Source organism: Nelumbo nucifera, chromosome 2 (genome assembly GCF_055504915.1).
Source record: "Nelumbo nucifera cultivar China Antique chromosome 2, China Antique-T2T, whole genome shotgun sequence".
In the NCBI taxonomy this organism is placed as follows: Eukaryota; Viridiplantae; Streptophyta; class Magnoliopsida; order Proteales; family Nelumbonaceae; genus Nelumbo; species Nelumbo nucifera.
The window spans coordinates 831070-962117 of NC_142650.1; the positions used below are offsets into that span (position 1 = coordinate 831070).

At 39.5% G+C, this 131048-nt stretch overlaps 3 protein-coding genes and 2 long non-coding RNA genes across 7 annotated transcripts; 3 read left to right on the forward strand and 2 right to left on the reverse strand.

Moving 5' to 3' along the window:
- Positions 1 to 4351: 4351 nt before the first annotated feature.
- LOC104588358 (uncharacterized) lies at positions 4352 to 60144 on the forward strand. Its single transcript, XR_733765.3, has 4 exons — positions 4352 to 5438; positions 6472 to 6597; positions 58696 to 58792; positions 59390 to 60144. It is a non-coding gene; the product is annotated as an uncharacterized LOC104588358 (long non-coding RNA).
- Positions 60145 to 63629: 3485 nt separating this feature from the next.
- LOC104588357 (uncharacterized) lies at positions 63630 to 65276 on the reverse strand. The gene is made up of 3 exons (XR_016083170.1): positions 64836 to 65276; positions 64710 to 64754; positions 63630 to 64599 (listed from the first exon to the last, which is right to left on the reverse strand). It is a non-coding gene; the product is annotated as an uncharacterized LOC104588357 (long non-coding RNA).
- Positions 65277 to 66943: 1667 nt separating this feature from the next.
- On the forward strand, positions 66944 to 87367 carry LOC104588355 (uncharacterized). Of its 3 annotated transcripts, XM_010246241.3 has the most exons (7): positions 66946 to 67760; positions 71228 to 71308; positions 72358 to 72432; positions 84911 to 84955; positions 85070 to 85159; positions 85691 to 85792; positions 87083 to 87367. In XM_010246241.3, the coding sequence occupies exons 1-7, from the start codon at positions 67026 to 67028 to the stop codon at positions 87233 to 87235; spliced, it is 1281 nt and encodes a 426-aa protein (XP_010244543.1). In that variant the 5' UTR covers positions 66946 to 67025; the 3' UTR covers positions 87236 to 87367. The 3 variants fall into 3 exon arrangements, with proteins under 3 accessions (XP_088754572.1, XP_088754573.1, XP_010244543.1); XM_088898446.1 differs by lacking the exon at positions 84911 to 84955 and having other exon boundaries at positions 66944 to 67760; XM_088898447.1 differs by lacking the exon at positions 72358 to 72432 and having other exon boundaries at positions 66944 to 67760.
- A 7837-nt stretch (positions 87368 to 95204) lies between these two features.
- Positions 95205 to 98177, reverse strand: LOC104588354 (methylesterase 17-like). The gene is made up of 4 exons (XM_010246240.3): positions 97778 to 98177; positions 97491 to 97631; positions 95850 to 95984; positions 95205 to 95666 (listed from the first exon to the last, which is right to left on the reverse strand). The coding sequence occupies exons 1-4, from the start codon at positions 98051 to 98053 to the stop codon at positions 95388 to 95390; spliced, it is 831 nt and encodes a 276-aa protein (XP_010244542.1). The 5' UTR covers positions 98054 to 98177; the 3' UTR covers positions 95205 to 95387.
- A 26942-nt stretch (positions 98178 to 125119) lies between these two features.
- LOC104588393 (protein NETWORKED 4A-like) lies at positions 125120 to 127517 on the forward strand. Its single transcript, XM_010246299.3, has one exon. The coding sequence runs from the start codon at positions 125135 to 125137 to the stop codon at positions 127322 to 127324; it is 2190 nt and encodes a 729-aa protein (XP_010244601.2). The 5' UTR covers positions 125120 to 125134; the 3' UTR covers positions 127325 to 127517.
- Positions 127518 to 131048: the final 3531 nt, after the last annotated feature.

Consider the following 131048-nt stretch of genomic DNA (forward strand, 5'->3'; position numbering starts at 1 on the left):
TGAAATCTGGATTTGGCAGACAAATTGGCAATTGTATACTTTCTAGGAATTCGGATTTGTTCGTAAATTTAAAAGTTATAAGATATGTTTATATAATTTAATAAAATTATAGGATATATTTAAGTAAATAACCTTTTTCAGCTGCAGGCTTCCCAGCTATAAAACAGTGTGGAAAAAGAAATAAAAACCACTAGAAACTAGCTAATGATCCCGTACTTAGCACGGGATAACTATACGTAAATAGTTTGTTTCGAAAGCATTTAGGCTGGCTGGATTTTTAATTTTACATAACAGACTTTATCTAAAAGGATGGAAACTATAACAAGACCAATATAACATCTAAAATGCCTTCTATGGTGTTAATTGTTTATTTATTTAATATTAAAAAAAAACTAAACTAAACTGCAGTACTACGTACATTTGATTTGTTATTAAAGGATCAGAACCTTTTAAATATTGTTTTTCTAAACTAAGATACAACAGGATTTTGGAGAGAGAATAGGACCCAGCCGAGTCTTAAATCTTGATACATTTTAATAAGGTTTATATATTCTAGTGGTAAAAAAAATTCTAAAAAGACTGATAAGTAAGAAGGTTATTTACCTTTACGCTTTGGCTTGAAAGAAAAGGTCGTTTACCCTTTTGGCTTTTTCTTTGAAAGTTGAAACCAAACACAGCCTTAAATTTTCTGATAACCTAGGACTAGGTGGCCTCAGTCCTCACGTAAGTGAACCCATACCATACATATTGAAGGGGCTTCCCGCTTCCTTTGGACTTTGGACCGGCAGCTGGAGAATCCAGTTCCAGCAGGCAGCAGAGGAGGCATACTAGCCCAGCGCTCTTCGAAGTTGGCAACACAATGTTTCCCAGCAACTTGGGGATGAAAGTTTGGTTGGATTTCCCATGCCTCAAGTTGATTGATTTGGGGCAGGGAAAATTTATTTTCTTGGGTGTCACTTATCTGAATTGTGTCCTGGAAATTATAAAAGTAGGATACTATGGTATAACTTAAGTACATAAAACAAGTTAATAAAATAATGGCGATGATAAAACATATGAAATAAACCATTTATACCTGAGTTGTGTCTTAGAAATTATAAAAGTAGGGTATTGTGCACAAAACCCAATAAATGATTTTTTATTGTTATTTAAGACACTTAGGTGCTATTAAGCACTATATTGGATAAAAAAAGGTGAAACTTTTATTGAGAGCAAAAAAACATAAAAAACATATTTTTACATTATTTGGGTAAATGATACTGAGAAAAATAAATTTTTCCTGATCTCCACATAAATCTGAAAAAAGAACATGAGATTCTTGGTCAGTGGGAACCAAAATCCCATTGACCAACTTTTCCCCCTCAAAATCCGAAAAAAGAACGCCTCCTAAATTTCCATTTTCCACTAGTTAATGACTAGTACAGAGCCTACGGACTAGTCATTCCATTGGTTTATTCATTGTATGCATTACCCTTAACATGTTGGCACGGCAGTGGCACAGGTGGTCCATGGGCCACTAACTTAATGATGTATTGAAACATGCAATACATGGCCTACAGATTTGGACAAGGCATGAGCGGGCATGCTGACTCATGCACGGTAGGTGATGATTAGGCCATGCAGTCCATCAGGGGCATGGGCGGCACAGCTAGGCAAGTTGATGCAAGCAAGTGCCTGAAACAAGCGTTTGGTGCACAAGCGGATTGGTAGACTTGACAAGACCTAGTGTACAGGCGGGCTGATGGACTCAGCATGGGCTTGGTGCATAGGCAGGCCGAGCAGGTGCCTAGTGCACAAAGGGACTCAACGAGTGCTTGGCTAGAACAGGGCCAACGCCCAGGTGTAGGCAGACATGCGCCATGACATAGGCGGCACAGTCATGTTGCAGCACATGGGTGTGGACATTGGGGCAAGTTGGTAGGCCAGACTTGCACAGATGTATAGTGATGCCCAGGGGGACCTTAACACAGGATGTGGCTAAGGGCTTGGCACACGCCATAGGCGAGCCAGATGCCTTAGGCATATGGGTGCAAGGGGCAAGCATACTCTATTGACAAGCACAATGACATTATTGTAATTATGGACAATATGATAGTTCAGAAAAGTGATGTTATCTCCTGGCAGAGGGCCAAAATCTTAATGTACTCTTTTGGGGAGGGTGTGGACTTTCCACGGGTAGCACCGGTGGTAGGTTGGGTTCCCATGCCAAGGCTAGGTGGGGCTATGTGCGGAAGCAGTAGTGCACATGACACGATGGCCTAGTTGGACTGACACACTCGGTGCTAGGGTGTTGCGCAAGCGACTTGATGACGGCGTACACACACAACAATGGCTCCACTCCGCCACCCCCGGCTCTGCCCCTACATGTCCGGTTTGATTTTTTGTAATTGTTGTACAGGCCCGTTGTAGGGCAGTGTAACAAATGTCTTATGAGGCACAACGACTTTGTACCTGAGGTCTATTTAAGGCTACATCTAGGATGTTTGGGGGAATCTTGGGTGAGAGCAAACACCAAAATTGTGTAGCAATAATATTGGGTGGCAACCCTTAGATAAGATTGTGTGTGACCCAGTGTGCGATTGTATGCGTTGTGACTATTTGTTGTGGTGCCTTTGGGCTAGGTGACTGAGGGTTCTATGTAGGCTGACTATCTGACTTCAGTGGCAGATAGGCTGACTATGTAGTGGCTACTTGGGCCGCAAGGTGCAGACTTTTCAATAGGCGAAAATTTTGACCCTGTGACATCAAGCCCTAGCATTTTCAATTAACTGTGGCAAAAAAAAAAAAAAATCAAAGAATTGCCTGACTCTCCCATCAATGTGGTTTTAGGAGTGGGAAAAGAAATATGGAGAAGCAAATTTGCCCTTTATATCAATTGCACAAAAGTAAAATTGCAACTTTAGATTTTTTTTTTGTTTTCATAAAGTTTGTATTATTTTTCTGCATACAACAGCCTCAATAGTAATTGTATGGGTATTTTGGACATTTTCATGTCCCTTTTTGGAGGATTCTAACGGAGGGGGTCTACATGCAACTATGTTATAACGTTCAGGGGAGGTGATTGCAATTACCAAACTATAGGGGATTTTTTAGCTAGGGGTGAGCAAGAAAAACTGAAAACCAAATCAAACCGATGAAATCGAATTGAAAATTCTAGTTAACTGAATTGGTCAGTTTGGTATTTTTAAAAGATCGAAGGTACCAGTTTAGTTTCGGTTAACCAATATAGAAAATCGACGTTTAACCAAACAAACCAATATATATTTCCATATATTTTTATGTATATTTATGTATATTATATATATTTTATATTTTCTATATATTATAAATTAATAAATATGCATTATATAAGGGAAAATTAACTATCCTTATCGTTTAGCTAATCGACTAACTCTATCCTTATTGTTCACATATTATCTTAGGGTACCCCTTAGTTTTATAACAATTGTTTAAAACCTACTTGCCATTAATGCTATTAATGGAAAATAATAAAAAAACTATTTTACACATTATTCTCCTTCAAATTTTCAAAATGAAACAAGGTAAAATTTTTCACTCCAGAATCTATCACAGGTTGGTGTTCGACTTCTTTTCCTCCTTGCCTTCTCCACAGTGATAACCTTAGACTCAGTTTGGAAGCAGTACAAATGCAAATATGAACAGCATAAATACATACAAAATATAAGGTTTTACATGCTACATATTTGCATTTGTACTCCTTCCAAACTCGGCATTAAGTACTGAGCGATCCATACACTTGATGCAGCGATCAGCCTCTTGAACCCAAAGCCACGAGACTCTCTTGTCCATGGATCTACAATAAGATGAACATCTATAACCGTTCCTGTCAGTTGAGCACTGCACATTGTGGGCGCTGACAAGAAAGTAAAGCTAAGCTTCCTGTAGGTCAGAAGATCGACTACTATCCCGGCTTAAAAATCTATATTTCTTGGATGCCAACGCTAATAAGATCTTTGGGCATATCGACAAACTTCTCGGGGTCCTTGGTTGAGCTTTCGATGGGAAACAACTATCTACAAGGACCTTTTCCAACGAACAACTATTAGACCAACTATTGCCGTGCACTGAAGGTTGATTTTTCCAACGATTTACAATGATCCTTTCCTTGCCACTTCGTCGACTAGTGGGTGGGGCCACTAATTTAAAATATAATATTTATAGTTTTTATTATATATTTATATATTTATTATAATATATACTATAAATATAAAAAATAAAAAATTGATAATTAACCGAATCGATTAACCCGTTAATTAATTGGCTTCGATTTGATTTCAATTACCGATTTTCTAGATATCGATAATACCAATTCAGTTTCAAAAACAGGCTCAGACACCCCTAATTTCAGCAATCCATGGAGGTTCCAGCAATTTACCGAGAACTAAATTCTAGCATGTTTAGCATTTTCCGTTGGGGTAGACAACAAAAGCGAAGTAACGTACATTTTTATTTTATTTTTTAAATATGGGGGAGGTTTTTGTTATGATTTTGATTCAATATAGGATTGGCAAGAGTTCTAGAAGGAGCATTTTTAGCTTTCTTAATATTTTGAGATGTCACGAAAAATGTTGTTATTGTAAAACAAAGGCGAAGTAATTTATATTTTATCTATGAATAATATTAATAATTTAATATATAATACTTTGATAGTATTTAATTTAATTTATTAGTACAATATAATATCCGATTGCAATCCGATTCGAATCCCATGTAAATCTCATGGATCCGATTTGAAGTTCGTTATAAACGATCTACCTTAGATCTGGATTCGATCGGTTTGCAAAGAATCGAGATCGGATTTGCTCCTCATACAGCCTGTCTAAAAGTGGCAACCGCTCAACGGTTCAATTGGCTGTCGAGGAAGCCCCATTTCATTTCACTTCTAAATTGTTTTATTTATAGAACATTTGTTCTTCTGCATTTTTTCCTCCTCCGCTGCCGGAATCCATTTGCAGGGTAGGGTTTCGTTTAAATGCTGTAGGAGCACTCCATTTCCCAACGCTCTATTTGGTTTCTATTTGTAAGTAGGTTTGTTTTGAGAGAGAAAAAAGAAACAGGCGATCCGGAGTGATCCACTTGCAGGGTAGGGTTTTGTTGAAATGCTGTAGGAATACTCCATTTCCCAACGTTCTTTGATTCCTAGTTGTAAGTAGGTTTAAGCTTTTGAGAGAGAGAAAAAAAAAGACGATCCGGAATGATCCATTTGCAGGGTAGGGTTTTTGTTGAAATAGTTGGGATGTGCTCCTCCGCTGCCATGAAGCTTTCTGCAACTAGCACTGTCCATATATACTAATGGAATTGTGCTCCACCAAGAACCAGCTTTTCGAAATTTACAAATCATCTATGGATTGAAAAGCATTACCATCGAGCACTTTGCTTATGCTTTGTTCTATACATGGATAATCTTCTTTGTAAAGGTAATTTCTCTTCTTTCCTCCCCAATTTATCCAAATAGAAAACTACCTTCTTCATAGTTATCATGGCATCTTCGATCTCGTATCCCAACTCTTTCTCTTGAATGCTCAATACCCTCTTCAGCAGCATCAATATCTTACTATCATCTGTCCCTATTCTGGTCTGAATAGATACTAAACAATCAAGGGTTTCCCCTGCCATGCAAATAGAGATAATATTATTGGAGATAATGCACATTTACTTCTGTCAAGAAATTCAAATAAAGAGCTATAGCAACCATATTTAGGATAATCACATTATTAATATCAGTTAGAATTAGTTCAGAGGGATACAGTATGACCTTTGTTGAACTATTTTTGAGTCACCAACACAATCGAGAAGGTTTTATTAACGATGCATGACTGAAAATGGGGCAAAAAAAACTTTACAGTGAACATCTGATATATGCCAAGTTACAATCTACTCTTGCATCTATTTTTGTCCTGGCCTATAGGTATCTGCTACAATTAATGAGATATGTTAATTTATCACTAAGTATTATAGAATAAATATTTATATCAGTATTTGTAGAACAAATACTTTACTATTTGCATATACTGCCAGAAGAAAAAAATATACCTATGTATACAGTTATGAGTTCTGTTTAAAGGTTTGAGGTTTGACATCATATTCCCAATGGTGCTCAAGGTAGATGTTGAAACTTGAAACTCATATAATATTAGCTGTCAAAAGTTCAACTTTCCCTCTTGTTTTAATCTCTCATAAAAGTAAAAATGTCATTTCAGGAAAAATTATTATAACTTCCACTAATTAAATCATGCAAACTGCAAGAAGTGCAGATCTTAACTAACAACTAATAAAAAGATAAACTAAGCACAATGTTTAGACTATGATATTTTATATCAAATCCCATTTTATAGGCTCTCTTTTAGTTATTTTTTAATATACATGCACATGTAGAGTAGAGATGGAGGTGCTATTAGTTTTGGTGAAGCGGTATATTCTTTTTCTCATTTGGTTTTTAAAACATTTCAGTCAAGAAGAAATGCAACAAAAATATATGAGCCAGAACAGTGCTGCCTTGGAGTTGATCAATAATGCCACTGGTGTTGATGAGGAAGGTCATGCTCACCAACAAATTCTTTCTTATGCTGTTAAAAGGTATGGCCATATTATTTGCTATGCGTTCTTTCCATGCTGGAGGGCTGGAGATCTTATAAATCAGGTTATTGGACTTTACTGGCATTGGTTTTAACTATAGTTTTGTGATATAATAGCTTTTGTTACTACTTCCAGTACAATTCTTTTCTGTTATTGATTAAAAAGGAAACATGGTTTTTCTTCAGTTATCACTGCCAAAGATTCATGTTTTCCATGAAAAAACATAGTAAGAGAACTACATTATTTTACACTTCAATTTTCTAGAAAATCCATTATATTTTCCTCAGCCATTAGGAGCATCATAACTGTTTTTTATTAGTAACGAGATCAAAATATGCATCATATGATGTGAAGGAAAAACTAACAGTATTTACTGATAAAAAAAAAACAGGATAACTGCTGACCCATTTTTTTGGAATAAAACATAAGAGAACATACTATCTTGCACAGTATGCAAAACAACAGACAAAGCTATCCTTCGTATATATATTATTTATCAGTAACAATATCAGAGTAGATTTTATTAATTCTCTTGCCAGAGAACAAGAAGGGACCACAATATAGATATAGTGCTTGCATTCTCTATTTCAGCAGACAAAGCTATCCTTAGTGCATTCAGTGGGCTTATAGCAACTTTATAGTCATATTGCTATTATGGGAAGAAATCCCCGTGCATTTCTTCTTTAGGCTTCCCCTTCATAGGACAAGTAGGAACGAATGAGAACAATGGAGCTGTTGACTTAAATTCCAAAATTCTCAGCCTTTACACACACATTCATTTTCATGCTAATGTCTGAGTAATTCATCAGAGTTATAGGAAAGTTCAATGACCTTTTTGTCCTTCAATTGTATGTTCCTCCTGCATGATGGTAAGACCTGAATTACCATCGTCCTAGCAGCTCCACCCACTAGCTCAAGGCCATATTGATACCCCTATTTATTGCAAGTCCGACCACTGTTTTGGAATTTATGGTGGCTTGCTAAACTTTCCATTTGGCAGCAAAAGAAATATGGAGCAGTGTATCCGATTGACTCTCATCAACTATAAAGTCCAATAGCTATTAAGGCAAGGAATCTGTGTGCATTTCCTCATTCACCTTCTCCTTATAGGACAAATCGATTAGAATGAAAACAAAGGAGCTGCTCACCAAAATTGCCGACTTCTCAGCCCATCCACATACTAAGACTTCGATTTTAGCAGCTGAAGAGTTCATCAATGATGTCTGAAAGATGTATGATAGCATTAAGATTAAAGTCCATGACATTTTGGTCGATCCATGGTATGTCCCTCCTACATGATGGTATGACCTGAATTACCATCACCCAAGCAGCTCCACCCACTAACTGAAAGCCATTTTGTTTCCCCTTGTTATTGAAATCCGAACATTGTTTGGAAATTTGTGGCCAGTTGCTAAACTTGCCATGTTGGCAGCAAGAGAAATATGAAGTAGTGCTTTCGATTGACTTGCATTAATTTTAAAGTCCTATTTCTATTATGGGAAGAAATCTGTGTGCATTTCCTCTTTCGTCTTCACCTTCATAGGACAAATCGGTTAGAATGAATAAAAGGAGCTGCTCACCAAAATTCCCGACCTTTCAGCCCTTCCACATACTTACATTTCGATTTTAGCGGCTGATGAATTCATCAAAGATATATGAAAGTTGTTTGATATCCTCAAGAGTAAGGTTCTAGGACTTTTTTGTCGATCCATAGTATGTCCTCCTACATGAAGGTATAACCTGAATTACCATCCTGCAAGCAGCTCCACCCACTAACTGAGAGCCATTTTGATTCCCCTTTTTATTGAAATCCGACCATTGTTTGGGAATTTGTGGCCACTTGCTAAACTTGCCATGTTGCCAGAAAGACAAATATGGAGTAGTGCATCCGATTGACATACATCAATTATAAATTCCTATTGCTTTTTATGGGAAGAAATCTGTGTGCATTTCCTCTTTGGGCTTCCCTTTCATTAGACAAATCGTTTATAACTAAACCAATTAAGCTGATAACCAAAATTTTCTACTCTCAGCATTTACACATGCTTACTTTTGATTTTAGTGGCTGAAGAAACCATCAAAGATGTACACAAATCTGTATGATATGCTTAGGATTAGAGGATACAATAAATATTTGTCGATCCACCGTTCGACCTTCGACATGATGGTATGACCTCAATTTCCATCGTCCTAGCAGCTCCACCCACTTCATCAGGGCCATATTGATTTCCTAATTTATTGGAAGTCGAAACAAAGTTTGGGAATTTGTGGCCACTTGCTAAATTTGCCATGCTGGCAACAAATCAAATGTGCAGTAGTGCATTCAGTGGGCTTACAACAACTTTATAGTCATATTGCTATTATGGGAAGAAATCTGCGTGGATTTCCTCTTTAGTCTTCCCCTTCATAGGACAAATTTGAAAGAGTGAAAACAATGGGGCTGTTGACATAAATTCCCAATTTCTAAGCCTTTCCACACACATTCATTTCGATGCTAATGGCTGAATAATTCATCAGAGTTGTAGGAAATTTGTATGCTATGGTTAACATACAAGTTCAATGATGTTTTTGTCATGCAATTGCATGTTTCTCCTGCATGATGGTAAGACCAGAATTACCATCATCCTAGCAGCTCCACCTAGTAGCTGAAGGCCATATTGATTCCCCTATTTATTGGAAGTCCGACCATTGTTTAGGAAGTTGTGGCCGGATGCTAAACATTCCATTTGGCGGCCAAAGAAATATGGAGCAGTGGATCCGATTGACTTGCATCAACTATAAAGTCCTATTGCTACTAAGGGAAGGAATATGTGTGCATTTCCTCTTTCACCTTCCCCTTGTAGGACAAATCGGTTAGAATGAAAACAAAGGAGCTGCTCACCAAAATTGCCGACTTCTCAGCCCTTCCATATACTTGCATTTCGATTTGAGCGGCTGAAGAATTCATCAAAGATGTATGCAAGTTGTATGATATCATTAAGATTAAACTTCTAGGTCATTTTTGTCGATCCATAGTATGTCCTTCCTACACGATGGTATGACCTGAATTACCATTGTCCAAGCAGTTCCACCCAGTAGTTGAAAGTTATTTGGATTCCCCTATTTATTGAAACCGATCAGTGTTTTGGAATTTGTGGCCACTTGCCAAAGTTGCCTTGTTGGCAGCAAGAGAAATACGAAGTAGTGCTTCCGATTGACTTACATTAATTCTAAAGTCCTATTGCTATTATGGGAAGAAATCTGTGTGCATTTCCTGTTTGGTCTTCCCCTTATAGGGCAAATCGGTTAGAATGAAAACAAAGGAGCTGCTCACCAAAATTGTTGACTTCTCAGTCCTTCCATATACTTGCATTTCGATTTGAGCGGCTGAAGAATTCATCAAAGTTGTATGCAGGTTGTATGATATCGTTAAGATTAAACTTCTAGGTCATTTTTGTCGATCCATAGTATGTCCTACCTACATGATGGTTTGACCTGAATTACCCTTGTCCAAGCAGCTCCACCCACTAGTTGAAAGTTACTTTGATTCCCCTTTTTATTGAAACCGATCAGTGTTTGGGAATTTGTGGCCACTTGCTAAAGTTGCCTTGTTGGCAGCAAGAGAAATATGAAGTAGTTCTTCCGATTGACTTACATTAATTCTAAAGTCCTATTGCTATTATGAGAAGAAGTCTGTGTGCATTTCCTTTTTAGTCTTCCCCTTGCTAGGACAAATCGGTTAGATGAAAACAATGGAGCTGCTCACCAAAATTGCCGACTTCTCAGCCCTTCCATATACTTGCATTTTGATTTGAGCAGCTGAAGAATTCATCAAAGATGTATGCAAGATGTATGATATCATTAAGATTACTCTTCTAGGTCATTTTTGTCGATCCATAGTATGTCCTTCCGACATGATGGTATGACCTGAATTACCATTGTCCAAGCAGCTCCACCCACTAGTTGAAAGTTATTTTGATTCCCCAATTTATTGAAACCGATCAGTGATTGGCAATTTGTGGCCACTTGCTAAAGTTGCCTTGTTGGCAGCAAGAGAAATATGAAGTAGTGCTTCCGATTGACTTACATTAATTCTAATGTCCTATTGCTATTATGGGAAGAAGTCTGTGTGCATTTTCTCTTCGGTTTTCCCCTTCATAGGATAAATAGGTAAGAATGAAAATAAAGGAGCTGCTCACCAAAATTGCCGACTCGTCAGCCCATCCACATATTTACATTTCGATTTTAGCGGCTGAAGAATTCATCAAAGATATATGAAAATTGTTTGATATCCTCATGATTAAAGTTCCAGGACATTTTTGTCGATCCATAGTATGTCCTCCTACATGAAGGTATGACCAGAATTAGCATCATGTAAGCATCTCTACCTACTAACCGAGAGCCACTTTGATTCCCCTTTTTATTGAAATCGAAACATTTTTTGGAATTTGTGGCCACTCTCTAAACTTGCCATGTTGGCAGAAAGAGAAATATGGTGTAGCACATCCGATTGACTTTCATGAATTATAAAGTCCTATTTCTATTTATGGGAAGAAATCTGTGTGCATTTCCTCTTTGGTCTTCCCCTTCATAGAACAAATCGTTTAGAACTGAAACAATGGAGTTGCTGACAAAAATTTTCGACTCTCAGTACTTACACATACATACATTTCGACATTAGTGGCTGAAGAATCCATCATGGTTGTACAAAAATCTGTATGATATGCTTAAAATTAGGGGATCCAATTAATTTTTGTCGGTTCATCTTTCGTCCTTCCGACACTATGGTATGACCTCAATTACCGTCGTCCTAGTAGTTCATCCCACTACGTCAAGGCCATATTGTTTTCCCAATTAATTGGAAGTCGAAACAATGTTTGGGAATTTCTGGCCACTTGCTAAATTTGCCATGTTGCCAGTAAAATAAATGTGGAGTAGTGCATTCAGAGGGTCGACATCAACTTTATAGTCATATTGCTATTATGGGAAGAAATCTTCGTGCATTTCCTGTTTAGTCTTCCCCTTCATAGGACAAATCGGAAAGAATGAAAACAATGGAGTTGATGAGATAAATTCCCGATTTCTCAGCCTTTCCACACACATTAATTTTGATGCTAATGACTGGATAATTCATCAGAGTTTTAGGAAATTTGTATGCTATGGTTGAAATCCAAGTTCAATGATGTTTTTGTCGTTCAATTGCGTGTTCTTCCTGCATGATGGTAAGACCTGAATTACCATCATCCTAGCAGCTCCACCTAGTAGCTAAAGGCCATATTGATTCCCCTATTTATTGGAAGGCCGACCATTGTTTTGGAAGTTGTGGCCGCATACTAAACTTTCCATTTGGCGGCAAAAGAAATATGGAGCAGTGTATCCAATTGACTTGCATCAACTACAAAGTCCTATTGCTACTAAGGGAAGGAATATGTGTGCATTTCGTCTTTCACCTTCCCCTTGTAGGACAAATCGGTTAGAATGAAAACAATGGAGCTGCTCACCAAAACTGCTGACTTCTCAGCCCTTCCATATACTTGCATTTCGATTTGAGCGGCTGAAGAATTCATCAAAGATGTATGCAAGTTGTATAATATCATTAAGATTAAACTTCTAGGTCATTTTTGTCGATCCATAGTATGTCCTTCCTACATTATGGTATGACCTGAATTACCGTTGTCCAAGCAGCTCCACCCACTAGTTGAAAGTTATATTGATTCCCCAATTTATTGAAACCGATCAGTGATTGGGAATTTGTGGCCACTTGCTAAAGTTGCCTTGTTGGCAGCAAGAGAAATATGAAGTAGTGCTTCCGATTGACTTACATTAATTCTAAAGTCCTATTGCTATTATGGGAAGAAGTCTGTGTGCATTTCCTCTTTGGCCTTCCCCTTCATAGGACAAATCGGTTAGATGAAAACAAAGGAGCTGCTCACCAAAATTGCCGACTTCTCAGCCCTTCCATATACTTACATTTCGATTTGAGCGGCTGAAGAATTCATCAAAGATGTATGCAAGTTGTATCATATCATTAAGATTAAACATCTAGGTCATTTTTGTCGATCCATTGTATGTCCTTCCCACATGATGGTATGACCTGAATTACCATTGTCCAAGCAGCTCCACCCACTAGTTGAAAGTTATTTGGATTCCCCTATTTATTGAAACCGATCAGTGTTTTGGAATTTGTGGCCACTTGCTAAAGTTGCCTTGTTGGAAGCAAGAGAAATATGAGGTAGTGCTTCCGATTGAATTACATTAATTCTAAAGTCCTATTGCTATTATGGGAAGAAGTCTGTGTGCATTTCCTCTTTGGTCTTCCCCTTTATAGGACAAATCGGTAAGAATGAATTTAAAGGAGTTGCTCCACCAAAATTGCCGACTCGTCAGCCCATCCACATATTTACATTTTGATTTTAGCGGCTGAAGAATTCATCAAAGATATATGAAAGTTGTTTGATATCCTATGATTAAAGTTCCAGGACATTTTTTGTCGACCCATAGTATGTCCTCCTAGATGAAGGTATGACCAGAATTACCATCATGTAATCATCTCCACCTACTAGCCGAGAGGCACTTTGATTCCCCTTTTTATAGAAATCGAAACATTTTTTGGAATTTGTGGCCACTCACTAAACTTGCCATGTTGGCAGAAAGAGAAATATGGTGTAGCGCATCCGATTGACTTTCATCAATTATAAAGTCCTATTTCTATTTATGGGACGAAATTTGTATGCATTTCCTCTTTGGTCTTCCCGTTCATAGGACATCGTTTAGAACTGAAACAATGGAGTTTTTGACCACAATTTTCGACTCTCAGCCCTTACACATACATACATTTCGACATTAGTGGCTGAAGAATCCATCAAGGATGTACAAAAATCTGTATGATATGCTTACAATTAGGGGATCCAATTAATTTTTGTCGGTCCATCGTTTATCCTTCCGACATGAAGGTATGACCTCAATTACCACCGTCCTAGTAGTTCATCCCACTACGTCAAGGCCATAATGTTTTCCCAATTTATTGGAAGTCGAAACAAAGTTTGGGAATTTGTGGCCACTTGCTAAATTTGCCATGTTGCCAGTAAAATAAATGTGGAGTAGTGCATTCAGAGGGCCTACATCAACTTTATAGTCATATTGCTATTATGGGAAGAAATCTTCGTGCATTTCCTCTTTAGTCTTCCCCTTCATAGGACAAATCAGAAGGAATGAAAACAATGGAGCTGATGACATAAATTCTCGATTTCTCAGCCTTTCCACACACATTAATTTTGATGTTAATGACTAGATAATTCATCAGAGTTGTAGGAAATTTGTATGCTATGGTTGACATACAAGTTCAATGATGTTTTTGTCGTTCAATTGCGTGTTCCTCCTGCATGATGGTAAGACCTGAGTTACCATCATCCTAGCAGCTCCACCTAGTAGCTGAAGGCCATATTGATTCCCCTATTTATTGGTAGTCCGACCATTGTTTTGGAAGTTGTGGCCGCATGCTAAACTTTCCATTTGGCGGCAAAAGAAATGTGGAGCAGTGGATCCAATTGACTTACTTCAACTACAAAGTCGTATTGCGGGAAGGAATATGTGTGCCTTTCCTCTTTAACCTTCCCCTTATAGGACAAATCGGTTAGAATGAGAACAAAGGAGCTGCTCACCAAACTTGCTGACTTCTCAGCCCTTCCATATACTTGCATTTCGATTTGAGCGGCCGAAGAATTCATCAAAGATGTATGCAAGTTGTATGATATCATTAAGATAAAACTTCTAGGTCATTTTTGTCGATCCATAGTTTGTCCTTCCTACATGATGGTATGACCTGAATTACCATTGTCCAAGCAGCTCCACCCACTAGTTGAAAGTTATTTTGATTCCCCAATTTATTGAAACCGATCAGTGATTGGGAATTTGTTGCCACTTGCTAAAGTTGCCTTGTTGGCAGCAAGAGAAATATGAAGTAGTGCTTCCGATTGACTTACATTAATTCTAAAGTCCTATTGCTATTATGGGAAGATGTCTGTGTGCATTTCCTCTTTGGTCTTCCCCTTCATAGGACAAATCGGTTAGATGAAAACAAAGGTGCTGCTCACCAAAATTGCCGACTTCTCAGCCCTTCCATATACTTGCATTTCGATTTGAGCGGCTGAAGAATTCATCAAAGATGTATGCAAGTTGTATGATATCATTAAGATTAAACTTCTAGGTCATTTTTATCGATCCATTGTATGTCTTGCCTACATGATGGTATGACCTGAATTACCATTATCCAAGCAGATCCAGCCACTAGTTGAATGTTATTTGGATTCCCCTATTTATTGAAACCGATCAGTGATTGAGAATTTGTGGCCACTTGCTAAAGTTGCCGTGTTGGCAGCAAGAGAAATATGAAGTAGTGCTTCCGATTGACTTACATTAATTCTAAAGTCCTATTGCTATTATGGGAAGAAGGCTGTGTGCATTTCCTCTTTGGTCTTCCCCTTCATAGGACAAATCGGTTAGATGAAAACAAAGCAGCTGCTCCCCAAAATTGCCGACTTCTCAGCCCTTCCATATACTTGCATTTCGATTTGAGCGGCTGAAGAATTCATCAAAGATGTATGCAAGTTGTATGATATCATTAAGATTAAACTTCTAGGTCATTTTTGTCGATCCATAGTTTGTCCTTCCTACATGATGGTTTGACCTGAATTACCATTGTTCAAGCAGCTCCACCCACTAGTTGAAAGTTACTTTGATTCCCCTTTTTCTTGAAACCGATCAGTATTTGGAAATTTGTGGCCACTTGCGAAAGTTGCCTTGTTGGCAGCAAGAGAAATATGAAGTAGTTCTTCCGATTGACTTACATTAATTCTAAAGTCCTATTGCTATTATGGGAAGATGTCTGTGTGCATTTCCTCTTTGGTCTTCCCCTTCATAGGACAAATCGGTTAGATGAAAACAACGGTGCTGCTCACCAAAATTGCCGACTTCTCAGCCCTTCCATATACTTGCATTTCGATTTGAGCGGCTGAAGAATTCATCAAAGATGTATGCAAGTTGTATGATATCATTAAGATTAAACTTCTAGGTCATTTTTGTCGATCCATAGTTTGTCCTTCCTACATGATGGTATGACCTGAATTATCATTGTCCAAGCAGCTCCACCCACTAGTTGAAAGTTATTTTGATTCCCCAATTTCTTGAAACCGATCAGTGATTGGGAATTTGTGGCCACTTGCTAAAGTTGCCTTGTTGGCAGCTAGAGAAATATGAAGTAGTGCTTCCGATTGACTTACAATAATTCTTAAGTCCTATTGCTATTATGGGAAGAAGTCTGTGTGCATTTCCTCTTTGGTCTTCCCCTTCATCGGACAAATCGGTTAGAAGAAAACAAAGGAGCTGCTCCCCAAAATTACCGACTTCTCAGCCCTTCCATATACTTACAATTCGATTTGAGCGGCTGAAGAATTCATCAAAGATGTATGCAAGTTGTATGATATCATTAAGATTAAACTTCTAGGTCATTTTTGTCGATCCATAGTATGTCTTTCCTACATGATGGTATGACCTGAATTACCGTTGTCCAAGCAGCTCCACCCACTAGTTGAAAGTTATTTGGATTCCCCTATTTATTGAAACCGATCAGTGTTTTGGAATTTGTGGCCACTTGCTAAAGTTGCCTTGTTGGCAGCAAGAGAAATATGAAGTAGTGCTTCCGATTGACTTACATTAATTCTAAAGTCCTATTGCTTTTATGGGAAGAAGTCTGTGTGCATTTCCTCTTTGGTCTTCCCCTTCATAGGACAAATCGGTAAGAATGAAAATAAAGGAGTTGCTCACCAAAATTGCCGACTCGTCAGCCCTTCCACATTTACATTTTGATTTTAGCGGCTGAAGAATTCATCAAAGATATATGAAAGTTGTTTGATATCCTCATGATTAAAGTTCTAGGACATTTTTGTCGACCCATAGTATGTCCTCCTAAATGAAGGTATGACCAGAATTACCATCAGGTAAGCATCTCCACCTACTAGCCGAGAGGCACTTTGATTCCCCTTTTTATTGAAATCGAAACATTTTTTGGAATTTGTGGCCACTCTCGAAACATGCTGTGTTGGCAGAAGGAGAAATATGGTGTAGCGCATCCGATTGACTTTCATCAATTATAAAGTCGTATTTCTATTTATGGGAAGAAATTTGTGTGCATTTCCTCTTTGGTCTTCCCCATCATAGGACAAATCGTTTAGAACTGAAACAATGGAGTTGTTGACCAAAATTTTCGACTCTCAGCCCTTACACATACATATATTTCGACATTTGTGGCTGAAGAATCCATCAAGGATGTACAAAAATCTGTATGATATGCTTAAAATTGGGGGATCCAATTAATTTTTGTCGGTCCATCGTTTATCCTTCCGACCTGATGGTATGACCTCAATTACCATCGTCCTAGTAGTTCATCCCACTACGTCAAGGCCATATTGTTTTCCCAATTTATTGGAAGTCGAAACAATGTTTGGGAATTTGTGGCCACTTGCTAAATTTGCCATGTTGCCAGTAAAATAAATGTGGAGTAGTGCATTCAGAGGGCCTACATCTACTTTATAGTCATATTGCTATTATGGGAAGAAATCTTCGTGCATTTCCTCTTTAGTCTTCCCCTTCATAGGACAAATCGGAAAGAATGAAAACAATGGAGCTGATGAGATAAATTCCCGATTTCTCAGCCTTTCCACACACATTAATTTTGATGCTAATGACTGGATAATTCATCAGAGTTTTAGGAAATTTGTATGCTATGGTTGAAATCCAAGTTCAATGATGTTTTTGTCGTTCAATTGCGTGTTCTTCCTGCATGATGGTAAGACCTGAATTACCATCATCCTAGCAGCTCCACCTAGTAGCTAAAGGCCATATTGATTCCCCTATTTATTGGAAGGCCGACCATTGTTTTGGAAGTTGTGGCCGCATACTAAACTTTCCATTTGGCGGCAAAAGAAATATGGAGCAGTGTATCCAATTGACTTGCATCAACTACAAAGTCCTATTGCTACTAAGGGAAGGAATATGTGTGCATTTCGTCTTTCACCTTCCCCTTGTAGGACAAATCGGTTAGAATGAAAACAATGGAGCTGCTCACCAAAACTGCTGACTTCTCAGCCCTTCCATATACTTGCATTTCGATTTGAGCGGCTGAAGAATTCATCAAAGATGTATGCAAGTTGTATAATATCATTAAGATTAAACTTCTAGGTCATTTTTGTCGATCCATAGTATGTCCTTCCTACATTATGGTATGACCTGAATTACCGTTGTCCAAGCAGCTCCACCCACTAGTTGAAAGTTATATTGATTCCCCAATTTATTGAAACCGATCAGTGATTGGGAATTTGTGGCCACTTGCTAAAGTTGCCTTGTTGGCAGCAAGAGAAATATGAAGTAGTGCTTCCGATTGACTTACATTAATTCTAAAGTCCTATTGCTATTATGGGAAGATGTCTGTGTGCATTTCCTCTTTGGTCTTCCCCTTCATAGGACAAATCGGTAAGAATGAAAATAAAGGAGCTGCTCACCAAAATTGCCGACTCGTCAGCCCATCCACATATTTACATTTTGATTTTAGCGGCTGAAGAATTCATCAAAGATATATGAAAGTTGTTTGATATCCTCATTATTAAAGTTCCAGGACATTTTTGTCGATCCATAGTATGTCCTCCTACATGAAGGTATGACCAGAATTACCATCATGTAAGCATCTCCACCTACTAACCGAGAGGCACTTTTGATTCCCCTTTTTATTGAAATCGAAATATTTTTTGGAATTTGTGGCCACTCTCTAAACTTGCCAGGTTGGCAGAAAGAGAAAAATGGTGTAGGGCATCCGATTGACTTTCATCAATTATAAAGTCCTATTTTTATTTATGGGAGGAAATCTTTATGCATTTCCTCTTTGGTCTTCCCCTTATAGGACAAATCGTTTAGAACTGAAACAATGGAGTTGCTGACCAAAATTTTCGACTCTCAGCCCTTATACATACATACATTTCGACATTAGTGGGTGAAGAATCCATCAAGGATGTACAAAAATCTGTTTGATATGCTTAAAATTAGGGGATCCAATTAATTTTTGTCGGTCCATCGTTTGTCCTTCCGACATGATGGTATGACCTCAATTACCATCGTTTGTCCTTATAGGACAAATCGGTTAGAATGAAAACAAAGGAGCTCCTCACCAAAATTGCAGACTTCTTAGCCCTTCCATGTACTTGCATTTCGATTTGACTTACATTAATTCTAAAGTCCTTTTGCTATCATGAGAAGAAGTCTGTGTGCATTTCGTCTTTGGTCTTCCCCTTCATAGGACAAATCGGTTAGATGAAAACAAAGGAGCTGATCCCCAAAATTGCCGACTTCTCATCCCTTCCATATACTTGCATTTCGATTTGAGGTGAAGAATTCATCAAAGATGTATGCAAGTTGTATGATATCATTAAGATTAAACTTCTAGGTCATTTTTGTCGATCCATAGTATGTCCTTCCTACATGATGGTATGACCTGAATTACCATTGTCCAAGCAGCTCCACCCATTTGTTGAAAGTTTTTTGGATTCCCCTTTTTATTGAAACCGATCAATGTTTGGGAATTTGTGGCCACTTGCTAAAGTTGCCTTGTTGGCAGGAAGAGAAATGTGAAGTTGTGCTTCCGATTGACTTACATTAATTCTAAAGTCCTATTGCTATTATGGGAAGAAGTCTGTGTGCATTTCCTCTTTGGTCTTCCCCTTCATAGGACAAATCGGTTAGATGAAAACAAAGGAGCTGTTCACCAAAATTTCCGACTTCTCAGCCCTTCCATATACTTGCATTACGATTTGAGTGGCTGAAGAATTCATCAAAGATGTATGCAAGTTGTATGATATCATTAAGATTAAACTTCTAGGTCATTTTTGTCGATCCATAGTATGTCCTTCCTACATGATGCTATGACCTGAATTACCATTGTCCAAGAGGCTCCACCCACTAGTTGGAAGTTATTTGGATTCCCCTATTTATTGAAACCGATCAGTGTTTTGGAATTTGTGGCCACTTGCTAAAGTTGCCTTGTTGGCAGCAAGATAAATATTAAGTAGTGCTTCCGATTGACTTGCATTAATTCTAAAGTCCATTGCTATTATGGGAAGAAGTCTGTGTGCATTTCCTCTTTGGTCTTGTCCTTCATAGGACAAATCGGTAAGAATGAAAATAAAGGAGCTGCTCACCAAATTTGCCGACTCTTCCGCCCATCCACATTTTTACATTTCGATTTGAGCGGCTGAAGAAATTCATCAAAGACATATGAAAGTTGTTTGATATCCTCATGATTAAAGTTCCCGGACATTTTTGTCGATCCATAGTATGTCCTCCTACATGAAGGTATGACCAGAATTACCATCATGTAGGCATCTCCACCTACTAACCGAGAGCCACTTTGATTCCCCTTTTTATTGAAATCGAAACATTTTTTGGAATTTGTGGCCACTCTCGAAACTTGCCATGTTGGCAGAAAGAGAAATATGGTGTAGCGCATCCGATTGACTTTCATGAATTAAAAAGTCCTATTTCCATTTATGGGATGAAATCTGTGTGCATTTCCTCTTTGGTCTTCCCCTTCATTGGTCAAATTGTTCAGAACTGAAACAATGGAGTTGCTGAACAAAATTTTCGACTCTCAGCCCTTACACATACATACATTTCGACATTAGTGGCTGAAGAATCCATCAAGGATGTACAAAAATGTGTATGATATGCTTAAAATTAGGGGATCCAATTAAGTTTTGTCGGTCCATCGTTTATCCTTCCGACATGATGGTATGACCTCAATGACCATCGTCCTAGTAGTGCATCCCACTACGTCAAGGCCATATTGTTTTCCCAATTTATTGGAAGTCGATACAAAGTTTGGGAATTTGGGGCCACTTGCTAAATTTGCCATGTTGCCAGTAAAATAAATGTGGAGTAGTGCATTCAGAGGGCCTACATCAACTTTATTGTCATATTGCTATTATGGGAAGAAATCTTCGTGCATTTCCTCTTTAGTCTTCCCCTTCATAGGACAAATCGGAAAGAATGAAAACAATGGAGCTGATGACATAAATTCCCGATTTGTCAGCCTTTCCACACACATTAATTTTGATGCTAATGACTGGATAATTCTTCAGAGTTGTAGGAAATTTGTATGCTATGGTTAAAATACAAGTTCAATGATGTTTTTGTCGTTCAATTGCGTGTTCCTCCTGCGTGATGGTAAGACCTGAATTACCTTCATCCTAGCAACTCCACCTAGTAGCTAAAGGCCATATTGATTCCCCTATTTATTGGAAGTCCGACCATTGTTTTGGAAGTTGTGGCCGCATGCTAAACTTTTCATATGGCGGGAAAGGAAATATGGAGCAGTGGATCCAATTGACTTACGTCAACTACAAAGTCCTATTGCTACTAAGGGAAGGAATATGTGTGCATTTCCTCTTTCACCTTCCCCTTCTTGGACAAATCGGTTAGAATGAAAACAAAGGAGCTGCCCACCAAAATTGCTGACTTCTCAGTCCTTCCATATACTTGCATTTCGATTTGACTTACATTAATTCTAAAGTCCTTTTGCTATCATGAGAAGAAGTCTGTGTGCATTTCCTCTTTGGTATTCCCCTTCATAGGACAAATCGGTTAGATGAAAACAAAGGAGCTGCTCACCAAAATTGCCGACTTCTCATCCCTTCCATATACTTGCATTTCGATTTGTGCAGCTGAAGAATTGATCAAAGATATATGCAAGTTGTATGATATCATTAAGATTAAACTTCTAGGTCATTTTTGTCGATCCATAGTATGTCCTTCCTACATGATGGTATGACCTGACTTTCCATTGTCCAAGCAGCTCCACCCACTTGTTGAAAGTTTTTTGGATTCCACTTTTTATTGAAACCGATCAATGTTTCGGAATTTGTGGCCACTTGCTAAAGTTGCCTTGTTGGCAGGAAGAGAAATATGAAGTAGTTCTTCCGATTGACTTACATTAATTCTCAAGTACTATTGCTATTATGAGAAGAAGTCTGTGTGCATTTCCTCTTTGGTCTTCTCCTTCATAGGACAAATCGGTTAGATGAAAACAAAGGAGCTGCTCACCAAAATTGCCGACTTCTCATCCCTTCCATATACTTGCATTTCGATTTCAGCGGCTGAAGAATTCATCAAAGATGTATGCAAGTTGTATGATATCATTAAGATTAAACTTCTAGGTGATTTTTGTCGATCCATAGTATGTCCTTCCTACATGATGGTGTGACCAGAATTACCATTGTCCAAGCAGCTCCACCCATTTGTTGAAAGTTTGGGAATTTGTGGCCACTTGCTAAAGTTGCCTTGTTGGCAGGAAGAGAAATATGTAGTTGTGCTTCCGGTTGACTTACATTAATTCTAAAGACCTATTGCTATTATGGGAAGAAGTCTGTGTTCATTTCCTCTTTGGTCTTCCCCTTCATAGGACAAATCGGTTAGATGAAAACAAAGGAGCTGCTCACCAAAATTGCCGACTTCTCAGCCCTTCCATTTACTTGCATTTCGATTTGAGCGGCTGAAGAATTCATCAAAGATGTATGCAAGTTGTATGATATCATTAAGATTAGAGTTCTAGGTCATTTTTGTCGATCCATAGTATGTCCTTCCTACATGATGGTATGACCTGAATTACCATTGTCCTAGCAGCTCCACCCACTAGTTGAATGTTATTTTGATTCCCCTATTTCTTGAAACCGATCAGTGTTTGGGAATTTGTGGCCACTTGCTGAAGTTGCCTTGTTGGCAGCAAGAGGAATATGAAGTAGTGCTTCCGATTGACTTACATTAATTCTAAAGTCCTATTGCTATTATGGGAAGAAGTCTGTGTGCATTTCCTCTTTGGTCTTCCCCTTCATAGGACAAATCGGTTAGATGAAAACAAAGGAGCTGCTCCCCAAAATTGCCGACTTCTCAGCCCTGCCATATACTTACATTTCGATTTGAGCGGCTGAAGAATTCATCAAAGATGTATGCAAGTTGTATGATATCATTAAGATTAAACTTCTAGGTCATTTTTGTCGATCCATAGTATGTCTTTCCTACATGATGGTATGACCTGAATTACCATTGTCCAAGCAGCTCCACCCACTAGTTGAAAGTTATTTGGATTCCCCTATTTATTGAAACCGATCAGTGTTTTGGAATTTGTGGCCGTTTTCTAAAGTTGCCTTGTTGGCAGCAAGAGAAATATGAAGTAGTGCTTCCGATTGACTTACATTAATTCTAAAGTCCTATTGCTATTATGGGAAGAAGTCTGTGTGCATTTACTCTTTGGTCATCCCTTTCATAGGACAAATCGGTAAGAATGAAAATAAAGGAGTTGCTCATCAAAATTGCCGACTCGTCAGCCCTTCCACATATTTACATTTCGATTTTAGCGGCTGAAGAATTCATCAGAGATATATGAAAGTTGTTTGTTATCCTCATGATTAAAGTTCCAGGACATTTTTGTCGATCCATAGTATGTCCTCCTACATGAAGGTATGACCAGAATTACCATCATGTTGGCATCTCCACCTACTAACCGAGAGCCACTTTGATTCCCCTTTTTATTGAAATCGAAACATTTTTTGGAATTTGTGGCCACTCTCGAAACTTGCCATGTTGGCAAAAAGAGAAATATGGTGTAGCGCATCCGATTGACTTTCATGAATTAAAAAGTCCTATTTCCATTTATGGGAAGAAATTTGTGTGCATTTCCTCTTTGGTCTTCCCCATCATAGGTCAAATCGTTTAGAACTGAAACAATGGAGTTGTTGACCAAAATTTTCGACTCTCAGCCCTTACACATACCTACACTTCGACATTAGTGGCTGAAGAATCCATCAACGATGTACAAAAATCTGTATGATAAGCTTAAAATTTGGGGATCCAATTAAATTTTGTCGGTCCATCGTTTATCCTTCCGACATGATGGTATGACCTCAATTACCATCGTCCTAGTAGTTCATCCCACTACGTCAAGGCCATATTGTTTTCCCAATTTATTGGAAGTCGAGACAAAGTTTGGGAATTTGTGGCCACTTGCTAAATTTGGTATGTTGCCAGTAATATAAATGTGGAGTAGTGCATTCAGAGGGCCTACATCTACTTTATAGTCATATAGCTGTTATGGGAAGAAATCTTCGTGCATTTCCTCTTTAGTCTTCTCCTTCATAGGACAAATCGGAAAGAATGAAAACAATGGAGCTGATGACATAAATTCCCGATTTCTCAGCCTTTCCACACACATTAATTTTGATGGTAATGACTGGATAATTCATCATAGATGTAGGAAATTTGTATGCTATGGTTAAAATACAAGTTCGATAATGTTTTTGTCGTTCAATTGCGTGTTCCTCCTGCATGATGGTAAGACCTGAATTACCATCATCCTAGCAGCTCCACCTAGTAGCTGAAGGCCATATTGATTCCCCTATTTATTGGTAGTCCGACCATTGTTTTGGAAGTTGTGGCCGCATGCTAAACTTTCCATTTGGCGGCAAAAGAAATATGGAGCAGTGGATCCAATTGACTTACTTCAACTACAAAGTCCTATTGCGGGAAGGAATTTGTGTGCATTTCCTTTTTGGTATTCCCCTTATAGGAAAAATCGGTTAGAATGAAAACAAAGGAGCTGCTCACCAAATTTGCCGACTTCTCAGCCCTTCCATATACTTGTATTTCGATTTGAGCGGCTGAAGAGTTCATAAAAAATGTATGCAAGTTCTATGATATCATTAAGATTAAACTTCTAGGTCATTTTTGTCGATCCATAGTATGTCCTTCCTACATGATCGTATGACCTGAATTACCATTGTCCAAGCTGCTCCACCAACTAGTTGAAAGTTATTTTGATTCCCCAATTTATTGAAACCGATCAGTGATTGGGAATTTGTGGCCACTTGCTAAAGTTGCCTTGTTGGCAGCAAGAGAAATATGAAGTAGTGCTTCCGATTGACTTACATTAATTCTAAAGTCCTATTGCTATTATGGGAAGATGTCTGTGTGCATTTCCTCTTTGGTCTTCCCCTTCATTGGACAAATCGGTAGGAATGAAAATAAAGGAGCTGCTCACCAAAATTGCCGACTCGTCAGCCCATCCACATATTTACATTTCGATTTTAGCGGCTGAAGAATTCGTCAAAGATATATGAAAGTTGTTTGATATCCTCATTATTAAAGTTCCAGGACATTTTGGTCGATCCATAGTATGTCCTCCTACATGAAGGTATGACCAGAATTACCATCATGTAAGCATCTCCACCTACTAACCGAGAGGCACTTTTGATTCCCCTTTTTATTTAAATCGATACATTTTTTGGAATTTGTGGCCACTCTCTAAACTTGCCATGTTGGCAGAAAGAGAAATATGGTGTAGCGCATCCGATTGACTTTCATCAATTATAAAGTCCTATTTTTATTTATGGGAAGAAATCTGTCTGCATTTCCTCTTTGGTCTTCCCCTTCATCGGACAAATCGTTTAGAACTGAAACAATGGAGTTGCTGACCAAAATTTTCGACTCTCAGCCCTTATACATACATACATTTCGACATTAGTGGGTGAAGAATCCATCAAGGATGTACAAAAATATGTATGATATGCTTAAAATTAGGGGATCCAATTAATTTTTATCGGTCCATCGTTTGTCCTTCCACTTGCTAAAGAATCCACTTGCTAAATTTGCCATGTTGCCAGTAAAATAAATGTGGAGTAGTGCATTCAGAGGGCCTACATCAACTTTATAGTCATATTGCTATTATGGGAAGAAATCTTCGTGCATTTCCTCTTTAGTCTTCCCCTTCATAGGAAAAATCGGAAAGAATGAAAACAATGGAGCTGATGACATAAATTCTCGATTTCTCAGCCTTTCCACACTCATTCATTTTGATGTTACTGACTAGATAATTCATCAGAGTTGTAGGAAATTTGTATGCTATGGTTAACATACAAGTTCAATGATGTTTTTGTCGTTCAATTGCGTGTTCCTCCTGCATGATGGTAAGACTTGAATTACCATCATCCTAGCAGCTCCACCTAGTAGCTGAAGGCCATATTGATTCCCCTATTTATTGGTAGTCCGACCATTGTTTTGGAAGTTGTGGCCGCATGTTAAACTTTCCATTTGGCGGCAAAAGAAATATGGAGCAGTGGATCCAATTGACTTACTTCAACTACAAAGTCCTATTGCGGGAAGGAATATGTGTGCATTTCCTTTTTGGTCTTCCCCTTATAGGACAAATCGGTTAGAATGAAAACAAAGGAGCTGCTCACCAAAATTGCCGACTTCTCAGCCCTTCCCTATACTTGTATTTCGATTTGAGCGGCTGAAGAATTCATCAAAAATGTGTGCAAGTTGTATGATATCATTAAGATTAAACTTCTAGGTCATTTTTGTCGATCCATAGTATGTCCTTCCGACATGATGCTATGACCTGAATTACCATTGTCCCAGATGCTCCACCCACTAGTTGAAAGTTATTTTGATTCCCCTTTTTATTGAAACCGATCAGTGTTTGGGAATTTGTGGCCACTTGCTAAAGTTTCCTTGTTGGCAGCAAGAGAAATATGAAGTAGTGCTTCAGATTGACTTACATTAATTCTGAAGTCCTCTGGCTATTATGGGAAGAAGTCTGTGTGCATTTCCTCTTTGGTCTTCCCCTTCCTAGGACAAATAAGTAAGAATGAAAATAAAGGAGCTGTTCACCAAAATTGCCGACTCGTCAGCCCATCCACATATTTACATTTCGATTTTAGCGGCTGAAGAATTCATCAAAGATATATGAAAGTTGTTTGATATCCTCATTATTAAAGTTCCATGACATTTTTGTCGATCCATAGTATGTCCTCCTACATGAAGGTATGACCAGAATTACCATCATGTAAGCATCTCCACCTACTAACCGAGCGGCACTTTTGATTCCCCTTTTTATTTAAATCGAAACATTTTTTGGAATTTGTGGCCACTCTCTAAACTTGCCATGTTGGCAGAAAGAGAAATATGGTGTAGCGCATCCGATTGACTTTCATCAATTATAAAGTCCTATTTTTATTTATGGGAAGAAATCTGTCTGCATTTCCTCTTTGGTCTTACCCTTCATCGGACAAATCGTTTAGAACTGAAATAATGGAGTTGCTGACCAAAATTTTCGACTCTCAGCCCTTATACATACATAGATTTCGACATTAGTGGGTGAAGAATCCATCAAGGATGTACAAAAATATGTATGATATGCTTAAAATTAGGGGATCCAATTAATTTTTGTCGGTCCATCGTTTGTCCTTCCACTTGCTAAAGAATCCACTTGCTAAATTTGCATGTTGCCAGTAAAATAAATGTGGAGTAGTGCATTCAGAAGGCCTACATCAACTTTATAGTCTTATTGCTATTATGGGAAGAAATCTTGGTGCATTTCCTCTTTAGTCTTCCCCTTCATAGGACAAATCGGAAAGAATGAAAACAATGGAGCTGATGACATAAATTCCCGATTTCTCAGCCTTTCCACACACATTAATTTTGATGCTAATGACTGGATAATTCTACCGAGTTGTAGGAAATTTGTATGCTGTGGTTAAAATACAAGTTCAATGATGTTTTTGTCGTTCAATTGCGTGTTCCTCCTGCTTGTTGGTAAGACCTGAATTACCATCATCGTAGCAGCTCCACCTTGTAGCTGAAGGCCATATTGATTCCCCTATTTATTGGTAGTCCAACCATTGTTTTGGAAGTTGTAGCCGCATGCTAAACTTTCCATTTGGCGGCAAAAGAAATATGGAGCAGTGGATCCAATTGACTTACTTCAACTACAAAGTCCTATTGCGGGAAGGAATATGTGTGCCTTTCCTCTTTAACCTTCCCCTTATAGGACAAATCGGTTAGAATGAGAACAAAGGAGCTGCTCACCAAAATTGCTGACTTCTCAGCCCTTCCATATACTTGCATTTCGATTTGAGCGGCTGAAGAATTCATCAAAGATGTATGCAAGTTGTATGATATCATTAAGATTAAACTTCTAGGTCATTTTTGTCGATCCATAGTATGTCCTTCCTACATGATGGTATGACCTGAATTACCATTGTCCAAGCAGCTCCACCCACTAGTTGAATGTTATTTTGATTCCCCAATTTATTGAAACCGATCAGTGATTGGGAATTTGTGGCCACTTGCGAAAGTTGCCTTGTTTGCAGCAAGAGAAATATGAAGTAGTTCTTCCGATTGACTTACATTAATTCTAAAGTCCTATTGCTATTATGAGAATAAGTCTGTGTGCATTTCCTTTTTGGTGTTGCCCTTCATAGGACAAATCGGTTAGATGAAAACAATGGGGCTGCTCACCAAAATTGCCAACTTCTCAGCTCTTCCATATACTTGCATTTCGATTTGAGCGCCTGAAGAATTAATCAAAGATGTATGCAAGTTGTATGATATCATTAAGATTAAACTTCTAGGTCATTTTTGTCGATCCATAGTATGTCCTTCCTACATGATGGTATGACCTGAATTACCATTGTCCAAGCAGCTCCACCCACTAGTTGAAAGTTACTTTGATTCCCCTTTTTATTGAAACCGATCAGTGTTTGTAAATTTGTGGCCACTTGCGAAAGTTGCCTTGTTGGCAGCAAGAGAAATATGAAGTAGTTCTTCCGACTGACTTACATTAATTCTAAAGTCCTATTGCTATTATGAGAAGAAGTCTGTGTGCATTTCCTTTTTGGTCTTCCCCTTCATAGGACAAATCGGTTAGATGAAAACAATGGGGCTGCTCACCAAAATTGCCGACTTCTCAGCCCTTCCATATACTTGCATTTCGATTTGAGCGGCTGAAGAATTCATCAAAGATGTATGCAAGTTGTATGATATCATTAAGATTAAACTTCTAGGTCATTTTTGTCGATCCATAGTATGTCCTTCCTACATGATGGTATGACCTGAATTACCATTGTCCAAGCAGCTCCACCCACTAGTTGAAAGTTATTTTGATTCCCCAATATATTGAAACCGATCAGTGATTGGGAATTTGTGGCCACTTGCTAAAGTTGCCTTGTTGGCAGCAAGAGAAATATGAAGTAATGCTTCCGATTGACTTAACATTAATTCTAAAGTCCTATTGCTATTATGGGAAGATGTCTGTGTGCATTTCTTCTTTGGTGTTCCCCTTCATAGGACAAATCGGTAAGAATGAAAATAAAGGAGCTGCTCACCAAAATTGCCGACTCGTCAGCCCATCCACATATTTACATTTCGATTTTAGCGGCTGAAGAATTCATCAAAGATGTATGAAAGTTGTTTGATATCCTCATTATTAAAGTTCCAGGACATTTTTGTCGATCCATAGTATGTCCTCCTACATGAAGGTATGACCAGAATTACCATCATGTAACCATCTCCACCTACTAACCGAGAGGCACTTTTGATTCCCCTTTTTATTTAAATCGAAACATTTTTTGGAATTTGTGGCCACTCTCTAAACTTGCCATGTTGGCAGAAAGAGAAATATGATGTAGCGCATCCGATTGACTTTCATCAATTATAAAGTCCTATTTTTATTTATGGGAAGAAATCTGTCTGCATTTCCTCTTTGGTCTTCCCCTTCATCAGACAAATCGTTTAGAACTGAAACAATGGAGTTGCTGACCAATATTTTCGACTCTCAGCCCTTATACATACATAGATTTCGACATTAGTGGGTGAAGAATCCATCAAGGATGTACAAAAATATGTATGATATGCTTAAAATTAGGGGATCCAATTAATTTTTGTCGGTCCATCGTTTGTCCTTCCACTTGCTAAAGAATCCACTTGCTAAATTTGCCATGTTGCCAGTAAAATAAATGTGGAGTAGTGCATTCAGAGGGCCTACATCAACTTTATAGTCATATTGCTATTATGGGAAGAAATCTTCGTGCATTTCCTCTTTAGTCTTCCCCTTGATAGGACAAATCGGAAAGAATGAAAATAATGGAGCTGATGACATAAATTTCCGATTTCTCAGCCTTTCCACACACATTAATTTTGATGCTAATGACTGGATAATTCTTCCGAGTTGTAGGAAATTTGTATGCTATGGTTAAAATACAAGTTCAATGATGTTTTTGTCGTTCAATTGCGTGTTCCTCCTGCATGTTGGTAAGACCTGAATTTCCATCATCGTAGCAGCTCCACCTTGTAGCTGAAGGCCATATTGATTCCCCTATTTATTGGAAGTCCGACCATTATTTTGGAAGTTGTGGCTGCATGCTAAACTTTCCATTTGGCGGCAAAAGAAATATGGAGCAGTGGATCCAATTGACTTACTTCGACTACAAAGTCCTATTGCGGGAAGGAATATGTGTGCCTTTCCTCTTTAACCTTCCCCTTATAGGACAAATCGGTTAGAATGAGAACAAAGGAGCTGCTCACCAAAATTGCTGACTTCTCAGCCCTTCCATATACTTGCATTTCGATTTGAGCGGCTGAAGAATTGATCAAAGATGTATGCAAGTTGTATGATAGCATTAAGATTAAACTTCTAGGTCATTTTTGTCGATCTATAGTATGTCCTTCCAACATGATGGTATGACCTGAAATACCATTGTCCAAGCAGCTCCACCCACTAGTTGAAAGTTATTTTGATTCCCCTTTTTATTGAAACCGATCAGTGTTTAGGAATTTGTGGCCACTTGCTAAAGTTGCCTTGTTGGCAGCAAGAGAAATATGAAGTAGTGCTTCCGATTGACTTACATTAATTCTAAAGTCCTATTGCTATTATGGGAAGAAGTCTGTGTGCATTTCCTCTTTGATCTTCCCCTTCATAGGACAAATCGGTTAGATGAAAACAAAGGAGCTGCTCACCAAAATTGCCGACTTCTCAGCCCTTCCATATACTTGCATTTCGATTTGAGCGGCTGAAGAATTCATCAAAGAGGTATGCAAGTTGTATGATATCATTAAGATTAAACTTCTAGGTCATTTTTATCGATCCATAGTTTGTCTTGCCTACATGATGGTATGACCTGAATTACCATTGTCCAAGCAGCTCCACCCACTAGTTGAAAGTAATTTGGATTCCCCTATTTACTGAAACCGATCAGTGATTGGGAATTTGTGGCCACTTGCTAAAGTTGCCGTGTTGGCAGCAAGAGAAATATGAAGTAGTGCTTCCGATTGACTTACATTAATTCTAAAGTCCTATTGCTATTCTGAGAAGAAGTCTGTGTGCATTTCCTTTTTGGTCTTCCCCTTCATAGGACAAATCGGTTAGATGAAAACAAAGCAGCTGCTCCCCAAAATTGCCGACTTCTCAGCCCTTCCATATACTTGCATTTCGATTTTAGCGGCTGAAGAATTCATCAAAGATGTATGCAAGTTGTATGATATCATTAAGATTAAACTTCTAGGTCATTTTTGTCGATCCATAGTATGTCCTTCCTACATGATGGTATGACCTGAATTACCATTGTTCAAGCAGCTCCACCCACTAGTTGAAAGTTACTTTGATTCCCCTTTTTATTGAAACCGATCAGTGTTTGGAAATTTGTGGCCACTTGCGAAAGTTGCCTTGTTGGCAGCAAGAGAAAAATGAAGTAGTTCTTCCGATTGACTTACATTAATTCTAAAGTCCTATTGCTATTATGATAAGAAGTCTGTGTGCATTTCCTTTTTGGTCTTCCCCTTCATGGGACAAATCGGTTAGATGAAAACAATGGGGCTGCTCACCAAAATTGCCGACTTCTCAGCCCTTCCATATACTTGCATTTCGATTTGAGCGGCTGAAGAATTCATTAAAGATGTATGCAAATTGTATGATATCATTAAGATTAAACTTCTAGGTCATTTTTGTCGATCCATAGTATGTCCTTCCTACATGATGGTATGACCTGAATTACCATTGTCCAAGCAGCTCCACCCACTAGTTGAAAGTTATTTTGATTCCCCAATTTATTGAAACCGATCAGTGATTGGGAATTTGTGGCCACTTGCTAAAGTTGCCTTGTTGGCAGCAAGAGAAATTTGAAGTAGTGCTTCCGATTGACTTACATTAATTCTAAAGTCCTATTGCTATTTTGGGAAGATGTCTGTGTGCATTTCCTCTTTGGTCTTTCCATTCATAGGACAAATCGGTAAGAATGAAAATAAAGGAGCTGCTCACCAAAATTGCCGACTCGTCAGCCCATCCACATATTTACATTTCGATTTTAGCGGCTGAAGAATTCATCAAAGATATATGAAAATTGTTTGATGTCCTTATGATTAAAGTTCCAAGACATTTTTGTCGATCCATAGTATGTCCTCCTACATGAAGGTATGACCAGAATTTGCATCATGTAAGCATCTCTACCTACTAACCGAGAGCCACTTTGATTCCCCTTTTTATTGAAATCAAAACATTTTTTGGAATTTGTGGCCACTCTCTAAACATGCCATTTTGGCCGAAAGATAAATATGGTGTAGCGCATCCGATTGACTTTCATCAATTATAAAGTCCTATTTCTATTGATTCCCCTATTTATTGGAAGTTCTTCCATTATTTTGGAAGTTGTGGCCGCATGCTAAACTTTCCATTTGGCGGCAAAAGAAATATGGAGCAGTGGATTCAATTGACTTACTTCAACTACAAAGTCCTATTGCGGGAAGTATATGTGTGCATTTCCTCTTTCACCTTCCCCTTATAGGACAAATCGGTTAGAATGAAAACAAAGGAGCTGCTCACCAAAATTGACGACTTCTCAGCCCTTCCATATACTTGCATTTCGATTTGAGCGGCTGAAGAGTTCATCAAAGATGTATGCAAGTTGTATGATATCATCAAGATTAAACTTCTAGGTCATTTTTGTCGATCCATAGTATGTCCTTCCTACATGATGATATGACCTGAATTACCATTGTCCAAGCCGCTCTACCCACTAGTTGAAAGTTATTTTGATTCCCCTTTTTTATTGAAACCGATCAGTGTTTGTGAATTTGTGGCCACTTGCTAAAGTTGCCATGTTGGCAGCAAGAGAAATATGAAGTCGTGCTTCCGATTAAATTACATTAATTCTAAAGTCCTATTGCTATTATGGGAAAAATCTGTGTGCATTTCCTCTTTGATCCTCCCCTTCATAGGACAAATCGGTTAGATGAAAACAAAGGAGTTGCTCACCAAAATTGTCGACTTCCCAGCCCTTCCATATATTTGCATTTCGATTTGAGCGGCTGAAGAATTCATCAAAGATGTATGCACGTTGTATGATATCATTAAGATTAAACTTCTAGGTCATTTTTGTCGATCCATAGTATGTCCTTCCTACATGATGGTATGACCTGACTTACCATTGTCCAAGCAGCTCCACCCACTAGTTGAAAGTTATTTGGATTCCCCTTTTTATTGAAACCGATCAATATTTGGGAATTTATGGCCACTTGCTAAAGTTGCCTTGTTGGCAGCAAGAGAAATATGAAGTAGTGCTTCCGATTGACTTACATTAATTCTAAAGTCCTATTGCTATTATGGAAAGAAGTCTGTGTGCATTTCCTCTTTGGTCTTCGCCTTCGTAGGACAAATCGGTAAGAATGAAAATAAAGAAGCTGCTCGCCTACTCGTCAGCCCATCCACATATTTACATTTCGATTTTAGCGGCTGAAGAATTCATCAAAGATATATGAAAACTGTGTGATATCCTCATGATTAATGTTCCAGGACATTTTTGTCGATCCATAGTATATCCTCCTACATGATGGTATGACCAGAATTACCAACATGTAAGCATCTCCACCTGCTAACCGAGAGCAACTTTGATTCCCCTTTTATTGAAATCGAAGCATTTTTTGGAATTTGTGGCCACTGTCTAAACTTGCCATGTTGGCAGAAAGATAAATTTGGTGTAGCGCATCCGATTGACTTTCATCAATTGTAAAGTCCTATTTCTATTTATGGGAAGAAATCTGTGTGCATTTCCTCTTTGGCCTTCCCCTTCATAGGACAAATCGTTTTGAACTAAAACAATGGAATTGCTGACCAAAATTTTCGACTCTCAGCTGTTACACATACATACATTTCGACATTAGTGGCTGAAGAATCCATCAAGGAGGTACAAAAATCTGTATGATATGCTTGAAATTAGGGGATCCAATTAATTTTTTTCGGTTCCTCGTTCGCCCTTCCGGCACGATGGTATGACCTCAATTACCATCGTCCTAGTAGTTCATCCCACTACGTCAAGGCCATATTGTTTTCCCATTTAATTGGCAGTCGAAACAAAGTTTGGGAATTTGTGGCCACTTGCTAAATTTGCCATGTTGCCAGAAAAATAAATGTGGAGTAGTGCATTCAGAGGACCTACATCAACTTTATAGTCATATTGCTATTATGGGAAGAAATCTTCGTGCATTTCCTCTTTAGTCTTCCCCTTCATAGGACAAATCGGAAAGAATGTAAACAATGGTGCTGTTGACATAAATTCCCGACTTCTCAGCCTTTCCACACACATTAATTTCGATGCTAATGGCTGGATAATTCATCAAAGTTGTAGGAAATTTGTATGCTATGGTTAACATACAAGTTCAATGATGTTTTTGTCATTCAATTGCGTGTTCCTTCTGGATGATGGTAAGACCTGAATTACCATCATCCTGGCAGCTCCACCTAGTAGCTGAAGGCCATATTGATTCCCCTATTTATTGGAAGTCCGACCAATGTTTTGGAAGTTGTGGCCGTATGCTAAACTTTCCATTTGGCGGCAAAAGAAATATGGAGCAGTGAAACCAATTGTCTTACTTCAACTACAAAGTCCTATTGCTACTAAGGGAAGGAATATGTGTGCATTTCCTCTTTCACCTTCCCCTTATAGGACAAATCGGTTAGAATGAAAACAAAGGAGCTGCTCACCAAAATTGCCGACTTCTTAGCCCTTCCATATACTTGCATTTCGATTTGTGCGGCTGAAGAATTCATCAAAGATGTATGCAAGTTGTATGATATCATCAAGATTAAACTTCTAGGTCATTTTTGTCGATCCATAGTATGTCCTTCCTACATGATGGTATGACCAGAATTACCATTGTCCAAGCAGCTCCACCCACTAGTTGAAAGTTATTTTGATTCCCCTTTTTATTGAAACCGATCAGTGTTTGAGAATTTGTGGCCACTTGCTAAAGTTGCCATGTTGGCAGCAAGTGAAACATGAAGTCGTGCTTCCGATTAAATTACATTAATTCTAAAGTCCTATTGCTATTATGGGAAGAAATCTGTCTGCATTTCCTCTTTGATCCTCCCCTTCATAGGACTAATCGGTTAGATGAAAACAAAGGAGCTGCTCACAAAAATTGCCGACTTCCCAGCCCTTCCATATATTTGCATTTCGATTTGAGCGGCTGAAGAATTAATCAAAGATGTATGCACGTTGTATGATATCATTAAGATTAAACTTCTAGGTCATTTTTGTCGATCCATAGTATGTCCTTCCTACATGATGGTATGACCTGACTTACCATTGTCCAAGCAGCTGCACCCACTAGTTGAAAGTTTTTTGGATTCCCCTTTTTATTGAAACCGATCAATGTTTGGGAATTTGTGGCCACTTGCTAAAGTTGTCGTGTTGGCAGCAAGAGATATATGAAGTAGTGCTTCCGATTGACTTACATTAATTCTAAAGTCCTATTGCTATTATGGAAAGAAGTCTGTGTGCATTTCCTCTTTGGTCTTCTCCTTCATAGGACAAATCGGAAAGAATGAAAATAAAGGAGCTGCTCACCAAACTTGCCGACTCGTCAGCCCATCCACATATTTACATTTCAATTTTAGCGTCTGAAGAATTCATCAAAGATATATTAAAGTTGTTTGATATCCTCATGATTAAAGTTCCAGAACATTTTTGTCGATCCATAGTATGTCCTCCTACATGAAGGTATGACCAGAATTACCATCATGTAAGCATCTCCACCTACTAACCGAGAGCCACTTTGATTCCCCTTTTTATTGAAATCGAAACATTTTTTGGAATTTGTGGCCACTCTCTAAACTTGCCATGTTGGCAGAAAGAGAAATATGGTGTAGCGCTTCCGATTGACTTTCATCAATTATAAAGTTCTATTTCTATTTATGGGATGAAATCTGTGTGTATTTCCTCTTTGGTCTTCCCCTTCATACGACAAATTGTTTATAACTGAAACGATGGAGTTGCTGACCAAAATTTTCGACTCTGAGCCCTTACACATACATACATTTCGACATTAGTGGCTGAAGAATCCAACAAGGATGTACAAAAATCTGTATGATATGCTTAAAATTGGGGGATCCATTTAATTTTTGTCGGTCCATTGTTTGTCCTTCCGACATGATGGTGTGACCTCAATTACCATCGTCCTAGTAGTTCATCCCACTACGTCAAGGCCATATTGTTTTCCCAATTTATTGGAAGTCTAAACAAAGTTTGGGAATTTGTGGCCACTTGCTAAATTTGCCATGTTGCCAGTAAAATAAATGTGAAGTAGTGCATTCAGAGGGCCTACATCAACTTTATAGTCATATTGCTATTATGGGAAGAAATCTTCGTGCATTTCCTCTTTAGTCTTCCCCTTCATAGGACAACTCGGAAAGATTGAAAACAATGGAGCTGATGACATAAAGTCCCGATTTCTCAGCCTTTCCACAAACATTTATTTTGATCCTAATGGCTGGATAATTCATCAGAGTTGTAGGAAATTTGTATGCTATGCTTAACATACAGGTTCAGTGATGTTTTTGTCGTTCAATTGCGTGTTCCTCTTGCATGCTGGTAAGACCTAAACTACCATCATCCTAGCAGCTCCACCTACTAGCTGAAGGCCATATTGAATCCCCTATTTATTGGAAGTCCGACCTTTGTTTTGGATGTTTTGGCCGCATGCTAAACTTTCCATTCGGCGGCAAAAGAAATATGGAGCAGTGGATCCAATTGACTTACATCAACTACAAAGTCCTATTACTACTAAAGGAAGGAATTTTAGTGCATTTCCTCTTTCACCTTCCCCTTATAGGACAAATCGGTTAGAATGAAAACAAAGGAGCTGCTCACCAAAATTGCTGACTTCTCAGCCCTTCCCTATACTTCCATTTCGATTTGAGCGGCTGAAGAATTCATAAAAGATATATGCAAGTTGTATGATATCATTAAGATTAATCTTCTAGGTCATTTTTGTCGATCCATAGTATGTCCTTCCTACATGATGGTATGACCTGAATTACCATTGTCCAAGCAGCTCCACCCACTAGTTGAAAGTTATTTGGATTCCCCTATTTATTGAAACCGATCAGTGTTTTGGAATATGTGGCCACTTGCTAAAGTTGCCTTGTTGGCAGCAAGAGAAATATGAAGTAGTGCTTCCGATTGACTTACATTAATTCTAAAGCCTATTGCTATTATGGGAAGAAGTCTGTGTGCATTTCCTCTTTGGTCTTCCCCTTCATAGGACAAATCGGTAAGAATGAAAATAAAGGAGTTGCTCACCAAAATTGCCGACTTGTCAGCCCATCCACATATTTACATTTCGATTTTAGCGACTGAAGAATTCATCAAAGATATATTAAAGTTGGTGGATATCGTCACGATTAAAGTTCCAGGACATTTTTGTCGATCCATAGTATGTCCTCCTACATGAAGGTATGACCAGACTTACCATCATGTAAGCATCTCCACCTACTAACCGACAGCCACTTTGATTCACCTTTTTGTTGAAATCGAAACATTTTTTGGAATTTGTGGCCACTCTCTAAACTTGCCATGTTGGCAGAAAGAGAAATATGGTGTAGCGCATCCGATTGACTTTCATGAATTATAAATTCGTATTTCTATTTATTGGAAGAAATCTGTGTGCATTTCCACTTTAGTCTTCGCCTTCGTAGGACAAATCGTTTAGAACTGAAACAATGGAGTTGCTGACCAAAATTTTCGACTCTCAGCGCTTACACATACATACATTTCGATATTAGTGGCTGAAGAATCCATCAAGGATGTTCAAAAATCTGTATGATATGCTTAAAATTAGGGGATCCAATTAATTTTTGTCGGTCCATCGTTTGTCCTTCCGACATGATGGTATGACCTCAATAACCATCGTCCTAGTAGTTCATCCCACTACGTCAAGGCCATATTCTTTTCCCAATTTATTGGAAGTCGAAACAAAGTTTGGGAATTTGTGGCCACTTGCTAAATTTGCCATGTTGCCAGTAATATAAATGTGGAGTAGTGCATTCAGAGGGCCTACATAAACTTTATAGTCATATTGCTATTATGGGAAGAAATCTTCGTGCATTTCCTCTTTAGTCTTCCCCTTCATAGGACAAATCGGAAAGAATGAAAACAATGGTGCTAATGAAATTAATTCCCGATTTCTCAGCCTTTCCACACATTCATTTCGATGCTAATGGCTGGATAATTCATCAGATGGTATGACCTGATGAATAGTATGTCCTTCTCGATTTCTCTGCCTTTCCACACATTAACACATTCATTTCGATGCTAATGGCTGGATAATTCATCAGATGGTATGACCTGATGAATAGTATGTCCTTCTCGATTTCTCTGCCTTTCCACACATTAAAATTCTAGGTCATTTTTGTCGATCCATAGTATGTCCTTCCTACATGATTGTATGACCTGAATTACCAATGTCCTAGCAGCTCCACCCACTAGTTGAAATTTATTTTGATTCCCCTTTTTATTGATACCGATCAGTGTTTGGGAATTTGTGGCCACTTGCTAAAGTTGCCTTGTTGGCAGCAAGAAAAATAAGAAGTAGTCCTTCCGATTGACTTACATTAATTCTAAAGTCCTATTGCTATTATGGGAAGAGGTCTGTGCATTTCCTCTTTGCTCTTCCCCTTCATAGGACAAATCGGTAAGTATGAAAATAAAGGAGCTGCTCACCAAAATTGCCGACTCGTCAGCCCATCCACATATTTACATTTCGATTTTAGCGGCTGAAGAATTCATCAAAGATATATGAAAGTTGTTTGATATCCTCATGATTAAAGTTCCAGGACATTTTGTCGATCCATAGTATGTCCTCCTACATGAAGGTATGACAAGAATTACCATCATGTAAGCATCTCCACCTACTAACCGAGAGGCACTTTGATTCCCCATTTTATTGAAATCGAAACATTTTTTGGAATTTGTGGCCACTCTCTAAACTTGCCATGTTGGCAGAAAGAGAAATAAGGTGTCGCACATCCGATTGTCTTTCATCAATTATAAATTCCTATTTCTATTTATGGGATGAAATCTTTGTGCATTTCCTCTTTAGTCTTCCCCTTCATAGGACAAATCGGAAAGAATGAAAACAATGGAGCTGATGACATAAATTCCCGATTTCTCAGCCTTTCCACACACATTCATTTCGATGCTAATGGCTGGATAATTCATCAGAGTTGTAGGAAATTTGTATGCTATGGTTAAGATACAAGTTCAAATGTTTTTGTCGTTCAATTGCGTGTTCCTCCTGCATGATGGTAAGACCTAAATTTCCATCATCCTAGCAGCTCCACCCACTAGATCAATGCCATATTGATTCCCCTATTTATTGGTAGTCCGACCATTGTTTTGGAATTTATGACCGCGTGCTAAACTTTCCATTTGGCGGCCAAAGAAATATGGAGCAGTGGATCTGATTGACTTGCATCAACTATAAAGTCCTATTGCTGCTAAGGGAAGGAATATGTGTGCATTTCCTCTTTCACCTTCCCTTTATAGGACAAATCGGTTAGAATGAAAACAAAGGAGCTGCTCACCAAAATTGCCGACTTCTCAGCCCTTCCATATACTTGCATTTCGATTTGAGCGGCTGAAGAATTCATCAAAGATGTATGCAAGTTGTATGATATCGTTAAGATTAAACTTCTAGGTCATTTTTGTCAATCCATAGTATGTCCTTCCTACAGGATGGTATGACCTGAATTGCCATTGTCCAAGCAGCTCCACCCACTAGTTGAAAGTTATTTTGATTCCCCTATTTATTGAAACCGATCAGTGTTTGGGAATTTGTGGCCACTTGCTAAAGTTGCCTTGTTGGCAGCAAGAGAAATATGAAGTAGTGCTTCCGATTGACTTACAATAATTCTAAAGTCCTATTGCTGTTTTGGGAAGAAGTCTGTGTGCATTTCCTCTTTGGTCTTCCCCTTCATAGGAGAAATCCGTAAGATGAAAACAAAGGAGCTGCTCACCAAAATTGCCGACTTCTCATCCCTTCCTTATACTTGCATTTCGATTTGAGCGGCGGAAGAATTCATCAAAAATGTATGCAAGTTGTATGATATCATTAAGATTGAACTTCTAGGTCATTTTTGTCGATCCATAGTATGTCCTTCCTACATGATGGTATGACCTGACTTACCATTGTCCAAGCAGCTCCACCCACTAGTTGAAAGTTATTTGGATTCCCCTTTTTATTGAAACCGATCAATGTTTGGGAATTTGTGGCCACTTGCTAAAGTTGCCTTGTTGGCAGAAAGAGAAATATGAAGTAGTGCTTCCGATTGACTTACATTAATTCTAAAGTCCTATTGCTATTATGGGAAGAAGTCTGTGTGCATTTCCTCTTTGGTCTTCCCCTTCATAGGACAAATCGGTAAGAATGAAAATAAAGGAGCTGCTCACCAAAATTGCCGACTCGTCAGCCCATCCACATATTGACATTTCGATTTTAGCGGCTGAAGAATTCATCAAAGATATATGAAAGTTGTTTGATATCCTCATGATTAAAGTTCCAGGACATTTTTGTCGATCCATAGTCTGTCCTCCTACATGAAGGTATGACCAGAATTACCATCATGTAAGCATCTCCACCTACTAACCGACAGCCACTTTGATTTCCCTTTTTATGGAAATCGAAACATTTTTTGGATTTTGTGGCCACTCTCTAAACTTGCCATGTTGGCAGAAAGGGAAATATGGTGTAGCGCATTCGATTGACTTTCATAAATTATAATGTCCTATTTCTATTTATGGGAAGAAATCTGTGTGCATTTCCTCTTTGGTCTTCCCCTTCATAGGACAAATCGTTAAGAACTGAAACAATGGAGTTGCTGACCAAAGTTTTCGACTCTCAGCCCTTACACGTACATACATTTCGACATTAGTGGCTGAAGAATCCATCAAGGATGTACAAAAATCTTTATGATATGCTTAAAATTAGGGGATCCAATTAATTTTTGTCGGTCCATCGTTTATCCTTCCGACATGATGGTATGACCTCAATTACCATCGTCCTAGTAGTTCATCCCACTACGTCAAGGCCATTTTGTTTTCCCAATTTATTGGAAGTCGAAACAAAGTTTGGGAATTTGTGGCCACTTGCTAAGTTTGCCATGTTGCCAGTAAAATAAATGTGGAGTTGTGCATTCAGAGGGCCTACATCTACTTTATAGTCATATTGCTATTATGGGAAGAAATCTTCGTGCATTTCCTCTTTAGTCTTCCCCTTCATAGGACAAATCGGAAAGAATGAAAACAATGGAGCTGATGACATAAATTCCCGATTTCTCAGCCTTTCCACACACATTCATTTCGATGCTAATGGCTGGATAATTCATCAGAGTTGTAGGAAATTTGTATGCAATGGTTAAGATACAAGTTCAATGATGTTTTTGTCGTTCAGTTGCGTGTTTCTCCTACATGGTGGTAACACCTAAATTACCATCATCCTAGCAGCTGCACCCCTAACTCAAGGCCATATTGATTCCCCTATTTGTTGGAAGTCCAACCATTGTTTTAGAATTTATGGCCGCGTGCTAAACTTTCCATTTGGCGGCAAAAGAAATATGGAGCAGTGGATCCGTTTGACTTGCATCAACTATAAAGTCCTATTGCTATTAAGAGAAGGAATTTGTGTGCATTTCCTCTTTCGCCTTCCCCTTATAGGACAAACCGGTTAGAATGAAAACGAAGGAGCTGCTCACCAAAATTGCCGACTTCTCAGCCCTTCCATATACTTGCATTTCAATTTGAGTGGCTGAAGAATTCATCAAAGATGTATGCAAGTTGTATGATATCATTAAGATTAAACTTCTATGTCATTTTTGTCGATCCATAGTATGTCCTTCCTACATTATGGTATGACCTGAATTACCATTGTGTAAGCAGCTCCACCCACTAGTTGAAAGTTATTTTGATTCCCCTTTTTATTGTAACCGATCAGTGTTTGGGAATTTGTGGCCACTTGCTAAAGTTGCCTTGTTGGCAGCAAGAGAAATCTGAAGTAGTGCTTTTGATTGACTTACATTAATTCTAAATTCCTATTGCTATTATGGGAAGAAGGCTGTGTGTATTTCGTCTTTTGTCTTCCCCTTTATAGGACAAATTGGTAAGAATGAAAATAAAGGAGCTGCTCACCAAAATTGCCGACCCGTCAGCCCATCCACATATTTACATTTCGAGTTTAGCGGCTGATGATTCATCAATGATATATGAAAGTTGTTTGATATTCTCATGATTAAAGTTCCCGGACATTTTTGTCGATCCATAGTATGTCCTCCTACATGAAGGTATGTCCAGAATTACCATCATGTAAGCATCTCCACCTACTAACTGAGAGCCACTTTGATTCCCCTTTTTATTGAAATCGAAACATTTTTTGGAATTGGTGGCCCTCTCTAAACTTTCCATGTTGGCAGAAAGGGAAATATGGTGTAGCGCATCCGATTGACTTACATCAATTATAAAGTCCTATTGCTATTTGTGGGAAGATATTTGTGTGCACATCCTCTTTGGTCTTCCTTTCGTGGGACAAATTGTTTAGAACCAAAACAATCAAGCTGCAAACCAAAATTTTCGATTCTCAGTCCTTACACAATCTTACACTTCGATTTTAGTGGCTGAAGAATCCATGAAAGATGTACAAAAATCTGTATGATATGCTTAGGATTTGAGGAGCCCATAAATTTTTGTCGATCCAACGTTTGACCTTCCGACGTGATGGTATGACCTCAATTACCATCGTCCTAGCAGCTCCACCCACTACGTCCGGGCCATATTGATTTTCCTATTTTTTGGAAGTCGAAACAATGTTTGGGAATTTGTGTTCAGTTGGTAAATTTGCCATGCTGCCAGCAAAATAAATGTGGAGTAGTGCATTCAGTGGGCTTATAGCAACTTTATAGTCATATTGCTTTTTGTAGGGATGAGAGATCCATCGTATGGATGCCCAAAGATTGCGGAATAAGGGGGCGAATTTCAAAATTTTTTCTCTGCCTTTAATTGGGAATCGCATTCCCTATTTAGAAAATCATATTTTCAAGGATCAATCTTGAACCATAAACTGAACCAGATTTGAACCAAAAGGAGTAGGAGAGGATTATACCTGATACGGAGAAACAGTATCCCCTAACGAAGGTGTTCACGCCCAAGGAAGGATCCAAAGACTGCTCCCACTGAAGATGGCGCAGTGCAGGATGGAGCAGAATCCGCAGTGTTCCTTTCAATTCTTTCTCAAAGAACTGATGTCAAGATCGAACCTTGACTTCTCCCACAACTGGAGATCGAATTGGCAAACAGGGGCGGCAAGAACAGGGAGGCGGCAAGAAAGAATTCTGCAGGGATGTTTAATTCTTCCTTCTGTGTGTTCAACACTCAAGAGGATGTGAATATCTCATTCATCTAAAGGCTGCCGCGCCCCTCTTTTTGTTAACCTAAAAGATCAGCTCCTAATTCAATTAGAAGCTACTTATCCAAATCATATTTGGATCAGCCTTCTCTTTAGGTGATAAGGATAAACCCTTATCTTATCTGAAGATTAGATCAGCTTTCTTCTAATCTCATTAGGAGGTTTCTAGATCTGAATCACATTCAGATCTGGACTCTCTAAGTGGATAGGGTCAAGACCCTATCCTATCTGCTAATCCATCTCAGAATTCGCCCCATAAATAACTAATTAAATAGTCCAGTTCGAAATGGGCTTTAGGCCCATCAAGCTTATGTACTCACTTAACCTTCCTAACTGCCCAGTGGGACTTCCTTGTATGGTGTGGGACCCAAACATTGATCTACACATCAGCCACATGGGTTCGGCCCAGCCTTTGTTACAAGGCCTGGCCGAATACACTGTTATGGACAGTGCACCCCCTGAAACCCATCAAATGGGCTCTATGGGCCCAACACTTACCCTAAGTGGTCCCTAGACCAAGCCACCTTGTAACACCCAGGGACTGTGGGCAGATGCAAGATTAGCCCATTAGGTATTATCCTCAATGGTCTTACACTTAACCTCTCAGCCCATAATGATCATACACTACCCGACAAGAGAGGACCTCTCCCTCGGCTGCAAGGAACAGTGTTGCACTCTCTACTTATATGGATCCCGGGAATTAAAACCTTTTTGCAAACATTTTAGAAACCATAATATATATACTTTTATATCTCATATAAAATATATTTTGCAAAACAAATCTCAACGATTGAAATCGGCTGCCGGTAGTCTTGGTTTCCATCAGTGAGAGTGCATCTTTGATCATTACCTTTGTCTGACAAAGGGGCTGATTCTGTCACTATGATCACTAACTCAGATGAATTCTCAGACTGTCCCAACATACCCAGGTTTTGACCCCCGCTAAGGATCTCACTGATTGATACATCAAAGACAGCCCAATCCGACACCTAGTGCAGTATCATAATCGAGTCTAGGGGTCGGGTGTAACTTTCCAGTTTTGCCCATCAAACTCAAGGTCCAGGGCAATACTGGAAATCTGGTCCAGTTCAAAGATTCAATTAATCCTACACTGTATGTGCCTAGGGTCTCACCCTGGCAGCTGAGACAGGCCACCCCAACCGACTTGGTGGCACCACAGTGTCAGCCTTTTCAGGATAGGTCTCCCCAGACTGACTCACTGGCTGTGAACATTCTAAACTAACACGAGTCTCATTAAGTGTCCAGTTTAAGGGTATTGCACAGAAACATAACAAGGGAACATGAATCAAATATGCACTTTTATTCATTTACAATAAACTCATAAAGTACATCATTCTGATTGAAGCTAAGGGCATACAAAACTGTCCAACACTATTATGGGAAGAAATCCCCGTGCATTTCTTCTTTAGGATTCCCCTTCATAGGGCAAGTAGGAACGAATGAGAACAATGGAGTTGTTGACTTAAATTCCAAAATTCTCAGCCTTTACATGCACATTCATTTCGATTCTTTAATGGCTGAGTAATTCATCAAAGTTGTAGGAAATTTGTATGCTATGGTTATGATAAATGTTCAATGATATTTTTGTCATTCAATTGTATGTTCCTCCTGCATGATGGTTAGACCTGAATTACCCTCGTCCTAGCAGCTCCACCCACTATCTCAAGGACATATTGATTTCCCTCTTTTTTGCAAGTCCGACCACTGTTTTGGGTCCGACCTCTTTTTTGCAAGTCCGACCACTGTTTTGTGGCCACTTGCTAAACTTGCCATGTTGGCAGAAACAGAAATATGGAGTAGTGCATCCGTTTGAGTTACATGAATGATAAAGTCCTATTGCTATTTATGGGAAGAAATCTGTGTGCATTTTCTCTTTGGTCTTCCCCTTCATAGGTCAAATTGTTCAGAACTAAAACAATGGAGTTGCTTACCAAAATTTTTGTCTCTCGGCCCTTACACATACTTACATTTTGACCCTCAGCCCTTTCACATACTTACATTTCGACTTGATGGTATGGCCTCAATTACCATTGTCCTAGCAGCTACCCCACTACATGAGGCCATATTGATTTCCTTATTTATTGGAAGTCAAAACATAGTTTAGGAATTTGTGCCCACTTACTAAATTTGCCATGCTGCCAGCAAAATAAATGTGTAGTGCATTCAGTTGGCTGACATCAACTTTATATTCATATTGCTATTATGGGAAGAAACCTGTGTGCATTTCCTCCTTAGCCTTCCCCTTCGTAGGACAAATCGGAAAGAATTAAAACAATGGAGCTGCGGACATAAATTCCTAATTTGTCAGCCTTTCCACACACATTCGTTTTGATTCTAATAGCTGAATAATTCATCAGAGTTATAGGAAATCTGTATGCTATGGTTAAGATACAAGTTCAATGATGTTTTGTCGTTCAATTGCGTGTTCCTCCTGCATGATGGTAAGACCTAAATTACCATCGTCCTAGCAGCTCTACCCACTAGCTCAAGGCCATATTGATTCCCCTATTTATTGTAAGGCCAACCATTGTTTTGGAATTTATGGCAGCATGCTAAACCTTCCATTTGGTAGCAAAAGAAATATGGAGCAGTGGATCCAATTGACTTACATCAATTATAAAGTCCTATTGCTATTAAGGGACGGAATCTGTGTGCATTTCCTCTTTCACCTTCTCCTTATAGGACAAATCAGTTAGAATGAATACAAAGGAGCTGCTCACCAAAATTGCCGACTTCTCAGCCCTTCTACATACTTACATATTGCCTTTAGCGGCTGAAGAATTCATCAACGATGTATGATAGCATTAAGATTAAAGTCCAGGACATTTTTGTCGATCCATAGTATGCCCTTCCTACATGATGGTATGAAATGAATTACCATCGTCCAAACAGCTCCACTCACTACTGAAAGCCATTTTGGTTCCCCTTGTTATTGAAATCCGAACATTGTTTGGGAATTTGTGGCCACTTGCTAAACTTGCCATGTTGGAAAGAAGAGAAATATGTAGTAGTGCTTCCGATTGACTTACATTAATTATAAAGTCCTATTGCTATTATGAGAAGAAATATGTGTGCATTTCCTCTTTCACCTTCCCCTTCATAGGACATATCAGTTACAATGAAAACAAAGGAGTTGCTCACCAAAATTGCCGACTTCTCAGCCCTCCCTTCCACATATTTATATTTCTGTTTTAGCAGCTGATTCATCAAAGATATATGAAAGTTGTTTGATATCCTCAAGATTAAAATTCAGGACATTTGTCGATCCATAGTATGTCCTCCTACATGATGGTATGACCTGAATTTCCATCATGCAAGCAGCTCCACTTACTAACTGAGAGCAATTTTGATTCCCCCTTTTATTGAAATCAGTACATTGTTTGGGAATTTGTGGCCACTTGCTAAACTTGCCGTGTTGCTAAATTTTCGACTCTCAGCCCTTACTGATACTTGCATTTCGATTTTAGTGGCTGAGGAATCCATCAAAGATTTACAAAAATCTGTATGATATGCTTAGGATTAGAGGATCCAGTAAATTTTTGTCGATCCATCCTTTGTCCTGTATGACCTCAATTACCATCGTCCTAGCAGCTCCACCCACTACATCAAGGCCATATTGATTTCCCTATTTATTGGAAGTCGAAACAAAGTTTGGGAATTTATGGCCACTTGCTAAATTTATGGGAAGAAATCTGTGTGCATTTCATCTTTAGTCTTCCCCTTCATTGGACAAATCGGGAAGAATGAAAACAATGTAGCTGCTAACATAAATTCCCGATTTCTCAGCCTTTCCACAAACATTCATCAGAGTTGTAGGAAATTTGTATGCCATGGTTAATATAGAAGTTCAATGTTGTTTTTGTTGTTCAATTGTATGTTCCTCCTGCATGATGGTAAGACCTGAATTACCATCGTTAGAGCAGAACCACCCACTAGCTCAAGGCGATATTGATTCCCCTATTTATTGGAAGTGTGACCATTGTTTTGGATTTTATGGCCGTGTGCTAAACTTTCCACTTGGCAGCAAAAGATATTGATTCCTCTGAAGGAATCTGTGTGCATTTCCTCTTTGGTCTTCCCCTTCATAGGACAAATCGGTTAGAATGAAAACAAAGGAGCTGCTCACCAAACTTGCCAACTTCTCAGCCCTTCCACGTACTTACATTTCGATTTTAGCGGCTGAAGAATTCATCAATGATGTATGAATGTTGTATGATATCCTCAAGATTAAAGTTCCTGGACATTTTTGTCGATCCATAGTATGTCCCTCCTACATGATGTATGACCTGAATTACCTTCATCAAAGCAACTCCACCCACTAATTGAAAGCCATTTTGAATCCCCTTTTTATTGAAATCCGAACATTGTTTTGGAATTTGTAGCCACTTGCTAAACTTGCCATGTTGGCAGCAAGGGAAATATGAAGTAATGCTTCCGATTGACTTACATTAAATATAAAGTCCTATTGCTATTATTGGAAGAAATCTGTGTGCATTTCCTGTGGTCTTCCCCTTCATAGGCCAAATCGGTTATAATTATAACAATGAACCTGCTGACCAAAATTTTTGACTCACAGCCCTTACACATACCAAAATTTTTGCTATTAAGGGAAGGAATCTGTGTGCATTTCCTCTTTCACCTTCCCCTTATAGGACAAATCGGTTAGAATGAAAATAAAGGAGTTGCTCACCAAAATTGTAGACTTCTCAGCCCTTCCACATACTTACATTTCGATGTTAGTGGCTGAAGAATTCATCAAAGATGTATAAAGTTGTATGATATTCTTAAGATTAAAGTTCGAAGATGTTTTTGTCGAACGTTAGTATGTGCCTCCTACATTATTGTATGACCTGAATTACCATCGTCCTAGCATCTCCACCCCCTAACTGAATGCCATATTGAGTCCCCTTTCTATAGAAATCCGGACGTTATTTGGCAATTTGCGGGCACTTGCTATACTTGCCATGTTGGCAGCAAGAGAAATATGGATCAGTAAATCCAATTGACTTTCATAATTTATTAAGTCTTATTGCTATTATGGGAAGAAATCTGTGTGCATTTCCTCTTTGGTGATCCCCTTCATAGGACAAATCGTTTAGAATTAAAACAATGGGGTTGCTGATCAATTTTTCGACTCTCAGCCCTTTCACATACTTACATTTCGATTTTAGTGGCTGAAGAATCCATTAAAGATGTACAAAAATCTGTTTGATATGCTTAGGATTAGAAGTTCCAAAAAATTTTTGTCAATCCATTGTTTGTCCTTACGACTTGATGGTATGACCTTAATTACCATCGTCCTAACAACTCCACCCACTACGTCAAGGTCATATTGATTTCCCTATTTATTGGAAGTCGGAACAAAGTTTTTGAATTTGTGGCCATTTGCTAAATTTGCCATGCTGCCAGAAAAATAAATGTGGAGTATTGCATCCAGTAGGCTTACATCAACTTTATAGTCATATTGCTATTATGGGAAGAAATCTGTGCGCATTTCCTCTTTCACCTTCCCCTTATAGAACAAATCAGTTAGAATGAAAACAAAGGAGTTGCTCACCAAAATTTCTGACTTCTCAGCCCTTCCACATTCTTACATTTCCATGTTAGCAGCTGAAGAATTCATCAAAGATGTATGAAAGTTTTATGATATCCTTAAGATTATTGTCCAAGACATTTTTCTCGATCCATAATATGTCCCTTCTACGTAATGGTAAGACCTGAATTACCATGATCCAAGCAGCTTCACCCACTAAATGAAAGCCATTTTGATTCCCCTTTTTATTGAAACCCGAACATTGTTTGGGAATTTGTAGCTACTTGCTAAACTTGCCATGTTGGCAGCAAGAGAAATATAAAGTAGTGCTTCCGATTGACTTACATTAATTATAAAGTCCTATTTCTATTATGGGAAGAAATCTGTGTGCATTTCCTCTTTCGTCTTCCCCTTCATAGGACAAATCGGTTAGAATGAATAAAAGGAGCTGTTCACCAAAATTGCCGACCTTTCAGCCCTTCCACATACTTACATTTCGATTTTAGCGGCTGATGAATTCATCAAAGATATATGAAAGTTGTTTGATATCCTCAAGAGTAAGGTTCTAGGACTTTTTTGTCGATCCATAGTTTGTCCTCCTACATGAATGTATAACCTGAATTACCATCCTGCAAGCAGCTCCACCCACTATCTGAGAGCCATTTTGATTCCCCTTTTTATTGAAATCCGACCATTGTTTGGGAATTTGTGGCCACTTGCTAAACTTGCCATGTTGCCAGAAAGAGAAATATGGAGTAGTGCATCCAATTGACATACATCAATTATAAATTCCTATTGCTATTTATGGGAAGAAATCTGTGTGCATTTCCTCTTTGGGCTTCCCCTTCATTAGACAAATCGTTTATAACTAAAACAATTGAGCTCCTAACCAAAATTTTCTACTCTCAGCCTTTACACATACTTACATTTCGATTGTAGTGGTTGAAGAATCCATCAAAGATGTACACAAATCTGTATGATATGCTTAGGATTAGAGGATCCAATAAATTTTTGTCGATCCACCGTTCGACCTTCGACATGATGGTATGACCTCAATTTCCATCGTCCTAGCAGCTCCACCCACTACATCAGGGCCATATTGATTTCCTAATTTATTGGAAGTCGAAACAAAGTTTGGGAATTTGTGGCCACTTGCTAAATTTGCCATGCTGGCAACAAAATAAATGTGCAGTAGTGCATTCAGTGGGCTTACAACAACTTTATAGTCATATTGCTATTATGGGAAGAAATCTGTGTGGATTTCCTCTTAAGTCTTCCCCTTCATAGGACAAATTGGAAGGAATGAAAACAATGGGGCTGTTGACATAAAGATGAAATGCATCCGATTGACTTACATCAAGTACAAAGTCCTGTTGCTATTATGGGAAGAAATCTGTATGCATTTCATCTTTGGTCTTCCCCTTCATAGGACAAATCGTTTAGAATTAAAACAATGGGGCTGCTGACCAATTTTTCGACTCTCAGCCCTTTCACATACTTACATTTCGATTTTAGTGGCTGAAGAATCCATCAAAGATGTACAAAAATCTGTATGATATGCTTAGGATTAGAAGCTCCAAGAAATTGTTGTCGATCCATTGTTTGTCCTTCCAATGATGGTATGACCTCAATTCCCATCGTCCTTGCAGCTCTACCCAGTACGTCAAGGCCATATTGATTTCCCTATTCATTGGAAGTCGGAACAAAGTTTGGGTTATTGTGGCCACTTGCTAAATTTGCCTTGCTACCAGCAAAAAAAATGTGGAGTAGTGCAACCAGTAGGCTTACATCAACTTTATAGTCATATTGCTATTATGGGAAGGAATCTGCTCACCAAAATTGCCGACTTCTCAGCCCTTCCACATACTTACATTTTGATTTTAGCGGCTGAAGAATTCATCAAAGATGTATGAAAGTTGTATGATATCCTTAAGATTAAAGTTCCATGACATTTTTGTCGCACCATGGTATGTCCCTCCTACACAATGGTATGACCTGAATTACCATCATCCAAGCAGCTCCACCCACTAGCTCAAGGCTATATTGATTCCCCTATTTATTGGAAGTCCGACCATTGTTTTGGAATTTTTGGCTGCTTGTTAACTTTCCATTTGGCAGCAAAAGAAATATGGAGCGATGGATCCAATTGACTTACATCAGCTATAAAGTCATTTTTCTATTAAGGGAAGGAATCTGTGTGCATTTCCTCTTTTACCTTCCCCTTATAGGACAAATCGGTTAGAATGAAAACAAAGGAGCTGCTCACCAAAATTGCCAACTTCTCAGCCCTTCCACGTACTTACATTTCGATTTTAGCGGCCGAAGAATTCATCAATGATGTATGAATGTTGTATGATATCCTCAAGATTAAAGTTCCTGGACATTTTTGTCGATCCATATCCCTCCTACATGATGGTATGACCTGAATTACCATCATCCAAGCAACTCCACCCACCAACTGAAAGCCATTTTGATTCCCCTTTTTGTTGAAATCCGAACATGGTTTGGGAATTTGTGGCCACTAGCTAAACTTGCCATGTTGGCAGCAAGAGAAATATGGAGTAGTGCACATCAAGTATAAAGTCCTATTGCTATTATGGGAAGAAATCTTTGTGCATTTCCTCTTTGGTCTTCTCTTTTGTAGGACAAATCGTTTAGAATTAAAACAATGGGGATACTGACCAAAATTCTCGACTCTCAGCTCTTTGACATACTTAAATTTTGATTTTAGTGGCTGAAGAATCCATCAAAGATGTACAAAAATCTGTATGATATACTTTGGATTAGAAGTTTTTTTTTTATCAATAACTGTGAATTGTATTAATATTATGAAAAGTTATAGAGCAAGGGAGCTAAACAATCTTATCTCCTGAGAACAACCATTGAACACCAAAAACACGATTACAATACAGCCCAAAATATATAATTTCTGTTCACCCCTTGTCTAGCTAGACCATCTGCCAATGATTAGAAGTTCCAATAAATTTTTGTCGATCCATTGATTGTCCATCCAGCATGATGGTTTGACCTCAATTACCATCGTCCTAGCAGCTCCACCCACTAAGTCAAGGTCATATTGATTTCCCTATTTATTGGAAGTCGGAACAAAGTTTGGGAATTTGTGGCCACTTGCTAAATTTGCCATGCTACCAGCAAAATAAATTTTGAGTAGTGCATCCAGTAGGCTTACATCAACTTTATAGTCATATTGCTATTATGGGAAGAAATAATAGCACAAATCGGAAAGAATGAAAACAATGGAGCTGCTGACATAACTTCCAGATTTCTTAGCCTTTCCACACATTCATTTCAATGTTAATGGCTGAAGAGTTCATCAGAGTTGTAGGAAATTTGTATGGTATGGTTAAGATAGAAGTTCCATGACGTTTTTGTCGTTCAATTGTATGTTCCTCCTACATGATGGTAAGACCTGAATTACCATCGTCCTAGCAGCTCCACCCACTAGCTCAAGGCCATATTGATTCCCCTATTTATTGGAAGTCCGACCATTGTTTTGGAATTTATGGCTGCTTGCTTAACTTTCCATTTGGCAACAAAAGAAATATGGAGCAGTGGATCTGATTGACTTACATCAACTATAAAGTCCTATTGCTATTAAGGGAAGGAATCTGTGTGCATTTCCTCTTTCACCTTCCCCTTATAGGACAAATCGGTTAGAATGAAAACAAAAGAGTTGCTCACCAAAATTGCAGACTTCCCAGCCCTTCCACATACTTATATTTCGATTTTAGCGGCTGAAGAATTCATCAAAGATGTATGAAAGTTGTATGATACCCTTAAGATTAAAGTTCGGAGATGTGTTGTCGAACCTTAGTCTGTGCCTCCTACATTATGGTATGATCTGAATTACCATTGTCCTAGCAGCTCCACTCACTAACTGAATGCCTTATTGAGTTCCGTTTTTGTAAAATTCCAGACATTGTTTGGCAATTTGTGGGCACTTGCTAGACTTGCCATGTTGGCATCAAGAGAAATGTGGATCAGTAAATCTGATTGACTTACATAAATTATTAAGTCCTATTGCTATTGTAATCATTCATGGAGAGTGGGAGATGAGAGAGAGAGAGAGAGAAGAAAGGGAGATACGATTGAGAGGAAAGAAAAGTTCCTCCTGGCTGCCGCCAGTTCTCTATTTATATTAACTTAATAAAAAAGAATGGAATTTACAATTATGCCCCTGGTGTCACACCCTAGAACCAAACTAATAAGAAAAAAAAAAAGAAAAAGTAACTAACTGACAGTATCTTAAGGAGTCAGCCTACTGACAACAACTATAAAGTAACAATTACATAAGCCTTACAACACTCCCCCTCAAGTTGGGCTGAATATGTCAATCATGCACAGCTTGTCACATAACTCATTGTGCCGCGAGTATGGAAGCCCCTTTGTGAGGACATCAGCAAGTTGTTCCTTGGAGTTGACATAAGGGATGCAAATTTCCCTTTTTTCCAATTTTTCCCTTATGAAGTGTTTGTCCACCTCAATGTGCTTGGTCCTCTCATGTAGGACAGGGTTGTTGGCAATGTTTATTGCTGCCTTGTTGTCACAGTAAAGAGACATAGGACTATGAACAACAACTCCAAGCTCTCCTAGAAGATTCTTTAGCCAAAGGACTTCAGCCACCCCATGTGCCATAGCTCTATATTCAGCTTCAGCGCTTGACCTTGCTACCACACTTTGTTTCTTGCTTTTCCAGGTCACTAGATTTCCTCCCACAAATGTGCAATACCCACTTGTGGACTTTCTGTCATCTACAGCACCTGCCCAATCAGCATCTGTAAAGACTTCCACCTTTAGGTGATTGTGTTTACTGAATAGCAGACCTGTTCCAGGATATTTTTTCAAGTATCTAAGAACTCTCTCTACTGCCTCCATGTGTGGTTTCTTAGGAGAGTGCATGAATTGGCTTAGGACCCCAACGGAATAGGCAATGTCTGGACGAGTCATGGACAAATAAGTCAGTTTTCCCACTAATCTTTGGAATTGTTTCACATCTTTCAGAGGTTCACCATCACAGTCACCTAACTTGTGGTCAACATCCATGGGAGTATCTGCTGGCCTTGCACTTAATTTGCCTGTGTCCTGATCAAGGGCGTATTTCCTTTGAGAGATAAAGATACCCTTTTCTGAGCGGGCGACTTCAATCCCAAGGAAATACTTCAGGGGACCTAGATCTTTCACTTCAAATTTAGATGCAAGGAATTGTTTCAATTTTTGTATCTCTGAACTTCAACTTCCTGTAATGATGATATCATTCACATACACTATCAATACAGCAACCTGTTCCTGACATCTCTTCACAAAAAAAGTGTATGATTAGACTGACATTGTTTGAAGCCCATCTGCTGAACTGCCATGTGAAACTTACTGAACCAAGATCTGGGAGATTGTTTTAAGCCATAAAGAGACTTTTGCAGCTTGCACACCTTTTTTCACTTCCCTTGGCACAGAATTCAGGGGGTTGAACCATGTATACTTCCTCCTCTAAGTCACCATTCAGAAAAGCATTCTTTATGTCCAGTTGATGCAATTCCCAGTCCAGATTAGCAGCTAAGGACAGGAGAACCCTAATTCAGTTCATCTTAGCTACTAGAGCAAAAGTCTCATCATAGTCAACCCCGTATACTTGTGTGTACCCTTTGGCTACTAATCTTGCTTTGTACCTTTCAACTGTTCCGTTTGTCTTGTGTTTAACCGTGAACACCCATTTACACCCCACGGGGTCTTTCCCCTTTGGAAGGTCCACCAATTTCCAAGTTTGATTTTTGTGAAGAGCATTAATCTCCTCCTTCATGGCATCTGTCCATTCAGGGCATTTTAAGGCTTCTGCAACGTTTCTGGGAACAGTGATGCAATCAACTGCAGATAGGAAGGCTCGGTATGAGGGGGAAATGTGATCATAGGAGACAAAATGGGTAATGGGGTGTTTGGTAGTGCATGACCTGACTCCCTTTCGTTGAGCATTAGGAATGTCAAGGTCATCCACAGTAGGAGTAGGGTTAGGGAGTGGACTTACCTCCTCTACGGCGTGTACGTTGGAAGACACGAAAGGGAGCAAGGTCCGGAATAGAAGGAAGAGATACCTGAACCTGCTTCTCCTCTTCCACACTCTCCCCCTGAGAAGCAAGGAAGAATGGCTCAGACTCAAAGAAGGGCATGTAGTTCAGCACTTTGGAGGGCATGCGATTGATGACATAAGCAGCTGCCAGTATAGCATCCACCCAAAACCTTTTTGGAACATTCATGTGTAACATCATCCTGCGAGCTACCTCAAGGAGGTGTCTATTTTTTCTTTCTGCAACACCATTTTGTTGTGGTGTCCTGGCGCATGAGCTCTTATGAATAGATACGTGGGAAATAAAGAACTCATTGAGCTCCCCATGGAAGTATTATTTTGCATTGTCGGATTGGAAGATCTGTATTTCAACATGGAACTGTGTAAATACCATCCTCTGGAAGTCTTTCACAACCTTCGGAACTTCGTCTCTACTACGCATAGGAAATACCCATGTATAGCGAGAGTAATCATCGATCAATGTGATAAAGTACTTATATCTGCCCTCAGAGATTACATTTGTAGGCCCCCATACATCAGAATACACAACATGAAAAGGAACATTTGATCTTTTATTACTTGAGTGAAAAGTTGTTCTACATTGTTTGCTCAACTAACACGTTTGACACTGGAACTCTGACACTGAACATGACTTAAATAAAACCGGAAACAAAGACTTTACTATTTCAAAAGAAACATGACCTAAACGACTATGCCACAAAAAAAATTGGCTCTTATTTGACTAACTATGTGACTTTGAGAATGACACCGAGAGACCAACTTTGTTGTCGAGAATGTAGAGACCATCCACTAGGCTCCCTCTACCAATCATCCTCCCAGAAGTTAGGTCCTGAAAAACACGAGTCAAGAAAAAAGGTTACACTACAGTTTGAAGAGCTTGTAATACTACTAATTGAAAGCAAATTTATAGGAAGTTGAGGGACATGCAATACACAATTCAGGTTAAGGCCATGGGGAAGAGATATTGATCCTTGGCCTGCAATGGAGGAAAATGAGCCATCTGCAAGTCTCATTCTATCCCTTCCTGACAAAAGGCTATAAGTCTGAAACAAGTTCGGCTTACCGGTCATGTGGTTGGAGGCCCCTGAGTTAATGATCCAAGGGGAATCCGTGGGAGTGACATGGAATGCAGAAGCCATATTACCTGATGTAGATGCAAATGAGGTAGAGGGAGTACCAGTGACTGAGCTGTCCATTTGTCGCAAAGCCCTACCATAAGATTCCAGGTGTTCTCTGAAGGAATTCATTATATCTTCCTTGGGGTCAGAATTATTAAGGTGGTCCTAGGTACTACCGGCAACCTGAGTATCTTGGGTTTCCACATGTACTGCATTCTGTGCTATGTTCATCTTCTTCTGACCTTGACCTTTACCCTGTTCTTGATTCTTCACTGCCCACTTGGGTTTCCCGTGGATGTCCCAACAAGTGTCACGTGTATGCTGTGAACGCCGACAGTGGGTACAGTACAACTTATCTTTATCATCAGTCTTCTTAGTGTCACTTTTCTTCCCTATGGAGTTATTATTCATCGTAGCCAAAGCAACTTGTTGCTCCCCCTCAACTGTAACCATCACACTCCGCCTACTTTCTTCCAATTGAACAAGGGAGTATACCTCATGAACCGACGACAACTCTTTGCTTCCTAGGATCTGAACCCTCAACGGTTCATAGGCAGGGTTCAGTCCCAACAAGAAAGTAAACACACGTTGCTGAGAGACCAGCTTCCTGTAGGCCTTAGCATCATCATCATGTTTCCACTCTATAGCCTGATAATGATCCAATTCTTTCCATATGGAGGTAAGGGCTGAATAATATGAAGACAAACTACGGTTTCCCTGTTTACAGGTTGAAGATTCAGCTTGTAACTGGTAAACCTTGGCATAATGCCTTTGCTCAGAATAGGTAGTTTTGGCCTGTTCCCAGATCTCATTAGCAGTGTCTGCCCACATAAATTTCTTCTTCACATCAGGTTCCATGGCTGCGAGGAGCCAAGACATCACCATACTGTTTTCTTGGTCCCACCTATCATGTTTAGTTGTCTCACCCTTGGGTTCTTTCACCCTTCCATTTATGTAACCAGCTTTACCCCTTGCCGTTACATAGAGTTTTACGCTTTTAGCCCACTCTAAGTAGTTCAGACCATTTAAAGGGGTAATTGGCATGGGAAACATCATGTTTTCACCTCCCATACCAGCTGTGTTGCGGGTCGGTATAACCCCCGATGAAGTTGATTCATAATTGCCATAGAATACTGCTGAAAACAATCCAAAACCCACACAACTACACAACAGCCACAAGCAGAATACCAACCCTCAAAGAATTTACTTCTAGTATGTGAGGAAGAGAGCAAGACACTACTGAAATCAACTCTGAGATGGTTCAGTCATTAAACCAGCCCGGTAATCAGTCCAACACAGCCAAGGCAGACATTACTATCAGTCCAACTACACCTCATACATTCTAACAATCTAGCATCCAAACAAATATATAGAACCAAGGAATAAGCCCTTCACACCATTGGCCAAAAAAGACAAAAAACAAGAACACACCTGTCCAACACCTGTACCAAGGTGCCAACCAGAAATCGACTTGACAGCATCGAATAGAGAAGGAAGGGAGTCTCTATCAGCACTACCCTTCTTCGGCTAGGGTTTCCTTGATATTACGACCAAGGAAAAAAAAATACAGGAGGTGCCGCTAGTAATCTGCTAGGGTTTCTCTGTCTTCCACGTCCAAGAATTTAAAGGAAGAAAGGGTGAAGCAGGTTCAATACAGGAGGTGTCGAAAATTACAGCCCAAAAAGCTTGCTCTGATACCATGTAATCATTCATGGAGAGTGGGAGATGAGAGAGAGAGAGAGAGAGAAAGAGAAGAAAGGGAGATACGATTGAGAGGAAAGAAAAGTTCCTCCTGGCTGCCGCCAGTTCTCTATTTATATTAACTTAATAAAAAAAATAATAGAAATTACAATTATGCCCCTGGCAGCACACCCTAGAACCAAACTAATAAGAAAAAAGAAAAAGTAACTAACTGACAGTATCTTAAGGAGTCAGCCTACTGACAGCAATTATAAAGTAACAATTACATAAGCCTTACAACAGCTATTATGGGAGGAAATCTGTGTGCATTTCCTCTTTGGTAATCCCCTTCATAGGACAAATCGTTTAGAACTAAAACAATGGGGCTGCTGACCAATTTTTCGACTCTCAGCCCTTTCACATACATTTCGATTTTAGTGGCTGAAGAATCCATCAAAGATGTACAAAAATCTGTATGATATGCTTAGGATTAGAAGTTCCAAGAAATTTTTGTCGATCCATTGTTTGTCCTTCCGACATGATGGTATGACCTCAATGACCATCGTCCTAGCAGCTCCACCCACTACGTCAAGGCCATATTGATTTCCCTATTTATTGGAAGTTGGAACAAAGTTTGGGAATTTGTGGCCACTTGTTAAATTTTCCATGCTGCCAGCAAAATAAATGTGTAATAGTGCATCTAGTAGGCTTACATCAACTTTATAGTCATATTGCTATTATGGGAAGAAATCTGTGTGCATTTCCTCTTTAGTCTTCCTCCTCATAGGGCAAATCGGCTAAATGGAAAACAATGGAGCTGCTCCACCCACGAACTCAGGGCCATATTGATTCCCCTATTTATTGGAAGTCCAAACAAAGTTTGGGAATTTGTGGCCACTTGCTAAACTTGCCATATTGCCAGCAAAAGAAATGTGGAATATTTGACAAAGTATTATTGTGTATTTGATATTCACTCTATTTTGTCTCTAAGCATTACATATGTTTCTTTCTCTGTGCAGCAAAAAGATACAGGTCAATTTGACGGTCCTGCTGATTGTTCTTGAAGGATGTTCTAATTTTCCTTAAAACATCTGGTTTCAAATTCTCGCTTTTTGGGTATGTATTAATCTCATCGTTTATTTGTCTATCATGAGAACATGTTAGTCAATATTTGTTACTATTCAAAGAAGCCGGTTTGCAGATGACTTGTTAGGACACATCACGAATATATGATCATATCTAAGAGATGTCTACTGGTTTACAAGAGTGGGACTTTAGGATCTGAGAGGACCTACTTTAAATGTGTACTGATTTGAACCAATGGTCTGCCTCTACTGGAAAAGCAAAACCAATGTTCTTAGTATTAGATGTCTCAAGCAATGCAAGTGATTTGTATTTCTTGATTAAATTGAGGTCTGGAATGCAGACAAGGAGTAAATCTGGTCATTCCATTGCCTTCATATTTCCAGCCCTTGCTACCATGCTAGTGATGTAGACATTTTCTGCTTAGTCCATCGACCCCAACACGAGCTGGTATATTTCTCTTGGAGGCTGTGTCATTGCCAATTGGCAACTTGAGGTTTAGTGGCTCCATTTGAGGAATGAAAGTAGGGTCTGCTTTTGCTTGTTTATTTATATGCTTCTCTTGCACATTATGCTCGATCTTGTAGATGTGGCTGACTTTGGAATTTGCTGTGAATGCTTTTTTTTCAGGGTCATCTTCAAGAAAGATGGTGGTGCTGCCAGCATTAGTGAAGATAGAAGGAACTGCAGTCTTAAACTGAAGGCTAGGAGGTTGAAGGAAGCACCAAGGGAGATAAGGTTTGACATAAGGTGGAATAGCTTCTATGTGATGGTGGTAATGGCAGAGTTAGCAAAGTGTCGAGTGAGAGGAAGATACGAACTGGGGGTTGATTCTTGAGTTCTACACTCTTCTTTTCCTCTTTCTTCGCTCATATGGCGAATCAAATCGAATGCAGTTCAGTTGAAGACGCCGGTGGTTTCTTACTTGCTATATGGTCTGCCGTCCAACTTAGAACATGCCAACCCGCCCTTCTAGTGAAGCATTCACGTGGAAGTCGAAAAACAACCATCTTCGCAAGATTATCCAATCAAACCATCTTTGCAATGGTTGCTTTGGCTTTTAGTCGGGCTTTGCTTCATCACTCAGGGCTCAGGGGCAAGGTTCAAACTATCAGCACGTGAGATATGCAAAAATTGCGTATCTTGTTTTCGGAGGAGCGATACTCCCTGTTAAGAATGGTTCCATGAGTAAAGTTTCGAAACCATGGCAAGCACAAGGGGGCTAATTGTTGGTGAAGACCGTTTGAGCATTGCACTTTACCGGCCTGATTTTATCTTTTGATAAAGCACATACCCATCCTACTCTTAGTAAGGAGAACATCCTTTGATGCAACATCATTGTTTCATTCAGATTCATGAATAATGTTGAAATGAATTTATTTTAATTCCTCGTTTCATTTCGTCTTTTACCTTTTGGAGAGGTTAAGCTAGCAAAATCCAACTATGATACCGGAAAGTCATTATATCTAGACACCTGATAACCAAACAACTGGTATCATAAAAGTGGTCATCAATCAATCAGCTGTTATTCATCAAATCGACTATTGGGGGTTGGATATAAATTTGTTTATGTTTGGGGCCTTGGGCTAGAAAAATTGGGTCTTGACATCGGTTTTGGTCTAGGCCGAGGTCAATGCCTATGCGCTAGTCTTTAACCCAATCCAATCCATCTAATGTATAACCCCGTTTTGTTTATTTATTTATTGAGAAAATCTTTAATGTTAGAAATATGAGATAGGGAAATCAGAACTCTTGTGAATTATGCTGAAAATCCAACTCATTGGTTCCTACTTTTATAATGCCAGTCGATTGGTTGTAAGATATTTCAGATATCATGTCTTTTGTAGCATCATTTTTGAATCCTTAATTATTTGGTATTATAGGAAATTAAGGTGGCATTCGATAAATCTGAAAAGTGAAAAAGATATTAAAAGTGTTTGAAATTTGAAAAGAGACATAAATGCTTTTTGACTTTTTAGAGGCTCTGAATAGAGAAGGTTGTTTGTGTTGGATCAAAACCTTCAACATCCAAAATTCTCTAGTTTTACTATTTTACCCCTAAAACAGATTATTTGGTACTTTTGAGTTCAATTTTTACTATTTCATAAAAAATAATTTATTAAATTCAAAATAATATTAAAAAATGAATAAATTATAAAAAATAAGAATTTATTAAAATAAGAATAAAACTAAAAATACATATATATTTATAAATTAAAAATAAATTATTAAAAGTTAAAATAATAATGAAAATAGTAATAAAGTCCATGAAGCAATAAAAAATAGAAAAGCAATATCTTAAAACTGCCAAAATAATTAATACAAATAAAAATTATAATATATATATATGTAATTTATTAAAATCAAAATAAAATTGGAAAGTATGTATAGGAAGATAAGGGAGAGGGTATTAACCGCCATTGTTGAGACTTGCAGCAGTGGCGGTGGGAAGACAGGGGAGAGAGACCACAAGCGGCTCATCACGGAAGAAGTGCAAATTGATTTCCCTCTTTTCTTTGCATGGGATATGAACTCGACTGTAGAGGTCAAAGTCGAAAATGTCATTGAAGGGATATTGTCGTAACCAATTTGTGGTGCTTTTTCCATCACATCTCCAGGAGCATCATCGACATTCCTAAACTTCCCAACCGAGACAGACCTATGGATTTATGAAGCAGAGGATGTTGAGAACATTGAAGAAGAAGAAGAAGAAGGGAGGGGGGAGAGGGAGAAGCTTGTGTTGCTGGTTCGCCGTCGAGTGAAGAAGAAGAAGAAGAATAGAGAGAGAGAGAGAGAGAGAGAGAAGCTTGCACGGCTGCTTCGCCGTCAATGGAGAAGAGAGAGGGGGAGAGAGAGAGAAGGTCAGAGGGAGAATGAGGGGCATAACGAGTATAGGCATTTTTGTCTTTTAACGCGATCTGAAACACATTAGCGTTAAGGTGGCGTTTGATAAATCTGAAAATTCAGATCTTAAAAGTTAAAAAGATGTTAAATGTGTTTGAAATCTGAAAAGAGGTATAGTTGCTTTTCTACTTTTTAGAAGATCTATATCCATGAGTTTGTTTGTGTTGGATCAACCCTTTACCATCTAAAATTTATTGATTTTACTATTTTACCCCTAAAATATACAATTTGAAAATGTTGAATTCAATTTACATTATCTCATAAAAAATAATTTTCAACCTCAAAATAATATTGAAACAATATAAATAAAAAATAATAAATCAATATTACTAATTAATAAAAGAAACAATTAAAATTAAAAAAATAAATAATGATTATAAAAATATTAAAATAATTAATAATTTACACAAATAAATTAATGAAATAATTAAAAATTATTAGTTAATAAAAATAATTAATAATTAATAAATAATACAAGTAAATTTAATAAAAAATATTAAAATAATTAATACAAATATTTTATAATTAATAATTAATAAAAACATTATTATTATTCACCGAAGTATCGAACCACCACTGCTGCTTGTTGCAGCAGCAATGGTGGTGGTGGGAAGACAGGGGAGGGAGAGAGAGTGAGAGGGAGAGAGAGAGAAGACAGGGGGAGAGAGCGAGAGAGAGAGAGAGAAGACACCACTGGGGGAGAGAGAGAAGATAACGATGGTGGCAGTGGTGGGAATATAGGGGAGAGAGAGAGAGAGAGCAAGCGAGAAAAGACAAGGAAGGAGAGAGAGAGAGAGAGGGAGAGCGAGAGAAGACAAGAGGGGAGAGAGCCACCATTGCAAGTTGCAACGGCGATGGCGGGAATACAGGGGGCGAAGAGAGAGAGAGAGAGAGAGAGAGAGAGAGAGGGGAGAGAGAGAGAGAGAGAGAGAGAGAGAGGGAGAGAGAGAGAGAGAGGGAGGGAGGGAGGAGAGCCACTACTGCAACTTGCAGCAGCGATGGCGAGAATACAGGGCGAAGAGCGAGAGCAAGAGAGATTGAGTGTTTTGGTTTTCTGGGTTTGGGGTATCAAGGGTAACTCGGACCATTTATGAAAAATTGTAAGGATATTTTGGACATTGGGCCGACTTTGAAACACGTTTAAACGCATTAAAAAGAAGCCCAAGGTCTATGATTTTCAGATCTGAAAATTAGTTTCAGACCTAATTTAAGAGGTACAACCAAACAAGGGGTGAGGTCTAAAAAGTAGCATTTTCAGACTTAGACCTCTAAAAAGTGACCAAATGACACCTAAGTCACTGGTCCACCTCTTACAAATTCAGATCTAAAAATGCATTTCAAATCCTTTTTTCAAACTCAAACTAAACATAGGTGGCATCTGAAAAGCAACATTTTCAGATTTCATAAGTTTGAAAAGTGTTATAAAATGCTACCTAAGTGGCAAACATAGAATATGGTGCACATGAGGTCTATTGACTCAGCTTGCAGACGCAGTCATGCGCCTATTGGGTGATCATCGTTTATACAAGGGTCAACAGAGATTTAATAAGAAATAAAAGATTTAGGCCTTGTTTGTTTTAGATATTTATTGGGGGTAAGTTGGTCAGCCAGTAAGTTGACCACTTACCATCTTACCTGTGCTCAATTTTTGCTATACTAGGCCCCATGCTACCTAAGGGTATTAGTTCTTGTGACATGCTTGCTAATCGAAGTCCGTAGGTGCTCTCTCCCTCTCTCCCTCTCTCCCTCTCTCATCTCTCATCTCTCTCTTTAGCCCTTTAGCCGGATAAATGTATAGCATCAAAAACGTTGGAAGCAAAGCATGCTTACGAAGGCAAGTTTTATTTGGGAAACAGTTGCCCAAATAAACATATTTATGCAAGTAAATAAAAATGAATATGAGAGCTTGAATAAGAAAGAATGTTAGAGGTTCATATGAAATATATGGTGAGGGTACCCTTAGCCTCCTTCTACCCATCATTCTAATATAAATATAAAGATAATAGATTTAATCATCACAAAATTTATCCTCACAACAATTGCAGTGAAGATCTCGGTACATATATTTTCATTAAGGCTGCCATTGGTTTGAAAGAAAAGCTGAAAAGGTAGAAAAAGGAATGAAAAGTCAAAACAAGAAATTCAGGAAGGTTTTGATTGGATAAACGCAAAACAAGAAAGCAATTATGATTAGGGCCCCATTCATCGAGTCCGTGTTCTGTGAACCCGTGGGCTCACGGAACAAATGAACCTGCCAATGAGAGACGACCACGTCGTCTTTGCAACGATGGGCTAACGTTAACGGACAAGTGGACGTTAATTGGAGTGTGCGGTTGAACCAAACACAAAACGACAAAAGCTAAATTGAAACCCCTCTCAGTTCCTCTCATTTTCTCTTTTCTCCTCTACTGAACCCTCCTACCCCACACATCGGCGAGCACACCACACCGGCCATCGTCGGTACGTTGTCTAGCATCCTCGTAAAAAGGTGTTCCTTGTTTCTGTTTTCAATAGATCAACGACAAGACTCAGATCAGACCTTATTGTCAAAATAGCCAAAAGAAAGCCTACCGGTATTGACCCACCTCCGTTCGCTTGGAGAATCCCGCTGGTGTAAGGCTTCGCTCTGTTGAAAAGAGAAAATAGGAAAGCCTTTGTTTTGTAAGAAGAAGAAGAAGAGGAGGAGGAGGCCAGAAAATGTATCGCTAGAGTTCTCGCCGCCGATGGCTGCTGGTTTGGGTCACCGCACCGGTGTGTGGGTAGGGTTCGGTGGAGGAACGTGGACCAGGAGTTTTTCATTTGTTTTTTGTCTTTTTGTGTCTGGTTGAACCGGCCATCCCATGTTAACGGTCAAAGGCCACCGATGCATGCATCTACTGAACCCACTGGTGCACAGAACGTGGACTCCCACTCACCTCAACCGTGTCTTCTGTCCACTGATGGTGTGAAGGAAAAAAAAAATAAAGGTTTTGTTGATCCAATGAAAAATGCATGGAGTATTGACAAAGGGGTTGTTGATCCAAGCACCCAGTATGCTAATGCTAACCTGTTCACGTCACCACCAGAAACAATGGTCGTCCTTTCTTGTTCTCTGCAATGGTGAGACAAAGGGGTTATTGACGTAACAAAAAACAGAATGAAAAAAATAGATAATAAAAAAATAAAAGCTAACCAGATAGTATTATGAAAATGGTTGTGCTTTTCATGTGCTCTGCAATGGTGATGGGGAGGAGTAAGTTCAATCTCCCTCTTCTCTTTGCTTTTTGATTTTGAGAAAAAACTCAAACCCTAATAGATGTAAGCCGTAAAATTTGAAAATAATTGGAATTATTCAAATTAGATCTGACGTTAGACAAACATCGTACCAATTGTCTCTCATTTAAACGTTGGGACAAGCAACTCTAACGTGGATTAATAGTTCCAGCTGGTCCAATAAAAATCTTAGAACCGACGCTTTCGTGCGAAAGACAATTCTCCTGAAAGTCTTATTGTAGGGCAGAAATTATAGGTATAAGTCTTAGGAAAAACTTTTTCATGTTGAGAGAGTTTATGGGTTGGGCACATTACCATGTGAATGGGCAAATTAGTAATTCTCTTTTGATTTATTTTGAATAAAAACTAAAGCATGACCGTGAATGAGTGTGCATACGCAACCCAGAAACTCTCTTAAAGTTAATCCGCAAGTCTTTGTTGTTTGGGTTAAATTCGGCCTTCGTACTTACAACAAATTAAGAAAGAAGGCAGTTGAATGAATTGACGTAGAAATCCACGAAATTAATAATCAAAGAAAGAAGAGAAGGAATAATAAGAAGTGGTATAAGTCTCACGAAATTAATAATCAGCCTTGACAAGTGGCCTGAGGTTGAAGGTTTAACTATTAATATTTTGTCATGCTAGTAGGTGCTACAATTTGAGTTAAAAAAGCTTTCTTTTTAATGCATTGCTATCATATGATCCATTTTACTTATGTCATATTTTCTGCTAAGCATGTGCCTACAAATTTCACTACCATTTTAATCCTTTCTCCACTAGAGTTTTCAATCTACAAACTTGGAGCCTTCAAACATAACATTAGGCTTTTCAGCACTAGATCTAGATTAAGTTGAAGGCTCTTAATATATACTTAGGAATACAGTAATCAAGCTAATATGCATTCAGCCATTAATTAATAAGTGGCTCATCTGCAATAAGTTATTCAGTTCAGCTACCTGCCCCTTTAACGTACACAAAGGGTGACGCACCGCTCCGGCATCACAGAACACTTGCAAATCCCAAACTAGACGTTTCTTTGCTTTGGTTAGGATGTTAAGCTTTTTGTTCATTGACAATTTTACTTCAAGAAGCGGTAAATAAGTAGACAATCTTGTTTGAGCATTTCAGTACACATCTTGGTTATGCAGAAGCCTCATTTTCGTGGGGTCATCATCGATCAACCCAAAAATTAGAAACACATATTCAGTAATCCTGTTTACAGCTTTGAAGCATATCATCATGAACCCATGATCCATGATCGTTAGGATTTGATTTCTAATAATTTATTAGGAAGTGTTTGGTAGTGTGATTTTTATATGGTGTGGGGTTTTTGGGGAATTCAAATGTATTATTGAATATGGAGGAAATAATGCATGAAAATTGGTTTAAAAGGAATACATTTTATATGCATTATATACCCAAATAAGATCTTGCACCAAAGACCTACTGACCTTATACACCGCTTTGTCTTAAACAAAGTAAAATTATCACTAGCTCAGTGGCACTTGTACATACCATGCTCACTTTTATTAATTAACAAGTTACCCATGATCGTTATTCCAACACTTTCTGGTCTACCCCATGCTCCTGTAACACTTTCCTACAAAAGCCATGTTCAAAATCAGCTATGCCCATATTCATGCAAAATTAGTATGCTATCAAAAAGATTCACATTAGACAAGCATTTGCTATCAAAAGCCGAAGAATCGATATGGGCATAAAGAAAATGGATTAGTGACAAGAATAATGGTGGCGGTTCATGGTTGCAGAAACACTCTCACCCATGAGACAGGCAGTGGTTGGGATTTGGAAAGAGAGCAACTTGAAGGGGGTGAAATAGGGGAGAGAGATTTGAGAGTGGGATTCTTATGTATAAAAATGATAGTAAGTATAAAATTATCCAAATAATTATAAAAGGGCAGTTTGGAGATTTACAACTCTTGTAATAGTGAAATGAAAATCTTTTTCGCTGATAACTGACGGAACGCTAACGGAGGAGGTCTTTGTCTCACGGCTAAAGATCATTCCTGATGGATCTTTGTAATTCACCCTTTGATTTTTCGTTGCTACCTTCGAGGAAACTCGAAAATCTAGGGTTTGGAAGTTCAACATGTGCGGTTGTGTTCGTCTTGCGTGTTTGGGCATTGAAACTCGAAGATTAGGGTTAGTAAGATGTAACTCTAAGCTGACAATTTATACACCGGATCCGTCAGGAATGATCAGTTACAGGTTTTGTACAAAACCTTCAAATGGCTGTAATCCAGTTCTAGCAGCTTACAGAAATGGTGGGTTTCAGTTTACAGGAAACCGTTTTGTACAAAATGGGTGCGAAATAGGTGGTTCGAGATCAATGAATTCTGTAAAGATGAACAAGTCGGATGTGTTAGGACCGGAAAACTATGATCTTTTTGATGAATTCGGGTTCAAGGAGAAAGATAAAAGAAATTATGAGTTTGAGACACGACATAAAGGTGGAGAAGAAAAGTGTGCGTCTCTCAACTGGGCAAAGGAAAAAGGAATTGGTTTCAATAAGGAGGAAAGAGTACAAAATGACAATAACAGTGCATCTGTCTCTTCGGATTTTGATTTCCTTGAGACGAAGACTGATTTGAAAAATGAGAATAGAAGTACCACGACTTTGGGGAACGAGGATTTGACTCAAATTGAAGGCTCGAGTAGGGCTGGTTCGGCGGAGGATCTCGAGCAGTCTATCGAAAAGTCGGGTTTGAAAGGTGGAAGAAGACAAGTAATAAAGAGATCGAGCATGCTAGCAAAGCAAGTGATTAGCGTGCAGTCTGCTCTTAGCTTGGGCTTTGTCTCGCAACTTTGGGTTGACACCAACTCAGTAAGTTCTGGGATCCTTTCTTTCCCCACGTTATTTTAGTTTCTCACTTGAAAGAATCTAGTACACCACTGACGTTCTTTTTAGAAGATCGAATGGTTTTATTCAAAAATACTTGGCTAGTATAATCGAGTCAATAAACAGGACTCGATTTTAGAATTGAATACTACCTCTTTTTTTATGGATAAAGTAGCATTGAGTGGTACTTGATAACTCTACTAATTAATTACACTGAGTACTTGAGAATTGGATAGGATAGACTGCAAACTAAGACTCCTTTCCTCCTTCCCTCCATCCTTTCTTTTCCTCTCTCAACATCCTAGGGAACAATCAAGCCTTTAACCACATATTTTAGATCTTCAGAACCGTGGTTATATTTCGTGTTGTCAACCATCACTTAGTTTGAGATTGGATTATATCGTTTTATTAAATAGAACGGATTGAATTTTGGATCTAAATGGAGTAGCTGGATGAAGGTTTGTACCAACACCCGTTATTTTTCTGTCTTGGTGATTGATGTTTCTTGTGGGTGTTTTAAGAGCACAAGTGTTCTGAGGCAAGGGGATCCACTTTCCCCTTTTTTGTTTATATGTGTGACAGAAGCTTTGAACAGAATGATGAAAAGGGCCACTTCAGGGATTTTGTAGAAGGCTTTGCAGTGGGGGATGAAACAGAGAGGTTTCCTTGCTGCAATTTGCTGTTTGCTGATGATACACTTATATCTTGTGATGCTTCTCTTGAGCAGCTTAACTATGTAATGGCTGTACTTAGCAGTTTGAGGTTGTGTCAGGTTTACACATAACTAAGTACAAAAGTGAGCTGGTCACGGTCGGGGAAGTGCAAAACTTACAAAGTTGGGCAGATAAGTGGGAGTGCAGAACAGGAAGTTTGCCTCTGGAATATCTGGGGATGCCATTGGGTGTAAAATGCAACTCCAAAGCAGTGTGGGAACCCATTGTGGGAGAGAATTGATAAGAGGCTGGCCTCTTGGAATGCCAAATATCTCTCTTATGGAGGAAAAGTTACTTTACTAAAAGACTGTACTGTCTTCTCTACCTATGTACCTGCTATCTTTACATCCAATTTCAGCTGGAATGATACATGTAATGGAAAAGAAAATGAGAGATTTTTTATGGGGAGGATGGAAGGATGAGAAGAAATACAACTTGGTTGGTTGGGAAAAGGTATGTAAATCTAAACTTCAAGGAGGATTGGGTGTATGGAGAGTGAAGGATGTTAACACAGCCCTTCTGGGAAAGTAGTTTTGGAGGTTTGGTGAGAGCCAAAGAGGCTTATGCAAAAGGATGGTAATTTCCAAATATGGACAGAGTCCTTTGGGATGGGAGCCAAGGGTGCCTAATCAATCTTATGGGTGCTTTGCTTGGAGGGAAATTAAGGAAAGTCTATGATCTATTCATAAAGGGAGTAAGGTTCAAGATTGGAGATGGCCAACATGTAAAATTCTGGAAGGACTCTTGGTGTGAAGGCAGACCTTTGAAAGAAACTTTCCCTATCTTGTTTGAGTTGGCGCTGGACAAAGAAGCTTGGGTGGAAGATTGCCTGCAGGTATAGAATGGGATTGTGGTATGAAATCCTCAATGTAGAAGAAACCTAAATGATTGGGAGGTTGAGGCAATGGTGCAAATGCTACACAAATTATATAGCACACAAGTGGAGGTAGGGAGCAATGATAGAAGGATGTGGGAGTGGGAGAAATCTGGAGCTGTGGTTTGCAATATCGATGATATTTGGAAAAATATCCTTGATATATCCCATTTTGCTAAGTAGCGATTTGAAATTTTCTGGGGATCTTTTTTTTCTCTAAATGTCTCTGATATTTTGCTGATATGTCATCGGTATTTCAGATTTTGTTGATAGACTACGTAAGGTTTAAAACTTTAGAATATTATAATTTTTTTGATATTTTATTACAATCATCATAATTTTTTAAAAGTGTTTTCCTAAAAGAACCAATGGAGAATTCATGACTGGATAATTGGCTTACTATTTTCATACGATTCACTTACTAAGTCACTATAATTCAAAAGAAGTTGAAAAATGCATATAACTACAAAGAGTGTTCTCAATCTAATCAAAACATATAGTAACAAAAAAGACAAAAGAAGATGGTTAAAAGGCAAAAAGGGAGATAGAGAAAGGTACCTATTAAAGTCTTTTAATTTTTTCCTATTTGATTTATACATTCTTTCCTATGGTTTTTTGAGCCTTAAATGTGCATTATATTTTTTCTATTGATTCTTTAAAGGTTTATTAACCAATGTCATGTTTCTATAAAACTTTCTTGATATTTAAGATTTTCCTAATATCTTAGCAAAATTAGCAAATATCTCAAATATTTCCATCTCTACATGGCGAAACGCCTATAGATATCGAAATTATCAACCAGGTCTGGATCAGGCCATTCCGGTAAATATTGTTTGGTGTAATAATGCCCCTTCAAAGGTAGCTTCCTTTGTTTGAACTACCTATCTAAACATAATTTTGACCAGGGATAACTTGATCAGGAAGGGTATGCATCTGGAGTCCACTAGTTGCGTTTTATGTGAGGGGCAGGTTGACTCAGTTAGCCATCTGATGTTACATTGTAGATTTTCCCATGAGACTTGGTCAAAGATATGGAAATTATTTGAGGTGAAAACTTGTATTCCAGAATTGGTGGTGGATTTCATACAAAGCTGGAGAGTTGAAGGTCTAACTAAGAGGGGGAAGGTGGTGTGGAACATTGCTCCTGCAGCAGTTTCTTGGTGTATGGAAGGAGAAATGCAAGAATTTTCATAAACAAGAGCAGCTCAGTAGACACAGTATACCAGAAAATCTTGGGGAAATTGTTTTCTTGGCTTGCTACTAACAAACTATTCAGGGAGAGATTTTAATTTCTTTTTTGTATATGATAATCTTTTTGTAAGGCAGGGTATGGGGTTTTAGGATTATATGTGTATTGATTGTTTATACCCCTGTATACAGCAACTTGTTGTACATGTTTTTTGTCTTTTGTTAATGAAAAATATACTTCACCTTTTCTCAAAAAAAAAAAAAAAAGAAATAGAACGGAATGGCAAAATAGGATTAATGTAACCTGACCCCATATTGTTGGAATAAGGCTTGGATGATGATGGTAATGAAATATGGACTTCATTAATTAGAGAAGAAACACAATACACATCCCTGTTACTGTTAATGGAGTCTGGTATCCTCAATTTAAAGTTGTGCAGTTCCAGTTGTCAAGCCATTTCCAATAACGTTTCAGCGAAGTTTGTTATAGGTCTGGATTTTTTATTATTCTTATTTAATTTTTATTCTTTTAACCCACACAATTCATTTGTATTGGATTTCTTATTTTTTAATCTTTATGTTCATTTATATTACTGGCATTCTCATAACTTATTCTCTAGTGCTGTTTAGTAATGTTCTTTTGCATAACATTATTAATTTTGTGAAATTTGGTCCAGTGGGAAGTACTTGTCATAGAAGTTCGGCCAAGCTTGCTTTCTGGGGAAACAGAAAGGTTTCTTCTGGATGATGTCTTCCGGGTATGTCTAACTTTCCTCTATGTGTATATAACCAATAAAAGTATGTTATATGGGAGCAAGATTGGATGTATGTATGAGAAAATGTATTTCTTTGAAAAACCATGTATAATCTGAAGAACAGATAATCTCTTTTTAGGGCATCCATTACATAGGCATGGAGGTGGCAAAAAAAAAGTTTTGAATTCTAGTAATTATTTGTATTCAGAAATGGAATTTTTGTTTGACTTGTTTATATAGGCATTGTAATTGGGACCTACTAATTTTGTAGTAGTTCTTACCTGGGGAATCTCCTGCATCAAAATCAGAGAGGCTGTTTTGCAATTCTTTTTAAGTAGATCTTTCGACAGCCCAGCAGGCCAAAAGACTGAGCTTTTTGGAGCTTACCTTTAAAGACCAAGGCTGTTTGGTAAGTATCTTGGTCTATTGGGCTGTTAAAAATGAAGTAGAAGGGTATTTTAGGCACAGAAAGATCAAAGTTTTCACTTGAAGCTTCCCAATTTTCGGTCATTTTGGGCTTTCACGAACTTTGTGGGGAGTGGATCTTACCAGATTTCCGTCTTTTTGCAAACAGAAAAGACCAAATTTTGGTCCTCTGGGCTTTGAAAAGCCTGAAAGACCCTATAGGAAACTTGACAAATGCCCTCATCAATGGATAATTGCAAGTTTGCAATGGCTAATTATTGTGATGTTCTGTTTGTAATTTATAGCTATAGTTCTAGGGGGCCATAGCTTGGTGCAATTGTAAAATGTTGGCTGACAAGCACAAGAAACTTATGGGCGAGTATGATTTAACAGCAACTTTTTGCTGCAAATGCTGTAGGTTAGGTCTTTATCCAGTGCCCCCCCCCCTCTCTCTCTCTCTCCCAAGACTATGGATAGCTAGGACCAGCATTGGGTAATGGCATTTAGCTGACATCTATTGTTCTGAAACTGTAGATATACCTATAGCCAAAGGCTGTATTAATAATTTAATTTTGTCCTGCTGTAAAATTCTCTACATTATTACTTGCTTATCTATTGTGTTCATCAAATTCTATCTATTTTAACAGGTTGGGGATGTTGTGCTTGTACAAGACGAGTGCATACTGGAGAATCAGCTTAAAATGATTGGACTGGATACTTTGGTATGGCATTCTTCTTTTACTGCCTATAACATCAGACTGTAAATGTAAACTGCAAGTCTGCAATATGCAAAATGGAAGATTGGGATACAAAAATGCACTTGGTAAATAGAAATTCAACATATGACTAGCCTTGTCAAGGAGAGAGGGCCGGGGGGGGGGGACTTAATGCTTAACAAGTTATGTGTTTATAGCCATTTGATATGTCAACTCATTATACACACACAACTTACCCATGTACATTGAGAGACTGTACAGTAGGGATATACAAGACTAGACAAAAAGTATGGCTAAATTAACAGAAATCCAATTTATCAAAAAATAAAAAATAAAATAACAGAGATCCAGCATAAAGAGAAGAATTTGACTAGACTCCCTTGAAAGTTTTTTGTATACTTAACCATGAACATAATAACCCTTTTAACTTGCTTCTTTTTACATCTATGTCTGTGTGTTTGTTCTAGAAAATACACATTCCTTTCCTAACAAACTACCCAAATAATAGCAGCAGGTAAAATACCCCATATGACCTTCCTTCTTCTGCTTAACCCCTGCAGGCTCCATCCTTTAATTAATTCCAAAATTGGTTCCAGTAAACAGAATTGAACCCCAAAGCATTGCAAGGCTAGGCTCCATAAGTGGAAAGAAAAACCACTATGTATTAAGAGGTGATTTTATGATTCTGAGCGTTCATTGCATAATGGACAGATATCACTATTCACTATCATTCCTCTTCTGATCAGATTGACTTTGACAAGTGAGGCCATCCACCCTAAAAAAGCCACCTTAGATGGGATAAAGGGATTCCATACTTGATCCCAAGGAAAACAGTTTGGCTGCTCTGAAGTAAGATTTTAACAATGAAATTGTTAGTGTTCGGTCTGCCTGTTAGACTGATAACAATCAAGGAAGAGAGAGAGAAGAGAGAAGGAGAGAAAGAGAGAAAGGAGAAGAGCAGAAGAGAAACAAGGAGGGAAGATTCTGGTTCGAATGAGAGAAAAGCACTCTCCCATTCGGCCAGATGTATTTTATATTACTAAAATAATGTGGAAAAGTCGCATTTGTCCCTACTTAAGTTAGGGACATTAAATCTAACATAAACTTACACATCAGCACCTAAACACAAGCACAAAGACAGAAACACCCCTACATACTCGACACTAACACTCTCCCTCAAGCTGGAGAGTATATATCATATAATCCCAGCTTGTTACATATGTAGTCCACTCTCCCCCGGCTCAACCCTTTAGTAAACAAATATGCCCACTGGTTCCCTGTGTTCACATATGCAGTGTCTATCACTCCACTCAGCACCTTCTCTCTAACAAAGTGACAATCAACCTCTATGTGTTTGGTTCTCTCATGAAACACCGGATTAGAGGAAATGTGAACTGTAGCCTGATTGTCACAGTAGAGCTTTATTGGAGTATCAACAGTGTATCCCATCTCCTGTAGAAGGTTCCTTAGCCACACTAATTCACAAGTAGTATGTGACATAGCTCCATATTTTGCCTCTACACTGCTTCTTGCCACAACTGTCTGCTTCTTGCTTTTCCATGTCACCAGATTACCCCTAAGAAAAGTGCAATAGCCTGTGGTAGATCTCCTATCAGATACAAAACCGGCCCAATCAACATTAGTATATCCTTCTATTTCAAGTTTTCCACCACTTCTGTATATCAAACCGCGACCAGGATCCCCCTTTAGATACCTCACAATCCTTATAACCGCATCCCAATGTGGAACCAGAGGTTTCTGCATGAACTGACTTACTACACTAACTGCGAATGAAATGTCTGGCCAAGTGATGGTTAGGTAGTTCAGTTTACCTATCAATCGCCAGTATCTACCAAGGTCTTCAAACACTTCACCCATATCATTGCTTAGCTTAGTGTTTGTTTCCATAGGAGTTTCAGCTGGTTTAGCACCTAACAACCCTGTTTCTTCAAGCAAATCAGGAACATATTTCCTCTGACACAAGTTAATACCATGCTTGGACATGCTACTTCTATCCCCAAGAAATATTTCAATTTACCAAGGCCCTTTGTCTGAAAATGTTCCTGCAGAAAGATCTTCAACCTGTCCCATTTTATCATTCCCGGTAATGACAATATCATCTACATACACCACTAATAGGATCTTCCTTGCTTGAGAGTCATGACTGAAGACGGAATGGTCAACTTGGCACTGTTTCATACCAAACTTCTTTACTACCTCACTAAATCTGCCAAACCATGCTCGAGGAGACTGTTTAAGCCCATAATGGCCTTCAGTAGTTGGCACACCTTACCATCCTCCCCCTGAGCAATAAACCTTGGTGGTTGCTCCATATAGACCTCCTCGAGTAGATCACCATGCAAGAAGGCATTCTTGATATCAAGCTGATAGAGGGGCCAATCATACATCGCAGCAAGAGAAATCACAACACGGGTTGAACCAATCTTAGCAACCAGGGAGAAAGTCTCTGTGTAATCAATACCATAGGTTAGGGAATACCCTTTGGCAACCAATCTAGCTTTCAGCCGCTCTACACTACCATCAGGTAAATACTTAACCGTATAAACCCACTTACAGCCAACAGCCTGTTTACCAAGAGGAAGAGTGGTGAGTTCCCATGTATGATTATGAGCCAGAGCTGAGAGTTCTTCCATCGCACGACACCATCCTGGAGAGGCAAGGGCTTTCTGGACATCCTTAGGTATAACAACAGAGGATAACAAAGAGATAAACTGGTGATGGGAAGTCGAAAAGTAAGTCAGTGAAACATAATTAGAAATAGGATGAAGGTACAACTGCGCTTACCTTTCCGCAAGGCAATGGGAAGATCAAGATCAGATACTGGGGTTGGGGCTGGTGTGATAACAGCTACTGGATCTGTTGACGATGATGAAGCTGGAGGAGGAGCCGGTACACGTGGGCGATGTATATACATGTGATGGATTGGTGGTCGTTCAACAGGTGGTGGCACTAGAGGCAAAGACTTGGTCACTGCGGGAACAAGGGGAACAGAGTCCACAACTAGAAGAGGAAGGGGAGGAGGTGATGAGGAGGAAGAGACATCACTGGACCCCAAGAAGAATGAAGTAGACTCAAAGAAAGTAACATTAGCACATACAAAGGAACGTCAAGAGCTAGGGTGATAACACTTATACCCTTTCTGAGTCCGAAAATAGCCAAGGAAGATGCACTTAATAGACCGTGCATCTAACTTGTCCATTCCTGTCTGAAGCTACTGTCACTAGTCACGACATGATTGGCCCAAGTTGAAGGTGGACCATGCAAGTCATAGCACTAATTAATGGTATGCCCATCCATACCACAATGCGTATACCTCCTTGGACCCGAACTATGTCCTCTGCCACAGGCTCCCCCTGAATCTCGACCTCCAGTACGACCACCACCACGGTTATATGTAGGTCCACTACCACCACTCCGGCCATATGCCGGTCCACTACTACCACTACGGCTAGACTGAGCTCCCCAAGCTCCACCTCTAACACCACAACCTCTGGATACTGCTAGGGCTGATCTATCGAAAATATTAGGGTTCTCGGTAGACCTGTTCATGGGCCGGCCGGGCCGGGCTCGGGCCGGGCTTTCACTTGTCACTAATGAAAATATACTAGGCCCGAGCCCAACCAACGGGCCTATAACTTGGGCCCGAGCCCGGCCCTGGTAAAAAGCCCGAAACCCGAGCCCGAGCCCGAAGCCCGACCTAATTGAAAAAAAAAGAAACAATTTTCCCTATTCAAATTAGAATTAAAAATTCAGATAGTATTTTTTTTTTCTATTTAAATGAACAATGGGCCTACAAGATGGTATTTTTCCGTTTCTTTTATATTTTAAAACACAATTTTACATTCTTAAATCAAAAAATTTATTCAAATGGACATAATCACATAACTAATTTTAAGTTTAATATTAGGTCAGGCCGGGCCGGGCTCGGGTCGGACTATTTTGACAAAACCCGAGCCCGGCTCGAATTTATTGCGGGCCGGGCTTTTTGGCCCGACTTTAAGCCCGCGGGCCTATAAGCATGTTCAAGCCCGTTCGGGGGTTGGGCCGGGCCGGGCCGGCCCGTCGGGCCACCCGGCCCATGAACAGGTCTAGTTCTCGGTAGATCCAATGGAAATCCTCCTTAGTCGAGCAAACACCTCTTCTAAAGAAGGGAGAGCTGACCCTTCTAGTATCTAAGCCCGCACTGGTTCATATTCAGATTTCAGCCCCACCAAAAATCGAGTCACATCAAGTTGTTCTCTCTGTTGTTGCTGAATTTTGACATCAGAAGTGAGGGGGTAATAAACATTCAATTCATTACGAATGTTTCTCATACTAGCATGGTACTCCTCAAGACTCTGATTACCCTGTTGTAGAATAAAGTATTCCTGGTACAACTGATATACTCTGGTTGTGTTGTCTTGACCCGAATACAGCTTCTTATCATGGTACCACACTTCTTTGGCAGTATCAAGGAACATGAAATTTACACTAATCTTGGGTTTCATACTATTCCATAACCATGTGATGATCTGTGCATTTGCCTGCTCCCAATCATCATACTCATGAGAATTGGTGGAAGGTTTTTCGTCCCTTATGTGCTTCACCTTCTTCTTTGCCTTAAGAAAGACTTCTACAAATTTGGCCCAAGGTACATAATTTTCTCCATTCAGCTTAATGGAGGTCATTTGAACATTCAGGTAGTCAATAGGGACCATCACACTAGTCTTGCTATCATTGTTGTCTCCCATTGCTGAATTCGGCAAACTGCACACTAGATCACACTACACTGATTTCAGCACTTACTAGTGCTGCAAATTACACTCTTTACACCACAAACCTAACTCCACGACTGCCTGAAACTTCACCACACTGTTTGAGGAACACCCCCCCTTTGAATCACACTTAAGGGTGCGCAAACCCTAGCACACTACAATCTGAAATCCCACCATACAGTCTGAAATAGACTTCTCATTTGATTCACACCAAGAAAAAATGCATAAAACCTCTTACCTGATTACCCGAATGCACTACACAAAAATGCATAAAACCACACAAGACACCCACTGCACTACACAAATCAGCCCTCTTCTCTTCATCAATTAGGGGAGGGCTTCTTAGAAACTGCAGCAACCGACCACAAACACCACAACTGAAGGCATAGAAACCTCCAAGGGAAGAGGGCGATCACTCCTTTTCAGCCCTTTCTCTTATCTCTAGCTGATGACGAAGAAAACAAGAGAAAACCCTAGGTTGGGTGCGCAGATAACAGAATTCTGGGCAGATCCGATTTGCTCAGTTCAACTCTAATACCATGTTAGTGTTCGGTCTGCCTGTTTGACTGATAACAGTCAAGGAAGAGAGAGAGAAGAGAGGAGAGAAAGAGAGAAAGGAGAAGAGCATAAGAGAAACAAGGAGGAAAGGTTCTGGTTCGAATGAGAGAAAAGCACACTCTCCCATTTGGCCATATGTATTTTATATTACTAAAATAATGTGGAAAAGTCACATATGTCCCTACTTAAGTTAGGGACATTAAATCTAACATAAACTTACACATCAGCACCTAAACACAAGCACAAAGACAGAAATACCCTTACATACTCGACACTAACAGAAATGACCTGCTTTCTCCCACTCAACAGCTCAGCCATTGTGTTTATCTCCCAATCATTTGAATTCCTTCTAAATTCTAGGCCCCAAATCACTGTATCATTCCTATTTTCTAAGCAATTCCTCACATCGGCATTTCTGTTTTGGGCTATTTCATATAAAACAGGGAATTGCTCTTTTGGGGAAGATTCTCTACAACAACTACCAGTGCACCCATGGTGGAGGTTTTCATTATCAAAATTGTGGCAAATGTTATTCAATCATCGGTGATCCTTTTTAGGGCTGTTAGAAGACACAAATCAGGGGTATTTTGGTCATTTGGGTTTATCTATTTATGAGGGACAATATGGTCTTTCTTGTAACTATGTTATTGGAGATAAATACAAGCGGGTCGGCTAGAGGTGGACTGATTTTTCCTAATCTGGCCGAACCCTTCTTCTCCTCCTTCTCTTCTACTTCTTTCTCTTCTTCTCTACTTTAACCTAGAATCGAATAGGGATTTTACATGGTATCAGAGCAATAAAACCTAGTTCTCTTTTCCACTTTTTTCCTTCTTTCCTCACTGTTTGTCTTCTTCCTGGGTTTGCCGCCAACCATTTCAGCTTTCTTCGATTTTCTTCTAGCCTGAGTGGAAGCTCGACAAGAGGCAAAAAAGGAGTAGTCGTTTTGTGGTTTTGGAGGTGAGTATGCCTCCAGTTACTGTGGTGGTGGTCGTTGAGGTTGTGTACCTCTATTCTGTGATACAAAGAGGGTTGTTTGTGGACAGGTATGAACAGTTCTGTTTTTTGCCCAAATAGTGGACTGTAAATACTGTGTTTTGGTTCAAAATAATTTTGTGGAGGTTTGAAGTGACTAGTATGCATATCAGCCTTCTCCTTTGTTTTTACCTCATATGTGTGCTGAAAGTAGGGTTTTTTGATTGCTGAAGTTCACGACAGCAGTGGTGTGGTAGTGGTTGCTTCTGAATAGTTGAAAGTGAAACCTTGTGTCATGTGGTGGTGTTTATACTGATTTTTGTGTTTGATTTAATGATCGAGTGATTTCAGCTTTTGTATTTGATGTGCAATGTGTATTTAAAGAAGTTGGTGGTGCTGAAAGTGATATAAGTTTTGTGGAAGTGTGTGAGGTTGTGCTGAATATTTGAAGGTGAATTAGTTAAGATGGCATCGATTGGAGATGGGAATGACAATAAAACAGGTGTTATGATTTCTCTAGATTACCTAAATGTTCAAATGACATCTATTAAGTTGAATGGTGAGAATTATGTGTCGTGGACAAAATCCGTGGAGGTGTTTTTAAAGGCCAAGAAAAAAGTAAAACATGTGAGAGAGGAGAAACCCTCCTCTAATTCTCCGGGGTTTAGTGACTGGGAACAGGAAGATGCACAAATAATGACATGGCTGTGGACTAGCATGGAACCAAAAATTAGTGTGAACTTTATGTTCCTAGATACAACTAAAGAAATCTGGGATCATGCTAAGAAACTATACTCCGGACAAGACAATACAACTAGGGTGTATCAGTTGTACCAAGAGTACTTTAATCTAAAGCAAGGCAGTCAAAGCTTGGAGGAATACTATGCAAGTCTGAGGAATATCCAAAATGAGCTCAATGTGTATCATCCTCTGACATAGGATGTTTAGATTCAACAACAACAACGTGAGCAACTTGATGTGACAAGGTTTCTAGTGGGTTTGAAGGCTGAATATGAGCCTGTTCGAGCACAAATACTGGGGGGGGGGGGGGTTTGCTCTTCCCTCACTTGAATAAGCTTTTGCCCGTCTTAGGAGGACATCTATTGAGTCTATAGAGCATTCTTCTCTCTTAGACAGATCTAGTTTTGTGGTGACTAGAGGGGGAGGCCGTGGAAATAGAGGTGGTGGTGGTGGTCGTGGACTTCCAAGTAATTGTGGTGGTCCCATGTTTAATCGTGCTGGTGGCCGAAGTGGAGGTCGGGACTCAGGGGGAGGTCATGGTAAAGAAGTAATGCCCCTAGGAAGTGTACACACTGTGGATTAGAGGGGCACACGGTTAATTTCTGCTATGATTTACATGGTCCACCCAACACTTGGGCTAACCATGCTGTGACTAAGGGTAGTGGTACAATTACTGATAGCCAGCATACTGACCCGATCCCCTCCACATCTACTGGTGCTTCTGGGAAGGAGATGGCGAGTGTACCCCGTGCAGTATATGAGCAGTTTCTTCAGACATCTCAGCAGAACACAACTACCCTTGCCCATTCAGGTATGGCTTGCTTGGCTTCCAAGCCCTCACACTGGATCATCGACTCCGGAGCCTCGGACCATATGTCTGGGACTCCTAATGTATTTTCTTCTCTTTCTCGGTCTTCCACATCTCAAACAGTTACTCTTGCTAATGGTTCTACATCTCTCATCTGTGGTGTTGGTGATGTTGATCTCTCCTCGTCTTTATCATCTATTTTATATGTTCCCAAGTTCCCTTTTAACCTTATGTCTGTTAGTAGATTAACCAAGTCACTTAATTGTTCCATAACCTTTTATCCCTCTTCTTGTGTGTTTTAGGATTTCAAGACGGGGATGAAGATTGGTGGAGGGCATGAGGCAGGTGGATTGTATTACCTTGATAGTAGTGGCCCTCTAGTAGCTTTTCAGTCGTCTCTTACTCCTCTTCAATGGCACTGTAGATTTAGTCATCATTCTCTCAATGCTCTGAAGTTGCTGGTTCCTTCCTTGAATCATCTTTCATCTTTGGATTGTGAGTCATGTCATCTTGGGAAACATCATAGAGTCTCTTTTAGTCCAAGAGTTGATAGTCGTGTCTCGAGTCCTTTTTCTTTAGTTCATTCTGATGTCTGGGATCCGATCAAAGTGATGTCATACAATGGCTATAAGTATTTTGTAATTTTTGTTGATGACTTTTCAAGGATGACATGAATTTATCTTATGAAAGATCATAGTGAATTGTTTTCTATTTTTCAAAAATTTTATGCTGAAATACGTACCCAATTTGGTGTTCATATTAAAATTCTTCGCTCCGATAATGCTAAAGAGTACACCTAAATACCATTTCAGCAATACTTAGAGCACCATGGGATAATTCATCAAACTTCTTGTGCCTACACCCCACAACAAAACGGTGTAGCTGAACGGAAAAATCGACATCTTCTTGAAACTGCTCAGTCTTTGATGCTTAATATGAATGCCCTGGAGCATTTTTGGAGTGATGTTGTCCTCACATCCTGTTTTCTTATCAATCGGATGCCCATGTCCATCCTTGGAAGTCAATCCCCCTTCTCGGTGTTGTTTCCCACCTTGTCTCCGTTTCCTCACCCCAAGAGTCTTTGGATGTGTTTGTTTTGTTCAAAACTTGGGGCCTGGTTTAGACAAGTTAGATGCACGAGCTACTAAGTGTATCTTCCTTGGCTACTCAAGGACTCAGAAAGGGTATGTGTTATAACCCTAACTTTCATAAGTCATTTGTGTGTTCTGATGTCACATTCTTTGAATTAGTTCCTTTTTTCTCAGATACTGTGGTTTCTTCTCCTTCCTCTGTAGCTCCTCTTCCCGTCCCTGTTGTGGATCCCCTTCCCGTGGTTCCCATTCCAGGTGCAGATTCACCTCCCATGTTAGTTACTACTGAGAAGGCACCAATCAAACAAGTGTATACTCACAGAAGAGCATCGGCCCCTCCTCCAATTCAGCCCTCGTCGACAGATCCATTGCTTCTTCTCCCTTAGACCTTGATCTTCCTATTGCCCTGCGGAAAGGTAAACGCACTTGTACTTCTCATCCTATTTCACACTATGTTTCAGCTGCTCACCTTTCTGCTTCTCATCGCAACTTTATATCATTGCTATCATCTGTTTCCATTCCCAAGACTGTCCAGGAAGCACTTACTTCCCTAGGGTGGCGGCAAGCCATGGAATAGGAATTCTTTGCTCTACAACACAATCACACGTGGGAACTCACTGCTCTTCCTCCTAGTAAGCATGCTGTTGGGTGTAAGTGGGTCTACACAGTGAAGTATCTTCCAAATGATAGTGTGGAGCGATTGAAGGCCAAGTTAGTGGCCAAGGGCTATTATCAATTGTATGGTGTGGACTATACAGAGACATTTTCTCTTGTGGCTAAAATTGGTTCAGTTCGGGTGTTGATTTCATTTGCTGCTATGTATGATTGGCCTCTTGTGCAACTTGACATAAAAAATGCTTTCCTACATGGTGATCTCATTGAGGAAGTGTATATGGAGCAACCGCCAGGGTTTGTTGCTCAGGGGGAGGATGGTAAGGTTTGTAGACTCAAAAAGGCAATTTATGGATTGAAACAATCTCCACGCGCATGGTTTGGCAGGTTTAGTGAAGTAGTGAAAAACTTTGGGATGAAACAGTGTCAGGTAGACCATTCTGTGTTCAGCCATGACTCAAAAGATGGGAAAATCTTGCTAGTGGTGTATGTGGATGATATTGTCATAACTAGGAGTGACAGTAACGGGATTGACAGGTTGAAGAAATTCCTACAGGACCACTTCAATACGAAAGATTTAGGTAAGCTGAAGTACTTCTTGGGAATAGAAGTTGCAAGGTCAAGGCATGGAATTAACTTATGTCAAAGAAAATATGTTCTTGACCTACTTGAAGAAACAAGATTGTTAGGTGCTAAACCAGCAGAGACTCCTATAGAACTTAATGTCAAGTTGAGTGTTGATGCAGGTGAAGAGTTTGATGATCCTGGAAGATACAGGAGGTTGGTGGGAAAGTTGAATTATCTGACTATTACCCGACTAGATATATCATTTGCTGTGAGTATAGTGAGTCAGTTTATGCAACATCCTCAGATTCCTCATTGGGAAGCAGTTCTAAGGATTGTTAGGTACCTGAAGGGTGCTCTAGGTCGTGGTTTACTTATACCAAAGTGGAGGGACTTTTGAAATAGTAGGGTATACAGATGTTGATTGGGCTGGTTTTATATCAGACAGGAGATCAACTACAGGGTATTGTACCTTCCTTGGTGGCAATCTTGTAACTTGGAAGAGCAAGAAACAAACAGTGGTGGCAAGGAGTAGTGTAGAAGCTGATTACAGAGTTATGACTCATACCACATGTGAACTAGTATGGTTGAAGAACTTGCTACAAGAGATGGGGTTCTCGGTTGACAAACCCATGAGACTATACTGTGATAACCAAGCTACTGTTCACATCTCTTCCAACCCAGTCTTCCATGAGAGAACCAAGCATATTGAGGTCGATTGTCACTTTGTGAGAGAGAAAGTGATAAGTGGAGTGATAACCACATCTCATGTGAGCTCAGGAAATCAGTGGTCAGATCTCTTTACAAAGGGATTGTCTCGGGGCAGAGTAGATTATATTTGTGACAAGCTGGGACTATATGACATATACTCTCCAGCTTGAGGGGGAGTGTTAGAATACACAAATCAGGGGTATTTTGGTCATTTGGGTTTATCTATTTATGAGGGACAATATGGCCTTTCTTGTAACAATGTTATTGGAGATAAATACAAGTGGGTCGGCTAGAGGTGGACTGATTTTTCCTAATCTGGCCGAACCCTTCTTCTCCTCCTTCTCTACTTTAACCTAGAATCGAATAGGGATTTTACAAGGGGAAAATAATTTTTTTCTATCATCACCTAAAAAATGTCATGGTGGCAATGTTATGATTTGGTTTACATCATCCCTGCTTTGTGTTGATTCTGTCATTATTTGGAAAGGACATATTTTTCAGCATAAGACTAGATATATTTAATGGGATCATAATTAAGGAAATAAAATCTTGAGTGAATGACAACCAACCCTCTATTCATCCAATTCCATTGGCCAAAGCATGTGGACCAATAAAATCTTGAGAGTACCATTGCAGTACCCCGTTGATCAGATGATAAGGATGCTCTATGTTGGTTGTCTGCCCTTTATCATATGCCTGATAATTGCTACATTAACTTCTTCAAAGTGCAAAGTTTAGCTACACAATTGCCTAACATGGAGAAATAGAAAGGTAACTAAATGAATAAGAGGAAAGAAAAGGGAAAAAGAAAAGAGGGAAATGATATAAACTTGTGTTTATATCTTGATTAATTAATGTACTTTACTGCAATTATGTGACTTATTCTCAGTCGATTCTCCCAATAAAATGAACCGAGCATGGTAAATGCTTGTACACATGACTGATAATTGAGCCATCCCCCCTAACACCAAAAAGAAAATGTAAATGAAAAATTCAAGCTTCTCAGTTGATGTAAAAGAAAATGTTTGGGAGGAGAGAAACTCACGGATCTTCTCAGAAAAGGAGAGAAGCTTGGAAGTAATATTGGAGGTCATCCATATTAGGGTGTTACATTGGTTGAAAACTTTGGCATTGTTTGCAGAATTCTCAATTTATGAGATGCTAAGAAACTGGAAGGAGGTTGCAGAATTAGCTTCAGCAAAGAAGGCATCAAACTCTTGTTGGATTCCTCCACCTCATGGCTTTATTGAACTGAATTTTGATGGCAGCAGTATGGGTAATCCAGGGCCATCCGGAATAGGGGGAGCAATAAGAGATGAACAAGGGAATCTGTTAGCTATGTTCTCTGGACCAATAGGGGTGGGAGACTCCTTGAGGGCTGAGATACTTGTAGCAATAAAAGAAGGATTTCAAACCTGCTCAAGCTACTGCAACTTGCATCCTTTAAAATCTTCACTTTTTGTTTCCACCCCCTTGATCAAAGCAGCGTAGAAGAATTTGCTATTTTAGTACCCTTTTTTGGGTAAACTGCTATTGTGGTACTAACAAATACCAGTTCCCTTTCTTGTTAGCCTTTCATGTGGCTCTGTGATTGCTGGCAAATTATGTTTCAATTTGTATATGGCAAGACTGATGTATATTTTTTTTCTTAGGTAGGATACGATGTTGTAACACCTAGCAGACACAATATTGGAAAGGTCAGTGTCAGTCTGAGAATGCAAGGACTCTAGCACAGGTTCACCTGCATTTAGATGCACATAGTTCATTGTATATGCCAGAGATATCTCATTTTTGTTCTTTTACATTCCAAGGTGCGAGGCTACAATTTTAGCATCAACTCAGGGGCAGTGGAATCACTTGAGTTTGATTCTTTTGGAATTTCTGTTATCCCATCAAGTTTGGTAAGTTGATTAGGCTGTACTTATAGCTATTATGGTAACAACAATAAGATACCAATTTCATATTGAATCATTATGTTCTAGTGGAACATTGTCCATTATCCAAGAATTTGGAAGACTGGCACTTGTCTGCTGAAGTGGGCATCTGCCATATAGCAGTTTACCAAACATTTGGTTCAGTCTGCACAATATGACTTTGTGATGCTCTACTACATCTTTAAATGAACCTACCAACATTTTAAATGTAATTGGCTTATGATGATTCAGGTTTAGCACATATGCTTTGTCTGGTGATGGCATATTGAATCATTATGTTCTAGTGGAACACTGTCCATTATCCAAGAATTTGGAAGACCAGCATCTTGTCTGCTGAAGTGGACATCTACCATATAGCATTTTACTAATCATTTGGTTCAGTCTGCACAATATGACTGTGATTCTCTTCCACATCTTTAAATGAACCTACCGACTTTTTTTTTTTTTGATTCATCTACCTACCGACATTTTAAATGTAATTGGATTATGATGATTCAGGTTAGCATATATGCTTTGTCTGTTGATGATGTTCTTGAAGTTGCCTCTGACACTGTGGTAGTGCATGAAGCTGCAGCCTCCCATGTACAAAGACTAACAAAGGTAAGTCTAGACGTAACTATATAAGGTATCACTTGTCATGTTTCTCAGATTGTTTCTGGGGCAGCATGCCAAAGGGTAAGCTGGAAATTTGTGACAGCCTCTTGTTTATGTGACAACTTAACATGTCTGCTTTCAAAAATAAATTTGCTCACTATAAGCATGAATTCTTACTGTATGTTATGGTGGCATCAAAACGATGCACGGTACCCTAAAAATGATGCACGGCATCAAAATGATGCACAGTACCCTAAAAATAAATTTGTCAGTCTCATTCCTTTTCCAAAATAAAAGCGGTAGTCTTATCAAGGGTATTATACCAGTAGTTCTCAAATTACCCTCTTAAATTTCCATGAATCATTGTTTCATATACCCATTCTGTGTTAGTTTACTCATCAGAGAACAAGTTCTGATGTGTCTTTTATGGCTCAGTTTGATGGTTTATTTGCTGTGGGGTTTAACTTGATTGAATCCTCTCCACCTAAAAATAAATGAAGCAAGGGGATATCAAATTAGTTTGTGGTAAATTGCAGACTCAACCTCTTTTAGTTAAAATAAATTAATGATCTGAAGGTGATCATCATCATCATCGTCATCATCTAAGCCTTGTCTACACAAATCTTGTTTGGCTACACAAATCTTGTTTCACCATTCCCTTCTGTTCAGTGCCATATCTATTATCAAATTATGGGCACTTAAATCATTTCTTACTACTACTTCCACCTATGTCCTTTTTCAGTCTTCCCCTAGCTCTCGTAGCTTCTTCAGCTTCTAATAGAAAACTTCTAACAGGTGTTGTAGATTCTCTATGCATGTGCACAAACTACCTCAGTCTGTTTTCTCTCATTTTATCACCTATTCTATTCTTAACTTCCTGCATATGACTTCATTTCGGACTCTCCTTTCTAGTTTTACCACTGACCCATGATCCATTTAAATGTACGAGCTTCTGTCACATTCATCTTTTGGACATGCTGTTTCTTAATTGTCCAACACTCTGCTCCATACATTTATCAAAAAAAAAAAAAAAAAACACTGCTCCATACAACATAGCTGGCCTTATGACTTTTCTAGAAATGATCTGAAGGTGATGATTGTATGAAATATTAACTGAAAATCTGTAGAAATTGGGTGGTTGCAATTAAAAAATTCAGTTGAAAAAGGAAGCTGATTGTGAGCAGAATGGAAATACATGGTCCTCTTTTGTGTATTTATTTATTTATTTACCAAGCCTATAACTCATCTAAAAATTTGGAGATATTTCTAATACTGTTTTTCCATTGGTGAAATCAGGGTTTCTGGGATACTCGGTATGTGGCAGCTACCAAAGATGGGTTTGGAGGATATTCTGATATTGCAAGAGGCAACCCAAAAAGTTTCAGACGACGGTTTGGTTCAAAAAAGAGGAAAGATGACGATTGGGGACTTCCAATGGATTATTTGTAACATCTCTCTCTCTCTCTCTCAGCCGACATGTTTGTATAGTCTAGCTCTATGCATGTATTTACAATTAATTTTGTGTATATGCACTGAAAAATTACGCTTATAGTAATCTAAACATTGACTACATAAGTTGCATTTGGATGCCTAGTTAGGACCGGTCACAATTCACAAGATTTCCTTAGAATGGCACGCTGGCTTTGGGGAGAATGTTCCTTGGAAACGACTTTTATCTGTTCACTCTTCGGAAATGCCCCACCACACTCTTAGTCTTAGTCTCTTAGAGTCTAGTTACATCATTTCATGCATATTCCCGTCCATTCATGTGTTTTCTGAATTTCTATTATAGTTGGCTTACGTCCTTGCGTTGGGTTCTTTTAGGGTGGTCGGGGGTGATGAACTGGTATGGGTTGGGCTATGGTTGATGACAGTTCCGGGTGCACCACGTAGATATTCTTCTGCTGCTGCTGCTTCAATTAAATGAACCTTTCCAGTTCCAGGGGCTAAAATTTTGCTCCTTCAAAAGATTAGTCTGGTAGTGGAATAGAAGTATGAATGGATGGGCTTCTTCCGTCCAGGTCCACATATAACTAGAACCGGATATAGGCTTATAGTTTTGGACTGTGGTCAGGTTAGGGCCTGCCTATGACTGACATAGGTGGCATCTGACCCGACCCCACTAATTCCCTTTCCCTAACCAAATTCAGCCTAATATATAAATGAGTGGAACTCTAATTGGGTATGTGGAAACTGTTGGATTTTAATTTCATAAGAGATTAAATCCAATGGGTTTGATTGGTCAATTACATGAGAAATTGCATTTACACATTTGATTGAAAAGTTTGTTTTTCTTTACAAAACTCAGTTTTGAACTTGTTCCACATTGGAAAATTATAAGCTTTGTTTTCAGTATTTTAATAGGAGTTGATTTACATTCCTTATAAATAGTAAAGGAGAGTATGGGGCTTTGATACCGCGCAACGCGCGTGCGCATGTGCGGTGCAATGAGGCGCTTAGAGGCACACTTTGCTCGCACTTTGTGCGCACCCACATGACTCGCGAATGACGGCTTTGGTTTTGGTGCGATGCTGACCGTTGATCCGGTCACGATTCGATCGGGTGTGATCAAGAGGCACGATTCAAAGTTAACAGTCATTAACTGTTAACTACTTTTTAAACAATCAAATGTTTGAAGTTGTGACTGTTCAAGGTGCATTATCTAAAATAGCACCTACATTTTCTCTATAAACTATTTAAGGAGCATGAATCAGATTTCAAAAACACATTTTTGAAATTCACTCTCTCAGTCCGGTCTGCTACAGTCTCATAGAAGGTTTTTTCGGAGATTCTCCAACTTTACTGGTTGTAGATTCTCGCCCAAGGCTCTGTTATATCTTGGGAACGGATTTGCCTGTAACCCAACAGCAAACTCAGTGAAACTGAGTGGGGGCAAATAGTGTTCTAAAGATAGTGTCTTCAGACGCGCCTTGGAGCTTCTCCTCCAAAGTTACAGTGATCCCATTTTCTAACAATTTTAGAGCGTTATTCTGCAATGGAGGTGGAAGCAAGCATGACTTCAATTAAGATGATGAATCAATATCTTGTTCGACTAGACCAGTTCAATGGAGCAAACTTCAGCCGATGGTAAGACAAGATGATATTCTTTCTGACTATACTAAAATTATACTATTTGTTGGACCCAAATCTACAATCACTTACTGAACCCACTGACAGACTCAAAAAAACTAAAGGAAAGAGCAAAACGATAAGAGGACTCGCTTCTGTGCCAAGTACACATTGAATGCCTTCTCAAGCCGACTCTATAACTTCTACAAGGAACTTACATCTCCAAAAGAAATCTGAAAGGCCCTAGAATTCAAATACAAAGTGTAAGAAACAGGTACAAATAAGTATCTTATTGCAGAAAATTTGACTTTACCATGAACGACCATAAATTCATACTGGAGCAAGTTCATGAACTACAAGTGATAGTCAACAAAATTTGATCCATTGACATCATCATTCTTGAATCTTTCCAAGTGGGAGCAATCATTGCCAAACTTCTACCCTCTTGGAAGGATTACAGGAAGAAGCTTCTGCACAAGACTGAAGAACTTACCTTGGAGTAAGCTCAGCAACACCTACGTATCGAAGAAGAGTCTCGGATTAGAGACAATAGGGATAAGACCCTGGCCGGTATGCTGATCACTAAGGTCAATTTTGTGGAAAACGGATCGAAGAAGACTAATCCTATATTACAAGTAAAGAAAAAGGATGTGAACTTCAAGAAGAGCAACAATAAGAAAGGATCTTGCTATGCTTGTGGAAAGAATGGGCATTATGCTTGAGTCTGCCGACATCAGAAAGGTGGAACCAAGTCTGCAAACATGGTAGAAGACAATCTAGTGGCCATGATTACTGAACTCAACATGGCATAATCGTCTTCAAGACATATGAAGAAGTGACTGATGGCCAGGAGGTATAGATGGGGAATCAAACATGTGTCAAAGTTGCTGGAAGAGGCAGCGTAGAGTTGAACTTCACCTTCGAAAAGACACTGAATCTCCTGAATGTTCTCCATGTTCCTGATATTAGAAAGAACTTAGTATCAGTAGATCTTATCTGTAAAAGGGGATTCAAAATTGTCTTTAAATCCGGCAAACTAATCATATCCAAGAATGGGATGTTTGTTGGAAAGGGATATGATTGTAATGGTATGTTCAAATTAAGTATTAATGAAGGAAAAGTTTCTGCTTATATTGTTGATTCTTTCTCTTTATGGCATGATAGATTAGTACACTTGAATTTTAAATCCATAAAGAACATGAGCAAACTTGGTATAATTACTTACAGTAATGAATCAACTGAAAAATGTGAATGTGTAAAATCTAAAATGACTAAGAAACATTTCCCTAGTGTTGAGAGAAATTCTCAACTTCTATAACTAATTCATTCTGACATCTATGAACTCAATGGTGTATTAACTAGAGGAGATTAGAGATACTTCATAACATTTATAGATGAATTTTTTAGGTACACCTATGTCTACCTTATGAGAACTAAAGATGAAGCCTTTGACATGTTTAAACTATATAAGACTGAAGTTGAAAATCAACTAAAAAAGAAAATTAAAATCCTTATAAGTGATAAGGGTGCTGAATACTTTAAAAATGAGTTTAATTATTTCTATGAAGAATTTGGAATAATACATCAGTGTTCTGCTCTCTATACCCCTCAACATAATGGCCTGGCCGAAAGGAAAAATAGAACACTTACAGAAATGATAAACTACATGTTAAAAGTTAATGCACCCTTAAACCTGTGGGGGGAAGCACTCCTAACAGCTTGTCATTTACATAATAGAATTGTTTCTAGAGTTAATAACAAATGCACATGAATTATGGACAAAAAGAAAATCTAATTTAGCATATCTAAAAGTGTGGGGGTGCTTAGCATATTATAGAGTTCTAGATCCTAAAAGAACAAAGTTAGGACTCAAAACTAAGAAAAGTATGTTTGTTGGATATGCAGAACATAGCAAAGCCTATATGCTTCTAGACTTAGAGTCTAACATAATAATTAAAATTAGAGATGTTGAATTCTTTGAAAATAAACTATGTTCTGAATTTACAGAAAATGAATCCACAGAAAATGATAGAGAACCTGAAAGAGAAACTCAGATCTCAATACTTGTTGATAATAATAAGACTGAAAGAAGAAATAATATAATTGTAACACCTACAATAGGACCTAGAAGAAGTCAAAGACAGAACAGAGAAACACTTGGGTTCAGATTTTATTTCTATTCAATCAATTGTATTTTTAGTTGAGGCTAATAGAGAGGAGATTTTAAATAAGATACTCGTTGTCCTGAACATTGAAGATGATCCAAAAACCTATAATGAGGCCATGACCTCTAGAGATGCTGCTTTTTGAAAGAAAGATATAAATGATGAAATGCATTCAATAATGTCAAATAACACATAGGTACTAGTAGACCTGCTTCTATGATCAAAACCAATAAAATGTAAATGGATATTTAGAAGAAAATACAATACTGATGGAACTGTACAAACTTTTAAGGCTAGATTGGTAGCCAAAGGATTTAGTTAAAAGGAAATGATTGATTACTTTGACACCTATGCACCAGTGGCTAGAACTTCTATTAGAACACTCATAGCATTAGCATCAATTTCACTTATCTGTTCATCAAATGGATGTTAAAACTGTTTTCCTAAATGGTGATTTAAATGAAGATGCTTATATGGAACAATCAGAAGGATTTGTTCTTGAAAATGAGAAAGTCTGTAAACTAGTTAAATCATTATATGGATTAAAACAAGCACCTAAATAGTGGCATAAGAAATTTGATTCTTGCATTCTAGCTTTTGGTTTTAAACATAATAGTGTTGATAGATGCATCTACTCAAAATTCACTAAAAATTATGGAGTAATTGTATGTCTTTATGTTGATGATATACTTATTGTGGGTACAAATATGGTTGGCATAAATGAAACTAAAAACTACTTATCCTCTGTCTTTAAAATGAAAGATTTAGGAGAAATAGATATCATCTTGAGAATAAAAGTTAAAAAGCATAGTAGGGCTTACGCATTAAGCTAATCACACTATATTGAGAAAGTACTTGAGAAATTTAAGCATTTAGGGTTTAAAGAATATAACACGCCATATGATTCTAGTATAAAACTAATAGAAAATACTGGTAGAGCAATTGCACAACTTGAATATGCTTGTGCAGTAGGAAGCTTGATGTATGTTATGCTTTATACTAGACCTGATATTGCATTTGCAGTAAGTAAGCTCAGTCGGTTTACAAGTAGTCCCGGGGTAGAGCACTGGAAGGCAATTGGGAGAGTTCTTGGTATCTCAAGAAAACCTTGGAACTTAGCTTGTTTTACTGTGATTATCCAGTTGTACTGGAATGGTACACTAATGCAAGTTGGATTACCGGTAATGGAGATAACAAGTCTACATCTGGATGGATTTTTGTCCTTGGTGGGGGTGTGATCTCTTGGGCATCCAAGAGACAAACTTGTATATCTCACTCGACCATGGAATCCGAATTCATAATCTTAGCGGCTGCTGGAAAAGAGACTGAATGGATTAGGAATTTATTATTGGATATAAAACTTTGGCCTATTCCTATGGCTCTAATTTTCATTTACTGTGATAGTGAGACAACTCTATCAAAAGCCTACAGTGGTACTTACAATAGTAAGTCCAGACATACAAGTCTGAGATATGAATTTGTTAGGCAACTGATTCAAGATTGAGTCATCACTATAACATATGTGAGGTCAAGTAAAAACTTGGCTGATCCTCTTACCAAGGGCTTGGCTAGAGAATTGGTAAGAATGACAACCAAAGAGATGGGATTAAAACCCTTTACTTAGTCACCTGTAATGATAATCCAACTTGAACTGAAAAACCATTAGTATTGGGTTTAATGGGTAACTGTTAGCATTGACATTGAGAAATTTCTCATTACAGCATAAACAGTGTTGTCCATTATGATGAGAGGTTGAGTTAAACTCTTAATGAAGTTCTGAAATGTGTCAAATAACGAAACACACAGTGGAGCTTCACCTATGTGAGCATAGAAGTGGTGTCGCTTCTCATGAGAGTTTGGGTTTGCTCTTTGGATTGTTCATGAAACCAGGAAATAAGCACATGGTCATAACAGTGCTAATTAAAACTTGAAACTCTTGCAAAGACTGGACATTATTGTGTGTATGGGTGTCTCCGGTATGTCTTGAGAGTAATTGGTTTAAGGTCTTACCACCAATAACCTTGACAAGGCTCTGAGATATCTATACTAACAAAAGGTTTAAGTTGATACACCTTTTGTATGCATAACTGTGTCATAATAGTTTGGATTGAGAGAGAATTATGTAATTGATCAATCAATGTGAGAGATTGTTGGATTTTAATCTCATAAGAGATTAAATCCAATGTGTTTTATTGGTCAATTACATGAGAAATTGCACCTACACACTTGATTGAAAAATTAGCTTTTCTCTTACAAAACCCAGTTTTGAACTTGTCCCACATTGGAAAATTATAAGCTTTGTTTTTAGTATTTTAATAGGAGTTGATTTACACTCCTTAGAAATAGTAGAAGAGAGTATGGGGGTTTGATACCGCGCAACGTGCGCGCGTGTGTGCGGCGCAATGAGGCGCTTAGATGCGCACTTTGCTCGCACTTTGCGCGCACCCGCATGGCTCGCGAATGGCGGCTTTGGTTTTGGTGCGATGCTGACCGTTGATCACCGTTGATGAGATCAACGGTCATGATTTGATCGGGTGTGATCAAGAGGCACAATTCAAAGTTAACAGTCATTAACTGTTAACTACTTTTTAAACAGGCACAATGTTTAAAATTGTAATTGTTCAATGTGCCTTCTCTAAACCAACACCTACATTTTCTTCATACTTCTTCATAAACTATTTAAGGAGCATGAATCAGACTTCAAAAACACATTTTCGAAATCCACTTTCTCTCTCTCTCTCTCTCAGTCCGGTCTGCTACAGTCTCACAGAATGTTTCTCCGGAGATTCTTCAACTTTGATGATTGCAGATTCTCGCCCAAGGCTCTGTTGTATCCTAAGAACGGATTTGCCTGTAATCCAACAGCAAACTCAGTGAAACTGAGTGGGGGCAAATAACGTTATAAAGACAGTATTTTCATACGCGCCTCAGAGCTTTTCATCCAAAATTATAGTGACCCCATTTTTCAACAGAAACTGATAAAATGTTAAAGGCCATATATCCCAGCTATCTACGTCTACGTGTTGGGGAAAGGTGGATTGGATATGGGTGATGGACCTGAGTTGGAGGACCTAATTGCTCATGTCCAAAATTATGGAAACGAAAAAATGGGGTTTTATTGATTCCTCCATGATGCCTGGTATTATCCATTGCCACACTAGTGGCCAAAGTAAACATGGGCCACATTTGAACTGAAGGAGAGAGTCGGTAATTTGGATATTGGTTTGTTTGGATTCAACCTCCCTCAGGTCTGGTACATCTCGGTCCACAATCCACATGGATTTTTACAGTAGGATCAGGAAATGGAATGTTTAGTAATGTGTAAAGATATAATATATAAATGTAATGTGGTTGCCTTTGTGAAAGCGTAGTTGTTTTGCTTTTAACATCACGCATATCGTGATCGTGTGAACTGTGAAAGTAGTGATAGTGAAGCCTTGTTTTTGAAAGCCAAAACTGAAGTACAGTTGGCCCCGGATGAAGTACTATTTATTTTGATGCCGTATACACAAACCCGAATGACTATTGGCTCCACCACCACCACCATCTCCCCACTCGCTAGGGCTAGACGCAAAATTTTTTGGATTATGTTAAGATATGGTATGAAAAGAGTTTTGGCCAATCAAAATCTACCCATAAATTTTGATAAATAATACCTTATTTACTATTATGTTTATGATTTCAGTTTATTGATTTTTTATTTTTTGGATATTATATCTTTTCCATATCATAGTTGAATCCAAAAGAATAAACACAAACTCAAAATCAAGATAGAATTTTTTTTTTTTTTTTTTGTGTGTGAAAACAGGAAATTGGAAATCAAAATAATAGTAGTTATTAATAGTGGTGAAAATTTTAGCCTTGCCATGCCCATATGTAAATAAAGTCCACATAAACAATTAAACATATATTATTTTGGAGTGCGGATTCTTTGGTATCGAAGCTGAAGCACCTTCCCCATCCCCATGCAATACAATTGCAATTATAACCTCTATTTATTTCAGTTTCCTTCCCAATTGCATGCCAACTGCCTTAATTTTTGTAAGGTGGCTGCTGTGGCCTGGCCTGTCTGTCATTAATTACTGTACACTCCCCAATTCTTTTCTTTCTCTATTATTATTATTCATGTGTACGACTTTGACTTAGACTTTGAGCGTTGTTCGACTTGCACGCACAAGAAAATATACTCAATTGTTCTCTAATTGAACTTACTCGTTTACTTAAATGCTAATAAATAAAATCTAAAATTTTATTTGTAAAAAATACATAAATATTGATATAAAGGTTGGTTGATGCGTGTGGAATGAAGAATGGAGAATGGAGATGAAGAAGCAAGCTGAGAAACATAGGTACGTCATAGGTAGAGTCTAAATGCAGTTTGCTGAAGCAGCGGCTTTGAGCAGCAAAGTGAATAGCATGAAAGGAGAAGAGAAAAAAGGGCTGTGGTCACTCTCCAACGTGTACACGGTAGAGGGCGGCCACTTTTGTATCATGGCTTCTTGCTGCTGGGGCTTGATGACCTGATCGTGCATTGTCTTTATGTAAACTCGAGTGATATCATCGGCACCTATTCCTTCAATTAGCCGTGCTCCTAGTAATGCCAGAAGCGGTCCTGGCTTCAGAAGCATTAATGCCAGAGTGGAGTCCTGTTTCACCCACCACAATTCACAAAAACATAAATCAATCAATCAATCAAAACTTAAAAGTGTTTTGAAATAGGGGAGGCTGATATATATAATTCATATGAGCTTAGTTGATGACTTTTGGAGTAGATTATGTACATGTGATTATGTCTACATCAGGTAGATCAGGGGCAAAATTGAAATTACCTCTTGAGGGCTCATGTGATAGATGATCTTGCGCTGATACTCTTTCTTTATAATGGCGCTGGTGGGAGGATGATCCCTTCCCAATCCATATCCAAATTCATACACGTCTCCAAACTCCGAAAGATCTGGAGCCCCCTGTTTGTTCATTGTTCCATATCATCATACACCACCAAGGTCAGATCAGATGTACAAAGCCACTCCGGATTTTCCACTCACTTTTCCTACCCACTCCTTACCCGCCCTGAATTAGAGTTACACATCTCTATTATGAATTAAGAGATATGTGGCTGCAATTCAGGGCGGGTAGGGAGTGGGCAGGAAAAGTGAGTAGAAAATCTGGGCAAAGCTTGCATGCATTGCACTTACAAACTCTTGTTTAATTTTTTACAGGTGGAAATGGAATGACATGGGCCATGTATTAACTGGTTTATTTCAGTAATGGAATAATCCCGCAACCAGTATTTTAGGAAAAAAGGGGAAGTTATTAATGATGTATGACACGGAATACCAAAAAAATCCTAATTCACCCTCGGCCTCAACTAAAACGGTGCCAGTCTTGGTCCTTCTCGGTATAGGTAAATAACTAAATACCAATACGTCATGATAATGATGATGATTTAAAACCGTGGCTTACGGCCTTGTAAGACGTACACAGGGTAGTTCTGATTGGTCAAACTTAATTCTTTCCTAATGTTAACAATATATTCACTCTCACTCTCACTTTTCAGAGTTTGACTTGATCAATGAGAACCATCTTTTGAATTTTGATGAATTTTTATTAGCATAAGGCGTAAGTGTAGGATTCCAGATTCCACAAGAACGCTAAAATAAAAAAAAAAAAAAGAAAGAAAGAAAGAATAGGGGGTAATTAAGTGCAGTGTTGATTCAGATTCATTATTGAACCTTGAGAGATAGAGAGGGTTGGGCATGCAGGGAAGGAGATGATGATAAAGGTATATGTGATGTTATGTGGTATATAATATGACTTACGAGGGAGGAGAGAGGAGTGAGGAGTGAGGAGTGAGGAGTGAGGAGTGGGGAGTGAGGACGACTGGACGAGGAGAGGAGTACGTAAAAACTTGACCTTTTGGGCATACTCATGCCTGGCCTGGCCTGACGTATACGGTATACGTGTCGTGTAATAGTTAAATCCATCCTAAATTGTAAGTTGTAACCCCACCCGAGTCCCAACCCATTCATTCCATGTTATTTTTACCTTTTAGGTTGCCTCCATCCCCAAACAGGACTCAACGCGCCATTTCTGCAGCTCAGCCGCCTCCAATTCCAATGGCCGCTCCAGCTTCCATGTCCATCCATCCATTTCACAATTCACAGTTCAGAGTTCAGACCCTCCTATCCTCCACTCCATCAATAGATTATATATATAGATACAAAATTAGGGTATACCCTTAATTAATAAGGAATTACCGTCTCTGTACTCACTCTGTAATTTGAACAAGCAATTAAGGAACGTACGTACTAGTACTATGTATGTGATAATGTGAGGTCTGAGGAGAGAGGAGGAAGAAGAGGAAGGGTTTGACGATTAGGTAGTATGGTATGAACTAGGCAACTAGCTAACTAGCTAAGTTCATGTATAGTTGCAATATGAGAACAAGTCAAATTAGTCATGAAAATTACATCTTTGATATCCTGGTCCGTCTGGAACCCCCACCGAAGCATCGTTGCTCCTATGTAGATCGCCATCCCTATTTTCTTCGGAAACTTATAAATCGCATCCGTCACGCTCAGTCCTCCCGCACTGTGTCCCACCAATATTACCTGACCAATCAGCCCAACCCAAGCAAAATTAATATTAATATCGGCCTAATTAAATCCAGCAAAATTAATATATATATATATATATATATATATATATATTAATAGCAGGAATCAGAAGAAGAAGGTAGCGATGGATGAGAGTTTACCTTTTGGTCCTGCGGCAAGTGAGACAAGAAGTCGACGAGTGGCTGATTGTATTGGTCGAACGAAAGAATTGAATCGGGATCAGAAGGATCGATGCCGGCGCTCTTGAGGTCGATGCACGTTACCTTGTAACCGGAACTCTCCATGAGACACCGGAGTTTATACCAGCACCAGGCACCGCCTCCGATGCCATGCAGCAGCACGAAGTGAGCGGCTCTGGAAGAGAAGGGAGGTATCCCCATTACTAACCCCTTCCCATCTTCACTGGCTATTACCATCTCTCTCTCTCTCCCTCTCCCTCTCCCTCTCCCCTCGTCCGTCGGCCTAGTTAGCTAGCTTACCTATTAGAGTCAGGCGTCTTCACTCTTCACTTTTCCTAATTAATATAACAAACGTTACAAGTTACAACCCAGCTATGATATTTATGTGAAATGAATTACTCGGGAAAAAAAAAACTCCCTTCCTTTTCCACTTTCCACTTTCCACTTTCCACCTTCCACCTTGCACTTTGCACTGCTTATATAGTTATGAGACAGCCCTTGTGCCCCTTAGGTGAGGTCGACCGACCAGTTTGGTTTGGGTTTTAATTGGGACCGACTTTGGTCTTCGGCCGGGTTGGGACTTGGGCCGCCTCCCAATTAAGTCTTTAAAGTCCACACCGTATAAAAAATACAAATAGATAATATCGTGAATATTGCAAGTGTAATAAAATTAATAAAGAGGACTACCGGATGTCCTTGGGAACTGAGATTTATCATCATCAATCACAGGCCAATATATATTTTATTTTTTATATATTATATGACGACGACGAGGATGTTTGTCTGCTTCTTAATTAGCTTAATTCACTGGATTTGTGTTTGTTCTATCTAGCTTAATGCATAAATTATTTTTGATGGGCCAAATTAAGAATTGTTTCTTTTTCTTTTAAATGTATATTAAAAAAAATTAAGTCTAGTTTAATGAAGCGATTTGATTAATTAACTAAGATTGGACATGATTATATGCTTTAATTTGTGCTTTACAAATTATAACTATAGCAAGTATAACTAGCAAGCAATACATTTCTAATTAGTCACTTCCTCCTTTAGGGTATTGCTTTGGCATGATAGGGAATGGAGTATGGAGATGGACACACGTACGTAGCGCACACAGAATATAATGTGTATAGAAGAAGGTCGGTCAATCATATCGGTTGCGAATTGAAGGAGTTTTCAAGGTCAATTGCGTTGAATGTAGAGGTCAGGGTCGCATTCGCTTGCGTCTAAAGAGAATAGCTCTTGTATTATATATATATATATATATAAACGACGACTTTTAACTGCGCGCGGCAAAAGTAATTAATTAACAAGGTGTAATCTCTCTCTATATATACGGTTATATATTTACTTGACAGGTCACCGTCTCAGACGAGGGCTGCAGATAAGCAGATTGACGCCAGAGTTTTGAGTCTTTTTGACAACTTGTAGCCATAACTGACCCAATACTAATTTAATTTCAAGAGTCAACACATGCATTATATTTGTGCTTGTGGTGGTATACAGTCTGTCAGTCTCTATTTGTTTTTGGGAAATTGTTTAAAATTTATTATAAATTTTCAATATTCTTCTTAAATGTATTTATTACAATTTTTTAAAATGTCTAAAATTTACCATATTATTAAGTTTTTTATTTTTCAAAATTCATCTTCCGTTAGTGTATCGTTAATACTTCTTAACAGAAGTGTCTATGTCAACATAAATAACAATTTTTATGACTAAATCACCCTTGAATGGTGAGTTAGAGAAAAATTGATCTTTTTCAGTTTTCAATTTTCTTATTTTTTAGTGTTTTGTTATAATTTCCAATGTTTTTTATAATTTTTATTTTTTTTACATTTTTCTATTTTCTACAATCTGTATTTTTTGTTATTTATTTGTAATTTTCATGCTTTTCTATAATTTTTGATGTTTTTTCTACAATTTTGTTTTTCAATTTCTATAGTTTCTATAATTTGAAAATAATTTTTTATTTTATTTGCAATTTTTATAATTTTTTATGTTTTTTATAATTTCTAGATTTTTATATTTGAAAATATTTTTTTAAACTTTTTTCCTTTTTCATGTCTAAATATTAAAATGGTAATATTTAATTTGTATATATTTTATTTTTTTCTATAAAAATTAAAATATCAATATATTAATACTCGTTAGTCTATTTAACGTCAAATTAGTGACATGATGAGTTTTAGACATTTTGAAAAATTGTGATGAATTTAAGAAAAATGATGAAAACTTATTTAACCTTCAACGATTATAAAAGAAATTGCCTGCTATCTACTTTATAAAGGTTGTCAGTTTGTCACTTTGGAAGGGTATCTCGGGACGTCTATCATTTTATTGTACGACGTGGCCATTCTATCAGCCTGCTCCTGCTATTATTTCATCGTTGTAATTAACCTCTATGAGTTGGACGCATCTCGTTTCTTTTAGAAAATAACCTGCTTTGAGAAACTTTCTTTCGTTACCAAAGACTAGTGTCTTCGTCTTTCATCCGACATGTGTCCAGCCAGTTTATCAAAATGAGATCCAGAATGTGGGATTAATGGCGCAACCACCCATGAGCGACAATGACTAGCATAAAGAAGAGAGGACAGAGTTACGTTGTGCGTGCTGGAGTCACCAAATAAATGATGTAATAAAAAAAACAATTAACCTCTGATGATTGTGACTGCCGTAGAAGAAGAAGAAGAAAAAGATAAACATTTCTTTTAGAAATTAGAATCGATTCCCATGTTGCTGTTACTGTGCGTTAATTCTATATTAGCTAACTAGGTTTTAATTAGGAAATCTAGTGATAGTCTGTTAAGAGCATAAGTTTTATGTTTCGATCGAGAAAAGTCTTACAGACATTATATATTAGAAAATAACAAAGGCAGAATATGAGGTGTGTGTGTGTGAGATATTTGTGGGACAAAAGGAGAGATTTGGGCCAGATGAGAGGGATGAAATATTAATCGGAACATCCAAACTTTCCATGTAATGTGGGGGAATACTTAATATTATCCATATTGTTTACTTTTATTGTCCTCTCGTGCCATGTCTATGTCAGTCAAGACTCAAGAATCACGATGGGCCTATACCCTTCTTAACATATATGTCACAATTTTTTATTTTTTTTCAACACATGTATCTTACAGAAGTCCTCTTTTTTTTTTTCAAGTGGCCGGAAGATGTTAATAGAACACCTGCACTGAAAACTTGAAACTTCTAACTATGGAAAAAGAAAGGATCTGAATATCCGTGGCGTACCCATAGAGTCATAGTGGTGTTCTAAATCAGTTGCTCATGTGAAATAGCCAGCAGAAGATTCGATTCGTGGCCTCTCTGCAACATAAATCGTATCCCTTTAAAAAAAAAAATTCTTTAGTTATTACACTGAAGTTGGGGGGAGAGAGAGAGAGAGATCAGGCTGATCAGATATCCCAAACTTTCACGAGCAACTTATGGGGAGGAGGGAGGCTCGCGTGGTTCGAGAGAAAGCCTGATCCTGTTAGGGATGTCCGTTATTCGCTTAATTTAAGGGCAGGCCTGTCCTTGTCTGGCATCTCACCAGCCAGCAGCACTGGCTCCCACAAACGACCTCGATTTGCCTTTCGTCTATAATCATCTATGGTCTTGATGTTGACATGTCAACCGTACGCCAACTGGGCTTGGGCTCTTCTCTCAAGTGTGTATCTCCCCCTCAAAAGGGGCCTGGTCCAATCTAATCAACTAAAGTTGACAGGGAAGCAGATAAATCGCCTGCAAGAAAAATGATTCAATTCGCATCAAATCCCATCCATCGCTATTTGTGGATATTCAGACTGTCAAAGATCATCGTCATCAGTCCGGCTACCTGATACGGTGATACCTCTACGTCTTCTTCCCTCCCCGAATCCACCGCCACTTCACATCTGTGATTTTGCGTAGTGGGAGGTGGCCCAGGCCCAGGCCCAGGTGAGAAATTGGGAATCACAAAATGGGCCGGCCATGCTTGATCTCTCTCGGTGGTACTGGGCCAAATGAAATGGCCCACTCCTTCCAGGTTTCCAACTTCTCCCGTTCCATTTTTATATTTCCGAAAATTTTGTTTTCGTATGTCGTCGGGCTACTTGCGGAAAATGGCTATTGATTGCAAATTTGCTGACGTGTGATGATAAAACCATAACAAATGGTGGGCATATATGTAGCTTTCGTACTTGATTTGAACTTGACAAGCAATTTAATGGGGTACCTATTTTTAATTAGGATGGGATTATTTCTTGTCTCTTCAATATAGTTACTCAAAACACGGAAGCTTGCTTTTGAATACCTCCATGAAACGACACTGTATATGTCGGCTTCGAAAGTTCCTGTGGATGGGTATTTCAATTTTCATTCTCACAGCTTCACACAAGTCTCTTACATGCTACAACATATGGCAACGGGCAAGAAGAAGGATTGATATCTTATAAATTTTCTTTTTTAATGATTTCTTAAACATTTGCATGGACCGTAGATGTAGATGTTGTTGGGTCTACACTGAAAAAGACCCTGTATGCTTTGTTTCTTACAAAATTGGTGTGTTGGATCTGCCATGTCCACCCTCTGCAGACAGCATGAGTAAATAAATAAATAAGTCTTGAGGCTATTAGAAAAGTTGATTACAAACAATTAACAAAGGAGGAGGATAAATCATAGGATTTGGTGCATTATTAAATATATGAAAATAGTATGAGAAATTGGTGCTTTCAACATACCAATTTTGAATCATTAGTAGTAAATATATTATAGTCTTACATTTACCCAATCAGATGGTATTTATCAAAATTCACAGGTGGATTTTGATTGGTCAAAACTCTTTCTGGTATCATAGATTTTTTCAATTAATTTTATTCTCGTAAAAAAATAGTATTCTAATTAATATAGGGAAAATCTATGATATAAAAAAAGATTTGACCAATCAAAACTCACCCTGAATTTTGATAAATAGGTTAACATGTTTATAAATACAGTTAATTGGTCACAAATTTTTCAGATATAATGTCTTGTACATAATCATAGTTTGAACCCAAATAAATTATAGTCATAAGTACCTTATTGTCATTTTTCAACCTTTTTCACCCCTTTCATTTCGTTTGGATCATCTTATCTATTTGGTAACAAGAAAAAAAGAAAAGAAATTTTTGATTGAACAGATAAGCATGGGATAATAAATAATAATAATAAAAGCCTAACAAGAGAGAATGAAAGAGAAAAAAGGCAGGATAATAGATAAATAAAAAACCATCACCGTGGGTTGCAACTTGGGAATTGGGAAAACGAAATAAAGGAAGGAACATAAAAACTCAAAAGTGAAGAGAAGAGAGATTTGATGGATCCTCCTCAGCTCATATGTTTTAGGAAAGCAGTAAGATAAAGAAAAAGGGGGTACTAGGGACGCCCATTGGCCATTGGCCATTGCCCACTGTCATTCTCATCCTCATCCATCCACTGCCGGTGTGATATCTTCGATGAGTAATATGGGATTTTGTATATTGTCCCCTTTAAACAATAAACAAAGAAATTGGTGTTCCATGTTTCCACCCATCCTTGCCAATAAAGTACCAGAGAGAGAGAGAGAAAAAGAAGGACCTATCTACTACCGTCCCAGAGAGCCAGAGTCTAGAGTCTTAGAGTGTAGACCACTCGATAGCCAAATAATTGTATCTACAGTATACCTCCACTCCAGACTCTAAAAATAATAAAGATTTAAAATGGGGGAGTAGGAGGAAGGGAGATATCGCATTCGCATCATGCATATGCAGCAGCAGCATTGTCTTGTCTTTTATCCTTCACGCTTTTCACTCCGCAGTTCAGTGTAAGTGGCACACGTTGAATGGTGTGGAATCTTGATGGGTAGGCCACAATCACAAACATGTGTGGGAGTGGGGTGGGGCCGTGGGGTTCATCTCATCTCACTAGCAGTCTGCAGATGTGGAGAGTGGAGACTCATCTCCATCCTTTCTTTTGGAGACAACCGCATAATATACTCACATTTGCGACCAAATAAATAAATAAAAAGTGGTCAACCACGTTTTCTTGTCTCCGGTCTCCACCACTGTCCACTGCGTGGGTGTGGTCCGTGTCTCTCCACCACTGTCCACTGCGGGGCGGGGACGGGGAGTCTCTCCCCATCCCGTTCTCACGAAAATCCTCATTCTCGTTCCTGTCTTCGTCTCCAATAACGGGGATAAGGTTATTCCCATTTCTATCCTTACGGGATTTCTATTCCTTGTGATTTTTTTATAATGTTAATCATTTTATTTTTAATTTTAATTTTAAAATTTATATTCTTATTAGAAAAGATTGAACCATATTTTTAAAAATATTAATATATACATGTATGTGTACATATATATACATATATATTAAAATAAAGCGGTCAAGAAATTTTCTCCTTTTTTAATTTTTTGTTTTTTTATTCCATGTCATTTTTTAAACAACAATGAGATGTAGTACTTTCCCAATAACCTAAATAATCTCTTCTCCTAAAATATATCCTAAACTACCTCTCCCACTTTCTCCAGAATTATCTCTAATTCCTATTTATTTTCTAAGTCATCTCTAATTCCTATTTATCTCCACAATTATCTCTAATTTAGTAGAGCGTTTCTATCCTAAATTATCTCTAATTCTTATTTATCCTCTCCCTAATTTTTATTTATATTTATTTAAAGAAAATTTGGGTTAAAAAATTTAAGAACTATTTAAATATTCTAACAAAATTATATAATAACTTTAAAATATTTATTAAAAATACAACAAAATAATTTTATATTTTTACAGAGCATATCACGAAATTATGTACTAACAACTTAAATTATGTTTTTCTGGATTATCAATTTAAATGATTTTAAAATATTTAATAATATGTAATAGCTTTAAACAAATAAAATTCAAATAACAAAAAAATAAATATTTTTTTAATTATTTAAATATTTATCATAACTATACTTTAAATAGTTAAAATAACGAAATTGTCTAATAAATAATTTTATATTTTTACAAAATATATCATGAAATTATGTACTAACAATTTAAATTATGTTTTTTTATCATCAATTTAAATATTTTTCAAACATTTAATAAGATGTAATAGCTATAAATAAATAAAATTCAAATAACAAAAAATTTTAAATATTTATAGATTATTTAAATATTTAAATAACTAGATATTTATCATAACTAGATTTTAAATATTTAAAATAACGAAATTATGTAATAAATTTAAAAAATTTCTTTAAAGCATAAAATTAATTATAACATAATATTGAAATTAATAATAATTTAATATATTATAAAATTAATAATGAAATTATGTAATAATAGTATTAATTATTATTTTATGGATAATTAAATTCCATAAATAACTAATATTCTAAAATTTAAATATTTTACATATTATTTAAGTATTTAAATAAATGGGTATTTTAAATAACAAAATATTTAGCATAACTAGATTTTAAATAGTTAAAATAAAGAAATTATGTAATAAATTTAAAAAAATCTATAAAGTAGAAAAATAATTATAACATAAAATTGAAATTAATAATAATTTAATATTTTTACATAATATTGTAAATAACTAATTTCAATTATATTAAGTAATAATTCGAGAAAATAACTTTAAAAAAATTAATATTTATTAATAATAATTTTAAACTATTAATTTGTTTTTATTATATAATTGTATATACTAAAATTATTATTTATTGTATTTCAGTATTTATTTATTGTTTTTGTCATAAATGTATTTTCAATGATTATGTATAAATTTATTTGTTTTGTTATTTAATAGAAAACTTTCAATAATTATTGGAGATTAAACTACTATTAATGAAATTTTTAAATTTAATTTATTGTACTTATTGTATTTATTGTATTTTTGTTATAACTTATTGATTAATATTTATTAGAGATTAAACCATTGTTTGATATTATACTATTTATTGACAAAGTTAATATATTTTTAGTACTTATTGTATTTTTGTAATTATTGTATTTTTTCATTATCAATATGTTTTCAATAATTGGGTATTTTTGCTATAAATTTTCAATAATTATTGGAGATTAAACTATTGTTATTTATTAGGGATGAGACTATTAATTTAGTTGAATTTATGAGTGTTCATGAGTTGGTTCGGTTCAGTCGTAAGCTATTTGGCCAACTAAATTGACCTGGTCAGGTTGAGGAGTTGGTCAATTGAAACCAACTGACCTTTTGTGAAAACCGACCCACTCAAGTTGTATCGGTTTGGGTCAGTTTTCACAAAAGGTTAGTCGGTTCAAAAGATTTAAACTTAAAAAATTTAATTTAATTTTAAAAATTACAATGCAATTATTAAAAAATAAATTTAAAAATTAGATTTATGAAATAAAACATTTTAAACTAAGAAATATGGGAAATTTCTCACTTTTTTATAATAAAAATTATATTTAAAATATAAAAATATTAATATATATCGATGGTTAGGTCGTTCGATTTTGGTTTGTTTACAAATGGCCCGAAGTGAAACTAATCCAACTTGGTCGAATCAAGAAATTTTTGAACCAAAGATGACCTAAAATACTAGAAAACCAACCAACTCGGGTTGAGTTGATCAAGTTGGTCAGTTTCATAAGTTTGATGAATAAACCTAACTGAAATTAATTATTGTTATTTTTGTATTATTTAAAGTAGTATATAAAATATGAATAATTATTAATTATTTAAAAAGCTGAAAATATAAAACAATTGTATACACTTATGTGTTTCTATTAGGGTCATTTACTAGAACACACCATATAGTTTTACAAATTTACTTAAACCTACCTTATAGTTTTCATTTTACTAAAACATCCCATATATTTTACAACTTAGTTACTTAATCAACCTTTCATTAAGGAGTGTTTGTTTTGCCATTAGGCCCATGATTTTTTATTCTAAAAATACTCTTATCACTTTTTTATATAGAAAACAAAATTGGCCAAATATAGCTAATAGAGTGGTTGTCCGTGTCTTATTAAGGGCAAGAATGGTATTTTTGTTTCTATTTTCTTTTGATTAAATTTATTTAAATGAGCATTAGGGTCAACACTATCATTTTTCACTATCATCTAATGGAAGATTGATTAAATCCGCTGCAAATTATATGTGGTGTTTTAGTAAAATGCTAACTATATGGTAGATTTTAGAAAATCCATGAAACTATAAGGGTATTTTAGTAAATGACCCTTTCTATTATTTATCTTTCGCTTAATAAATCCCATGCATCGCACGGGTCCCCACTAGTATACATATATAACGTATGCAAACATATATACATATATATTAATGGACCCGGGGCAGGGTTGGGGTCCCCATGAGGCAGGGAGTGCTCTCCCCATCCTCGCCCTGTCCCCATTAACGAGGATGAAAATTTCCCCATCCCCATCCCCACTCCATTCGGGGTGGATCCCCACAAGGATTGGAGAAATGGGGAAAATCACCATCCCTAATCCCTATCTATATCAACTTGGCTCAGGCTCTACCTAGTACCACCTTGGTTCATCTTAATCCTACCCACCCAAGACATGTGCTTTTGGTCTTCTGCCTTGATGTAACGCAATCTAGTTGCTCCCCGCTGGAGGTGACCTGGCTTCCAGTCAGACGACAAACGAGGTTGATCTGCAAGGAGACGATCAGAGAACCCGGGGTGGCTAACCCAGCAAGGTCACTCCGATGCTTAAGTTAGTATACTTGTTGCGAGCTGAAATAACTTGAGAATATAGAGAGCTAGAGAGCAGAGAAATCACGCGTACCTTATGCCCTCGGGGTTGGAGCCTTTAAATAGTGAAATCCTTATGGGTTTCGCGGAGCAGTTCCGGGATTCTCGTTACGACAAGATCTGTTTCCGCGTTAATTGGGGGATAACGTTGCCAACTGATAAGGCTTATCTATTCCACCCAAATTGGGCGGGGAGGAAGATAAGGCTTGTCGTTACGAGGCGTGATCCCGTAAGGTTCGGAACCTGATGGCGAGGTTTCCAGGGTCGTCAAGTAGTGGTCTGAGTCGGTATCCCCGAACTGTCCTACTGCGACCTTGTGACGAGGTGACCCATGCCGAGGTGATTTGGTTATCCGAGTTCGATCTGTTACGGTCTTGGTATGTCGAGATAAACTATCATCTATTAATAAGGTCATGTCCACGTGTCACCCTATTACTAGGTCGGGCCAAATCGCCTTTCATCATGCCTCAAAGCAAAATAAGCAACTACAATCCAACCAAAAAGTTTACGCGATGATGATAAACAGTTGAATCCTACACATATTGGATTGGATGTCCTTCATTAATTTCAAACTCCTACTCTATACAAGGTTTTGATCACCAATCTTCAATTTTGTAGCAACAGACTTATGTGGTGTGCATGCATTAATTCAATGGGGCACAAGAGATCTAGTTTTCACCGTCTGATTTTGTATCTGACTCGTGTCTCTTCTTGTATATATAACAAGGTCGTTTGCCAACGGGCCGTGATGGCCCATTAATGGTTCTTAAATTTTTTTCTTTTACAAAATCCACTCGAAGGCCCATTTGTAAATCCAGGGCGTGCTTAATAAATCCAAAGCCCATTATATTGGTCGCTTGACGAGCCACAGAATAATAAGTAACATTCCAATTTCCAACACACCTTAATCAGAAAAGACAGTTACCGATTACATATATCCTTTTAGTTGGGGCCTAGCTAAGGGACAGGGTTCTGCTTTAATTAGATAATTGAACAAGGCAGAATTGGAGCTGCACATTCTGCAAATCTCCTTATTATTCTACAATAAGACATACATATTGGTAAGTAGGGCTACAAATCGGATGGAATTGGGTATATACATTATTATTATTAATGCCTAGATTCAAATTTTTATTCATTACCCTTTGAATACTAATTACATCTTATCTAGATCAGATATCCGACACTGAATGACTGAATACCATTACCATTGATATAATAAAATAATCAAGATACATTCCGCTCTAGTTCTCCGCTGGAAAATAGCTCGGACATTAGTGCACTGAAGTCGGCAAATCAGATGAGAGTCAGAGTACCTGGGGTCTCGGGGTAGGCATTCCAACGCTTAAAAGCTGAGAATAATGAGAAATCAGAGAGAGAGAGAAAGAGATTATGTGCACAATTTCAATTTCAAGTGAAGGTGTGGAAGTGTTTTTATATAGGCATCGAGGTACCTTTGGAGCACGTATTATTGACATTATAATGATTTTTCATTCAATTCCTCGAGAAGCAAATGGAATCGGGCTAGCCATGCATGTCGTTAGTTGCTTGGGTCGGGGGAGACGGGTCAGTTGCTGGAGTCATCAACTTTTACCTTCGAGGTGATGTATTCCGATCTAACGTCGAACGGTCTACCAATCTAATCAGACGAGATCCGACCACATGTGATGACGAGGTATCATAAAGCAGCTCGAAGATGCCACACGGAAGCTGGAGGGTCAAACATTGATAGGGAGAATTGTAGCTCGTGCATTTTATACTTTATACCAAGTATATCGTACTTTCCCAATGCTTATGCTTATGGATGTCTCCTTTCCGGTTTCCGGTGTGGGAGAGTAGTGCTCATTGCAACAAAACTCTTTATTCAAATTATATAATTAGGGGTCATTTTGAAGTGGGAGTAGAATTTGACAAGACGGCGGGTTTTCAGTCTTTTTAGTTCCACGTGAAATGCTATATATATGGGGAATAGTGATTTCAGTTTGGGGAATCGAGGTCGGAACGGATATCAATCAACATCCGTAGTCCAAACAAATGATCCCTTCCCTTTGCTGAACCGTCATTCTCCCAAAAGAAAAAGAATCAATCGGAATAATAAATTAACATTAATTCAATGATCCCCTCCAATTCCCGTACCAAACGTTTTTTTGGCTAGGCTGGTCCACGTAGTCTAAGGAAAAAAAGAGGAAAAGGTAAAACAGAAGAAAAGGGGCAACATTACAAACATCAACGACATATACATATAATAATAAAGAGACTAAAGGAGACGTGACGAAGACTGAACTCAACTGAACAGGTGGAAAGTGATGTCTTAAGAAAGCAACGCTTCAAATTTTACATCTCTCGAATTAATATATAAGAAGCCCATCCCCCCCCCCCAAAAAAAAGTTGTCCATTTGTTTCACTGGTTGAGGCTGATACTAGCTACCAGTATTTCTCGACCACCTAAGATCGATTCCAACTTCTTATTAATTATTCCACATGAGATTTTTGTTTATAAAAAATAACTAAAATTTTACATGAAATATAATAATAATAATAATAATAATAATAATAATAATAATAATAATAATAATAATAAAAGAAAGAAGTGATATATTTGTGCAAGAAAATTGTGTAGGACATGGGGGAATAACCAAGTCCCTACTTGGTTTGGTCTATTCAATGAATGGAGCAAAAAAAAATATATGTTAAACTGGTCAAAAGTCATGGTCAACAAGGAGTGTAAAAAATCGGCCAAGATTATATATATATGTGTGTGGCAACGAGCCAAGCTATTCGAATTCGACTTGGTTTAAATTGAGTTTCGAGATGAGTTTGAGCCTGATATATAAACTCGTTTGCTAATTGAGCCAAGCTCGAACCTAGTGAAGCTCAGCTCAGCTCATGAGGCCCATGAGGCTAATCGTGCCTAGTAATATATATATATATATATAATTTTTATTATATATAATAATATTTTTATATATAATAGTTTATTTTTTTATGTATAATAGTAAATAATTTTTATAATTCTTAATTTTTTGTATGTAAAATAAAAAATTACTTTCATATGAATAATTTTTATTTTTTTTTTAAATATTGGCTTACAATCGAGCTCGAGTCTAACACTATTTCAACGAGCCAAGCTCAAATAGCCAAGTATTTGGCTCGGCTCGGCTCGAATCCACACCTAGTTTCCATGCACCATTAATAACTTCCCCTTAACACCCCCGTTCTTCTCTTAAGTTCTGGTTGTGGAACTCGATTCCAAATCAATGTTGAAACAAACCAGTTAACACACCAATGAGCCAACCCTCAGTTGGTTTGCCAATATTATATTGGAAACTCCAAATTTCCAGGAAAGTTGAACAATAAGATTACTTGGATGCCAATTTAATGTTCTACGGTTACACAATTTTTTATTGGGATTTGAGGACTAAAAATTAATTTTAGGAAGGGAAATTGTCTAAAACTCACCATTTTAGTCTTAATATATTACCATTTTAGCCTTCATAGAAATATATAAAATACATACATATATATTTTAATATTTAGACATAAAAAGGAAAAAGTTCAAAAAATATTTTCAAATATAAAATACATAAAACACAGAAATTACAAAAAATATTAAAAAATTATAGAAATTGAAAACAAAATAAAAAATTATTTTTCAAATTATAGAAACTATAGAAATTAAAACACAAAATCAGAAAATAAAATTTGTAGAAAAAAGCACAAAAAATTATAGAAAAACACAGAAATTGCAAATAAATAACAAAAAAAATACAGGAAAATCTATAGATTGTAGAAAATAGAAAAATGTAAAAAAAACAGAAACTACAAAAAACATTGGAAATTATAACAAAACACTAAAAATGCAAAAAAAAACAAGAAAATTGAAAACTGAAAAAGACCCTTTACCTCTAACTTGCTATTCAAGGGTAATTTGGTCATGAAAATTGTTATTTATGCTGATGTGGACACTTCTATTAAGAAGAATTAACGGTGCACTAATGGAAAGTGACTTTTGGAAAATAAAAACTTACTTACATTTTTAAGAGAAATACTGAAAACTCATGGTGAGTTTTAGACAATTTCCCTTTTAGGAAAGAAGAACAGTTGGATACTATTTTTCTCTGAATTTTAATATTTTTCCTTAATTGAGAAAAGTTGTATATTTTTTTATTTATTAAATTGGTATAACTTATGATATATAAATTGCAATTTATATATGGAAAACCAAGAATTAATTGTGTGGAGTCAACTAAATTGAGGTTTTATATATGGAACCAGCTCCCTCTCATCCTAATTTGTTCTAAACCTTGGTTTGGATAACTCCAACATTCCATATAAATAATTTCTCAGTTTCCTTTTTAACGTGCGTGGCGCAACATCAATGAAGAACCGGAGATGGCTTGATTCATTTGCTGTGGAATGCATGATGTTATTTTTGGTGGGTGCTTATGGTGTGTCACGAGGGGGCACCATGATTGATGGAGGGTGATTTGGCTCGACCTCGTAGCATGGGTACACGTGGGCGTGACCTTGTTAAAACAGTGACTCAGTATGACAGCGCAACGGATGCAACCACAACTCGGAGGGAAGGTCCCACCGAGTTCAGCTCGGCAACTGGGCGGACAAACTACTCGCCGGGAGCCACCTTACCTACACCTCCTCCCCGGGGTTAAGGCACTTCAGGGCGCCCTGACCCCTCTTGAGGCCCGAGCTCCTCCCAATGGACCTCGGGCCACTCCCAGACAGGAACGCACCGATCCATCTCTGGACGCCCCGAGGTATAGACACCTCGGGTCAGCCAGCTCGGCATAGCTTGCCACAAGCAGCTCGCCGATTATGGGATAGCCCGGCACAAGGTAACCCGTGGAGGGGTGGTACGGCGTACCACAGGAAGATCTCCTGCCCAACCACCGTACCCGACAAATCTGGGACTGCCACCATGTCCCTTGCTGGGGAGGGTCGTGCCTGCCACCTTTAGAGGGTACCATACACCTGACAGGCACGGACCCAACAGTAACAACCCCGCGCATGCCGCCTCAGCCCTGCTTGTAACGGCTACGGTAGGCTGACAGTGGCGGTTGTACCTGCCCTGTCAGAGGCCAGTAGGCCCGATGAAACGGAATTCTGTTATAAGGAGCCTATTCTCAGAAAACGGGTATCTCGAAAATCTCTTGCGCTATCTCACTCTTAGCTTTCATCTTCTCTTTGCTTCTTGCTCAGAATACTAACTTAATCGTCGGAGCATTCACGCCAGGCGAACCCTCCGAGGATTCTTCTTCTTCCTCATCTCAGGTACTTCTTGGGAAGCCACGCGAGTGCCAGCTAGGAGTGACCGGATTGCGCACCATCATTTGGCGCCGTCTGTGGGAAATGCTTCAAAAGGCCTTTCTCTAAACCTTCACAATTCTTTCTTCCTTGAAAAAACTCAACACTCATGGCTTCCTCAAGCAACGTTGGACGAAGCATGGAGATGGATAACTCCAGGGAACAACCCCAGGTGCCCACGGTCTGCATAGGGCAGTTCACCATTCTTCTCTCGGTGGACGGAGTCCCCAGCCTGAACGTGCCGCGAGCAACGGCGCCTGTGGGTGTTCCCCTTCCTTCCTCTGTAGAAACGACATTTGCTGAACCGACTGTCGTTCCTCTGGCGACCAGTCAGAGCCAGCTCGACGACCTGACACAATGCATGCGGGCCATGCAAGCCCAAGTGCAGTAGCTCCAGCAATACAAGCTCTATCAGCAGCAAGTGTTGCACCACGTCTCCCAGTACCATTACCAGCAGCAGTTCCCCCAACTTCCTCAACCTCAGCTTCAGCAGCCGCAGCTCCCGCCTTGGCACCCAGCCTCACAGCGAGCTAGGTCTCGCCGCCAGGACGAATGCCCCTCTTGCCAAGGAGAAGCCCCCCAAAACCCTCTTAAAAGCCAGGCCTCCTCCCGCGGCAGACAAGAGAGATCGGCCACCCCGATCTGGCCGCGGGCAGTCAGGTCGGTAGGACCTCAGCTCGCCAGGTCTACATCACCTCGGCAGTCGAAGTTTGAAACCCCGCTCCTTGAGAATCGGTTTGAGACCCTGGTTGCAGACTCCAAGCAGGATCCCTCTATCCGCAGCCATCACCAGCAGCCCGAGCTACTTCCTGCACAAACCATTCCTGACAGCACGAAGGTGAGCAGCACAAACACCGAGCTTGCCAAGAAGCAGGGATGCCGCCGCCGAGCTCATTGGTCTGCTCGGCGGTCCGCCATGCATAACCTGCCCGAGCTCAAAGGCAAAGGAGAGGTAAGCTCGGGCGAAGTCAAGGCTCCCCTCCTTTCAGTTCCATCCCCCCTATCTTTCGAACTCCTAGCAGTCCCAATGCCTAAAGACTTCAAGCTCCCCCCTCTTGACAAGTATGACGGGTCGTTTGACCCAAATGATCACGTAGATGCCTTCCAGTCGCAGATGCACCTGGCGAGAGCCAGAGAGTCGTGCATGTGTGTGGCCTTCTCCACCACTTTCAGAGGAGTAGCCCGTACATAGTATCGGAACTAGGCACCTGGATCGATAAGAAGTTGGGTGCAGTTCGCGCAAGCCTTCGCGTCCCACTTCGTCACTAGCAAGCGGTGCCCGCGAACTGAAGAAAGCCTCCTCAACATAGTGCAGAGAGAGGGAGAGTCCATCCGGGGCTATATCAAGCGGTTCAACGATGCATGCATGCAGATACCGCGCCTGGACCCCGCCGTGTGCCTCGCAGCAACCAAGAAAGGCGTAACGCATAAATAGTTCAAATGGCACATGGTCGTCAACCAACCGACGACCATAACTGAGTTTCTTAAGCTCGCGGACAGGTTTATAGCCATGGAGGAAGAGATCAACCAGAAGGGCAAGGGCGCACCCGAGAAGAGGAAAAGGGAAGGAGAGCCTTCCAGCCAAGGGGACAGCCGAAAGAAAAAAGATGCAGCTCGGGGGGGCAAAGTCGGGTCAGCCGTTCCGAGCTCCTGTAGCGGACCGAACTGATTACACCCCACAGAACGCAAAGTAGGCCGAAATCCTAATGGCGATCAAAGACGCCCCGTACGTGAAGTGGCCACCCCGTCTGAGGGGGAATCCCAATGAGAGAAATAAGAATCTGTATTGCAGTTTTCACAGAGATCACGGTCACAACACCGAGAGTTGTAAAAACCTCCGCGACGTGATAGAGAAGCTCATCCGACGTGGATATTTGAGAAACTTTGTACAAAATAATAATAATAATAGTAATAAAACAGGTCGGCAAGGGGAGCCCTATAGGGATGCTCCCGAGTCCAGTAGCAGGCCGGCCGAACAGTCGCAGAGGCAGCCTCCGGAAGAGAGGCCGGTTCGGGGGACCATCCACATGATAGTGGGAGGTTCAATCGTTGCGGGTTGTACTTCAGCAGCAGCTTAGACGTTAGTTTGTGAGGCTGCCCGAGAAGAACATAATCCTCCAAAGCGGCCGAGGACAAAGGAGCCAATTTTCTTTAAAGAAGATGATGCATGAGGGGTCCATTACTCCCACGATGATGCACTCGTGGTGAAGCTAAGAATACACGACTTCGAGGTCAAGTGCGTACTCGTTGACTCGGGCAGTTTGGCCGACATCCTCTTCAAAGCTGCATTCGACCAGCTTCAGTTATAGAGAAGTGATTTGAAGCCTGCAGACACTCCTTTGGTGGGCTTCAGCGGAGAAGAAGTCCGGCCCTTGGGAAAATAACAGTACCTGTGGAAATCGGCACATGGCCTTGTGTAGCCAGATTCAACCACGACTTCCTGGTGGTCAAGACCCCTTCCCCATACAATGCCATAATAGGCCGGCCGATCACCCATGTCCTACGGGCGGTGGTTTCCACCTATCATTTGGCTATGAAGTTCCTAGCAGACTTCGGTGTGGGAGTAGCGCGGGGCGACCAGCTCGAGTCCCACAAGTGCTATGTCGCCGCCCTCAAGGGAAAGACCAAGGTGGCCGACGACCTCGAACTGGAGCGGCCTACAGAGCAAGGCGAAGAACGAGCCGCACCCACGGAAGAAACAGTCGCATTCTCGACCTCAGCAGCCGACCCAGCTCGGATGCTTTAGATCGGTGCTTCTGTCTAGGAACCTCTATGACCCGAACTGGTAAGCTTCTTACTTCAAAATTTAGATATTTTTGCATGGTCCGCGGTAGAGATGCCCGGTATAGACCCCGACCTTATAACTCACAAGCTGAATACTAATCATGTAGTTAGGCCCGTTAGACAGAAGAAACGCAACCTAGCCCCGGAGCGGTGGAAAGCGGTCGACGAGGAGGTCGAGAAGCTCCTTCCAGCTGACTTCATAAGAGAAGTTCACTACCCTAGCTGGGTGGCCAACCCCGTCCTGGTAAAGAAGGCCAATGGCAAGTGGCGCATGTGCGTCGACTACACCGACCTGAACCGGGCTTGCCCAAAAGACTACTTCCCGCTGCCCAGAATTCACCGCTTGGTGGATGCGACCTTAGGGCACGAGTTGCTAAGTTTCTTAGACGCCTATTCGGGTTATAACCAAATCAAGATGGACCCGGTGGACAAAGAAAAGACTGCCTTCATCACAAAGTTCGGTCTATACTATTACAAGGTTATGCCCTTCGGGTTGATAAACGCAGGGGCAACCTTCCAAAGACTTGTGAATAAGTTGTTTGCGCCATTAATTGGCAGAAAAGTAGAATGCTATGTAGACGACATGGTTGTCAAAACTCAATTTTCACATGAATTAATACAAGATTTGCATTCTGTTTTTGAAATTTTGCGTAAGTTTAATATGAGACTGAACCCAAACAAGTGTGTATTCGGTGTGACCTCGGGCAAGTTCCTAGGATACATCGTTAACCAGCGCGACATTGAGGTCAACCTGGACAAAATTAAGGCCATCTTAGATATGAGACCACCCCGAAAGTTGAAGGAGGTTCAGAGGTTGAATGGCCGCATAGCCGCCCTGAGCCGCTTCATGTCCAAATCGGCGGACCGCTGTCTGCCGTTCTTTAAGGCAATCAAGAGCAAAAGGTTCGAATGGACCCAAGACTGTCAGCTCGCGTTTGACGAGCTCAAGAAATACCTCGCTAGTGTGCCGATCTTAACCCGGCCCAAGGAGGGCAATATTTTGGAACTGTACCTCTCGGCAAATGAACGAAGTGATCAGTTCGGTACTAATAAAAGAAGTAGATCGGGTTCAACAACCCATCTATTATGTTAGTAAAGTATTGCAGGGAGCAGAGACGAGATACCCGAAGATAGAAAAGCTAGCATACGCACTGGTAATTACAGCTCGGAAGCTCCGCCCGTACTTCCGGGCTCACACTGTTATCGTTCTCACCGACAAACCTCTGAGGCAAGTCTTACTTAAGCCCGAGGTCTCTGGTCGGTTGATGAAGTGGGTCGTTGAGCTCAGCGAGTACGACCTCCAGTACAAGCCGCGAACTGCCATTAAGGCCCAAGCCTTAGCAGATTTCATCACCGAGTGCACATTCAGCTCCGAAGTCCCCAGGCCAGTTGAGCACGAGGCTCCCAGTTCAGGTGAGCCCAAAGCTCCCAGGCCGATCGAGTCCGACCCCATGAGGTAGAAGCCAGTGTGGCATCTCTCCTAGTTCGGCCAAGCGCGAGCTGGGGTGAGGAACCCTGGATCCTTCACATAGATGGCTCCTCGAACCAACAGGGCAGCAAAGCCGGAATAGTTCTACACGGCCCAAGTGGCACAAAACTGGAGTACGCGCTTCGCTTCGAGTTCGCGGCATCTAACAATGAAGCGGAGTATGAAGCGTTGATAGCTGGACTAGCTCTAGCCAGAGAAGTAAAAGCCAAGCACATCGTTATCTGCAGCGACTCTCAGCTCGTGGTCAACCAGGTTACCAGCGAGTACGAAGCTCGCGAGCCAACCATGATCGCCTACTTAGCCAAAGTCAGAGAGGCCCTGCTCAACTTCCAGTCACAACTTATTAGGCAAATCCCAAGGTCGTAGAACGTTGAGGCCGACGCCCTGTCCAGATTAGCCAACGCCAGCGATATCACCATGAGAACCGTGTACATAAAGGACTTGCCTCGGCCTAGCATTCTCGGGGGGCAGAGGAGGTCGCTCCCATCGTTCAAGCTGAGCCGAGCTGGATTGACCCGCTCGCTAGCTTCTTGCTACATGAGACCCTCCCTGCAAATCGCAATGCAGCCCGAAGGGTGCAGCGCCAGGCAGCCAAATACGTCATGATAGACGAACGGGTGTACTGGAGATCCTACATGCTCCCCTACCTGCGTTGCTTGCGACCTACCGAAGCCGAGCTCGTACTCCGCGATACTCATGAGGGGTTGTGCGGCGGGCACTTGGGGGGCAGGGCCCTCGCCCAGAAGGCACTCCGACAAGGATATTATTGGCCAACAATGAAGATAGACGCTATTGAGCTCGTTAGAAAATGTGACAAATTCCAGAGACATGCCAATATCCACCACCAACTCCCTACCGGTCTCAAGAATCTCACCAGCCCGTAGCCCTTTGCACAGTGGGGCATCGATCTACTTAGGCCATTCCCGCCAGCAACGGGTGGGAGGAAGTTCTTAGTAGTAGCAGTGGACTACTTTACCATGTGGGTAGAAGCCGAACCCCTTGTGACGATCACAGCCCGAAATGTTCAAAACTTCTTTTGGAAGAACATCGTGAGCTGCTTCGGATTTCCTCGGGTATTGATTTCTGACAATGGCAAGCCGTTCGAGGACATCAAATTTCAAGACTGGTGCCAAGACATGGGAATCCGACAGAATTTTACTTCAGTCGCACACCCTCAAGCAAACGGCCAGACAGAAGTCACGAACAGAGCAATCCTCCGCGGACTAAAAGTGCGGATGGACCGAGCTAAAGGATTATGGGCATATGAACTACCCAGTGTTCTATGGGCCTACCGGACCACGGAGAAGACCGCCACGGGAGAAACACCCTTCAATCTCACCTACGACACCGAAGCAGTGATCCCTGTAGAGATCGAAGTACCTACGTTGCGACTAGAAGCATACAGTGATCAAACAAACGAATATGAGCTACGTACTAACCTCGATCTACTCGATGAAGTAAGGGACCTCGCCTACATCAGGACCGCAGCCTACCAGCAGAGAGTAGCTCGGTACTATAACGCCAGGGTCAAGAAGCGGAAACTCCGCGTTGGCGACCTAGTCCTTCGTAAAGTTATGGTACCGAAGCCCGGCGCTGGAAAGCTCAGGTCCAACTGGGAAGGTCCTTACTGAGTGAAACGAGTGCTCGGGGAAGGAATGTACGAGCTTGAGACCCTCGAAGGGAAACAAGTACCTCGGGCATGGAATATTGTCAACTTAAGACAATACTATTTGTAAGAATTGGGTAGGCCACGAGCCACACCCAAAGCCTAAGGGCCAGAATACCGAGCTAACATGACCTCGGCACAACAGGACCCAGTCGCCTCTATGGCATGGGCAAACTCTGAGAGTGGGCCACGAGCCACTCCTCCAGCCTAAGGGCTGAAACGTCGAGCTAATAAGGAAACCTCGGCAGCATACAAGACTTAGTCGCTCCATCAGCATGAACTAAGTTCTTGCAGCGCCCAAGGTGCAGGCGGCTCGGGCACGAACCTTGTAGTGAATAGCCCGCCCCGGCATGCAACGAGTTCAACCCGTTAAGGACAATTGATGACAACCTACCCCGGGTGCAGACAGGTCGGGCATATACCCTACTATGTCACTCACCTCGATGTACACAAGGCTACCCCTACTAAGTAATGGAGTACAGTTCGAGAACACAACGGTTGAGGAACTCCCGCTTCGCGTAATTAGCCTAATAACCTAATGGTTCAGAACAAAGCAACCACTTCGGCAAACAAACGAAAGACTTGCTTAGATACTCAACAAAGTAAAGTTTTTATTTACGTAAATGTCGTTACAAAAGTATGTTGCAAGAAAAACAGAGAGAAGACTAAGCACGTGAGTACAGAGCCCGAGCTATTTGGGAGGCACGCTGTCTTTGCCAGAGACCTCATTGGGGGCAGTAACTGGGCCAGCATCCTCTACTTCATCTTCAACGCCTTCATCCTCAGAATCTGGATCATCTTTTGACTAACACGTGATGTCATCAGTGATCTGCGAAGTGGTGATGGCGCTCGTATCCAGGTCGGGGTAGAGGTGCCTGATTAGCCACCAACTGAGCTTGAAGCCCTTGCGGTAGGCCTCGGTCATCACATCGTCAAACCTTGAAGAGCTGACATAGTTGACGACGGCCTGAGCTTTGGCCTCCTTGAGAGCATCCTCGAAGATGGTGGTTTTCTCTTTAATATCTTCTTGGAGGTCCTCCACCTTGCGCTCCAGCTTCCTCTTGGCCTCCTTGAGGCCCTGCATCTCGAGCTTCAGGGCGTCCCGCTCAGCCTTGAGGCTGTCCACCTCGAGCCCCAAGGCCTCTTGGCTGACCTTGAGCCCATTCACCTCGGCCCTCAACCTGTCCTTGTCTCGGGCCAGCTCACCCTTCTCCGCCATTAGCACCTCGATGAAGCTCTTCTGAGCCAAGGCGTCACTCTCCAAGCGGTGGACCTGACCGCAAACTGCCCTCAGTTCAGTATGGGCTGCGCGGGATGACTTCTCAGCCTCTAGAGCCCGCCTCAGATGCCGATCTGATTGAAGGGTCAAGGGGCGAACGGCGGAGTTCACCTGCCAAAGGAAAACCAGTAAAAAAAAAAACAACTCACCACCATAGTATGGGTGGCAGCAGGAGTGAGATCAGCCCACTCGGTGACCTCCCCCAGGTATGCAGCCAGCTTGCTCTTCTCTAGGCTGCACTGGGGATTCAAGATGGTTTGGCTCCCCTGACCCTCCGAGCTGGACGTCGTCATCTCTACATTACGAGTGGACTCCTCAGAAGCCTCAGCGGCAGCTTCAGCAGGATGAGCCCCGGTAGCAGCCTCTGTAGCACGAGCCTCGACAGCGCTCTCAGCAGCAGGTTCGATGGGCTTAGCAGAGGGCTCTGCTACCACCTCGGGCCCCAGAGGCACCGCGTCTCCTTCCAGGTTGATGACAGGTGGAGTGCCTGGGGACCTGGCAGAAGAGTCTTTGCTACGGGCTTGGGGAGACTCAACGCATGCCTTCTTGGCTACGCGCTTCTTCCTCTTCATCTGGCGGAAGAGTCTTTGCTTGTCAATCTTCTCTGCCTCCATGGGACCTGCAGTGAATTTTGACATTAGCAATCCCGAAGTAAACATACATAAAAAAAGCCGAAGTAAAGCAAAACCTACCCGAGCTCAAGCCAGTCTGGACGAGCTTCTCTTCGGATGTGAAGTCTTTATAATTTAACCTGGGCTGAGCTAGCATCTGGAGTGCCTTCTTGGTCTTCCCATCTAAGATGACACCGGGGTCTTGAACAACCACCCTCCAATCAGTAGGGAAGGGCCACCCGTGCTGCTCCAAACTACGAAGTAGTCCCACTTCCAGGCCGGGACTTTACTCGGGAGTCTGTGCATGAGCTTGAAACCTGGGCGGGGAGACAGGTAGTAAGACCGCCTGTGCCCGGGGAGAGTGCCCGAAGCACTTTTATTTATGGCCAAAATGGTGCTAAGAATGTCCAAGTCGATAGGGAGAGATCGGTCAAAGCAAAGAGAAATGGTCCCAACTATATTTCATATGGAATTCGGGTGAAGTTGGTCCAAAGTAATGTTGTAGTGCACTAGCACCTCGGTAATCAAACGATGGAGAGGGATTCGGAGTCCGGCTACCAACTGCTCCCTGAAGACCACGATCTCATCAGGACCATGCTCCCATGGGAAGTTGCCGGTAGGAAGATTGTATGAGTACTCCCCAGGGAGGTGCAACCTCTGTATGAGGTCCTAGAGCCTCTCCGAGGTCATGGTGGAAGGGCCTAACTGATCCGGCACCCGACCTCGGTTGGAGGTAGACGCTAGATTACCCGAAGCCAACTGTGCGTCGGGTGGCGGAGCAGCCGAAGAGCCACCCTGGGCCGAGGTACCCACCCCGGGCTCATCGGCTAGGCTACCTACGCAAGACGACATGACAGGCAAAAAGGGAAGAAACAAACTGGAAGGGAAAAGGAAGCTCGGGAGAACTCACCAAAGGAACGCGACCGGACTGGGAGAACGGGACGAACTGGAAAACCCGAGCTAAGAGACCTCTAGCGCAAGCTCAAACACCAACGACTAAAGCTATGTGGCAAAGAAATGGCCAAGGGTCCCCCCTATTTATAGCCACAGCTACGGGCTCCTCGAGGCGAAAACAGTTTAGCGGGTTTTTGACATCCGTGAAGTCCAAATCGCGTGAGGTCCGCGCGTAAACTGGACGCGACTCGGGTCTCTCTTGATCGAACCGGGCACTAGACCGGTCCAGCTGGACGGAGCGCGCAATGGAGTGGCATAAGTACCAACGCCAAATCCACCCAGCACGTCATGACCTCCCCGCGCTGGGTCATCGCCGCCAACGCAGGGAGTGGGGGGCAATTGATGGAGGGTGATTTGGTCCGACCTCGCAGCACGGGTACACGTGGGCGTGACCTTGCTCAAACAGTGACAGCATGACAGCGCAATGGATGCAACCAAAACTCGGAGGGAAGGTCCCACCGAGTTCAGCTCGGCAACTGGGCGGATAAACTACTCGTCGGGAGCCACCTTACCTGCACCTCCTCCCCGGGGTTAAGGCACTTTGGGGTGCCCCGAGTTCGGGGCGCCCTGACCTCTCTTGAGGCCCGAGCTCCTCCCAATGGACCTCGGGCCACTCCCAGACAAGAACGCACCGATCCATCTCTGGACGCCCTGAGGTATAGACACCTCGGGTCAGCCAACTCGGCATAGCTTGCCACAGGCAGCTCGCCGATTACGGCATAGCCCGACACAAGGTAACCCGCGGAGGGGTGGTACGGCGTACCGTAGGAAGATCTCTTACCCAACCACCGTACCCGACAAATCTGGGACTGCCGCCATCTCCCTTGCCAGGGAGGGTCGTGCCAGCCACTTTTAGAGGGTATCGTACACCTGACAGGCACGGACCCGGCAGTAACGACCCCGTGCATGCCGCCTCAGCTTTGCTTGTAACGGCTGTGGCAGGCTGACAGTGGCGGTTGTACCTGTCTTGTCAGAGGCCAGTAGGCCCGATGAAACGGAATTCTGTTATAAGGACCCTATTCTCAGAAAACGGGTATCTTAAAAATCTCTTGCGCTATCTCACTCTTAGCTTTCATCTTCTCTTTGCTTCTTGCTCAGAATACTGACTTAATCGTCGGAGCGTTCCCGCCGGACGAACCCCCTAGGGATTCTTCTTCTTCCTCATCTCAGGTACTTCTTGGGAAGCCATGCGAGTGCTAGTTAGGAGTGACCGGATTGCGCACCACCTTTTTTTTTTTAATTTCTATATTAGTATCATGTACTTTGGGTCTACTGTCTTGTCCCGTGCCAATTCAATACTCAAACTTTCAAAACGTGTGAAATTAATATTACTCTTAACCAGCTGTCACTTATACGTGTACATGACATCATGTGTGATTTAAAATTTTTGAAAATATCAAAATTACCCTTTAAAATAAATAAAAGGGATAAAACATCGTTCATCATCTTCTTTCTCAACCCTGTAAATGAACTCCCATCTTCACCTGCCTCTCTTCCTTTTTCACCTTCTTCTCTCCCTCTCTCCCACTTCTCTTGTGGGTCTTCAATTTTATCTCTCACGCCGTTGCCGATGATGTCGCCATCAAGAACAAGCTCACTGCTTCTCTTCCTCCAACCCCATCAGATTGGTCAGGTAACGACCATGCAAATGGATGGGTTAACTGCGACGCCAACGAGCGAATCACCGCTTACGAATTTGCAGTCTCTCAGGCTTTCCTATAATAATCTCAGGCTTTCCTATAATAACCTGACGGGGTCTCTGTTGCCTTCTCTCAATGATTCTGATATCCAGAACCTCTGGCCCAGGTGCAAGCAATGCAAAAATGGTCAAGAAATAAGATGAGAAGCTCATATAATTTAAAACCCAAGTATATGTATGGTGAAATCCATGCCGGAAGACATGGGGCAATGCGACGAGAGGGAAATGCAGGCTCTGATCTGGGATTACATCAACTCCTATTTTGATTCCTTTGCTCTGAGGTCTGCAGTTGAACTGGGAATCTCAGACATCATACATAGTCATGGGCATCCCATCACACTATCGCAGCTCTCTGCCGCATGTCTCTCTATTGATGCCAACCCAGATTGCTTGCATCGCTTAATGCGATATCTGGTGCGCATAGGAATCTTAGTCGAGAATACCGATGATGATGATGGAGAGAAGTTTGGACTAACTTCTCTATCAAAACTTCTAGTACAGAGTGGAGAACAATATGATTCCATGGGCCATCTTGGACTTGAAGGTGTTGATGGAGCTATGGCATCACTTGACATGGAGCTTGGACGGAAGAGCAAGCGTTACAGCATCTGAGAGAGTTTACGGGACAATTTTGGGACATTAGTAGGGAAACAGAGATCAGAGAAAGAAGCCAGGAAAGTATCCAACGCTCCATGAGTTTGCGTTAATGCATACGGAGGGATTCAGAACGCCTAGTTGATAGCTTTGAGACAAAACGTAGGCTGGTGGAAGTGGTGGTGTTGGGTGCAAGAGGGTATAAAGTTAGGTTGCATTGTGTTATGGGCTTCATTTTTGTCAACGTTGGATGGTTAATTAAAAAAATTAGATGATACTCAAAGATCATTTGCATCATTTTACATGTTAACGTTAGATATTAAATTGGCATATTTTAAATTTGCATCATTTTACACATTTTAAACACCTGACAGGCCCAAATATAAGGTATTAATATGAAAATTAGGGGAGTACTTTCACCGCTGTATTTTCATATCTCAACGTTCTATAATTTATCAGCTCACCGTGTAAGAAAATAAAGGAGGGGTAGTCTAGTTGGTTAGGATACTCGGCTCTCATTCGAGAGACCCTGGTTCGAGTCCCGCAACGGAAATGGTTTTTTAAGGTTTCTTTCTCCTTATGAAACCAAAGCAAAAAGCCCTTTTTTTTTTTTGAGGCCAAAGCCAAAAGCCTACCTCTTTCTTTATACAGAAATTTAAGCTAAGCCAAAATATCCATCATTCATAGGCTTAAATAAAGATAGTCTTTGGTATTCAATTAATAATTGAGCCATGGTGATCTTCATAAGAAATGTCGAATTGAATTATTAAATGGTTAATCTGGGTTAACTACTAGATTCGACAACAGTTTTACAATTGAATGGTTGATAGTTGTTGTTGTTATTGTCCCCAATTAAACTAAACCGTAAGTCTGCAAGAGTGTAACTACAACCCGACCTCCTTTAATTAATTTTGGTATTGGCGGTCTGATGTTAACAACGTTATGGTAATGTGCATGGAAATGGGTCATAAATGACTACTATGACATCAAATGAGGAGGTTGGGTTGGGCCTTGGGCGGGTATCTCTGTTGGAAATGGGAATCCTAAAAGGCTAAAATTAGGGGAAATGGGTAACCGTTCGACAGTTTTTTTTGGCGGTTTTGTCTGTTGGAAATATCCTTTGTTTAACCTCAAAGCAGCGGTGTTGGTAGTTCTACCTCACCAAATTGTTAGGATGCAAATAAATTTTCCGATTTGCGCATCCATTTGTGTTTTTAAATTACAAATCAAAACCTATCTACACACCACATTCACAATTCCTTTGAATTTTGCAGGAAAGGAAAAGGAATTAGGAATGGCGGCCACAAACGCAAACGCAAACGCAATGGCTTCGCAGAAGAAAATTGTCACCAAAAGATCCTTGAGCTCAGACATGGACCGCTGCGTCAAACAGATGTTGAAACTCATCGATGATGAAGGAGATTCCTTTGCCAAGAAGGCCGAGATGTATTATCAGAAGAGGCCTATTCTCATTGCTCATGTTGAGGATTTCCATCGCATGTTTAAAAGTCTGGCTGAGCGCTATGATCATTTGGCTGAGCAACAACCACCCCAGCCCCAGGGATCTGCAGGCATTAATGATCTTCCCTCTGAGCCAACATCTCCTAAGTCTTCCTCTAATCCTCCTGATCGAAAGCCCCTCCGTCGTAAGTCATCTGGTCCTCCTCGTGCTGCTGGTTTTGATTTCTTTCTTGGCCCTGCTGGCGGTGGCTCCGATGCTTCATCCATTAGAAAGGATGGTGATGACTCTTCTTCTTCTTCACCCGGTTCTGCCTCTGATTCCGATGGTGCATCCTCGTCTATCAACAAGTACTCGTCTCAAACTCAGTTGCATGGTGATAGGGAACAACTGCGCCGCAGGATAATTGAATTAGAAATTGAGCTCGGCCACGCAAACGAGAAGCTTCGGTTGGCAGACGAGATCAATACCCAAGGCTCATCAAGGTTTGAAGAGTTGCAGAGTAGATTTACACAATATGAGCAAGAGCTGCGTGTTGCAAATGAAAACCTTCGCCTTTCAACGGAAGAGATTGACAAGTTGAAGCTTCAACTCGAGGAGACGGATTTATCACAACGAACCCATGATTTACAGGTTAAGCTTCAATTAACGGATACGGATATTCAAATGCCAGAGACGGAGACTGAAAACAAATCGGAGGAAAGCCAGGTTTGGGAGCTGCGAAAGCGGATTCGTGAACTGGAAGCGACCATTTTGGTCGCAGGTGGCAGGATTGAGGCGTTGATGGGTGAGCTAAACATCACAAAGCAAAACCTTCAGGGTAAGGAACAAGAAATTGTTAGTTTGACGCTTGAACTTGAGAAAAGAGGATCCTTGGAAGCTAACCACAAAGCTCAGGTATCAGAGATGATGAATAGGATAAATAGGTTGGAATCGTCCGTTTTAGACCGAGATTGCAACATTGAAACATTGGAGGAAACACTCGGAATCACAAAAGAAAAACTCGGTTGGTCAGAAGAAGAGATTGCTAAGTTGAAGGATGAAATGAAGAAAAATGAATCATCGGAATCTGTTGGTGGCTTGCAAATTGATCAGTTGGAGTCAGCAGGTGTATCCGGAGAGGAGGCTGAAATCGGATCGGAGAAAAGATGGATATTGGAGCTGCAGGAACAGATCGTTAGATACAAAACGGATATCTCCGACCGAGATAATAAGATCAAGGAATTGCAAGCAGCAATATCAAAAACTAAGGAGAACTTTTCTCAGGAGAAATCACGTCTCAAGGCTGAAATTTCGAGATTGTCACGTGAAGTCGCAGTGCTAGAAGCAAAAGTGAAAGAATGGGAATCGATGGGCCACAGTCTGGAGGAAGAAATCAAGCGGGTTGAGTCGGAGAAAACGGAAATGCAAAGTGTTCATGGGATTGAGAAAGTGGGAATGCAAGGTGAGATTGAGGAGTTAAAGGCGGAGATTTGGAGGAGAGTTGAAGAGGTAGAAACATTGAATAAAAGCTTTGAGACACTTAAACAGGAATATGATGTGCTGATATCAGAGAGAGACGGGATGAATGACAAGGTACAAACACTGCTGGGAGAATTGACGGGTAGAGATGAACAGATTCATAAGATGGGCGACGATTTGGAACAATTAAGGAACGAGCAGATGGAGGTGAAGAAGGGATGTGAAGGGACTCACATACTGGTGGAAGAGCTTCAATCAAGGGCGAAACAACTAGAGGAAGAGGTGGAGAAGCAGAGAACGACGATCGTGGATAGGAGTGAAGAAAAACGGGAGGCCATAAGGCAGCTTTGTTTCTCACTGGATCATTACCGGGATGAGAATCAGAAGCTTCGTCAGGCTTATCTCACTGCATCATTGCCGTCTTTGGTCTATAATCTTCTATGAGCTTCTCTTCCTCTTGTTATCTCACTCTTTTCTTTTATAGTTTTTATTCGTTTTATGTTTTATTACACATACATTTACACACACACACTTATACTCTTATATTTTATCTTATACCTCTATTTTTATTATTAAATTTTAAAAACCAACTATGTAAAATCCAAATTTGATATTTGAAATTTGAATTTCCAATATTCAAGCTTCCTTCCTTAATTTTTACCTTCCTACTATAAGCAGAAGGCACATTTCCACGTTTCCTCGTGCTTCCACTAATTTATAACCATGTTTAATTTACTCGTTCCCATTTTACCAGCTTGATTGATATAGGTGATGTTTGGTATCATTGCTATTTCTACCTGTAACATTCCGAGATTATCGATATAAATTAGTTATTTGATATACAATTATTATTTTAGGTTGTTTATGGTTGAAATAGATATACATTAGGAATGCATTTTTTAGAGTCCGTCTGCAGAAACATCAAATTGGTGTTTGAACCAATTAGGACAACTTTTTTTTTAAGAGTGAATTTCATTTCATTAGTGTAAATGCATAGGAGTGCAAGACTCTGGATCTTCTGCCCACGCCTACCCACAATACATCACCCCCTGTGAATTGGGAACATCTCCCCCTGCATAATACTATGCAGAGGATGAGATGTTTTTCATATGTGGCTAAGATAAACGTGGGCAGGGTTCTCATGGGTAGGAGATTCGGGCTCGAAGTGCAAATGGACTAAGGCCCGTTTGGTTCATAGGAATAGGGGTCTGGAATCAGAATCAGAATGGACTATTCCGATTCCAACTACTTGGTTGGGCAGAATTGGAATCCCATTTCCATTCCTGCTACAATGGCATTCCCCCATTTGAGGGAATGGTCATTTCTTGCCCTTCTTTTAGAAATGAAATCTCATTCCTATTGATTTTAATTCTCATTCCCATTCCTATCTGAACCAAACAGACTATGAGAATGGACCATTCCGATTTTGATCCAGATTCCAACTACGAACCAAACGGACCATCTTAAGTGTAAATCCTTCGTTATTACAACTTACAAGCTGTGAACCAGCATATTAATAAGGTCTCCTACTAAATAATTATAGAAAGATTTAAGATCTAATCCGGTCTTAGACCGGCTTCAATCAGGGCAAATCCATGCCCACACCATTCTAATAGCTTTTCCCAATCTTGCATTGAGAATATCTCCCCATGAAATAAAGCATATAAGTATGAAGATATTCTCAATGCAAGGCAGTAAAGGCTGCCCAAATAGAGTTTGCCTTGACTGAAGTCGAATTCATTCATGATCAAGGTTTTAAAAACCGACCCAGAAACAGAACCATTTTGTCCACCGGTTTTTGGGTCAGCGGTTCAACTGTCTGGTTCAAACGGTTCAAACGGTTTGAATATTATAAATGGTGATATGTCATCTTACCCATTAGATTGGAATATTAGGGTAAGATGCAATATAAATAGAAGAGAAAAAGGGTTTCACTGTTTGAGAATGAGAGACTGTCGATGGCTGAGAGAGTTTAGAAGAAGAAGAAGAAGAAGAAGGAGAAGGAGGAAGTCGGCTGTAGTGTTGACGACGACGGCGACGACGAACTACAACAATAGTGATGTTAGATCTGAGATTTATCTCTTTCTAAGATCTGTCATCTAAACTCTTAGCCTTCTCTTCCAGATCTCTCAAATCTCTCTCATTGATCTCTTAGCCTTCTCTTCCAGATCTCTCAAATCTCTCTCATTGATATCTTAGCCTTCTCTTCCAGATCTTAGTCTTCTAGATTTCATATTTGAATTATTCAAATCTGACTCTTATTTAATAAACCGCAAACCGTTCTCCTGATTGAATTATTCAATGATCAAGCCGTCTGGATCAACGATTTATTGACTAATTCAAAGATTTTTAACTAAAGATCGGATTTGGGGTAAAATGAAACCCATTGCCTAAACGATTGGTCCGACCGTCCGGATCAAGTACGGTTCGAAAACATTGTTCACGATACATTTTAAACAATTTCTAAAAGAGTTAGGAATGAATACGAAGAATCAGATGTGGACAAAGTAGTATGCATTATCATATGTCGTCCACGCGTAACAACTGAGACGACAGCTGGCGAGCAGCCAGCTACCCGGTTTTTAACTCGACTTGGTGGTTGACTTTTTCAGCTTCAATGACGTAGTCGTCACGTATGAAAATTGAGAGCAACAGGTAGAATGATAGATAAGATATTTAATCCTAAAAGGAAGGAATTGGAATTAACTGAACGCGTGTCAGTGTGTCATTGGGAGGTGGGGTGGCAAAGGAGTGCTGTGCTGCGACCGTTACTAACCCCAGACATCTCGACCCACTTCACGTTTTCGTTGATTCCTCCCTTCCCTAAAATATTCCTAATTTTTTTATTTTAACCAAAATATTCATTGTCTGTTATTTTGATTTCCAATTTCCAATATGCGTTGACGACTGTTGTCGTTGGTGGGGATCTCCCTCAGAAGTGGCTGAACTCAACTCTCCTGCATTTAATTTATTTGTATAGTGTTTATTTTTCTTGGTTTATAGTAATTGAAAAAAACGTTGACGACTTATATCCTCTCGCATATTTTTATTAAAAAAAATCTTCACTTTTCCCTATTTCTTTTAAATTTAGCCTAAGTTTTGGAAATCTCCAAGACTGAACAGTTTTTTTTTTTTTTTTTAATGTAACATACTATTAGTCTACTACTCTACAATATCCTTTGAGGTTTTCATCAATAAGGTTGTGTTTGGTTTGAAGGAAAAAAAACTTTATTAAACCTTATATAAATTTTTCTACTTTTCGCTTCCTTTCCTTATCTTTTCTTTCAAATCAAACATAACCTAAAGATTCTTGAGATGATGAAATTTATTATACTATGATACTATAACTCCATCTCAGATTTGGATTTTGGGGGGTTCATCTCTTTGTCCATTTGCACGGAGTATAAAATGACGAAAGGAGGTCACTCAAATCCAAAGTTCACCGTTTAATTGATTTTTAATACGGAAGATCTATATAATTGGTTGGCAATTGCCATGGTATTTGATTCAAAAATAAATTGGATGGAAGAGCTAACGATTGAATAGTTTTTTTTTTCCTTTTTCGGGATTTGGTGATACACACCACTAATACCCCCTCCCAAATTTGGTGGTTGAGGAAATTAAATCCGTGTTTATGCTAGAGCCAAGAGCAAATCAACTAATATACTAAATGAGCCACAATCATTTAGTTGACTAGTCTAGGTAGGTGGTTCGCATTAGTGCTTAGAATATCATACCATTTTGTAAAATTGGTGTTGGATACGTGAAGTTATAAGCACTGTTTTTTCAGAAAATGGTGTTTAGTTTTTACTTGGAACCAGTACAGTCATATAGATGTTTTTTTTTTAAAAAAAACAGCATTGGTTTTGTTTGATACCAATGTTACCAACAACGTTTTCAACATTGATCTATATTATTCGACATCCAAGATGATGTCACATCATTGTACTGCTGGCAGCAACGTATCATTTTCTCAAAAAATATTGAATTTGACATAATTCCAAACGACACTTTCTCAATTTCCAAAGTATAATATGGAGCAATGTTTTTTTTTCTAAAAAAATAATACCAAACAAGAAGACATTATTTGAAGCACCACTTTCTCTAATGTGGTGCCTATGTGATGCCATTTTCTAAGAAAATAACATTAATACCAAACATCACTTAA

Excerpts from the sequence above, each read along its gene's own strand:
- LOC104588355 (XM_010246241.3), top strand. The coding sequence starts at position 67,026 with ATGTGCGGTTGTGTTCGTCTTGCGTGTTTGGGCATTGAAACTCGAAGA. Across the intron at positions 71,309-72,357 it reads TTCTGGATGATGTCTTCCGG|GTTGGGGATGTTGTGCTTGT; the intron begins GTATGTCTAACT and ends CTATTTTAACAG. Across the intron at positions 85,160-85,690 it reads CTGTTATCCCATCAAGTTTG|GTTAGCATATATGCTTTGTC; the intron begins GTAAGTTGATTA and ends ATGATGATTCAG.
- LOC104588354 (XM_010246240.3), bottom strand. The coding sequence starts at position 98,053 with ATGGTAATAGCCAGTGAAGATGGGAAGGGGTTAGTAATGGGGATACCT. Across the intron at positions 97,632-97,777 it reads ACTTGCCGCAGGACCAAAAG|GTAATATTGGTGGGACACAG; the intron begins GTAAACTCTCAT and ends CTGATTGGTCAG. Across the intron at positions 95,667-95,849 it reads ATCACATGAGCCCTCAAGAG|GACTCCACTCTGGCATTAAT; the intron begins GTAATTTCAATT and ends TGGGTGAAACAG.
- LOC104588393 (XM_010246299.3), top strand. The coding sequence starts at position 125,135 with ATGCAAATAAATTTTCCGATTTGCGCATCCATTTGTGTTTTTAAATTA.